This window comes from Aphelocoma coerulescens, chromosome 2 (assembly GCF_041296385.1).
Source record: "Aphelocoma coerulescens isolate FSJ_1873_10779 chromosome 2, UR_Acoe_1.0, whole genome shotgun sequence".
Taxonomy (NCBI): domain Eukaryota; kingdom Metazoa; phylum Chordata; class Aves; order Passeriformes; family Corvidae; genus Aphelocoma; species Aphelocoma coerulescens.
The window spans coordinates 160,643,840-160,788,018 of NC_091015.1; the positions used below are offsets into that span (position 1 = coordinate 160,643,840).

Below are 144,179 nucleotides of genomic sequence, written 5' to 3' on the forward strand. Positions count from 1 at the left end.
GAAAAATATTGTTCTCCCTTATCTTGCTGGGGAGCTGGGTCTTTTCAGGCAGCTTAATAAATAGTACTATGAACCTAGGGCTGTTTTTGCAATAGGTGGCTTTAATTAGAGTTTAATTTAGGCTGGAAAGAGAAAAGGGGATTTCAGAATCAATGCTAGGAAGCAAGGAACAACATTGCCAGGTCAAGAGAGTTTCTTCTCTCAAAAGCAACCATGAAATTTGCCCTGCGCAGCTCTGGATTTGTTTTTGGCTTTCTGTGGTTAGACTTTTCCAGTTTACAGGAAGATTATGTCCATCAATCCATCCTTCCTTTCTCAGTGCCACTTCTTTAAATGCTGCCAGGGCTGTTGGCATCCAGCTGTGTGCTTTCAGGCTCTGCCAACATCACCTGGAGATGGTACTGCAGCAGCATTGTGCCTTCATTGAATTATATGCTCCTGGCTTTTATTTTGAGTGAGCTCAGGCCCATGTTCACAGCCTATTTCTCTGCTGGATGTTATGTGGGTGAGCAGAGGCTCTGGGACAGACAGCCTCAACAGGATGTTGGAAATTAGTTAAGGAGAGTAGCTGTAGCACTTCTGCTGGGCTAAGAGGAGTTGAACATTTTTATCACATGTTATCAGTAGTGAGAAGGGTGGATTATGAACACGCACAAAGCCTTGACACCACAACCTTTTTTAACAGTTGCTTTAAAAGCTGTATTTTGAAGAAAGACAGAGAGAGAGAAAAGCAACCAAACACAGTGATGACCTGGGTAGAAATGACACAAAAGAAGGAATCAGAGCAATAGAGTGGGAAGGGGCGCAGAGAAATCAGCTCATCCTTTGTGGAGGAAGAATTGCATTAAAAGTGCATATTAATGCTTAATGCTGCCTTAACATACTTTTATAGATGTCAAACACCTTCATGCCCAGCTGGTTTAGCATTGCAGTGCTCAGGGACCACATTGTTTCAGGTTACATGAGAGCAGGCAGAGTTATTGACTTCCCTCATCCACACAGGTAGAAATGGCAAAACCAGGAGGAACAGCACTGAGTCCTCCCCTATAGGAAGCACCTAATCCAAAATTCACTCTACAATCAAAAACCCTTCACCTCCTTGTCCCTGTCCCAGTAAATGGAAGCACTGGCATAGAGCAGAGGGAATATACGTGGGACACAAAACCTCCAGAGATTTCTCTGCTCAGAGTGTTTCTGTGGTTCTGAGTGAAAAGGTGGAAAGGAAAGGACAGCAGGACATGCTGACAGAGCGTATGAGGGGTAAAGTCATACTGGGGTGTGCAGGGAGATGTATGCCTGCAGAACAGCACTGGGCTGGGAGCATGCCAGGCTAGACATGGTCTGTACTGAAAGGGCTGAATTATTTTTTTACTAAAAGCACTCGAATTTCCCTTTCTATGTGCCAATGACTGTGGGATACAGTGGCTTACAGTCAAAATGACCACCACCAGAAGTCTTAATATATTGAGAGAACAGGTGTATTTAATCCTCTTCCCAGTAGTTACTCATTAAAAGAAGGCAAAATAACCCAAACCAGCAGGTATTGCAAGGAAGGAAAAAAATAGTTAAACATGCAGGTGATAAACATCTGAGTTACTGATTAACTCCTGGCTTTTGTAACCGCACAGTTCTTCATCTGGCTTACTGGGACACCAAAACACAGAGCTGTGCCACTTCAATAGTTTATAGTGCACTTTATCTGTCCTTGGCACAGCTGTCCCCACGCTGTGACAGTGAGGACAGCACTGCCCTCTCTTGATGGGAAGAGTTCAGAGCCCTTTCAATGCCTGCAGTGTCTTTCAATGTGAGTCAAAAGAGACAGAGAAATCCATGTAGGACAGGATGGACTGAAGTATAACCTCTTTGGTGTGTCAGCTGCCAAAAGTTGGGAGAGAAGAGATTTTCTCTGTGCGCACATCCTCAGGCATCTGCTCCAAGATGTCCATTGCAGATGGGATGCTGGGGCAGCTGAGCCTTTGGTCTGTCACCCTGTGGCCAGGCTTATGCTCTTGGAGAAAAATCTGAGCTGGAAGGGAAAGTGGAGACAGACATTTCAGGAGCAGTCACAGTGAAAGCAGTGCAACATGCTTGGCAGGATGGAGAACAGGCTGATGCTCATCTGTGAGGAAAAAAAGGGTGATTTCAGATGCTTTCTTCCACCTGGAGCATTTTGTTTTCCCCCCTGCACTCAACCAGCTCCAGTCTGGAATGTTGCCTCAAGCAATATATCTCCCTCGCTGTCAGTCTTGATGTTGTCACTTGTCATTGCAGCCTGTCACTCAGGTTTAACTGAGAACACGCTGTTTGCCATCTGGAGGAAAGCCTGAGAAGTGAGGTGGCAGCACTCGCTGCCATTGAGGGTTCAGCTGAGCCTCCTCAGCTGCTGGCTCTTCCTTATGTTGCCTGACTGGAGCATCCTGAGGTCTTGCAGGGATGTGAGGGAACTCCTGAAGATGTGAGTCCCTGAAGAGGGACATCTTTGCCATGTGGTGCAGAGGAAGTCCTTCCAAAGTTTAATAACTGCATTTTTAACTAACACAGCTTGTGCTTAAGCAAAGTTGCTCCGGCAAGGAACTGATCCTGCAACACCCCACTCTGCTTCACTCAGAGGTGGTGAATTTGAAGAAATAAACAGAAACACTCAGCACCATCAGTAGAGATGGACACAGGCTTGCTGAATGGGCAGGATGTCAGGGGCCCATCAGGCTGAAAGTGAATGCTAGACCATGGTGAGCTGAGGCAAGGAGGGCCTAGCTGTGTCTCTGGGGATAAAGGATGGCCTGTGAATGGAGCCTGAAAAAATCCAAGTCTGGTTTGTGTTCTCTCTTACTTCTGCTCAGTCTCTTATAAAACGCCTCATCTATAAGCCAAAAACAATAGCCATTAAAAATCTGAACTCTTGTTTGTCATCATTAGCTGTCACAGAAAGCAAAAATGCCCATTCTGCTGCTTGACCTGCCTTTGCAATGCTCAGCTTTAATCTTTTTCACTTAAAATTTCACAGTAAAGCTCTATTGTCCAGGTCCCAAACAAACAGCAGGGTGCACACTTAACAATAGCAAAGGGTTTGGCAGCATGCAGGTTTCTCATCTGTGCCAGAAAAGCTTTTCTGATGGCCCTGAGTTCCTCTTTACCCCCCTCTGCCAGGGGCTGACATCAGGGAAAGAGAAAATACAATTGAATGCCATCAAGAGTAATGTCCTGTTTATTTTCCTGCTAACAGAATTATTTTCAGAACGTCTCAGAAATCAGAAGTGGGAGCGATGGGAGAGCTGGGAAAATCAGAACAAGCCCACTTTAGAACTTCATTAGCTGTTAGCAGAGAAGAGACAAGAATCAGGACCAAAATGCAGGCCAGGGACACAATAAATGAAGCTGTACATATGTCATGTGTCCTTGTTTTCCCTTCTGAGAAAAGACCATAAAGAACTGGGGAGGTTTCCCTGCCAGAAGCAGGACGATGTGATATGTTAATTGTGTGTGTTGGTTATTGCTGGTTCCTATAACTGTATGGGGCAGTCACTCCAGAGCAGCTCATACATCAGTATGGATTTACCAGGGAGAAAAATAAAAGGAGATAGGGTCTCCTCCCCATGAGCAGTGTCTGCTGCTGTTTGCCCTCATGTCCAGTGATGTGGTTGTGCATCTGCATAGCCTCTTCCTTGTGACACAAAATGGGGGGCCAGTCGGGCATCTCCTGGCTGATGGAAGGGACAGGTCTCACTCCCTATTTTTACCTCTCCTCCTTCCCTGCCCACAGTTGCAGCACTGCAGTCCTGCTCTCATGCACAAGCTCTAGCTTGGATGGGAAGGGGAAAGAATAAGCATCAGTGTGGTTGGAGTTCTACCAGCTTCTGTAAAACAATTTTTTTGTTGTTGTTCAGTAAGACTACTGTGTTAAATCTTGCTTTGTTAGCTCTTAACAGTGGAGATCCTAGTCTGTTCTTGTTCTATGACACTGTTCTGGCTTACAACATGCATATTTAGTTTTTAAAAGGGAGGATCTTGGGATGCTGAGCTCTCTTATCCAGCACAGAGCAGCAGGACACATGGACTATGCAGATCACCTCAAGGTTAGTGGAGTGTGCTGTATGTCTTCTTGCCTGAGTGGGGTCTTCTCGTCCAAATGCCATGTGCCTGTCAGAGGTGTTCAGTTCTGCCTTCCAGGATATTGAACAGCCCCCAGGAGTTCAAGTGGTCTGTTTGTCCTCAGGCCAGGAGAAATGAGGTAGATGCACATGAGATCAGGTGTAGGTTGAGCAAAATGGGGTGGCTTCCATCCAGACATGATTTGCAAAGTGGAAATCAGAGACCAAATGTGCTGCTCCTGACCACACAGTCTCTAGACCACCTCTGCTCACTCCTGCATGGGAGATGCTCGTCCTCTGGAAACCACCACAGATTACGTTGCTTCCACTGCTTTAATTGTGATTCCCAACCCTGCAATTAAAACTGCTGTGACACGGATCAATAACAAACTGATGAGAGCCTTTCCTGAGGCTACTGCATGGAGCAGGGGATGAGGAATGGAGTAGGAGGCTTTCCAGCTTTCAGTTCACCACCTCCTGTCTCACCAAGGTTCAGTGATAACCCAAAATCAGACAGAACAGATGGCTGATTCAGCAGGACCCCCCAATGGGCTTGCTGCCTGATCCTCTCTGAGCTGACTGCACTGATGATGATGGAGAAGAAAATATATGGGAAGGGATGGTAGACCTGTCACCTCCTGATTACAGGCTGGGATCAGCCATGGACTTAACTGGGGTTGGGTGGAATAGGGGCACTTGACCTCTCTCTCTGCATTCCCTGGGCCATTTCAGGGATGTCTTTCCACAGATATGGAAATGTGTTATGAAATGAACTTACAGTTTTCCAAGAAAAGTAGTTCTTTCCATAGGAAAGGGTGAATGAGCCATGAAATGACATTTCTGTCCTTTATACAGCATCAGGACCCACACCTCAATTAACCTTTTAACCAGGACAAGTTACTTCACTGATCTGTGTACTGTGAACTCCCTTCCCTTACCCATTCCCGTTTTGGTAGGGACTGCATTCATGGCATCTTTTTCTTTGTACAGCTATTTTTCAGCATAAAACACTTTCCATTGTTCCAGTCCAACCACCGAGTGGAAAAGAAAACATGTATGGGCTTTGATTGCTATCTCTCTTGCTAGTAAAGGAGAAATGCCAAACCTGGTCTCTGAGTCAAAGCTAACAGTGGATGGCCAACACCTGCTCTGCAGTGGGGAGGAACAGTGATGGAGATGGCAAAGAACATGGGAGTGGCTCTACCTGCCCCTGTCAGAGGACATTTCCTCCTGCTTAGGAGTGCATTGGTGGGACTTGGCTCTGACCTGCCTCAGGTTGGGCCCATAGTGATAGATAAAACCCAAAATAAAACCCTGTCCCATAGCTGTCCCTTCTGCTTGGTTGTGATGCCATGATGATTTTTTGCCTTTTCTTTATATACCTTTATATATATACCTTTTATGTATCCTCAGTGCTCTTGGCATGCATACTTACAATTCCTTAAGTCTGACAACTTAGCACAGTCCTAGCATTTTGTTAAGCCAGGAGAGCAGACATCCTGGAGGCCTCGCAGCTGGTGGCCAGAAAGCCCTACACTGTTCTGAGAAACCAAGGTCCTCTCTAGAACACATCCTGTAAACTCAGATTAGGCCCATCCGGGGGGAATTCCTTGGGATGGGGGGATATCATGCTATTCATTCAAGCCTCTCAGTGGGGAATCTTTGTTAGATGTGCTAATTTGCAAGGTCTATAAAATTGTCTACGCAATCTGTGGTGGTGTGTGCATTTTGGCGCATTCCACCTTGGCAAAGTGGTGCACCATAAGGATCCTTATTAAATACCAAGGTAAAAACCCTTTTTCCCTTAACCGTGTCTGGCTCTTAACTTTTAAGACCAGGAAAAGGCATCAGCTGCTTGCACACTTGCTGGCCTGGTTTTGGCAGCCGTTCCCATGAGGCAACACCTGGAACGTGGCTCTAAATGCAGCCGGCTGGGTGGGTGTGAGCTGTGCTAAAGCTCTGTGACTTCTGACATGGACATCACCCACAGTCCTCATCCAAACCCACTAAAGACAATGGAAAGGTCTCCTGGTGGCTTCAGCAGCCTCTGTGTCATGTCCTAAACTGAATTCAGGCCGACACGGGATCAGACCAACCTCACTGCCTAAGCAGCTTTAGGCTGATGTCAGCAGAGTGGTTGGTGTGAATTCTCAGCAGCAGGGCTGGTGTTGAGGGGTGAGGGCTTCCTCAAAGTCAGGGCCAGGAATTTATAACTGTGAGCAAGACGAGTCCAGTCAGGGTAAGTTTTAGAATACTGGCCTGGATAATGGTTAGTGACTGACCTACAGAATCAATTATTGTAGGTGAAGTCTGTTAACCCCGTGCTTAAAGCAGCCTTGCTGTGCTCTCCCTCCACAGAAGAGGGTTCTTCCAAAATTGAATGGGACTTCCAATGTTATTAATTTTTTCCAAGGAAAATTTTCACTTTGCTCCTGAGCTTATTGCTACGTTGTAAAAACCGGTGCTTTTTACTCTTTTCTCTGACCTTCAAAATTATTCCACAACTCCTAAAAATTTGGAAGGGGTAAAAAGAGGTCAGGACAGCAAGCTAAAAAGTTTAAAACTCAGGCCCCAAGGATAGGTAGACTTTTGTTGTGCAAATACATATATATTTCTATACATCTCACTCTATAAAAATAAGGTTTAAGATAATTTTGAAAGTTATCTAGTCATTAATTCCATTTCCTGATTATTCTTGGTAGCACGGTAGATATATTAAATATTTACATAGCCTGGGTATCTTGGGGACAGAAATTATTTTTGTTCTGAGTTTGTACATATAGTGATACTGAGGACAGACACTACATTATGAGGACACTGAACACTTTTGCTGCAGCAACAAGGACTCACCATGTCACTGTCATTTTAGTGACAACCTGTGACCCTGCTGCATGCCATTAAGTGATAGGAATTTTAGGAAGCTGTTGAGCTACAGGAAAACATTTGACTGACAGACAAGTTTTGTCCGGCATTCTTTTTAATGGCTGCTGAGCAGATCAAAACTGTCTGGTCAAGGCCCAGATCTTCCTGTGCTAAGCTCCAGGCTGAGGTTTGAAAAAAGACAAGCTGAAAGAGTTGGATGGAAAGGATACAAGGTATGGCATATCTATAAATGCCATATGGCATTTCCATAAATCCAGATCCAGAAAGTTAAATTAAAGGAGAAGGTACAGGTGATGACAAAATGGAAATGTTTTTAATCCTTTTTTATTTCTTCTGGTAGTAATATTGTGCTGCCTGGTGTAAACTGATGTAGCTTTGACCTCTGGGAAGAGATGGTCTACATCCATGAGAATATGGCCAAGTATTACTGTGCTGTATGACTGCCCAGGAGAGGAGGGTCTAAAGGGCACCGTTATCAAAGGAAGTGAATACTTGAAACACAAAGAACTAAAGTTGTTCTGTACCAGTCGTGAGGCCAACATTTGTTGCTCTAAGCCCAGGAATCTGTCTGTCCTTCCTGCAAAATAAAGCCTCTCCCAAAAAAAACCTGGATGATAGAGACTCTTTGCTGATGGGTTTAAAGGATTTTTTCTGTCTTTTGTTCAAAACCCTGCAATGTCAGCTCGTTCACTAGAGTCATTGCCCTCCTGGAGCAGCCCACTGCCATAACCCCATAACCCCAGCTGGGCAAATCAACAGAAAAATGCTTTTCATCAGAGCTTCCTCGAAACCTCTGCAGGAAGGACTTTGTGAAGGTGTCTAACCCAAGAGGGAATCCCCAGTGCTGTGTGAGACCAGTCATTGCTTTGTCTAGCCATGCCCTGATGTCCTCCAGGGACAGAGGTCTCATTTCTTCTCCTGGCTGACCTGTTTTCTTCTCATCCTCCTGGTGAGAAAGGCATCTTGCCTAATGTCCAGCCTGAACCTCACAAGCTGCAGTGTGTGGCCATTGTTGCTTCTACTGCCATTTGATACTACAGAAATGAACTTGTCTCAGCCATCTTCACCTCTCCTTGACAGTAGGGCAAGGACACCAAAGCCAGACAATATTTCTTGGCCTTTTTATACACCGTTTGCTCATATTGTAGAAAAGAAGGCTCAGGGTACACATTCAGGCTAGGGACTAATTAGGACCTGAGATCATCAATGTTATTTAGTCCATAGTTGGTTTCTTGGCACTGTTTCAGCTCCTGGCTGTTCATCCCCCCACAGACTGTGCCCAGGCTTAGCCTGGGGCACAGCATCAGCCAAGAACTGTTGCCAAAGACAGTAGAGATGAAGCCATCCAGTATTTTTAAGACACTGAGGTTTAGCTGTACAGTCATAGTCCACAGCCTCAGTCACAGGAATGGGATATGACCTATCTTATTATATCCTATTGTTATGTTTATATATCTACATATACAAACATGTCCCACAACACACCTATGAAGTGCCAGCTGCCAGCTCACCCTTTGCACTGTCCAGCATTCCCTTCCTGCCACCTCTAGGGACACAATGTAAACATTCAACTTCGTGTCATAGGAATCCTGTTCTGATGGTGCTGCTGCAGTACTCTTACACTATATCATATACTTTTACCTAAAATATATATGAGTTTAAGTAATTATTTTAGGTGACAGGGACAGTACCTTGGGGCTACAAGAGGTGTAGGGCTAGGGGCTAATCAGAACAGATATGGTCAGTCAGCTGGAGAGAACTCATCTTCAGCACTGTGGGTGAGACAACTCCAGAAGAAGCCTAAGCAGTGCTGATGTAGCCACAGAAATGAATAGCTGGCTGTTCCTGGAAGGATGTCTAGAGCTGGTAGATGAGCCTTACTGTGCTTTCCATTATCATGAAGAAAGCACTGGGCAAACAGCTCACACACTGCTGGCAGCCATCAGCCAGAGAGACCTTCTGTTTTCATTGAACCCAGCTAATTAATTTGCAGCATTGATTGTTTTTTACAATATATCTGTGCCTCATTTAACATTTGGGTACTATAGCTGAGAACAAATAAATCCAAAACTACACAAGTTGATGGTACTGGTAGCATAACATGAAAGTCCTTTTAGAAATAACTGAGTTGCCTTTATAGTCCACAAAAGACATTTTTATCTGCTATAACTAAAGCCTTTTACATCCCAAAATAAAAGATTTGTACCGCTACAACATAGCCAGGAGTCCCAAATATTTTTTCCTTGTCAGGAAATTAGGTTACAAGGGAAGAATTTTTTTATTTCTTTTTTTTCAATATTGAGCATTTCTTAAGGGTCAGAACAACAACAACAAAAAAATCCACACACATATCTGGGAGTGCTGTCCCCTTTCAAACAGAAAGGAAAACTGCACAGAAAGCAGCACTGATGCGAACCCTTAGGGTGTGAAGCCTTGCAGGGCTTCTTCCATCTTGTTTTCCCTCATGGCCTGTGGGCTCTTGCATTTAGTTATTACCCAGAGGCCAAAATAGATAGATTCAACAAAAAAATCCCAAGCCTTACAGCTGTGAAGGTAGAAGTGCCAGGAGGGAACACGCTCTGAGCTTGTGATGTGCCACATTGCTGTGAGAGAGCTGAGTGCTCCAGAAGCCAGGGGATAACTCATGGGAACAGGAAAACAGCACGCTCTAGTGGGGAAATTATTAAAGTCTATTAGAAAAATCTATAAGAAAAATCTATTAGAAAACAAATCACTGACTACTGCATGTGAAAACATCTGTTGCTTCCTATCTCTGTCCAGTGTTTCTTCTCCCATCACTCTGCATCTCTTGTCACTTGTTGCCTTGGTACCCCTAGGCCCAGGCAGGGGGACAGTCCTTCCAAGGCTGTCCCACCTACTGACACACAGTTCAGGCTGATTTATTTTTCGGAAGCCAGAATTGGGCCCTCTCCCTCTGGCTTGCTGAGTGCACTTGGCACAGGGTACGTTTGCCTGTGCCAGTGTGGCAGGGCCAGTTAGAGGGGCGTGGGAGGACTGTTGGGTCAGTGACCGTGATGGCCAAGTGCCCCATCAGCACAGTAATTAGCAGGCTCCTTCCCTCTCCCTTCCACTGTCACCCAGTGGAAAACTCCGTCTCCATTAAGAGGGAGAACTCATTAGTGGTGAAACAGGCGCTAATCAGATATTAGTTGTAACCATTAATGAAAAAGCTAATGAGGTGCTGAGATCCCCAGCGCTGACTGAAATGAGTTAATCACATCTCACTGCTCAAAGGCCCATTAATCTGCATGCATGCTGATGTTTTCCATTCCTTTGCTTATTATAGGAAATAAAAACATTGTTCCGGCTTCATTTGCGTGCATCTGCTGGATCTCTCTGCTACGCTGTAAATCCGCGTTGCAAAACCTGCAACTGGTGACAAGCAGTGACGTTCCCTTGGCTCACAGGAAGCCATCACAGAGAGGTGGAATGGCACCAGCCTTCAAGGAAGGAAGCAAATACCATGCCCACAGCTACATAAAAGAGTGATTTCTCATTGCTCCTGACTGTTGGTCTAAAATGTTATTCCAGCCCCTACAAGCAATAAGAAGTGAAGAGCCACCAGTGTCCCAGGTGCATTCCTCCTGAAGCAGCTTGTAGTTTTTCAGCTGGTTTCCTGTCATTACTGCTAATAGTGAGTATTAATTTCACCTGATTCAAGTGGGATATCTGTGGGATGGATGAGTAATTAGAAGCATCCAGCAACTGAGGTAGTTTGGTGTAGATTTCACCTAGATTTATTTCTGGCATTGTTGGCAATATGTGCTCTCAGACTTGAGGAGAGCCCCTGGATCCACGGGATTCTTTAAGTATCTGGTTTATTCTAATCTGCCTGGAATGGAGCTGGTTTTATCCCTAGCACCCATATAGTGCTGTGTTTTGGATTGGTGGCTGTGGCAAGTGAATGAGTGACTGTGTGGGTGCTTGGCTGCTGGCCAGGTTAAAATCACACCATGTGTGCCCTAAAGCATCACCAGCTTAATTCACTCCTGGCCCACCTACTTCTATGGACCAAACAAATAGATAAAACTCTACTTCTTTGCAAAAGGTTTTCTAGAAGACACATTTGCTTTATTTTTATGCATCCTGTTTTCACCTTTAAATCTGTTTATTTCTATGTCCTTACTTACCTATTCAAATCAAACCCTGAAATGACAGAGCCTGTCAGCTTGCAGAATTTCTCCCTGCAGCCAACTCTTTGGTGTCCCCAGTGAAGGACCATCAGTTATTGGCCTCTCCCATGACTCTTTCCTGTCACTCCATCACAGCAGACAGGAGCTCTCTGCCTCATCAGCCTCTTGGGGAGCTTGCTCACACTTACCCACCCTCTGATATCTGAATCCTTCAACATTTAAAGGAGAAAGAGGAGTTAAAATAGTGATGGGACAAGGGGAACGGTTTTAAATTAAAAGACCAGCTATTTAGATTAGATGTTATTAAGAAATTCTTTACTGTGAGGGTGGTGAGGCCATAGCACAGGTTGCCCAGAGAAGTTGTGGATGCCCCATCCCTGGAAGCATTCAAGGCCAGGCTGGATGGGGCTCTGAGCAACCTGGTCTAGTGGAAGGTGTCCCTGCCAACAGCAGCAGGGTTGGAACTGGATGATCTCCCTTCCAACCCAACCATTCTATGATTCTATGATTGATTCTATGAAATAACTCTTTCCACTATTTTCTACCGTTTGAAACCCGCTCTGGTATCTGCACAGGCTGAACACGGAAGTGGCCGCAAACTGGACATGCTTCAAAGCACAGCTCAGGTATGGCCAGTCCATTCACACCCCCAGCCCCAGACAGGGTTTGAGCTGGAGGAGCAATGTGCAGCTCCCCCAGATGGTGGCACCTCTTTGGGGCCAGCTCCACGAAAGCAAGGAGTGGAACACAAAAGTCCACAGGGGGAGAAAGGGCCATAGGGGGCTCCTTGAGGTAACACTTGGTTTGAGGCATCCTTGGAGGAATACCAAGGTGCTGCAGGATGCAGTGTTTGTGGCACAGGATGCTTCCTCACTGATCTGGCCTCTGGGTGGACAGGGAGACCAGCTGGTAGTTTCTGTGTAACTCCAGAGTCTCTATGTGGAAACAGTAACTCTTGTGGAAAATGTCCTGTCTTAGTAGGAGTGTTAATGTCACAGGGACAGACAAACTCCCACATGGATATATTTATATTCTGCCAGCCAAATGTTACCTTAGAAACTACAAACTAAGGAGTAGACCAACATGGTGAATTTCCTGCAGAACATTTAACTGAAAACACAGAGCTTTCCCTCTGCATAAAAGTACTGAACATGAAGAACTTTTTACTGTGTGAACCCTATTTTATTTTATATTGCCTGAAGACAATAAATGCAATGAGATCGACTCCCTCAAATTCTATAGGAAAGACAAGGGAAAACAGATTTTTAGGGGTGGCAAGGGACTGCTTTGCCTTTTCATTCACTGGGTTTAATTGCTATTCTGACTGTGAGCCATCAAAGGAACCCATGCCATGAACTGAAGCCATACAGTTCCCCTGTGGGTACTTCCTTTCTTCATTTGATGGTATAAGCAAAGTCCTTTGTCCAAGTCCTGTGGTCAGTCCATCTGTCTGCATATTGCTGTTATTGTTGCTGCATGTCTTACTAGTCTCAAGTGGTTTCCAGATTGTAATTTTATGCAAATTACTTTCCTGACAAAATCATTTCAGACCTGGAAGCTGCATTGCATTGCACCTCTTGTAAATGGACATGAAGCAAAATAATTTCCGAGAAAGCTGTTCCTTGGTGTTACTTTGCTTTGCTAAAGAAAAAAGAGGAGCAAATGCTTTGCATCTCCTCTGTGACTGGAATAGCTTCTCAGACCTGTATACCTCTATTTCCCACTCATTTTCGACAAGTGTGATTCTGGCTGGGCTGTATACATTAATGGTGGTTAATATCTCACTGATGCAGCACATCTAGAGCCTGGGTTGAAAAGCAAAGTGTGAAGTAGCTTCTGAGAACTGATCCTCTGAACCCGATCCTCTGAAGGTCACACTGGACAGCAGCTCTTACTGTGACCATCTGACCTCTGCCTGCATCTGAACAGGAGCTCCCTGAGCTGACCTCTGACAACTCCTTAAGCTCCTACCACCAAGCAACCAGGATGGTTGCATTTGAAAGGGCAGCTTGCATCACTGCCAGACCATCTACCCTACTCAGCCCCTTAAACAATGAAAGGAAAGAGCACATAAGGAAACTGAGCAGTGGATGAGGTCCATGAGAAAGGTAGAGTGTCCACATATAAAGCCATGGTGATGCAGATGTGGGTGTGACCTGCTAAAGTGATACCTGAGCAAAGGCATCCATCTCCTGGATGGGGTTCTTCTAATGGACAGCTAAGTCATCCATGACTGAAGTGTTTGTGTGATCATAGCAGGCCCTTAAAACAGGGACCTAGGGTGGATCCTCAGATCTCAGCCAGGTCAGATAAGTTGAATCTTTTCTCAAGTCACTGATTTATTAGTCTGCCTTAATTTCCCTTATATATCTCCTAAACAGAGCACAGATCCATCAGGAGACCACAGGCATATTAAGTTCAATTTCTTTTCTCTAGAGAGGCCTAGAGCTGCCATGTGAGCAGTGTGATGCCCATGACCACAAGCAGCCTGAAACATGGCAATGTCACTCACAGGACTGCAGAATCATAAGGGTTGGAAAAGACCTCTAAGATCACTGTCTGGATAGGTGTGAGGAAGTGGAATAAGCCTCTTTACACTGTTATGTGACAGAGGAGGTTCTAGGAGCTAATGAAATTACTGTGGAAAAAAGAAGTGTACACAGAAATGCTTTGATTACAATAAAAAATTTATTTTGATTCATATCATACTGAAAAATTAAATAAATAAAATGTCAACCAATGATTGTGTGAGACTCCCCTCCATTAGAGAAAAAAAACCATAATTGATTGTGTAGTCAGAGAAAAATACAAAGAAAATCTGGTCATGGGAGGGAAAAAGTGCTCAAGAGATTTGGCTTTGGTAAAAAACATAAAAAGCACTCAAGGAGTGCTTCACAGATTTTGCAGTGGTGGTAAATACAGTCCAAGAGTTTGAAGCCTTGACAAGTTGTTAAATGTTTTCCTTGGTTCTTTTAAACCAAATAAACCCAAAAAGTTTCTAGCAGGAAAACAGTCTTCAATAATGGCAGTGGGAATTAATTCTTCCCTCAGCATCACTTGTTGGTATCTCCTGATTCTGAAGGCAATTGAAAGAGCAGCAAAATTGTGGGGAACTGAGACAAGAATCTAGCACAAGTCAGCTGCCTATAAGGACTCTAGAAAAAGTTTCCCTGGAATAGAAATGTGATAGCACAGACTATTCCTCATCCTACACCTGGAGAGATACACTCTCTTCTCTCCTTACACTGGAAAATGGACATCAGTGGTTCACAGTTACTGCTTGCTGTTGGCAACAAAATTAAATGGGAATTGCAGCTTGTTCCATGATGAAGACACTAAATATATCTGCATGTATGAGCCATGAGGTTTTATATGTGCTGTCAGAGGCAGAATGTTCAGGGGAAAATGGAATTTTTATTAGAAAAGCAAAAGGAAACTTTCAGAACAACACAGACTAGAATATATCTGGCCTCTTTTTCTACTATTTTTGATTCCAAACTGACCCCGTGATAAAAAAAAAAAAAATCATTAAGGGGATAAACCACCATGAGTTTTCTTCCAAGTCTTTCTAAAAATGACTGAAAGAGCAGTCAATGTTTCTGAATTACTAATATTTGTCCATGAGAAAAAAGAAAAAATTAAGTACTTGAAGCTCCAAAATCCAGCCACACTGTGGAGTTATCACTGGCATCTTCCAAGTAGTCTTTTGCCTCTTAAACTTGCTTTGTTTGTATTACTGCAGCACCTCACCAGAAGCATATTGATTAACAGCAATTTAAACAAGCAGGAATGTTTAAACCAAACGAGCAAACATGGTTCAGGTAGTAATGCTTCATTCTTTTACAAAGGACATGGAGCAGCCAGTAAGCCCATCAAATCTGCTGTGCCTGTGACATGCAGGTGAGTTCTGCTGGCCACCATGCTGGGAAATGGCTTCTTGACATAAGGATCATGAACAGGTCTCATCTTGAGAGAAATCATGATGAGATTTGAAAATCCTGCCCTTTCCATATTGCTGAACTGAAAGGTCACACCAGGTGAGGGAGCTGGATGCCCCACACAGACATTTGGCATCCTTGGCTCTTTATATGCCACGAGTTCAATAGTACTCACATGGGTAAAGCAGTTCATGTTGGTGAGCGGTGCTGTGGCCCAAAATTCCAGTTGACCATGACATTGTGCCATGTATTGCTGCCTTGGAGGCACCTTACTGGCACCAGCTGGTGCAGAAAGACAAGGGTATAAATCCTGGATGAAGCACATCAGTGCTGAAGGGCTTTCACCAACCTCAAACACTCATCTGCTTGGCCATTCTGCCACAACTGGTGCATAGAGAGGAGAGGTTTCGATGATTTGGCATAAACTCCAACCAATGTGATACATTAAAAATTAAATATGCCATTTTTCCCAAGCCTGATCAAAAGTCCCTTGAAGTCTGTGGCAAGAACTCCTCTGGCTTCCCCAAGGCTGAAAGTGGGTCAATAATCCATGAGTCCTGTTTTCATGATATCAGGAAAAAAAAGACCACTGTTTTCCATTGTTCCCTGCCTTGGATTTGTACTTTATCTGTCCTTGAGGCTTTAATGCGTCGATTCCAGCAAAAATCTGTGGATATAAAATCTCCACTGTAACTTCCCTCCTCTCACTGCCAAGAGGTACTGACATCCATATACTCATTCCTCCAGAGATGCACATGATTTTGAAGTCTCTAAGATCAGCTTGTGCAGATTGTGTCTTTGTAGGTGCTGCTACAGAACAAAGATTGTTAAAGTATTACTAGTTGATATCCCAATCCATGATTTCTTTTCCATTTCAAATAGAGACCTTGTAAAGAGATACCACATTTTAATTTTTTAAAAACTTAAGAAGAAAATTTTCTTGGGACTTTTGAATATTTTCCCTTAAAAAAGGTAAAAGCTACCTTTAAAAATTGTCTTGCGTGCATTTGTTCAAATGCAATATAGGAGTTGTTATTATAGGTTTCTACTACAAAAGCATACCAGACATAGGCTAAACTTTGGTTAATTTCCCCCCCTTTTATAAAAAAGTTTAATTTAGGGTTTGTCATCTTAAAAACAAAAATCACATCTGTTGCACAGTTATAAAAGGCACATATAAATGACTTGAAAAAAGTCCACTTTCCAATCTTAAACTGATTAAATTAAAAATAAAAAATCCAGAGTATTTTCCACCAAAAGAGAACAAAAATTACATATAACCAAATGAGACAGACAAGTGGCTAAAAAGGCCATTTTTTCCCCTGGAGTTTTCAGTATTATTTTCTCCATCATTATGGCTGTGTAGGAAGCAATATTAAATAATACATGAGACGATTTCATATTTTCTAGACACTATCAATGCAAAATGAGGCAATGGTTGAAACAATTACTACTCCAGGCAACTTCATCATGTTTTTCCTTAATACAGCATGAAAACAGAAGTAATAGAGAATAGAGAAGAGACGGTTCAAAAAGAAGATCAACAGCAGAAGTGAATTCATTTCTTTGAGGTAATCCTTAGTATGATGTTCACAGCTGCCTTAGTGGGTCTTAAGTCCCAAAAGTTGTTTTCACTCTTCTTCAAGGATTTCCTGTCTTGCTTGTGGAGAGAACGGACACACAGACAGCAGTTCCTGTGCCCAGGTTTCCCCTCATTGCAACAGGCAGATCTTTCATCAGTAATTCAAGAATCAAGGTGTAGAGCCTAAGTAGAGATTAGTTCATTCCCACAACTGATTGATAGCTCCCAGCTATCCATAGACAGGAAATCATGTGCAGTTGGAAGCCGGTCCTTGGCCTCATTCCCTGCAGTGTGAGATGCTCCAAATCCACCGCAGATCCATGCATTCAAACCTGGCTGGTGCCTAGATCATCTTCACTGAGCTTTGTTCTGCTGCATGCTGGAAATTGCAGCCCCCACTTGTTCCCGTGGCCAGGGTCATCTGCCCTTGAAAAACTTTATTTTTTCAATGGAGGCAAGAGTCAAAGTTATATTGAACTCAAAATCCCCATCATGGACGCCTGTCTTGCGGAAAGCCCCACCTGAAGTGTTGTTTTCCCAGTAATGGTGCCAGTGTCCTTTGCTGTCTGCTCCAAAGCCGTACACATCCACCTAGGATGCAAGGGAGAACTACTGTTATTGACTGGAAAGCAATTACTCTTCATCTGAAGTGCTGAAGAAACTCTTTATTCTCAGTATATTTACAGGCAGCAGCACCTGAGGTCCTCAGTGGTGTCCCAAGCTCTTCTGGTGCATGACATGACCACAGAGAAACAGCCCAAGGCCTGTCCAGAGAATGTGACATCCTAAGCTATGCCAAGACACCACCAGACCTGAACTCAGAGGGAAAAGGAGATTTCTATCCATTAATTCTGGTTTATTTGCAATATGAAAATGCATTCCTATCCCTTAAGCATGACTGACCTCAACAGATCAGTGGCTTGGGATGGGAATTGCCTCTTTAGCTGATGCAGGCCACAAAGAGTGAAAAAAATTTGGTTTGCTCCTGGTCTTCCAAATAATAACTCATGTTTACCACACTTACATGCTTGATTATATGATATTTGCAGTCACTTCAGAGACAGATGGATTTTATGTTCTTTGCACATGTATACACCTACAGCCTCTCCTCTCCCGAAGGCTCGTTTGTTGATGGCTATGTCTGTGTCCTCTAATGGTGAAAGTCCAAACATCACAGCTGATTTATTTAAACTGTGAGTGGTGATATGTCTGGCTGTATTTGAATGGGTCATAGATAAAAAACAAGCTCCCTAAACCACTCACACCCAGGCCCACTCAAATATGAGCTGTTTTTAAGTTGGTTTTGGTAATGTCAGAGCCCTGGTTATTGCCTGCTTACCATAAAACAGGCTCCACCCAATCTGATGTGACTATGATAAGAGTTTCTTCCAGTATCTTTAGGAGAATTTCCATCACTTCTCCAAGCAACACAGGCCTGGGTGACCAAAACTCTTTCATCAGCAGATGTGTGTCCAGGACAGGGATTTTGCCAGCAAAGTGAGATTTATCCCCCATGCTGACAAGCTCAGGTTTGCAGGATTTTGTAGAACTAACCTGGCCTTAGAGCTAACCTCTAACTAGATGAGTCTCCAGTCACCTTGGAGCACCTCACATCACTCAAATTGGGGAATTTCCCCAAGTAACTGCTGGAACAAAGGCATTTACTATAACCTACTGTAAAAACCCAGAAGCCTGAGTTTGAAAATACAGCGAGGCAAAACCTAATTGAAACTTTCACTAACAAGATGGGCAAAGATGCCATTCATGTTTAGATGTGTTTTGATACCAGTTGAAATCTCTGTTTATGTTTAATTATATTCTCCCAGAGTGCCTCGTAAACCCTATGACTTGATGACATTAAAAAATCCGTCACTGTCAGTTGAGTGTGTCTGCATGTTTCTGAAGAGTCTGCATATGTTTGAAGAGGCAAATGGCAGAGAAGGTGGAGAGGGGGAAATAGGCTGAGTGAGTGGCCAGGGGTTGTTCCTGGCTCTTCAGTGTGAAATGTCCTGATTTTTTATCCATATATCCAAACACAGACAGACTTTACCTCATCACACACATGGAGAGCAAACATCAAAGACAGAAGGCCTGTGGAGGGGTATCTGCCATGATGCTCGAGCCAGTTTTCATAGATGTATTTCATAAAAGATGGATTATAAACCAGGATCTAGGCAAAATTGGAGAGAAAAACTCATTAGTAAAATACCCTGGGAAAAAACAATGGTAGCACATAATTCCTAAAGGACACTGGGGTAGGGGAGTGGGTAAGAAAGGAACAGTTATTCCTTGAGGGCAAGTGAAAGGGAAAAATAAGTCTCATATTAAGTGCATTCAGGAATATTCCCCATGTGCAGTTACACATGAATAGCCCTTCCTTGGTCTTGGTATTCTTCCTGCTTACAGTAATGGAAATCCTGGAGATTCCTACTGAAACCAATGGGTATGAAACAGCACAAGTGAGATGGAAATCAGGCATTAGCCATTCAACTCTCCCTTCAGCACCCTGCAGGTGAGCTCTGGGGAGTTGGAGTCCTGAAAAAGGCAAGCATGAGATGCCATGACACGTTCCATAGAACCATAGATTAATTTAGGTTGGAAAAGACCCCTAAGATCATCACTCCAACTGTAATTTGAGTGGGAACATAGGAGCAATTCCCTCTTCCACACAATACACCAGCCATGTCTTGGTATCTCTGTAAGTACAGATCTAAGGAAACCAAGGGCCAAATGTAAACTATCAGGAAGCCTATCAGGTCATGTAAGCTTCTTTTATCCTGTTTCCTAAACATGCTATTTTTCTATGCTGTATACCTTTTTCTTACAAGACATAAAAATGCATTTTTTATCTCACAGAGGTCATCTCACAGAGACAGAGCACTTAAGAACTGAGAGTACAGTAAATCCAAGGACTGGTGGGAGTCCTTGCTTTCAACCCCTCCCCTGAACGAGGCAGAGGCTTTTCCCTCCATGCTGTGTTTGTAATTAGAGTGACAGCATTTCAGTGCTATCTGGTTAGCTGCAAGGCTTTTCCTTTTTCAAAGTCAGAGGTTAATTGCTGATATTGCATCTGTGTGTAATCTCTTCTTGCAGGGCGTTTTCCATTGCACAGTGTGGGAAGAAATACAGGCTTCTCCTCTCATGCTCAGGAAGCTGCTACAAATCACCATACCCTGGGCTGCTGCCACTCAGCTGTGATGCGAGTTTAACCACCTGCCCTGGTGCTTCTCACAGGGGTTTTGCAGAGGTTGTCATGTACCTCACAACAGGTAAGGATGAGCTAAGGGATTATTTAATGCACCCTAGAGGTCCATGGCTTGAAGCAAAGAAAAATAAAGTGGTACTAGTTCAGGGTCTCACCTGAAGCCTTTGGCAAAACCTGGCCTCTTGAATGAAAGATGTGTGCTTTAGTTTGTAATTTTAATGTTATGGAGCTAATGTCATACTTTAACAGCCCTTGATACACCAGATGCCTGTACTTTGAAAATCTGTCTCTCCAAAGACTGAGAGAATGAGACCTCTATTTTTCTGGAAGCTCCATGGAAGAGGTTCTTCCTCTCCCACACAGCCTGCCTCAGTTATATCCTCCAACCATGCAGCTACAACAACAGGAGTCTTTGCACAGTGGCTAAAGTTCCAACATGGGAATTAACATCTTGCCCTGTGGGAAATCCTGCCTCCAGCCTGTCCCTGTGCAAAGCAGGGAATGTTCCCTGGTCTGTGCTCTCATGCAAACTGTGCTTGAACATTGCCTGTGAGACTTGTAACATACCTAGAGCAAAACCTTCCTGGACTTGGCCTGAGCTCAACCTCCAAGCTTGTTTAATTGGGTACAGGTAATTATTGCAGCTGTGGGTCAAGAGCCTACCACGAAGAATTCTCCACTGACTTGGAAACACACAGCTTTATTTGTTCAGAGTTCACTTAGCTCCTTATTACAAGGAACTGACTGGGGAGTGAGAAACATCCTTGGTGTTCAAATATTAAAATTATTTTTAAAAACCTCCAAAGTCTCTCCTCAGTGTCATTACATACAAATGACTGCAACAGGTGGGAAGAGAGCAATTGCTGTGGAGGGCAATGCTGCACTTTTAATGTCCCTGAGCATCACCAGAGGAAGTGATGCAACCTTCAGAACAGTGTTCATGCAATGGCATAGCCAAAAGAGCAATTTCTTTCCAACCACAATTATTTAGTAGTTGATCTATGGCCTAAACGGCACACAGGAGCCAAATTTTTAGCTTAGCTGAGCCTTGTAAAGCGTCTGTATTTTGGTTTTTTTATGAATATATTTTTATGAATGTCAAGGGCTTGCTTGGATTCTTGCTGTCTCCCAGAGAAGCAAAAGGCCTACAAATAAATAAGCAGAACAAATCCACAAACCAGCATTTCTCACCTTTTCTTTTTTGACTTTGATTTTCCGTGGAACTGGAACATACGTGCTGTTAAAGAAAAAAGAAAGACAGCACCATGATAAATAAAACTCCAAATGTAATTCCAAAGAAAGAATATTCTTCAAGAACAGCAATAAATTCAAATTATTTGAAAGTAGTAAATTCAAGAAATTGTTGTAAAATGAGGCTGCAATTAAGTAACACAGCAGGAAAAGAACTGAGCTGTCACTGAAGCAATTTTATAGGAAACCACTAAGTTCTTAAATATTCAAGTTAATTATTGGCAGTAGGACACCAAAGATTTAGTTGAGAATACACTGTAGAGTCAATACTATGTGGAGCTCGAGACTTCTAATTCTTAGATCATTACAGTTGCAGTCTTTGCTCTTTGATGATGGGAAAGACTTCCCATTTAATTTCTTGGCAGAAAAAACCCTTCTCCCACCAGGGGGAGACTTTTCCTCTCCTAATACTCGGCGCTACCTCATGATTTTCAGAGTTGGTGGCAGCAGAGCTCACCAGTTCTGTGGTTATATGAAACTCAGGCATTCCCAGTACACAGCCCCTCATCAGAAAGCTATTTCCCTCCTCCCCAGGGCGATGCTGAAGGCTTCCTGCAGTTTCCAGCATAAAATTTCCAAGTTACACGTTATGACTGGGTTAAAATCACGAGTCTTGTCTTGCAAATGAAAAAAACTTTTATTCCCCACATCTCATGCACAGTGTGTGCTGGCATTGCACAGCTTATCACGAGTGCTGTAAGAAGAAAATCTTCCTGAATTTGTTTCATGTGAAAAAATTCTGGTGAGCTGGCCTTGTAATTGGAATATATCCCAAAATACATCCTGCATACTTCTTATATGGGTTGTGGTAAATCACCAAAGCCTTCTATTAGTTCAGTCTCAGTGTTTTCACTTGGGTTTTGGTTATGACAAGGTTCCTGTCATTAAGGTCTTATTTTCTTTGAACCGTGGAACATCATCACTTTTAAAACTTAGTCTAAATCTTCCCAAACTAGTGGCGACCTGGCAATGTTCTCCTGACCTGCAACCCCAGCTCTGGGATGGAGGCAGTGAGAGAAGTGATGGGTGGTTCCAACCCTCCTAAGAGCTGATGCTATTGGGGAAAGGGACACTCATGCAGACTTCTCAGGGACACTCATGCAGACTTCTCAATCTGATCTCTGCAAATATGCCCTTGCAGCTGTAGCCCATGCCTGACCTTGACCAGCAAATCAGTAAACAGTCTTGGTGATCCCATATCCTTTTCGTGCTTATTAGGACAAAAAGGGTTTCTTTGCTGGTAGAATCTCCTCAATATAATAAATAAACAGTCAATCTTTTCCCACAAGGTGATGTGGAGGAAACAAGAGGGCTGTATTTCATGGATAGATATAGTAGAAGACCAAAGAGATGGGCATGCAGTGTTCAAGACAATACTGGTGGACATCTCTGGTCTAACCAGGAGACTGCTGTAGCTCTTGTCAGAGGACATATTAGTAATTTTAACCAAGGGCTATTTCCTTCTTTCAGAAGAAATACCCAAGCCCTGCTGTCACATGGCTGCAGAATTTCATAAAATCACACAGAAGACATTGGCACACTGATTAAGACCCCTGCTCTTATGATCCTGTAAAACCTGGTCTGCAGGGCAGCCAGGGAGTGAGAGACCCTGGAAGGTGGAAGTACCACACAGGAGTGGGACAGAGTGATACCTGTGATGAAGGTAACACATTGCCTGGGAAACATCTTCCATGAGCCACTGTGCAGGACTCTACTGAACTCTGTCATTGGCCACCTTGTACACGACATTTACTGGAACCTCGACCCAGGATGTGCAACATTTTAAGGAATACAGTAATTGTCTTTGCCAAACTAAGTGGAGTTTTTTTCAACATGCAGATTCCTAAAAGACTTGCAAGTGAAGGCAACCAGGGTAAATATATGGCTGATGAGGGCCTGAAAGTTTCCTATCCTAGAAAAGGCATTTCTTATTCTTTTCTGGAACAATGCTTAGTTTTAGAGAGACATTTTGAGATGGAAATGCATCAGTTAAATGGGACTGAGAATGTCTGAGAGAATCAATCAGCTATCAATTGAAGCTAATATTAAGGCAACCTGCAGTTTGGCTTTTGTTTTGAAATGTAAAAATTGCAAGAATTATGATAATACTAAGAGGAGAATATGTTTAACTCACAGGTTTTGTGTTTTAGGAAATTCTTTCATTTGGATGAAATACATAAAATTAAACACTGTGTAAAGGTCTAACCAATACAGGATGCTTATCTTTTTAGCTATGAGTACACTCGGGTTCTTGTTAGCCTAAACTCAGCTGACACTATGCAGCCTGTGCACACGGAACAATGCCCAAGCAGACTGGGGTAAGGACATAAGTACTTCTTCTTTCTAAAATACTGACTTTCAAATGTGTTTTATTTTTATTTCATGCCTTTTCCTCTTTAAAATTGTGCACTCAACAATTTCCTTACACCCATTATCTGACACTGTGTGTTTAATGCATGCTCATAGGTTAATTCTACAAGGCTAAAATTATGCTATGTACATTGCTATGATTTGTATGCTTATGATTTTCTGCTTTTATTATTCCAGCTTATTAATTATGCAATTTCCCTGCTTTGAGTATGGCAAAAATCTTAAAATAGTTGTATTTCTTTCATGTGGTTAAACACTCACACACTAATTTATACCAGATGCTTACCAAGCCCATGTATACAATCTAATTATAAATATATAATATATCCTGTAATTTATTGAGCAAAGATGTTTTCCCTTTCATGTGCTGTGACTGCATTGCGGTCAACCAGCCTTCCTAATAGGCTAAGAGCTCACCTGAAATCAGAGCAGACCTCAGAGTTCAGTAAGTACCAAGAGCTTTCTCCTGGGGCAGGAACAGACAGTGGATCTGCCTGCAAAAGGTGTGTCCATGTAAACTATAGAACACTAGAATCATTTCCTTTGGAAAGACCTATAAAATCATTGAGTTCAACAGTTAACCCCGCACTGCCAAGTCATCACTAAACCATGTCCCTGAGTGCCACACCTACACATCTTTTAATTCCCTTCAGGAATGGTGACTTCCACCACTCCCATGGACAGCCTGTTCCAGTGCTTGACAACTCTTTTGGTGAAAAAAATGTTTTTAACATTCAGTCTAAACCCCCCTGGTGAAACTTGAGGCCATTTCCTCTTTTCCTGTTGCTTGTTACTTGAGAGAAGAGACCAACCCCCACCTGGCTACAGCCTCCCTTCTGGGAGTTGTAGAGATTAATAAGGTCCCCCCTGAGCCTCCTTTTCTCCAGGCTGAACATCCCCAGCTACCTCAGCTGGTGCTCCAGACCCTTCCACAGATCCACAGCTTTTATCTGGACATGCTCCTGCACCTCAATGACTTTCTTGTAGTGATTGGTACCGTTTTCTAAGTGTGCTGATTTTTCCCAGTTATGACTGTGTCTTGAAGATGGGTTTTTTTAAGACAATTTATGACTGTGTGTATTAAATGCTGGTGATGAAAAAGGTAAAAGAAAGCTAACAGAGATTTGTTACAAGTTAAGGGAATCTTAATAAGAAATTGAAAGAATCTAAAATACATCTACAAAGAGAGAAAAGAAAATGAAGAGAAAATAAAACTTTATTTGCTTTTTCATCAAAGAGTTCCAGTTAAAATTGCAAAGTAGGTCTTATGCCCAGTCAACACACTCAAGACACACTTTTCCAAGTTTAAATCTTCTGAGACTTTGAAATTGGGAAAAAAGTTGAAATGTCTTGAAATATTTCTCCCTGGAATAAAGCAATCTGATCTGCTCTTGCTTTCTATGTGTAGCAGAGTGTCACCAGGCAATCCCACAAGGCTGTGGTTTTACACCCAACAGACAACCTCACACACAGTACAAATGTCACATATTTCATTCTCTGGATTAGGAAAAGCCAGCTTACAGGAAGGAAGAGAATCTGCTTGCAGGCTTCCAGAAGAAACATGCATTTTGATCACATTTCTAATTCTGGTGCTGCCATAAATCAACCAGGAGACAACCTTTACTTCTGACAGCACTCAAAAAAGAACTGGAGAATAAATTCCAGTGTGTCATATTATTGCCAAGTAGAACTCTTGAATTTAAGGCTAAGACATGCAGGTGACATGCAAAACATTGTTTCCTCTGCACAGTTCTCAATCACGTTCCACCGGGAAAGACAGACAAAACTCCTGACAAACCTGTCCAGGGGTGCCCGTCCTGTGGATGGGGCACTACGTGCTGTGGTCTGCATCTGCTCTCTGCCTCAGGTGAGCAACCTGCACACCCCTCTCTGCCTCCTTGTCCTCTTCTGCAAGTGTACTGACTCCCAACGAACCAGAGAGGAGGACGGATGAGCAGAAGCCCAAAATGAGGCACTGAACCCCAAAGCTCAGGAGGCTTTAGATCAAACTGGTCAACTCCACCAACAAAAACTCGCCTTCTCATTTCTCTCAGAAATGGGGATGTAAGGGACTGGATCTTGATCTTTGCCTCAACAACCACATCATAACATTAAGTTTTTCCTAGAAATCAAGTGTCAGGGCTGAACTCTGACTTGAGAGGGTCTGTAAAGCATGCCTAGGCCTTATCAGAAGCAGGGATTTACCCCACACAGGCCATTATGTCCTACAGCAACATGAAGTATGGAGCTCCCACCCCTTGTCCCTGCCCTTACTCACAAATTGATGGTGCCTGTGGTGAGAGCGGTGACAACCCAGCGCAGGTCCAGGGTTTTGAAGGGGATCAGGATCATGCTCACATTTGCTGCCAGCTCTTTGTAGCTCTCAGGATAAACAAAGTGGTGAGTGGTCTTGCTCCCAACATCTGATTCGTAGCCAGCAGTGGGGGCACGGTTCATTCTGCAGCCCAAAAGCAAGAATTGAGACAGAAGAGGAATGAGGTAAATACAAACACATGGGAACCATCATTAAGTCATTTGCTTGAGGTGCAGGAACATGCTCCCATGCCTAAGGGAGTGCTCTATGCAGGGTCTTCAGACAGACCTGACAGGGTGTACGGGTCCTCAGGCAAGCTGGAATGATCATAACCCCTGCAGTTAAACAGTAAATGAAAGCTCAGCTTCAGTGTGGAGCTTCTTGGACTGAATAGGAGTGTCTACCAAGCAGATGTATCTCTGAGCACATCCCTGCATTCCCTTTACAGCCAGCAGACAGCTGATCAAAAGAGTGGTGAATCCATGAGGACACATCTCACTTCATCCTAAAGCTGCATCCTCCCCCTGATGAGAAAAAACATTGCCCTGAGGTACATCAGCTAGACTTCTTGCAGTTCCACTTCCCCCTATCTATACAGGTGTATTTGAATGTCTAGGGTCAAGGTAATAAACCACGTTATGTGTGACGAGAAGCGGCAAATCTTCCTTATGGTTCTCCCATGAAAAGGCATCACAGCCACAGCAACAAATACAGGACCTGCTGCTGACCCTTCATTTACTCAAACCTTACTTTTACTTTGTAGTATGTCCTCCAATGTCTGTAGATACTCAGGGTCTCTCAGCACACACAAGGGGGGCTTTAGGTAACCCTGGAGTCAGCGCACGGAAATTTGCCCAGGGCCACCAGAGCTCAGTCAAGACATGTTGACCAAACAGAGCTACCCTACCTTATGCTGGATGTATCACAGAGTCACAGAATCACAGAATATTCAGAGCTGGAAGGGACACACAAAGATTACAGAGCCCAACTCTTAAATGGACGGCCCATACAGGGAACAGAGAGGGGGTTTCTGAACTCAGGTCTGCAGAAATGCCTCTATGCCTGTGTTCACTTCTGAAAGCCAATCTGGGAACTCATCAGCATTTCTCTGCCTGACACTTTAGTTCCTCAATGGCAGAGATTTGCATATTTCTGTGGTACAGCACAGTGCACATTAGAGACCCCCAAAGCAACTTGCATGAATCCATGGTGCTGTGCAATACCATGGAGAAACCTCCCAGTTGTCTCTGAGCAAAATGTTTTTTTCTGCAATGATATTAGCTCAGTTCCTGGCAGAAGCGCAGGGAAGACAAGGAAGGATGTAGCTGACGAGGTAATGAGGAGCATCACACATTGCCAGACAACATGCTGCCCTGGTTGCTGATAACAGGAAAGGCAAAATCTGTTTCTCAAGTCTATGCCAGGCTGTGTTATTGCAGTTCTCCCCCAGGTGAACTACTTAAGTTTCTTCTAAGTCCCTTCAAGGGAGTTATTAGCATAGTCAGAATATCCTGCCAGCCTGTGTGGATCTGTTATTGAGTTCCTGGTTATTGGCTTCCCTGCCAGCGACCCACACCATACTTTGCAGAAATACTGGAAAAGCACGGGACTCTCTGTGTTTTATCTTGAGATTAGTCAGTCAAAGGTATAAAACACGGGGGTTTCTTTCCATCAAGACAAAGACAAGGGTGACATCTTGGTTATCTTACAACCTACCCTCAGGTCTATGCACCTTTCCTACCACCCAAAGTGCCATATGGCAGAAGGCAGCATTCACACCCAGTCTCAGCAGGAAAGATGGAGCAGGAACTTCCTTCTGTCATGAAAGTAGATAGTTACACAAATAAAAGTGGGCTGGGACATGTTGTTTGGAAGGAAAGGTGCGCCCTCAGGCTCCCTGGCTCTCCCCTGCACTTGGCTGTACTGACAGAACATGTGGAAGTGAATTTCAAGTCACCAGAGATTTTGTGTTTAATGCACAGAGGGGTCACCTTCTCTGCACAAATTCCCACAGTGAACCCTAAAACCTTGTGCAATCCTTTCAGATCTGGCTTAAGATTGCTGAAATATCAATTGGAGACTGGAAGATTCACTAAGCCACCAAGAATTCTGCCCTTGCCAGGGATGGATGGCTATGGGATGGGCAAGGCCTCAGAGCAGAAACATGAACCTGAATGAGTTACTCTTTAGTTACTACTACCAGCTTTTGAGTCTTACTGCATGAGTCCAGAAACGTAGTCCAGGCAATATAAGGAAGTCCACACAGGAATGGGGCTGTCTCCCCAGGGAGGGACACAGAGTTAAGCATAAATGCATCACATCTTTCCACATTTGCAGCTGCCCCACATTTACAAGCTGTAGGAATAATGTTGAGGGCTCTCCCCTTCCTTCATGAAGCTGAAGGCCAGGCTGGCTGCCTCTGCCTTTGGGGAGAGACTTTTGGCAGGAAACAAGACATGGAACTGCAGGCAGCAACTCCTGATATGATTTGTGAAGATTTATTTGTCACCTGAAGACTCTATGCCATGTTCAAGCCACATCAGAAGCCAAGGTGGCTTAACGGTTCAGCATTGATCTTCTGCTGTTTTATTCTTGACTTCAGTGCACGCTTCCTACTAAAGGTTTTCTTGCTTCTGAGAGCATAATCCCACATGTGGCATTTTCCATAGCAAGCCCTCCCTTCCCGCCCTTTATTGCTCTCCAAATTGTACTGCGCTGGCAGCTGTGGTGTGAAAGGCAGATGACACGCTGGAGACTAACTTAGTCCAGATATTTTGGCTGCTCTCTGAGTGATGAGCTCTGCTTACCTAGTTCCTGCTTGCCTTTCAGTGGGACAAAGTAGCCAACCTTGTTGCCTCGAAAGGGAGAAGCAATGAGATCCCTTACAAATTACCAGCAGCCAAACAGGTGGTTCCTGTCCACTGAAAAGTGGCTTTGGCTTCCCCACCTCACCACTGCTTAAGAATGAACCAGTGCAAGAAAGTCAAATCTAATACAGTCAATTAAATGTCTAAAAGATCGCTTGTGAGCACTGGCTGCAGAAATAACTTTTAGTCATTAAGTGCAAATCTTTTTTATCCTATATTTTTTAACACAGGCAATCATAGATTGTGCAGAACAAGCTACAGTATCAATACCTATTAATGTTTTTTTTCCAAGCTAAAACATGAGGTCCTATCTCCAATACACACAGTTTATGTCCCTGGAACTTAGACTTGATTTAAGTACCAGGTTTCACCAGATAAACCATTAAATCTTGTTTACTCACTTGTCCCCTGCAAATACCAGTGAATTTTAGACACAAAGGCATCTGGAGCTGAGGTGGTTTTTACTCACCTGAGCACAAAGTCATGGGAGTCAATATCCTGGCCGTACTGAGACTGCCGGAGGTTCCCAGAGTTGCCCACGACGGCGCAGCGCCTGCAGGTGTAGGATCCCCGCTCCTGCAGCGGGTCCCCGTCCCCGGGGATGACCCCAAACAGCTCTGTGAGAGTGGCGTTCAAACTCTTCGGAGTTTTCTCTCCTTGCAGTTTCTGTCAGGGCGAAAAATCGCTCCAGGTTACCAACCCAGGCAGCTTTTCTCTGAGCTAGAGGTGGCTTCAAATGTCTCCTCAAAGCCCATTCCTGAATCTACCTACAGATACCGCCTTCTGCAGTAAAAGACTTTGGGTTGGGAGACAAAGCGTGAAAAAAATCAGGTGGAAAACCCCTTAACTTTTTAAACTTGGCTTCCTTTTTCTCCTCCTTCTCCTCAGATTCATATACTTCCTCAGTATCTATCCATGATAGAACAGATCAAGCATTTTCCCCAAGGCTGGCCTTAGCAGAATAAATGTTTCTCTGGTGTTTATAAGCTTCAACCCACTCTGGGTCAGGTATCTTCTGCTAGGTCATGTATAAAATTTCTTTTAACTCTCCAAAAAAGGACAGAAAAGTCTCAGGGAAGCTGATGAAAGACAGAAGTGACTGATATCCCTTCCACAAATTTTGGCATATGCCAGGAGTGGAAGAGGGAGCTGGGAAGTGAACTGTGGAGAAACCAGCTGCTCATGCAATAAGAAACTCTAGTAGAATTAGCCCTGAGGGCTGGAGATACGAAATCATCTAAAAAAAATCTCCAGGATGAAGAAATCCACCCGGACCTTGGTCATTGTGGCTGTTGCCATGGAGGGAAACTGTTCTGTAGCAGCTCTGTGGTGCATGGTGGAAACAATGGCTGGATTGGGAAGGTACAGGCAAGGTGCAGGGCAGGTGATGGTCAGGCACTCCCTTTCTGGGGATCAGCTCTCTGAGGTTTCCTGAAGAGGCTGGGAGTGCTGGCAGGCTCACAAACAGCATTGCCCACCCTCCTGGTGCCACTTGCTTCCAAGCTCACAAAGGGAGAACGGCTCCAGCACAAAATGGACCAAAAAGGCTCTGGCTTGCTCTGCCAGCCCAGGGCATGGAAAGACAGGGAGGGAGAGAAGAGAAACACCTTTTCCCACGACTCCCAGGAATGGCCTTGGGTAATTTGGCTTTAGTTTCCCATGAGTTTCCCTTGACTGCACCAGGAACTGTTGTCCTGCTATCTCCCTCTCTCACACAAACACAAACAGGTGCAGCAGTGTAATTTTTGTTTAAATTCCATGTTGCCTTTTCACAGGACCTTATTTGCACTGAAGTGAACAACAGGTCTCTGGAGCTCAGAGCTACAGGATGACATTGAGGCCAAGAACTTGAAACAAAGACAAAGCAACATTGCATGCACAGGCTTAATCTTACTACTGGACTGCACAAGGTGATTAGGATGCAAGGTAATTAGGATGAACAGACAAGCACTGTAATTATGACCATGTGTCTCACTATTCAGTGCAAGGCTGAATTATATAAATAAAAAAGGTAATTTCTAAATTTGTATGTGATGCAACAAACACATAACCACATATCTAAACTCTTGTGTGGTCTTTATGAATCCAATTTAACCTGTTCTTACTCTGAATACGAGAAAAACAATGTTAGAAAACCTGCAGCCCTCAAAATAATTAGAGACTTCATAGAAGTTACAGTGCAGTACAGGTGTATAATGTAAAATGCAACTTTTTGAAAAAGGAACTTATTTTGAGTTATTTGAACACATATTTGCATACACCCAGGTACACTTACTCTCTGTAAAGATGAGCTTACTCTTAACCGTCCTTAAGAAATGAAAAGGAAAGCCACCAAAACCTTATTCTTGAACTGGTTTTGCCTAAGAAAATTCAGAAGAGGAAGGCAATTTTCAGAAAATTTTAAGTACCTGGGTGCCCTTTTTAAGTTAAATTTTCTTTTCATCCAGAATGATAGCAACAGAAAAGGACCTGGAGGTTTGATGCATTTTTGCTGCATTAAAATGGTAAGAAACATCCTGGATAGGCTCCTCCATCCTGTTATGTTTCTGTCTAGAGTAATTCTACTGCAACCAAATTGAAACATGGGCACCAACCTGGAAGTTGGACACCACTGTCCTACAATCCCTCTGTTGCACACAACTTCCATGGGAAAGACCATTACTAATGTTAGAAATTCTCTCAGTGATCTCAAATAGGGTGATGATCTTATTGCACTGTGTGATGAACACCCATACAATGAGACATCTGTTCTTAACTCATTTTAAGTGCTCTGTTTTAATTTCCCAGTGATGATCTGATTGAACTATACTTTTCAGGCCTAATCTTCTATCCACACTGGTTGGTCTTTGATGTTTCAGCAAAACAGAGAAGAGGAGGCAACAAAGCTGGTTAACTCCAAGGCATATTCAGCTTGTAAAAGTTCAGACTTAACACGCAGCCAGTTCTGTATTGCACAATGTTTGCTTGGCTTGACAAAAGACCATTTTAATAGCATTACAATTACAAGCCGATTATAGTTCACTTTCCCACACCAAATTTTTGTCCTATTTTTTTGAGTATTGTTGTCTTTTTCTTTTTTTTCTCCTTACCAAGCTCCCACCTGTCTGGCCTTTCCCCTAAATCAACAAAAGCACTGAGTGAAAGTCTGTCCATGCTGTACAAGGCAGAGCCATAGCAGTGCCATGTGGCTCTCCTAGAAGAGCATCCTCCCTCCAAGTGCTGTGTTGGAACCCTGAGTTCTGAGAATTTCAGCCTTTCAGTGCTGACAGACAGTGATCACCAGAAGCACACTGCATTTGACCTGAAGCCTTGGGAAAGGCTCCTAAATTGTGTGATAACACTGAGGTTGTTGCTGTGTAATTAAAGTTATATAACTGAGTGGCATATGTAGAGATGTAGAAAAATTAGGTTTATGGGATATATGTAACAATATGGAGGATTTTGGGTGTGGATTTGTTCTTCTTCTTTTCCCCTTCCTTCTTCACAAATCTGGGTGTTCTGGTATTGGGTCAAAAAACCTGCAGTGCGGATCATGAATAGTTAGTTATTGGATTATAAGTAAAAATAAATTACTTGGCATTCCATAATTGGGTAAATTGGACCTTAAAAGGCCTTGGAAGTTAGAACTCATGTCCATTTTCTACCTTGTTAACTAAGAGGCACATCCCATGCAGCTGTGCTATAGATAAGAAAATAATAAATATCTAAGTCCAAAGAACAACCTAGCATCCTCTGCTTTTTAATTTGAACTCTGAGTAAAAGAACTCAAGAAACAGAGGCAAAAAGAAACAAAAACGAGAAAATCAACAGTGCTGTAGATGTGTGACACGGATATGTGTATGGATACAGCTGCTAGAAGTGGCCTTAAATACACTGAAATACTTGACCCCCTGTGTCCTGAGTGAAGTGGCTGCTTTCTTCAGAAGTCTGTGCAAGTAATACATGTGTCTAAAGAAGCAGTTTAACTCTTTGCCCAAGACCATAAAGCATCTTAATCCACCTTGTGTGGGTTATAATCTTATATCATTTATATAAAATATCACTGGATTACTAAACCGTCCGGCTTCCCTCCATAAAATATTTGTGCATCACTTGAGAGTCAACTCTTCACCTTAGGTTGTTAAAAACTGTACTTGGGAGTTCAGATTGAGAAGTTTCCTGAATCATCTCCCAGCCTTAGAAGCTCCCCATTTCACATACAGAAGTTAACTAGCTGGTTTTGCATCTTCTTATTTTAAAAAAGCAAGCAAAAGAAAAAAAAAAAAGAAAAAAGAACCCTCAAAGTTTATGCACTCTTTCTTTACCCATGAATGGCTCTCCAAGGAAGAGCCCGTTGTTCCTTCTCTCATCACTGTGCACACCCCCACTAAGGATGACATGGGATTTGCTGCTTTTATAAACTTCTCAGAAGGCTTCACTGGGCTCTCCAGTGCCGCCACATTGACAGCATTACCAAGCAGCAACACCCAAAACCTGGCTAAGGGGTTGCAAAGGAAGAGTGTGAATTCAGCCAAGGCTGCTCAGAGCTACTGGCTTGGAACTGTGAAGACACAGCTACAGTTATGGAATCACAGAATGGTTTGGGTTGGAAGGGACCTTAAAGATCATCCAGATCTTACCCCGTGTCATGGGCATTGACAGCTTCCACTAGACCAGGTTGCTCCAAACTCCATCCAACCTGGCCTTGAAAACTACCAGGGATAGGGCATCCACTTCTCAGGGCAACCTGTGCCTCACCACCCTCAAAGGAAAGAATTTTTAACTAATAATGCCTAATCTCCAACGTACCGTGTTCCAGGTTAAAACCATTCCCCCTTGTCCTATCAGTACCTGCCCTTGTGAAAAGTCCCTCTCCAGCTCTCTTGTAGCCCCTTTAGATATTGAAAGGCTGGAATAAAATCTACCCAGAGCCTTCTTTTCTTCTGGTTCAACAACCCCAGTTCTCTCAATTTGTCTTTACAAGAAAGGTGTTCCAACTCTCTATCTTCCTGGCCTCCTCTGGATTTGCTCCAAGAGACCCACATCCTTCTCATCTTGGGGTCTCAAAGAAGTCAAGAGAACCTCAAAGGAAAGCCCTCCTGGTGCCTGTGCATCCTGCACCCACAGCCAAGTTCGGCAGCATATTAAACACAATTGCAAAGTCCCAAATTATTAGCAGGTAGAATAGATTAGCCTTCAATCACTGGCATGATGGAGTTGCAGACAGAACATGAGTCAAGGCAGAACCCTTGTGGTGGACAGACAAGTACAACTGTGGGTCTGGCAGCAGCCAGCACCAACAAGGCAACCCTGCCAACACAGCCAGGCAGCCTGGGGGAAGTTGGGGTAGCAACACTGGTGTTTGTGGCTTTTCTAATTCAGTTTTTACCTGTTTTTAAATGATAAAGAGGAAATACAGCCCCATGAGAATCTCTTTTGCACAGCTACTAATTGCCTCACTGCAGCAGTTTGGAAGCATTAACACTCATGCAACACCTTCCAGCTATAAGACTAATCCTAGCAACAGTCTGGTGGGGCAAATCCAGGTAATCTCCATTATGCAGACTCAAGGAGAACTGAAAAGGAAACCATCAACTTTAAAAATGCCTCTTTGGTCTGGAAAATATGGCTTTATTCTAGTTACATGTAATGTCTTTTAATTACTATGCATCTAAGAGTTGAAGGGGAAAAATACAGGGGCTTTCAAGAGTTTGGGCTTTGTTTACTGATTTATGTCATTGAAAAATTTACATTCTCAAATATAAATATTAGTTTTATAAGTGCATATATATTGTAAATAACACACAATAATATGCTGAGTTGTACAATTTCTGACTTCCATGGCTGGTATGGGTCACCTCTACACTGCACTACACCACTACTACTACTGATCCTAGTGCTGAGAGAGACATGTGAGCTTGGACCACCTCATCCATCTGTCCTCACCATAGGAGGAGCAGCTCCAGCCCAGCTGGACTTATGTGGGGGTTGCCAGTGAGGGTAAGAGGTAGCCCAGGGTCAGGTTCTTCCAGTATGTCCAAATCTGCCTAAATGTCACACTTGCAACCACGCAGCTCAACTGCAGGTGGGACTGGGCATGTGGCAGGCACTGGGACCAGAGCCTGGGACCTGGCCTGGGTTGGGTACCACCTTCTGCAGTGATCTGGTAGCTACATGCTACCTTCAAAGTACTGAGGCCTCTCTGTTGCTTTCAAAGTGTCCCCGTCAGTGTCCCAGTTTTGAAGGAAACTTCTGGTGATCAAAGTATTTGGACACATTTTCCTCAGAGAGCATTCAAAATGCATGACTCAGGTGCCAAGCAGCTCTGTTGCTGCCTTAAAGATCAGTGCAGCTGCCCCAACTTCCCCAGCACACGTGTTGGGTGGGGAAGCCCTTTTGTTTACTGGCTGGATAGCAAATTTTTAATTTTTATTACATTTTTCCTACAAACATAATGAGTTTAAACCAGTATTTTCTTTTAGATATGCTAATAACATGGCTCCAAGATCTGAGCTTTCTTCCAAAGAAAAGGCAAAACCCTCAAATATAGTAAGACTAGAGATAAAAATTCTTAGAACATGATAGTTTATGAAAAATGTTCTACAGAGAAGATTGCCAGGAAACTCTGAGTCTAAATTTACTTATCACAACTTCAATCCTCAACATTTGGATTTAGAACAGCAGGTTCTGATCTCGTATTTTTAATACTTTCTGACCACCAAGAACAACGCATCCCCCTCTGAGAACAAAACAAGGAAACGACAAATAAATGCTGTGCTTTGTTACAGCATGTAATTCTTGCCAAGTTTCCTTATATATGGGTTACTAAATTTAGTGAGAACATCCGCAGCAGTTGTGTCATGGTAAAACAATGGAAAACTTGCAGGTGAACCAGCTCAGGGAAGTGGCAAAGAAAATATAAACAGAAAGGAATGTATCATGTAACACCAGGTGCCACCTTGCAAAAACACTCTCACAGTCCCTGAACATAAGATGAGGGAAGGCAGAGGAGAAAGAGAGAGGGAGGAGGCGAGAGACAGGAAGGGTGAGAAAGAGAAAAGGGAGGGAGGGAGGAATTTCTAACAAAATGTTCACGGCCTGAAGTGTTATTAATGCCCAGATCCTCCCTGACAGTAGAGGATTCCAATTCAACTTTAAGTCACAAAAAGCCCAGAGCAGCTGCAGGAGTGTACGCAGGAGCAGAATTTGGGCCATTCTTTGCTACCCAACTAAAATAATGAAGGGAGAGTTTATCAGCTGTGTATATTTAAGCAAATGAAAGGCACGGAGCTGTCCTGACAACATCCCTCTTGTTTCCGTGAGCAAAGAAACAGCCAGGTACATTTTCAGGTGCCTTCTCTGGGGCAGCCCTGCCCCATGCAGCAAGATGAGCCACTGCAGGGACGGTGGCACTGACCTTCTCTCCCCTGCTCCATCCCACCTGCACAGGTGGTAGCACTAAACACAAACATACTAAACACATACACAAACCGTTTTGTTCAGAGCAGGCAGGAAAAATTCCCTCCAAAAGGTCACATCCTACCACACTGAAAATGTTCAAACTGTATATTCTCCAAATAAACCATAAAGCAGCCTGGCAGCCATGTGAAGAGCTGTAGGCAAGTGAAACCACCCCATTCTTCCGTCCCAAATGTCACTTTGTCTCCAATTAGTCTCTGAAATTGACTAATGACAATTGGTCATTAGTCTCTGAAATCAGTCCTCACTGTCCTAGTACTGGAGAGACACTAATGCTGCAGGACTATTTGGATGAATAGCACTTATTCACATCTACAGCAACAGGGTTAAGGGGGAGGGAGGGCAGACTGAGTCTGGCGGACAGACAAGGGCTCTGCCTGTGTTTAGAGCAAGCACATCACATGGGTCTCCCCATGACAGGTAAGTCACAGCTGTGCAATAAAAGAGCTCCAGTGCATCTCAGAGTTTCAGTTACAGCTCCATGAAACCACCACGCTGCTGGAAATCAGCTCCTGAGAGTGAACACAGTCATTCCTCCCCTGAAAAGAAGTTCGAGCAATCTCTGGTTTCCTCATGCCTCATTTTTATGTACTAATATAGCAAAACGTTACAAATTACTGAGTTGGCTAGGCATGCAAGAGTGAAACATGGCCATGAGCAATGTTTTCTTAAAGACTGGCTTAAATCTCAGAATTGCTTTGAAGATGAGCCTAAAAATGAACAGCGAAAAGGGAGTTGCCCTCAGGATGCAACTGGGAATTATTTACTGAAGAAATGACACTGTCTTGGAAAAGCTTACCCAAAGCAACATGTACATAAGGAATTAGTTGCAATGAGGAGGTGAGGCCATGTCATGCCCGGGGTTTACCCAAAACTCCTCTTTCAGGACACTTTCTCAATCTACTATGCATTAGGGCAAAGACTTTCAGTAAGTAAAAAACTTTCTATGCACAATGCAGTTATGGGGGACATCAAAATATTTCATATATCCTGGTTGAATATTGAAAAAGTCTAGGAATCTTAGGAGATTTATTTTTACCATCTGAAAAAAAAATTGCTTTGATTTTGTATTCTGAAGTGGTGTATTCCCTTTGAACTTGATCTGAATAAAATAAAAAAAAAGAATGAAAACACTAAAACATCGTTAGACAACCCTGAAAATTAATGAACAGCTTTTGTTTGGAATGGGGAGGGGAGACTTTTGACTGTTCTGAAAGTCTATTTTTTTTTCATTTTGCTGAAAAAGGAACAAACATCCTCCAAAAGAATCCGTTTCAGGTTGAGCTGAATTTTTAATGCACTGGTGAGGCCACACCTTGGGTGCTGTGTCCAGTTCTGGGCCCTTCACTTCAAGAAGGACACTGAGGAGCTGTAGCAAGTCCACAGAAGGCAACAAAGCTGGTGAAGGGTCTGGAGCACAAGTCCTGTGAGGAGACTGAGGCTGAGGGAGCTGGGGATGTTTAGCACAGAGAAAAAGAGGCTCAGGAGTGACCTTGTCACTCTCTACAACCACCTGAAAGGAGGTTGTGGCCAGGTGGGGGTCAGCCTTTTTTCCCAGGCAACTGGCAGCAAGACAAGAAGACACAGTCTAAAACTATGGTTGGGGAGGTTTAAGTTGGACATTAGAAGGAATTTCTTCACAGAAAGGGTGATTAGACTTTGGACTGGGCTGCCCAGGGAGATGGTGGAGTGACCATCCCTAGAGGTGTTTGAGGAAAGACTGAATGTGACATTCGGTGCCATGGTCTGGTTGACAAAGCAGTGTTCAGTCACAGGTTGGGCTCAATGATCTCAGAGGTCTTTTCTAGCCTAATCGATTCTGTAAATTGAGGAAACATTGCTTCTTTTTTTTCTGTTTCACTACAAGAAGGAGCATCACATATTCAGACTTCTGTACTGAGTCCCAAGCTTTTTCTTCTTATTAGTGTGGGGTTTTTTTCCCTAAGATAGAATGCATTCCAACCTCATGCTTAAATCAGTGAGTTCTGAGTGCAGAATGCAGTGTGGCTTTGCTCATGGTGTCCATGAGTAACCTCATCCTCTCATTACTGAGCTCAGTCTGTCCCCTCCTCTGAAAACTGCCAATTGTTAGATCAGCCCAGCTCCCTGGTGAAACCTCAAGCCAGGGCAAGGACCTGAACTTGCCATCTTCCCTTCTCAAGGCTCCAGCAAAGCCCAGCTAAGAAGCATGGGTACCAGTAGGAAAAGTGTTGGGAAGCTGCAAGAAAAACCACAAGCAATGAGAAATCAAAGTCATGGCCAAAGGGCAGGTGAAAGGATACAGCACCTGGAGTACATATGACTCATTACAAAAAGGAGAGTCTCATCATAAAACAATTATATCATTTACACAGCAGTTACAGATGTCAGAGTTAAGTGGCTTTTATTTTTCACCACTAAATGCAACAGCCAGTGGAGTGAGAATTGATGAATCCGATACAGCCTCATTCCCACAGTACCTGACAACCCCTCCAAAACCCAAACTTCCCAACTACAATAGTGGGTGGGTGCCTGTTGGAGAGGCCCCCTCAGGGTGCCAGAGAAGGCCTGAAAGCCCAGAATTCAACAACAAGGGTTTGCTCTCTGCAAGACACCAAATTGCAGACTGCTGGTGTGCTCAAAGAAGGGCACAGGGGACTATTTTTCCAGAAGAGGGGCAAAACAAGTGCAATGAAACTGTGATTTCACTGTGATCGCTGCAGTGGAATCTGCACTTTAGCACCTTGGCTGCACAGCCATGAGTAAATCAAACAACTGATGACGTGTTTCAAGAGAACATTAAAGGGGCTTTTGTTAGGCAAAACAAAAGGATGCATCTTTTTCCCTTCTGTGCTGTATAAACAAGGCATCTGCTCACTTTCACGATGCTTGGATCAGGCGTCAAGGGGCAGCTGGACCACCCTGCTCAAGGATACACTTGGGGTTGCTCCTTCCCAGTGACCCACAGCCACCTCTGTGCTTTCCAGATCTGTTTTACAACATCAGCCACAACAGAGAATGTTCTCATACACATGGAATTAATAATTTTCCATTTAATCCTGCTAATTATTTACATTTCTTACAGTAGGGAGAGCCCCAGGAGAATTACAGACATCACAATTAGTTTGATTTTCTACCTCAATGGATGCAAAAAGCCCATCTGAAGCAGAAACAGACGGGTTACGGGTTACGAAGCCTGGTCTTTGTAAGAGCTGGGAGAAAATGACAGTATTGACATTTGCAAATTCCAAAGCTACCACCTAACTCTGTCAGGGATTTCTCTAGCTTGGAGCAAGTGAAAGTGCACTCCACGCCCCTCCAAGCTAGACAGCAGCACTAACACCCACTTCCTTCCACCTCTGCCTTGTCATCTGAGACAGACAGAAGACATCACTTTCCATGTGCTCGGCATCCCTCACAGCCTGACACCGCCACTGTCACCCAAACTCTGGGATGTATCCACAACCCCCACTCACCAGCCACCACCTGTAGCTGTCTTCTGGGATCAAGGCATTTTGTGAGGTCAGGAAAGGTTGCATAGTTGAGTTAAATCTCTGATCGAACCAGAGGGAACGTCCCAGCTCTGAAATACACGTGCCACAGCTGCAAGGTCTCCTGGGGTACTTGAAGAGTTTTTGGACGTGCTCTGACAACTGCACGGCGAGATGTCTGGGGTCCCAGGTGGTCGTGGTCACCTGGTGGGTGTAGTTCAGCACAAACGACGTCACCGTGATGAGCAAAAAGGCGAAGGTGAACATTTTCACATTCCTCCTCCTTACCACAACCATCTTTCCCCCTCGGGTTCTGCCACCACCGCTGGCCAAGAACAACGTAGGGTCCAACGTAAGGCAAAAAAGAAAGGCTGCAGCAGGTGTCTGCCAGTTACCACCCCGGGCTTAGGCTGTACAGGTTGACTCCACTACCTCCAGCCGTAAGGGAGAAGCTGCATCTTCCCCAAATGGGCTTAAAAGAGGACATTTCCTTTCACCTTCTCACAGTGTTTCAAATTTCCTTCCACCTCTCTGTTTCCTGTTGCTAACCTCTCCTGATGAGGATTTACTGAAGACAGACCCTTGTCTTTCTGCATACAGAAATTAAAATTCAGGTTTTGTGTGTAAGAGCAAGCTATACATTAAAACAAGCAAATTGTAGAAAGAATTGTATTCTTTTCCTTGGAATTTAGTTCTTGAAGGACTTGATCATCTGGGTGTGTACATTCCATCAGAGAGACATGCTCTGATGCCCATTTAAGTCATGGAGAGAAGTTTGCAACCTAGAGACACACAGACAAAAAAAAAGAAAGAAAAAATTTTATTAACTTTTGTTTTTTTTCTTTTGTATTCCTCCCAACCTAATTTCTCTGCTTTTCTCTCCCCATCCCAGAACTTCTGATCAGCTCAGAGCCCTCAACACAGCAGCTCTGGCTTCAAGCTCTGCTGCAGTATTTGCGTACCGAGGAGTTTGAGGGTGAAGTTTCGGAAAGGGCAGAGCATCGACCTGTGGACATTGAGTCTCTTTGTATTGAATCAGCCTCCTCACTCTGCTCTGGCCTTATTTGAATTACAGTCTGTAGCTATTTGAATGACAATGACTCACCTCCCTCCTTCAGCCTGACCTTGATAGCCACAAGATAGGAAGCAAAGTATTCATAACTCAGAGCAGCTGAACAAAAAGCAGCAGGCAAAGGAGGGAGAAGCAGGATAGGGAGGAAGATGAATCAGTTCTTTTCTCTTTCTTCCCCCAGCCAGCTTAATTTCTTAAGGATCAGGATTAGACTTGTGATTAGAGAAAGCCAAGCAAAAAGAGCTCATATGTCCTGGGACAAACAGGGGAAATCAAAGCATTTGAAACAAAGGCCTTTGTTTCACATGGAAAATTGCTCTTTTTTCTGTCAAGGAAAGGTAGGTGATAGCAACTTTACCCCAGCCTAGGCAGAGAGACAGGGAGATGCTTTGGAGGTACAGAGAGACCCAGAGCTGCTCTCCCTTCCCCTCCTGGTACCCCCTGCCTGGCAGCAGTGATTTAAACAAGTTTTTAAAAGTCATAAAATGAATCCCTTCATCCCACAGTGTTTTGTGGGAAAGCCATTGTGGGACAGCCATTGTTTTGTGGTAAGAAAAACATGTTGTTTATAAAACTTCAGATGTTTACCAAAAGCCCCAAAAGTGCCATTGCTTAAATAACACTCTGTTTTGTTTTGTTTTTTTAAAAAGGTAGGGAAAAAAAATCAGAGAAGTGACAGAAGTGTCAGAATACGTGCAATTTATGAACAAGTGAAAGTCCAGGGAGAGAAGTGTCATTTACTGCTCGGCTGCAGGCTTCAGGCCAGCAAAAAACCAGCAAAATTGCAACTGTTGCATTAAACCCCATCATTTTAACCCATTCTGTGCATGACATTGATGCGGGATCCTCCTCATTGCATCACTCAAATGTGACATTTATCCAGACAGGAGGGGAGTGCAGCTGCAGCACCCCCAGCTTTGCTGCTGGCTCTTCTCCTGGGGGTCTGCAAGGAGCTGCACCAGGCCAAACTGCTTTTCCAAGGGGTTTGACACGGCACCTTGGAAACAGCTTGGATTTTAGAGGTGGTGTGCAAATATTTGCAGAGTCCCATAAAGCCAAATCCAAAGACAGGAGCCTCAGACCTCGGTTTTAAGCCTTTGCCCCAGCTTTCTCCTCCTCAGCACGTGACGGGCAGCATGTGCCCTTCAATTAGCTGCTGTTTGCCAAATGCCTCGAGATTTATTTTAAGTCTGGCCCCTCCACATGCATTTATAGGAGCTCAAGGGCTGACAAGTGGGTCAGGCTGGATAACAAAGGGCTTTATTAATCCCATCTGCTTGGGCTCCTTGCACCGGTAAATCAGGGAACCATCCTGCATTCACTTTAATGTTACAGAGGGAAGTTTTTACACTAACCAGAAATCTTCCAAAGTATCCCCGGGTAAAATTCAGGAATCCCAGCCTTGGAGAGGTGATGGGGATGCTGACACTGTGTCTTGGAGAGTTAGAAAGGGAGCTCAGGAGAACAGCCCCTATGCACAGCCCCATTCATGCCAGCTGCTCTCTGCAATGCAGAACGGCCCCAAACACATTTGCTTTTCTAGCCTGGATGTAGTTGTGAGTCTAAACAAAAACACAGCCTCTAACAACCCCAAAAACATGCTGAATCCCAGAAGCAAATTGATTTTCCATTTATGGAGTGGATAATTCAAGAGCTGTGATTCTGGCAGGTCAACCCCCCACTGCTGTCAGTGCTGGGCCAAGTCAGTATTTGTAAACACAGCTCCTGCTCTTCTGTTATACTTTTAAGAGGAGGAGGGAGGGGGATTATCCAGCCTTTCTTGGAAAAGCCTATAGAATGGAGTATTGTTGATAAAACAGTTCTGGCTTCCAAAATAAGACACATTTCACCAGATTTATTTATTTATTGTAACTCAGATGAGGCTAAATTTATATTTATAACTCAGGGATGAAAAAACCCAAACCTAAACCAGTGTTTCCACAGTGGGCTACAATGTCTCTAAATTCCTAATCATCCTGTCTTTTTCAGCATGTGATGGGAAGGCGAGAAACTGGAGCTCCCAAAGCCCTTTTCCCATGTGGATATAAACACTGTATACTCTATTTTTATTCTTACTACTTACAGTTTGTTATGAATGTTCAGGCTTCCTATGAATAATTATGATGGAAATATATATACAAATATATAGCTGACAGAAATGCTCCAGGGACTATATATTTGATTTAAGGCCCGAGGAAAAGGAAGACTGAAATGAATGTAAAATCTTTCTTCGAGTTCAAGTGTGACTTGGACCAGGACCCTTTTTTTTTCCTTTCTTAAACCCTGTGGAAGACACAACCCAGATATCACTACTTTTACTCTTCACGGCATCTTGCACCACATCTCGGACTGTGTCTCCCTCTGATCGCACGAGATTCATAATTCTTTGCAAAAGTGTTTCCATAGGATTCACCAAGGTGCTGGGTAGTGGAAGGTCAGTGGTGTGGGAAACCACGCAGGGATGCCGACCCCAGCTGTTGGGAATGTTCCACTTCTGGATCCTACTAGTGATAGTTAAATTAAGCCATTACAAGTAAGCAGCATGATACCAGCCGTGGTCCTTATCACCATCCCTCAGCATGACCTTGGCACTAGCACATCCATGAACAGGCTATTTTGGCCTCAGATCCAGAAACAATTTCTGGGGACTTAAGGTAGGGAGATTTAGTGCCCAGCCCTCTCCCCAGCTACAGTTACCTGAGAGATAAGCAGAGCTTAATACTGCATGCCTGTGGGCAGAGATCCCAGCTCAGCCCATGCAAGCAGCAGGTTAAGCTACCTTAAGTGATTGGGTGCTTAAGGTCTTATTTTTGGTCTGGATTTCGCCTGCTATCTTCCCACTCCACCCCTGTCAATGGATGTCATTGTCCCCATGTAAGGCACCTTTGTACATCCTGGGACAGCTTATTTATGCTGATAATACCCAGTGATGTGCAGTGCAGGGAAGATCCAAAAGGTCATGTCCCAGGAAGACCGGAGAAGCAGGTTCAGAAGAAAGAACAGGTTCCTCCAAACCCTGTCCTGAGAATAGAAGTGGGTCCAGTGTGATTAAATGGTCATAAATGAGAGTCGAGCTTAATCTTCTGTCTACATTTTACGTTGTAAAAGATACCAGGATCAATCAAACGTGGTTGTTTGCCTTCATTTTCTTCTCACGTTTTAGAAAGAAGGAATAAAAAGAGCTTTTTTTTTTATTTTTTTTTTCTCCTCTGAGGTAGATTTTATGTGCATTGTAAACTCGCAATCTGAATAATGTCCCTGGTCCCTTGCCAATGTGGTAATTAACAAAGATAAAAACACATCGGTTCAATGGACTAATATGAAGCAATTCTTAACACCTTCAGGAAATATTTTTTTTACAAATCCACTTACAAACACAATGTATTCCCACTGCACTTGTCAGGTTCTGTGACAAAAGCTCATCTGCACACCCACAAAGGAGCACAGAAAGAATAGCAGAACCTAAATAATGCTCTGCTCCAGCTGCTCCCAGGCCCATCCCAGGAGCCATCAACCCATCAAAGTCTTCACCAAAAGAGCCCGGGGCACAAAGGCAGGTGGGAACCTGAAACAAGGACTCGGAAGAAGGGACACCCTGCCTGCATCCCTCCCAGGACTGGCCCCGAACAGCATAACCCTCAGGCATGAAATTCACACAGGTGAGTCAACTCTGCCTTTGGGACTGAGATGTCTTGCTGTCTGAGGGCATGGGACAGCTTATGGGGTGCAGGGGAAGGGCATTTGGACATTACACAAGATCTCTGTGGTCAGCCACACAATATTGGCAGAATGATAATTTTTTGATTTCTTTTTATAGATGCCTTAGACAAAATGCATGAAGAATATAATAACGAAAAAATACTGAGAAAAAAATCACCATACCACTCTTTATTCCTCCACATTGTAAATGTCCCACTACATTGGTGTTTGGCCCCTTTTTGATGTCTGCTTTCCTAGCAAAGAAGTGCTTTGTACCAGCACCACATTGAGGAGATCTTTGTTAGCTCGCGTTAGATGCTGATGGTTCAGGATCCAGCTTTCCTGGTCTGTAACTCACATTAAAACCCTGGTGTGAAATGCACTCTCTAGTTTGAAGTTGCCAGCATTTTCCAGACACAGAATGTCAGGCAGAAGAGCACAAAAGCAACAGGGAACAGCAGCATCCCAGTACCGAGACACTGCCAGAGTTCCACTCAGGGCTTGAACAGCTCAAAGGTCCCAAAATACTTTAGACTCAAAACTCACATATCCACCTGCCCTGTCGGAATGTGGAAAAGGACAGTGTGACCTGCTGCAGCTCTCTCATGGCTGATAGTGGCCATCATACAACCCTTCGATATCCCACGGTGTTTTACAGCTGGAAACTCCACTTCAAGGAGTAAGTTCAAGATTTGCTGCAATTTTGACTTCAAGAGACTGTGCTGTGCTAGAAAGGCCTCATCAGCAGAACTGCAAGTGCCCATTTTCAGAAGCAGAGCTCAGATTCCTGCCCTGCAAAACCTACAGAGATGAAGTAGTTTCTCAGCTTAGCCACTGACAGCTACATTGTTATAAATTTGGCAGCACCAACAGTATGTCCCTAAGCATCATTTCTGCCATTTGAGGACTTTTTTCCTGTCCACACTTCTTGTGAGTAACTACTCAAGCAACCCTTGGTCTCAAAGCCCTGGCCTGGGACAAGGCAGGAAGTTAAATCTTGTCTTACTGTACCCACAAGAGCCCAGAGCAGCCTTGAAAGATGTCGTTCTAAGACAACAAAAAGCATGTCCCTGGAAAAACACACATAAATTCATGCCCCAGGTCTGTGCTAGGCCTGGAGAGGAACAATGGAGGCAATTGTTTCACTCCAAACCACAGGCTTGTCTGCCCTACCCTGGCTCATCACCGGCTGCCTCCCACTGACTGGAGCTGGCTGACATTTAGAAAGAAACAATTCATTGGTCTGACACCTCACCAGAGATCTCTGAGCTTTTGCTACGTGAGACAGTGTGAATTACAGGACAGCCTGGCAGGCAGTCAGAGCTGAACACAGGGCATGAGCGTGAATCTTAACCAGATGATGCTGGGACCCCCTGCAAGACCTCTGGTCTGTGGCCTTCAGCTCCAGCAGATCAGTCTCACCAAGCACTGAAGGCTGCATGGACACGAGGGGGTGTTGCCTGTGCCCCAGCACAGCCTCTGCCACTTCAGCCTGTTCAATGCTCTGGCAGGAAAAGGTGAGCCCTGCCCTTCTTGGGCACCAAAAGTCACCACAGGACACAATTTTCGAAAAGTACAAGCTGCCACATCCCTTTCCATTTTCCCATCCATCCAGCCATTCATCCCTTAATTACATTATGGATTCCATATAATTCCTCATCCCTGGAAGTGTTCAAGTCCAGTTTGACTGGGGTCCTGAGCAGCCTGGTCTAGTGTAAGGTGTCCCTGCCCACAGAAGAGGGGTGTTGAAACTAGAGGATATCTAAGGTCCCTCTCAACCCAAACAATTCTCTGATTAATTAAAATCAGATTGTGTTTTGTCTCTCAGAGCTCACCGGCCCCCCTCTCCTGTCCATCGTTACATCCTCACAGAGATGGCACGGGTGCTGCTGTCCTGCATGCACACAGCCACAGAAAGGCAGACCCAAGTCTCACCTGCCATTTAATCAGGGAGAAAATGATCTGTAACTCTTCTGCCCCATCCCTGACCATGCTGAGAGGCAGAAATCTGCATGATTGCCACTGTCAGTTGGGGTCGCAGCACTGAAATCAGGCAAGGTAGTTGGTATCGTGCTCTCAGATTTATTAAAATGTTCACTCCAAGCAACTCAAACTAATCATATCAACACTGCCTGGAAAACAAAAGCAGGAACATTTGAGGAACATTTAAGCCATGAGAAAAAGTAGCTTCAAAAAAATTCGAATGCAGCAGCTCCTCTGTGCTTCTTGAATGTGAAGTCAGCTATTGAGCAGTGTTTCATCCATCACAGTGAACAGAAGAAAAACTGGACATGGTTTATGGAGCGTAACCTGCACAGCATTTTAGGTGCCAGCGATCTGAAAAAAAATCTTTACCCACTTGTGCCTTATCAGTGCGCAGTTTGGCAGCAGGCTGGGGCTGGCCAGGTCGATAGGGAATATCTCCCTGGTACTCCAACACAGCCTGCCCTGCCAACATGCGTAACAGGGCTGCGCGGTCAGGGTAAGCAAGCACCTTTTTGTGCAAGATGTGTATGAGATCAATAGAAATTTGGGTGGGGAATTTTCATTCTGTTGCCTCAAAATAAGTATTTGTCTTGGCAGACTTTATCAGGCTTGTTGCTGAGCAGTCTGGAAATGAAAATTCCCTTACAGTGTTTGAAGAAAAGGCTGGAGGATCTGGGTTGGAAAAGGTCACTAGTCTGCCCTTATCCTTGGGTGCTGAGAACTGCCATCCCTGCCACCTCCCACCATGGTGAAGACATTTTTTCCTCCACCACATCCTCCTCCCTTGCATACCAAGTGTTCACTCCTGCAAAGGCTGGAGAAATCGCAGTGTTAATACCCAGGATTAATTGTGCTGTCCTCCGTGGGCTACAGTCTGTACTTGTGTCTTCGGGCCAAGTGGGAAATTTAAATGGGACTGCAAATGCCATGAAAGATTGGCTCCAAAATCTCCTTCATGAGGTTCAACAAGGGCAAACCCAGGTATCAATACAGGCAAGAGGATGAAGAGATTGAAGCAGGTCTGAGGAGAAGGACCTGTCCTATGAAGAACAGTCTGAGAGAGCTGGGTTTGTTCAGCCTGGAAAAGAGAAGGTTGTGGGGAGACCTCAGAGCAGTTTCCCAGTGCTTAAAGGGGGCTTTTAAGAAAGGTAGGGTGAGATTCTTTAGCAGAGCCTGTAGTGACAAGACAAGGCGAAATGGTTTTAAACTAAAAGATGGTGGATTTATACTAGATACAAGGTAGAAATTTTTTACAGTGAGAGTGGTGGAACACTAGGACAGGTTTCCCAGAGAGGTGGTAGATGCCCACCCCTGAAAGTGTTGGAGGCCAGGTTGGATGGGACTCTAAGCAAAATGATCTAGTTGAAGATATCCCTCCCTATGGCAGAGGGAGCCCATAAGGGTCCTTTCCAACCCAAACTCCAATTCTATGATTCTATGATTCTGTAATTCTGTGATTCTATCATTCTAAGAATAAAAAATGCCGATGATCCATTCTATTATCCCAATAAAATTTCCTATTTGATAAATGTCGTGTTCCCTACCACCATCTCTTTACACAGCACCTGACTTCCAGCCTTGAGAGAGGCGTGAAACTGCGTTTGGGGTGAATAGAAAGGGTGGGGGGAGCCCAGCTCTCTCCACTGGTGGCACCAGCTGTGCAAGGATGACATTCACCTGGGTATCACGTATCATTTGGAAACACATGAATGTCTGGGACTGTGGAGATAAACTCATGATCAATTTATTTCCACTGGGAACTATAATGTGAATAAGTCACTGTTTATATAATGGCCCTTTGTTACTGCAGCCAGGCTTGGTATCATGCCAGGCTCAGTGAAAAAAACCACACTGGTAATGCTCCACAGCTTGCCAGTCGGAGCTTGGTCTTAAGTTTTCCAGGTCATTATGGTGCCAAGAGAGCACTCAGCATCATCTTTATACCAGGAAACAACCATGAGATAAACTGGGAGAGGCCAGAGAAAAGGGTGATGAAGTCCAACTCAACGAGCAGCTCCACTGCTGACCTGTTTATGGTCCATTCCTTTGGCTCAACCCTCAGTTCAAATATTTTCAGGACAAAATAGGAGCACTGGAATGGCAGAACTGTCCAGCCAAGTTGTGAACAGTAGCATTTATGGCCAAGAGGCTGGAGTCTGGCAGGTCAACCAGGGATGTGCTGAAAAACAACAGTGGAAAAATAAGCTCCTGGTCAGAATGTCTTCCACAGCCCCTGTCTTGATAGAAAGTGATTTTGAAGGAATCCTACCTCTTTGCACACACTCCATTAATCAGACAATGGCACCTCTGCCTCCCTGGTGGTGCTTCATTTTCTTTTATATATTCCAAATCCCCTTTCCCACATATACATTGATGTTTTAAATAGCAGATCTATTGTTACAAGTTCTTAAAAAATACTCTTTTCCTTCCTTATCCTGTAGTTTGCAATGCTAGACAGACACATAGGTTTAACCTGTTGGATGAGAGCTTTTCTGTCATGGGCCAATATCCGCCATGGGTTGGGATGGGACTTTTTTGGGCTGCACGCCCAGAGTCCAAAGCTGGGACAATGAAAATAATAATTTAGGATTTTCTGTGGTGAAAATCCTAAACTAAAATTCACTCGCTCACTAAAATTTCTTCACTCTGTCTCTGTGAATTGCTCTACTTCAAAGAGTTCTTTAAAACTATCAAAGCAGACAACTGGACACATAAAAATTGCTGTTTGATTCCTGTTGACAAACTTTGATGGCAATGTACTTGGTGGACAGACTGTCCCTGTACTTTCACATCCTTCCCATGCCATTACGTGATTTGTAAGCTGTGATCAAAGCTCTGCTATTCTTTGCTTGGAAAAGAAGTGTTATCAAAGGGATTTCCAGGACACCTATATGCATTTGCACCTAGAAGAATTTTTAAGTGGTTCATGATAGGACAAGTGTAGAATTGGAGCTGGTAACTCAAGCACAATTTATTTTTATTTCTGTCTTGTTTCAGATCAGTTTGTCAAAAATGAATCTATTTTTCATCTTGATTTTTTGTATTAAGACATTTTCAAAAAGAAGTATCTTTGACATTTTAAATGAAGAAATCTAGTTTCATTTTGAAAGAGCTTTTTCTAGAAGAGGTGTAACTTTTGGTAATTAAAGAAAAGCAAAACATGTAGAAATTCAAAATTAAAAAAAAAAAAAACACCTCCCGCTCCCCCTAAAATAAAAAGCATCCCTGTAAGAGAAAGGAAAAATACTATCACCTCTTCTTTTTGGTTTTAGCTTCATGTTGGGACGACTATGGATTGTTTTTAAAGTCTTGCTAATTCACCAGAGACAGTAAGAAAGGTACTTTCATGTAATTCAAATACACAATGACAAATTAACGATGGCAGTAGCAGTAGTAAAAACAGATGCAAACTAAAACTACTGAAAAGCAAATTCCTGTACCTGCATTTGTTTTTATTTTATAGCATAACAGGTGAGGATATAGGATTATTTCAGACTGTAGAATACTCTGAACTAAAGGTGTGTAGTGGGTTGACCCTGGCTGGATACCAGGTGCCCATGCTGGGCATGGGGGCAGCTTCTGGCAGCTTCTCACGGAAGCCAATCCTGTTGCCCCAACCCTGTCCCCACTTCCAAAACCTGGCCACGCAAACCCAGAACAAGGTGGAACCCAACCACACGTGTTTTGCTGTACTCTCTGTGAATATCCAGCTCAAAAATATTCACCTATTCCTTGGTTAAAGCTGGAACTTGTATTTATATCTGGCCATAAATACAGTTTGTGACTTCAAAGAATGTGTTGTGAGGAACATTAATTTCTGATATTAAGAAAGTGATTAATGCACTGCAGGGGATCTCATGGCATTACAATTCTGAATGCCAAGGAAGATTAGATGGCAGTGATGATAATATTGATGGTATTGTCAATAATCCTGAAACTCTAGGAAAATCTAGGAAAAATGTTTCCATGCCCACGTGAGCATCTCTGACTCTCTTTGCTGGGGTTCCTGCCCTGAAGCAATACCAAGCAGTTGCTGGCATTGTGAGGCTGTTAACTGGAGCTCAGCTGATGGGATCCTCATTAAACCACCAGCGTTTCCCTCACAATCGATGGCACCACCTGACACAGCACTGCATTAAACATTTATTCATCAGGCAGACTGAATTCACTCTGAGGAAGATTTAATGACACCACAGGGATTTTCTCATTCATTAACTTGGGATTTACATTTAGTCTTTATGGTGCTACAAAGGTGTAAAACTACCCACAGTTAAATTCAGAGGTGTTTTAGCATCTGTGCATAGCCTGGACCTGGCAGCCACTGCAAACCTTGCAAGTACAAAACAATACTTCCAAGTTTTCCATCTACTGTGCACACTACTCTGTTTGGCAGCCATAGAAAGTTTACAAGAAGTCTAAAATAATACAATAAAATATATTAGAGATATAAGCAACACACTTGAAAATTAATATACTGTGTTGCAAGTCAGAATTACAAAGCCATTAGGCAACCACTTTAATTGATTGATCATTTATGTCCCTAATAGGTGTACTTGGCCTGTTTGGATCCAACTGCACTGTGTGCTCTTGCTACCAGCCTAGGCATCATCCAGCCTCTGTGTGGATGGTGACGTTCCCATTCCAGCTTTTGTCCTACATTGACAACAGAGGTGACAGTCAAGAAAGAAATGAGTGATTCGGGCTTCCTTTTATCCAGAGGACTGATAGCTCTCAGGTTGTCTCTGATACCTGATGGATACCAGCAGCTGCCCAGAGTGGGGCACATGAATACAGCCCTTCAGTGCACCACTGGTGGAAGCTTTGCTCTGGACTACATGGGAGCCTGGGTACAGAAAAAACACAGGGTTTCAGTGATGAAGAAATGCTGTCTACTTGTCTGGACTTTAGAAGTGTTTTTAGAGAAACAAAGATTTGCATACATCAAAGTGGCACACAAAAATCCTCCCATAATCCTGAATATGAAAATATGTCAAGAGCTGCATGCAAAATGGATTTGCATACATCAGAGCTGCACATAAAGCACTCAGCTGGGCATCCTGAAGTGCATTAAAAATGGTAATATTGAGTTTTGTGGATGCTGATAATAGAATGCTGGAGAAACACACACAGACATGCATACAACTACGGCATCTTCTCCACTTGTCTTACTTAGATGGCTAAAACCTGAACAGGGAGGCAGCTAAGGTAGCCAGCAACCCCTGAATATTTAAGGACTTCCTGGTTCAAAGAGAAATTCAAAGTATCACTTAGCCATACAGAAGTAATTAGCAGAGGAAGATTCAATTAATTTAGTACTTAAATTTTCAATTTTAAAATGGTATCATTGATGTTGTAAAAGCAGAAATTTTAGCACAAGAAAGTGGTGATCAATTCAATACTGTTTTGGTCTCTACCTCTGCAGTGCTGCCAGCATCCTACCTAGAAATCAAGCTGTAGCAGGCCAGATGCCAGAAACATCAGCCTGAATTTACCCTTTTGTCGATGACGAGTGGCAGAGGGAGATCTCTGTCCCTTGGGCTCCTGATTATCGAATCAGAATGGGGAAGCCCCAGCTGCTTACTTTTCTCCAATAAAAATTCCCAGCATTTTCCCAGCTAGTGACACATTCGAAAATCAAGAACTTTTTCTTGCACATCAACAACAGATAAACACCAGTCCTACACGGGCTGATTTGGTGCTGGTCAGAATCCTCAGCTTCAGCCTTGGTGTTACTGTCCCAAAGTGACCATAACTGTAAGAGCACTTTGTCAGCACAAAACCCACAGCAGGGCAACATCTAAAGCTGAATTCTGTCCTTGGGTTCAAGATGACACCTCCCATTCAAGCACTGAGAACAGGATCCCAGACTCACTGCAATATCCTTTCCCCACCTAAGACATCCCTCCATTTTCAGTGGGACAAGGAAGCTTTCCTTTGGAATTACAAGGTTTTGTGCATATGACTATTGCAATGAATGTGGGATCCTGCTCTCTCACTCCAATGAAAAATTTCATGGTAACTTTTAAAATGGAGTTTATGAAAATGTCACCACTTGCTCTAGAAATAAAGCTCCTGGCAAGTTGTAATGGGCACACTGTTAAAAACTAACAGTCCCCAGAGACCACAGACAGCAGAGCCCCGGGGTTTTGTGCTTTCTCTTAAATGAGCCACCAATTTGTGTCCAAAAGTTTGCATTAAAAGTGGCAGCTACAAGATTTTTATTTGTGTTTTGCCTTTATTAAGGAAAGAAAAAAGAAACCTTTAATTAAAATCTCTCAAAGATTTGCAGGGAAATGTATACCAAGAACCTGGGAAATAGGCTGTTCTGCTTGGCTTGGTTTTAAACAGGATAATATGAGTTTTTAATCTTTTTATACTATGCCTCTCTTGCTCAAAAATAAAAAGTGAATACTGAAAAATAATGACTGCATCCAAAGGGAAGTCATTATAAACAGAATTTAGACATTCCCAGAGGAGAACTGACCTATGACTTCTTATGGAGGAGACACATTGGCTGAAAGGCACCATTGTTTTTGATTTCCTCTAAAATGAGATGTGAGTTTCCAGCCCCAGAAGTGTCACACTCAGCTACAGGGGGATGATCCAGTACTTGGTAATTGCTGCTGCTGGGGAGTTTCCATCCTTAGGAAAAGAGAATGGATACCAGAGGTTCCTGTCCCTCAGTGGACTGCTAGATCTTTGTTTGAAAGATGAAGTTTCCAAGTTTCCAGTTCCCAGCATCACTGCTGCCAAAATGTTTCCAAACTTGCAGCTGATGGAAATTGTTCTCATTTTGCAGCCTCCTGTATTTCTTGCTTCTGAATTTCATTGCCCCTGCTCTGGTTTATGTGCATGGCAGATTTGGTGCATCTCTCATTTCCTCAGTGAGGAAAGTGCGAGAGGTGCACAGCAATGAGGCTCAGAGTGACAGCACACAGCAGACGGAGGTAATGTGGTCTTTCCTGAGTTTTACAAATATCTGGAGTCATTTCTGTTCATGGAGCTAGCAGCCGGAAAGCAGCCAAGGAGGAGACTGCTCACCCCTCAGAGCCACTCAGCGAGGTGCAGTTCCTGACTGACACCCGAAACTGAGACAGTTTGGCTTCAATCCTGCACATTTGTTCATAGACTCGTGGGAGGCTCAGCTGGGTGAGGTGCTGAGAAGTTTCCTCCCATGCAGAGGCAGTACCAACCAGTCCCACATAACTAATAGATGACTTTTTAACTCCTTCTCTGCAAACAACCAGTCAAGGAAGTTTTCTTGCCTCTCTTGAGCAATTTGTTATCAGTACAAGATCATAAGACAACAGCAAAAAATGTGCTTCCCCAAACTCCTATTTGATTAAGAGTCTTAAAGGACTGAAGGAAGAAACTGAAACAAGCTCAGCCTTCAGACGAAACACTGTGCTGCAATCCCCTCAGTCCTGAATAAAAACCAAACTCTTTGGGGTCACCTCAGAGCATTCCCCTGCAAAGCCTACGAGCTGAAGCTGCACCCTGGCTTGCACAGCAGTGCAGGGGCAAGAATCACAGAATCACTCACGTTGGAAAACACCTCTGAGATCACCAAGCCCAACTGTTAACCCAGCACTTCCAAGCTGTCACTAAATCATGTCCCCAAGTGCCACATCCACATGTTTGAACCCTTTCAGGGATGGTGATTTCATTACTTCTCTGGGCAGCCTGTTGCAATGCTTGACCGCCTTTTTGGTGAAGAAATTTTTCTTAATATCCAATCTAAACATGTCTCTAAACATGCCCTGGCACAATCTGAGGCTGCTCCTTCTCATTCTATCCCGTGTTACTCGGGCAAAGAGACTGACCCCCACCAGGTTACCACCTCCTTTCAGGGAGTTGTAGAGAAAGTTTCCCCTCAGCTTCCTTTTCTTCAGACTAAATGAACCCAAAAGGAAAAGTCCCCCTGATTTTAGATACAGGCAGCCTGGGAAATAGGCCCAGCCTGTGATCCCATCCCTTATTTGCAGGACATGACTTTATGCTGGGAAAGATAGGGAAAGTCCTGGGATGCCATTGTCCAGGCAGTCACAGGGGGAGAAGCAGGTAGAGTGGGCAGACTGCACAAAGACATCTGCACAGAGCCCACAGGGACAGCAGGGACCACGCTGCACGTCAAGGAGACTGATTTTGCTCTCATGCACCTACCAAAATGGCTAAAGTGTGTTTCCATAGCTTCCCTTCCGTTCCTTCAGCCTCACCTTTTTACTCCAAGGTAATGGAAGAAACAGGAGAAGGTACAAGGAAAGAGGATTTGCCTGGATTAGCAGGGAGCAGGAAGGGCCTGGGAGCAGGTTTACTGACCTGCTGACAGGGCTTACTGTTGGAATTAACCCTTATATGGGTCATGCTGCTGCGTGCAAGGAGGGTGGGAGGCACACAGGGATGTCCAAACTTCTGCTGGTCTGAACCAAACCAAGCTGCCACTGAGATAAAACACCTCTTCTATAGCAAAGAACAAAAAATAAGAGAGACATTGCCCCTCTTCCTCCTCATAGCTTTTATTAGAATCATGAAATGGTTTGGGTTCAAAAGGACCTTTAAAGGTCATCTAGTCCTACCCCCCCTGCAATGAGCAGGGATATCTTCAACAAGATCACCTTCCTCAGAGCCCCATCCAACCTGACCTTGAAAGTTTCCAGGGATGGGGCACCTACAGCCTCTCTTGACAACCTGTGCCAGTGTTTCACCACCCTCCTCATAAAAATTTCTTCCTTATGTCTAGTCTGAATCTAAACACTTTTAATTTAAAACCATTACCCCTTGTCCCATTCCTACAGGCCTTTGGCTGTTTTTGGTGCCATCTCCAACTCAAAAAAGTAGGGCAGGGTCTGCAATAGCATCCATGGGGTGAAACATGATTTACAGCTTAACTCATTCAGCACAGGCAGAATAAAAACAGGATTTGCTTTCAGAAACAACTTTACAAAACCCATGGAGGTGAGCTGCGCATTTGGTGGCCAGGCTCCCCAGCACTGTCATAGCAGAGAGAGCAAATGAAGTTTTTGCAGCCCCACCAGTGCTACTGGGCAGGAATAAAGCACCTTTATGCCCAGATGCCTGTCAGCAACATCCCTGCCGTGCAGGTGAGGTTCCTGTGGGTGATACCTGCCCCAAGCCCAGACAATACAGCTCTGTAAGAGCACACGTTCTCTTGTCTCCAGGCTATCAAGTCCTGATGTGTAAAGCCTTTGGCTTGCCAGGTGTTGCACGTTACTTCAAGTTGGCCAGACATCTTTGAATGAGTGTAGAATACCAAGCTAATTGAGAAATGAAAATAGAGCTGTCTTCCTGATGAGCAAGCAAAGAAAGAAAAACCCTAATAGTTCTAGACAAAAAAAAAAGGAAAAAAAAGAAGCCAGACTTTAAGTGACAAAATCCAGGTGTCATTTGTGGCTGTGCAATGACAAACAAGTAACAGCCAAAGCACTTACTGCTTCCATTTGTGGTACTGCACATGAGATGTTTGGGGTATGAGTTTCCAGGGAGGCTGAGCATCCACCCCTCACTGTTTTCCACAACTTTTGCCACTCAGTGCCCCCAGGAAGGCAGAGCAGAATCCTTCAGGATTGGTTTGCTGTTCCTCAAACTGAATCACACAGTTCACCCCTGTTTTCAGCAACATCCAGCTTTGCTCTGACAGCATCTCTCGCCACATCCATGCACACACATCACACCCCTCCCAGCTGACACAGGATTTTTTACTGTTTCTGAAGCTCTTTGGGAAGGTGTCACAGAAATGGGCTGATCACCTCTGTTTGCATTTCCTGACCCACTGAGGCTCATTTGCTGTGGAAGGAGAGCCCCTTGGAGGGGAAGGTGGCACAAAACAAGTGGGTTATTCACCCTCCCACGACAAATGTACATAACACTTGTCCAAATACCACCATGCACAAGACATGCTGTTGCCAGCACTGCTTCACAGATGTGGAAGGGGTGAGTGAGCCTTCATGCAACCATTTCATTTTCACCATTAGAGAGCCATCCCTGGCTCCCAACTCTGCTCCTGACTCCACTTCTTCCCTTTCCTGCAGCTGCTCAGCATTTTGACAGTAAATCATCAGGAATGGGAAGCTGGTGCAGTAGCAGACACATTACTTTGCCCTCTTCACACCCCTTCACACCTCCAACCTGCAGCTTTTTCAGGGCTCTGTTGCAGCCGCCGAACACTTGTTAGGCAACCATCCCTGTCAGGGGTAAAAATTAGTCTAAGATGGAGTTGGCTGGTGCTCCCATCACTCTTTGCCAAGTCTGATGCCTCCCTCAGCAGATTTCCTGGCATAGTTGGACTGAAGGAGAAGCACAAGCTGTGCAAGGGCTACTGGTAAGGACCATTGAGTTTGCAAATGCATGGGTAGCTATATTAGCACTAAGCAGGTAATGGGAGATTCAAGCCATATAAATATGTTTCAAGGCTTCTTTGGTCCAGTTCACAGCCTTGTGCACGTGACTGTGGCAGCTGGAACTGAGTTTCATGTACGATCATCGTGTGGGAAGTGGGCACTGCTGGCAGTGCAAACCTGCAGGCACAGCAGTCACTCTTCAATCACAGCAGTGGGACTTTGGGGATCCACCCAAGACCCTGAGTGCTCCCAGTCCCAGCTGCACTGGGACACTGAGCCCTCTTGCCAATTCCAAAGGCTCTCATTTTGCAGTGGTTGCAATGGCTCCTTGCTGTAGACCTTTCCCATTCCCACATGCCTCCACTGACACCAGCCGAGCTGCTAATTTGAATTACTGTCCCCTGCCCCCCACACAATAATCTCCATCTATACAAACTCCAGAGTTAAGGGGTTGCAGGATGCTTTTTATAACTTTACCAACAAATCAGTTTTCAAGAGCCTTTTCTTCCACTGTTGTGGACAAGATTAGCCTCTGCAATTTGATTGTGCTGCTATGGCAGTAATAAGAAAAAAGTAATTTCTTTCTCTTAAAAAAATTTTAAAAATCAATAATTGGCATTCCTGTGTAAGGTCTCTGACATTAATTATAAATAAATGTTAGACCTACTAAAATAAGAAAGTGAATTTATGGCAGCAGGCTGCATGCTGCTGCTGAAGCCTGTGCAGCTGCCGTGATACAGATGCAAAATATAAAGTCTTGAGGACTGCAGTTTGTATTTTATTGCCTCGGAAAATAAATGTGTAAATAGCAATAAAATGCACAATTATTTAGCACAAAGCCAAAAGACTCTGCAGCATTTATAGGCTGATGGATGGCTTGCCTGCCTGCTCTAATTTTCCATAAAACAAGGAAGACAAGGATGAAGGAAAATAAACAATGGCTCCTGTCAGTGTGATTAGCTGCAAGGCGCCAGGTGAGAGCAGCCGGTCTCTGGAGAGGGTAACACTGAGCTGCTTCAGCTGCATTTTGCTTCAGGAATTGAGCCCAGATTGCAGCACTGCTTGGCACAGGCAGCTGAGCAGGGAGGCAGCGTGGCTGCTCCCAGGGTCTGGATGTGCCCCATCCCTGATGCCTCTGGCAGAAGAGTGGAGCAGCCACGTGGGGAGGGGTGAGGGCTTAGTGCCTGTGCTGGAAGGAGGGGGTTTGGGGCAGCTCTGCCACAGACTGGTTTCTGGACAAAAAAAAAAACATCTGGCCTTGATAATAGAAGTCTTTTCCAACCTTAATGCCTCTGCGATTCCATGAAAATCTTGCTGGTGCAGAAGTCAGTGGTCAGCTGTTAGGGGCATACCCATGACATGATGAGAGGCAGGGAGAGCCTTAAAAAAACTGGGGGGAAAAAAAGTAGAAGTCCTTCAATGTCAGCTGTTAAATCCAAGGAGCAGGGGGAAGCATTTGAAATACTTTATGGGATAAAGCAAGCTGTAGACAGAGAGCTACCAGCTGGCTCCCTGGCTGTGATTCCATGACCCGTGGCAATGCCTGCAAAGGAGCTGCAGGGCTCCATGCTGGGCCTGGAAGCAGGAGCTGGTTTGCCTGGCACCAGTCACCACAGTTATCTGCTGCCTCCACCTGCATCTAGAAGAAACCATGCTATGTCACCCACCCTATTCAAGAGCATTTTTGAGTGTGACACAGGTACATATTATCAACTCCTTAGTTAGTTTTTTTCTACCTTTGTATGTCCATGTAGGCATACAAGCCCAAATTTCACATACTGCCTTTCTCTGGGTCAGAGAAGCCACAGGCAGCTATTCACATTTGCACAACCCCTTTCAGGTCACTGAGGTTGCAAAGACATGAATCTGGTGCTTAGTGTGATATTAGCAGCAGGTTGCAGAGAGCAGTACTCCTGCAGAGGGTAATGTAAGTATCCTTGTGATGATGGAGCAGGCGAATGAAGGTGTTTAAGCTCTTGGGTCACTCCCCACAAGCAACCAGGATAAGAGCCAGGATGTGCAGTTCTGGGCCATCTCTGAGACACACGCCTCGGTCTCACCTTTCAACTCACACTTATAATTTTGGAGTTAAATTCTTCCCCTGAGTGAGCAAAGAGCAGGGACTCACTCCCGCCACTGGGAATGTGGGGAGCCTCACTGTGCTGGGTTGACCCTGGCTGGATCCCAGGTGCCCACCAAAGCCACTCTGTCACTCCCCTCCTAAGCTGAACAGGGAAGAAAAAAATATAAGAAAAAATACAAGAAAAGCTTGTGGGTTGAGATAAGAACAATGAGAGATCACTCACCAGTTACCATCATAGGCAAAACAGACTCACCTTGGGAATCAGAGGAGGACAATGAGAAATTAAACCAAATCTTAAAACCCTTCCCCCCACTCCTCCCTTCTTCTGAGGCTCAACTTCACTCCTGATTTCTTCCCCTACTACCCCCTCAGCAGTGCAGGGAGATGGGGAATGTGGGCCGTGGTCAGTTCATTACACTTTGCCTCTGCTGCTCCTTCCTCCTCAGGGAGCCAGTCTCCAACATGAGTCCTTCCCATGGGCTGCAGCACGTGAACAGCCCCAGAGTGGGTCCCTTCCACAAGGTGCAATCCTCCAGGACCCAGTGACCTCAGTGTGTGCAGAGACGTTGCTCTCATACACTCCCTTCTCTCTCCCCTGGCTGCTGCTGAGAAGCAACTTTTTCCCCTTGTTAAACACATTATCCCAGAGGCACTACCAGCGCTGCAGATGGACTTGGTCCAGTTGGATCTTGGAGCCAGTTGGCATTGGTTCATCCTGGATGGGGGGGAAGCTTCCAGAAGCTTCTCACAGAAGCCAGACCTGTAGTCCCCTCGCTGCCAAAAGCCAGCCATGTAAACCCAACAGACTTGCACTCTCATTTACTGGGCTCCCAGTTTAGACACTGAAATTCAGCGCCTAAGAAGAGAGTGCGAATGAGCCAGAGCACAGGGGAAGGAGATACGTCAGCTGATGACAAACACAGAGATTTTTTTCACTGCTGGATTTGTCAGTGTATTTTGAGCCTGCTCCAACTTCAGCAAAGCCAGCTGAGTCTTTCAAATGATTTCCACCAGCTGTTTTATCCAAAGTCCCTTTTTAAAAACAATTAAGGATGAATTTTATTATTGCTTCTATTTATAACAGCGGACATTACATGCAGGACAGCTCCTATATTCAATGGAATCAGGACAAAAAAGCCCCAAAATAACAGAATAGAGACAAATGCTTTCTATCCACACTCACTTCAATGAGACCTCCAGAAGCAGGTCCTGCAAGAAGGATATTATTCTTGCTAGAGGGAGTGTCCTGTAAAGGACTCTGGATGTGGCTTGTCAGACCTAGTTCAGATCATAAAGCCAACAGAAAAGCTTCAAGTAATGTGTTCAACAAATGGAACATCTTTCATCAGTTACCAAGCTGCAATGTAGAATCAAAAGAATGCTAAAGACAGAATTCTGCCTTTCCTCAAACATTTCTCTTTGTAAGAATAAAAAAATAATCAGTAATCATGAGTATGACTGTCTACTTGGATTTGAAAGCAGATAATGAATAGTACATCTGTCTTTCACTTATTAATGTAACTAAGCTTATTGCATAATATCTGCTTATTTTTGGAAAGAAGCCCTTTCTACCTGTCCCAGCAGCACATTACTGAGTTGGCAAGAAGCACAAGCTTTTGAGTGAATAAAAGAATTTCTTCAGTTTGAACTCACTTGCCAAATATTTTATCCTGAAAGACTGGGCCACCCATTACATGATTTTTTGAAGGAGAAAGCTCCCTTGACTTAAAGGAGAGGCAGCAGTCCCCTTGCTATAGTCCCCTTGACCAGCTTTGCCATAGCTTCCATTTCATTTGGCCATGTGTGATGCCACAAATGATTACAAGGAAAATCCTCATAGACAAGACTCCTCTGCCAGATCACACACTCTCAAGAGTGCTGAGAAGACACATCTCCTCACACCTATATTTACTCAGGACAAAACCTGTTGCTCCAAACCTGGGGTTAGACACTCAGAAAATGGTCCATGATGGCTTTCATCCCATGCCCCTGATGTTTGTGCTCCATGGAGCTGAAGGACTGATGCTGAGCCCTGCAGAGGATGAACACTCCAGAATACCCTGGCTGGTGTTGAGCCCTAGATCTCATCCCTGCCCCACAAACAGATCTGCAACAGCTAATGTTCTGATGGCTTCTCTGCACTGCTCTGTGCTGGCTCTCAACAACTGGATAGGCTGGAGGTATAGCCTGAATAGTCAGTCCTACTGTGGCTGTCACCCAGTGTTTATATTCCTCAATTCAAGTCTCATAAAAAGCCCAACTGTTGGTCTTGGAAAGATAAATCAGCATTTCAGAATTTACTCTTGCTTCCATGTGGTGCTATCAATCACATCCAATATATATTTTATAGTGCTTCTCTTTTCCTCAACCTCATCATTGTAGGAAACACAGTGCTGGGGGAGAGAACACCAGCCTGTATCTGAATACAGGCAATTACCAGGTTTGAGAGTCCTGGGTGTTGTGTTGGATCTGTATCTGTGTCTCTGAATGGAGTTCTCAGGGGTTTATGAAGACGACAAAGCTTTGGTATGCCTTAGCCCTCCTGTGCTCATAAAGCTGATAGGAAGGAGAAGACCAAAGGCATTAACCTTTCTGACTCTGCTTAGTCTAATTCTGTCCTACCAAGGGAAAGTCAACACTGCACGAATACATTAACAAAACAAATAAGGCACTAGTTGGCACTTTAAATGGCTCCTAATGTCCCTCCACAGCAGTGCAACTGTGCTGTCATCATGGCAAGCCAGGCACCAGACCCCTTTATTTTTAATTGCACTGAAGAGATACTGGTCTCAGGGAAGGCCCTGCCCAAAGGCAAGACTGAGAACAGCCCCTCCCCAGGCAAGTGCTGCTCCGAGGTGTCATTTTCCCTTGCACTGAAAAATGGTTCTAGTTCAAAAATTCATGGCATGGGTTCAAATGTCTCCCAGAAGCTCTTTCAAGCACAGCCACAAATATGGTTTCACTCTTCAAATGCTCCACTGGCAGCAAAATCAAAGCTTTGCCACTGCTCAGCCATTCCAGTTTGGAAACAAATTTTTTTAGCCAAAATTTCTCCAGTCAATGGAATTCCCACTAGCCATCAATCACAGCAGCCTGCTCAGATGAAGGTGATACCCTGAATTTGTCTACAGCAAAGTAACCCCTTGATTTTGTTGCTCTTGTGGCTTTTCCTCAAAGGTAAATTTCTCCACATGAATCATTACATAGAACCCTTCTGTCTTCCAGCTTGCTATTGAACCATCCAGGAGACAGCATTTAAATGCAAGAAGGCAAAACAACAGTATTGACTGTCCTTTGTCTGGGTTTATTTAATTCTCTAAAGCAAACAGTTTGTGTGAATTGCATTCCTGGTAATAAAATCGCCTTGCACATTTGCTTATAGAGGGTCACCAGGGAGAGCAAATGCACCTGTACTCAGCAATAAATGTTTGATTCTGTGTTGCACAGCAATTATTCAAAATGAGAGAGACTATTGGATCCAAGACTGCTTCCCTTTAGGACTCAGCCTGTCAAGTTGCATAGCTCTGTACTTTTTATCCAAGTGGATTTCATCTCCACAGCCTTATTACTGGGTTGTATTCCAGTCTTTCAGTCCAAGTTGCACCAAGCTTGAAAAACATTTGACTACCAGACTGCCTTTTCTTTCCTATAAGGGGCCTTGCTTTTTTATTATTCTCATTTTTTATCAATATCCCATAGCATATGAAAGAAGCAAAATTTAAAATGCATGGGTGTTTTATTCCGAGAAGACAGAGATTTCAATTTAATCGTCCCTAAAATTGCTTCATCCCTAGCTTTAAAAATGCCATAGCTTTAGTCATCAAGAGGAAGTTATGATGCTGGCATATATTTATTTTCTCTTTTTTCTTTTTACTTACTTTGGAAGTTTATCAGGAATGTGGTATTTTTCTGTCTTCTTAAATAAAACAAGGAGCCACCAATATATTTCACAAATACATCCTTCTATAGATACTTTCTTGACATTTATTCCTTATCTAGCCTTGCACTTGATGTACTTTTACATATTGCTCATCAAAGAGAAATGCAGCAAAATTCCATAGAGCTTTAAGTGCACGCAGAGATGTGAACCAACTTCCCCTTAAAGTAAGATTTAATCAACGCCGTGCCACCCCAACCCTGACCAGATGATCAGTCACCATGGCTTTGAGTAATATCTTGGGATGTCTGAGCTCACACACAATTACAGACCACTCAATCACCAAATTTAATCAAGATAATAATTAGGCACTGCATCCTGTTTAATGCACGAGGATGTGAGCCTTCCAGCTCCTGCTGCCAGATCGGAACTGAACACAGGAATGGAGGTAAAGAATCAGCAAAGTCAACAAACTATATCCATAATGATAGAAGAAAAGCTAAACTCAGCTTGCCAAATCCTTAAGAAATCCAGTTTTTTGTGCCAGTCGAAAACCCGAGCCTACACAATTCTTTCAACAACCTATTACTTCAGAAGACTGACCTATTATTTTGGATTTGACCAGGCTTGAGAGATAAAGCTCAGGGTCCTGGCACAGTAGGTGTTCAACTGGTGCTTAGTAAGCACTTTCTGCTCAGATAAACCCTGCTCTGCAGAAGGGATGAGGGGGGAAAGGAAAAGCTCAATTAAGTGACTTTTTGAAGGTCAAAAAGAAGAATATAAATCTGTCAGACATCACAGGCACTGTACTATACTGCCTTGCATCAGCTTTGTAGGTCCAAGAAAACAGTTACAAGACTCTACAGTTAATACATTTTTTGAAGCACCTCATATTTACTGTAAGCTAAGCAAAGTCACTTTCTGGGATAGATTCTATTAAGAAGATTTTTTCCTATTTTCCTCCAACTTCAAAGTGCCACATGAGTCTCCTTGTTAGAGCCTAGTGACATGCACATGTCACTGAGCTGGAGGAACAGCAGCAGCAGCAATGCATCTGTAAACATTAAAAAGCCCAGAAACATGAAGGCTTGCAAGAAATAATGGAGGGGTGTAGAAAATTGACTAGATGACCCAGTAGGCCACTTCTATTTCTAAATTCTACAAATCCTCTGGGTTAAAAATAGGATGAAAAGTGTATTTCGTTTTTTCCTTTTAAGCCAGTGGGGATATTGGCTAACATTTTAAATTCAAAGAGTGAGTAACTTCTCACAAGGGCCAGCAGGAAACCAACTCCAGAGAGTGATGGGGAAGTAAAATCCTTTCTTTACATACGTGAGACTTTAAAAAAAATAAAGAAAAAGTAGAACTGAATGATGGTTACATTTTAATCTTCAGAGCCGCTGTTAACTGCAATAAATCCCTTTTGTAAAATTGGTGTCTTGAGCTGCAAATTCTTATCAAGAGTGTTATTATCAGCCATTGTGGGACTCTGAACAAGAATTCTCACTGTATTTTAATGGCTGCTGGCCATATCCATCAAAAAGGGGACTCTAACAGACATACAGTTATCATTGTTCAAGTTTTAATGGATATATGGCATTCCCATTCATTATTCAAGTGAAATTCAGATGCAGTTTCAGTCAAAGCTGTCTCTTCATAAATGTTATTAGCTATAAATGTGCCTTTAATAAAATATTACACTCTGCAAAAATACAGCATTTTACTGATAATCAAAGAAAAAGGAATGGAAGGAACTAAAATCCACAGCAATACAGTCTGAACTCCTTATTCAGTCAAAAACCTATTTTAATGGTCAGTTTCCCAAAACCAGCACAGGAATGCAGGATCAGGCCCATTGGGCACACACAGGACACAGAAAACACCTTCTCCAAACTCTTGTCTGGATTCCATGCAGACTGCTGCCTGATTATTTAAGTCAAAATGGGTCTATCTGTGGTCAGTCTCACCACAGGTCAATAATACTGTCTGCAGATCCAATATACATGGTCCTCTGGACAACTTTGCATTCATTATCCAAGTGTTTGGACCGCACACCTTGGAAAACCCTCTGTAAATGAGTGTTGTATATGGCTCAATGCCTTTAACGCACTGCTTTTCTCGTGGGTGCTCATATTTTTTTATTAACTTGTGTGCTGAGGTATCTTAAGTTAGGCACTCAGAACTGAAACATCCTAAATCTAATCAGGTTGCACACACTGGCCCCAGACTGCTTCCTACTCAAGCCAGGAAGCAGCTATTTATTTTCTCTAAATTAATACCAGCTCAGCAAGACACTTAAGCACACATCTAACTTTGTAATGACACAGTCGTTTCCCACTTGCTTAAATAGTGCAGATGCAAATGCTCTGCTGAATCACTTTTATAAAAATCCAATAGCAGTCAGTAATAAATACTGTGACTGTGCTCCAGGAGGCCGGAGCACATTGCTGGGATCTGAAACACAGTGTCCTCGCTCACGCCATGGGAATGTCTCCACTTCCCTGCATCCCACTCTGTTCCCCAGGGCCCACAGCCACGCACGCTCCTCCTCTTTCTGGGAATTAGATGTATCTCTATATAGAAGGTATCTATTTTGCAAGATATATCTTGGGTTTCCTTGCCCTGCTCTTCTAACTGTGCATTTGAGATGAAAATACTGTCAGCAGCAAGGCTGGATGTCTGAAGCAGGAGGGACAGGAGCAGAGGTGGTTTATTTGCCAGAGCAGAAGGCTTTTCTTCTGCAGGAACTTTGCATGAAATTGGATTTATTTCTAGGATGAAAGAACAAAACTACACTTCAGTGGAGTTGAGAACCTGCCCCCACTAAGTATAGACAGAACATGCTAAACCTGGTCAGCTCAGATGGACTCTGCTCTGGGGAAGAGTCAGAGAGGCAACAACAAGAGGGTGCCTGAGTGCAAACTCCGGCATCAAACCCCTTCTTGTCAGTAGCCCTCTTCCCACCCTGGCACCTAAACTCGTCAGAGACTTTGTCTTAAAAGAAAAAGAAAACAAAGTAGTAGTAATGTTCCCAGAGGTACCTGGTGTGATGTCCCTGAACGCTGCATCATTACAGAGTATTTGCCCTACACCTCATGGCTGCACAAAACAGGCACCCAAAAATCACTCATTTCTCTGGCTGTGCTTCCTTGGAGTTCCCACACTGTATGTGTTGTGCCCAACACAGATGGACAAGATGGGCTTGGGCAGAAAAGTCAGCCACAAGCATCAGTTTTGTTGAAAGGAAGACTGAAGTACATCCTCCCTTCCCACCACTGAGGGCTCTGCTCAGGCTTAAACCTGAAGGATAAATAATCTATGCCCAGAAAGAAGACAGCCAGCACTTCTCGTTGTTTCTTTGGGGAAAAGGAAGAGCTTGGGAGGTACTTAGGGTGAAGGTTCGAATTGAAGGATCTGGAGTACAAAAAAGGAATTCTCCCTGTAGCCTAAGGCCTTCAAACAGGTGTGACCATGCACATGTGGAGGATCTGGCCTTGACCGATGTACAATACATAAATGACTCTTAATGGCTCAAGGAAAAAGACCAAAACAACCTCCTAACATCAGCCAATTCAACAGTTTTAGGGGAAGGACCATCAGCATCAAGAAAGGAAGACATGCCCATGGAGAGATGCTGCAGGGCAGAGTTTCATCTGAGTAAATCTGGATTACTCCAAACATTTTTGATGCACACTCATCCCAAAGAAGCACACCAGTTTTTCTATACATCAATGATGATTTTTTTTTTCCTACACTTTGGTAACTTTTAGATATCCACTGCTTGATCCTGAGGGTTCAACTTTAAAAGGAGTTGCAGTGGGAAGCTGTTATCCCTCCAGCCTGGGTGGAATCGGTTGTTTTAAAAGGTCGTCATAAAACGATATCTCACCCAGGCTGCAAAAACCAGCGTTTTAATCTTGAAACTCTTTCTGTTATGCAGGGTTATTTCTATGGAGCCAGAGGGAAGAATCACCTTCTTCGCTGCTGCTCCTCACCTAGCGTTAAAACACCTTCCAAATCATGCATCTATAAGCAAGGTAATTTCTCAGTGCCTCTGCTAGATTTAAAAATGAAAATAAAAGCATTATTAGGGGGTAAGGGTCAGGCATATACCCAGCCAACTATCTGGCAATGACTCCACCTGGAACAAAGAGATTCCAAAATAAATTTTTTAATGAGAAGGATGGCGAAAAGCCAAGCAGAAGTTGCAGAGGACACCTCATTAAAGAAATTGATAAGCCCAAGTCAGGTCAATCTGTTTAAGTAACTCAATGGCTTCAGTCAGATTGGAATAGATCTGTTTAATTTGCCCTCCGAAAAGAAGCAGCACAGTGGCAGTGGAGGAGGAGACCTGACAGGGAGCCATAAGTGGTCCGTTAAAGTTGGTAATTGTGCAGAAAGTTGCATCTGTGGTTTACTCACTTGGAAGAGAGACATCTCACACGAAATGAGCTGAAGGAGTTGTAGGCAGCGAGAGCAGCCACACTCAGCAGAGCATGACAGGACCGTGGGACCTCCCTTGCTCAGCCACAGCCTGCACAGGGCCCACAAAAAGAGCCAAACTGGCAAACACAAACCACTAAATTCAAGGCATGAGCCAGAACCTGGCTTATTTTTACACCTTTGCAGCACTGAGAGAGCTTCAGCAGGATAGAGGAGCTGATTTTTTGCCGGAACAAAGAGCTCAAAATATGGTTCTCATTTTGAAACTCGAGCTCAGGGGCCCCAAAAGGGAAAATTAATTCTTGCAGTTCACAAGGATGGTGCTGTGAACCAAGCAGCACTGCCTGGTCTCTCAGTCAGGATGTCTGCCCTGCTTCTGCTCGCGTGCTGACCGCAGAGTTATCACTTCAGGATTTCCGTGATGCTGAGAGCAGCACAGCCACCACTGTGCCAGTGCATCCTGGCTGGAAACAGCCAAACAGCGTCTTGCTAACAAATGCTGCTGCCACGGCCCTGCATCAGCTGCAATTAGAAAACTGCTGCTAAGCTCAGGGACCTCATTTGCAGGTATCTGGGTGACCTCACTGGCACGACTTTGGTGCTTATTTCATCACTGAGCAGAAAAATAATGTCTTTAAGTAATTGCATGGTTTGGTAATAGGTAAATAAGATCTTTGCCTCAAAAAAAAAAAAAAAGAAAATAAACCCAGCACTGCTTTTATCAGCCAGATCTCAGCACCAATACCATGGGAAGTTTTGTCATGCTTGGACTTAATCTGCCTTTTAGAGATGATGTATAAGAAATTACCATAATGATTAAGAGGCAAACACAGAGCAAATGGAGTCCCTATCACACAATCTGCAAGCAAACATTAAGCTTTATAATGTATGACTGTACACAGTAATGAATAAGTACATCTCTCAGAGGCTTTTGTTCCTTGCAGCCATATTCTGAGGGGTTTGGTGCAGCCCCAAATATTAAATACCCTTCAGTCGGCCCTCAGGAACCATGAGGCTTTGAATTCTATGAATAGGCCTTCTGGTCTCAGCACTGGGAATCACACCTGAGTGCTTATCCTGGTAATAGGAAAGTTAGAAAAAAAAACTAAAACATGAAGGGAGAGATTCCCACATTGCTACTCAACCTGAAAAGGAGGCGTTTTGGTGAAACACCATTGAGATGACCATGACAACATCATTAATCTTATCAACACAGCAATAATGCACAAGACTAAGACCTGCAGCATCAAAGTGAAACCCATTTATCTGGAACTGAGCAGACTATACTTTTGCCTGGAAAAAGATATTACATCCCAATTGAAGGTTCTCCTGATTTTCCAAAAGGGGACATGTTAGGCACATACTTCAGCAGGGGTGAGGGGACCCCAGGGGCCCCAGCCACTTCGTGCTGCACCAGCATCCCCTGCACTACTCACGACAAACAATCACAGAGTGGTTTGGGGAGGAAGGAACCTTAAAGATCACCCAGTTCCAGCCCCCCTGCTGTGAGCAGGGACACTTTCCACTAGACCAGGTTGTTCTAAGCCTCATCCAGCCTGGACTTGAACACACACCAAGGCACAAAAAGGCCCCTCTGGCAGCCCACCACACACACAAATGGTTCCCTTTTGGGAGGAAAAGAGGTAAATGCAGGAGCTACACAGGTTGGAGAGACGAAGATTTTAACCAGGATTTTGGATGGATGATTACTACAGACCATTAAGCCATTCTCCTCTGGCTGGATTTATTGTTGACTCAACAAAGAAACACGCAGGGGGCTGGGTACCTGCCAGGGCTGTGCAAAGCAGCTGAGTCAAATTTATTTAAAAATGGAAAAGCTACTGTAAAATCAGAAGGAAGCCACAGACACTTATTTTTTCTTGCACCTGCAAAACCAAAGCTAACTTGCCTGATTTCTAATGGGAAAACTGCAAGAAGCAGAAGCCAGAAGCTTTCAAGAAACACATGCCCTCCTTGCTACCATGAATACTGTCAGTGGATGTTTAAAAATCCCATCTCCATCATACACTTCATTTCCCTAAGTTGAGCACTTCTCCTAGCAACCTGCAGTTCCTTTTCTAGGGGGTATGACTGACAAAGCAATAAGAAGGGGAAAAAAAGCAAACCTGACGAATGCCCACCTCCCCAGGGCAGGCAGCTCCAAGCAGGTGGACACTGCAGGAATCACTTGTGTCTCAGGAGTGGTGAGGGATGGATGATCTGGATCTGCAGAGCTTAGGTTAGTCAAATGACTTTTGCAGGCTTTGTGCCAGAATGAAGCAGAATAAAACAGAGTTAATCCTCTGAAAGAATGCCCCATACAGCAGGGGAACAGCCAGATGCTTCCTGTGCATGATATTTCAGGGTAGCATAAGACACAGATCAGGACAGAGGTTCAGCAAGGTCATCAGCAGCATCAGAGGGGAAAAAAGGTTAAAAATATTGGAATACAACAAAGCAAAAGCAGAACTACAGGGTAAGTGCTTTGTGCTGGGAAGTTGTGACTCCCTGAGGTCTGGCACTGAGAAAGGGCAGTCAGAGCACTGGAGACCCACCCTGAAGCAAAGCTGTGCGTGGGCGGATGGTAATTTGGGGGTTTATGCAAAGTCAAATTTTCATAAATGGTTCAGCAGAAACCTTGCAAATAAGGAAAGCATCACTGCAAAGCAGACTTAGCATTCCCCAACCTGAAATGCAACTTTGGATTTAAAAACTTCTAGAGTTAAAAATAAATAAACAAATAGATAAATAAATAGATCAAAATAATCAACCTGCTAAAATGGCATACAATAGAGGTTTCTTTGTTTGTTTGATTTTCTGGAAGCATCTGAAAGTCTGAGGACCATCCATAAAAGTCATGTTAGACCTCTAAAGAACTACCCACGACTTAGTTTTGTTTCTTTTTAACACAGATCCTCAAGTATCCAAAATTAGGTAATTAAAAAAATACTGCCTCTAGCAGACATCTGGGATTCCTGTGGTCAGATTTTCCAGCTATATCATGTGCTATTTAGCAACATCTTTCCTTGTCTTCAAGTATTTTGGTGTCTCAGGGGATTTTAGATCACATCATAACTAAGGCTATAGCTGCCCAGCTAGTCACAAATAATCAGAATATTATGAGCTGAGCACACAGAGAGACAGAGAGTGGAGTGTTGAGAACCAGAGGTGTGATGCAGAATTACAATACAAAATCTTCTGAAAATGAATCATGTTTTCACATCCCTCAGCTGCATTTGCAAAGCAGTGCTCCTTGTACTTCTCTATGAGTGACCAACATTTTTGGCTTTATTCTTTTACACATTCAGCTGTTAACAAAGAACAGAAATGCTGCTTCTCTATTAAACAAATTTCACTTCTGCATCCCCTCATCCCTTCTTGAGAAAAGCCAACAAAAGCACATTTTTGCAATGACAGTGAACATGTGTAAGAGCAATGGGCTATCAAATTAAAGACAAATGTGTTATAATATCAACACTGACTTGCATGCACAGCAGAGCTATCCTGCTGCAAAAAGAGCTAATGAATCCTCTGCTACAAATCATCAGAAAAGTGCATCTGAGCAGTGTGAATGAAGGGAAATTGCCACCAAAATTGCAACTGTTCAGATGGCAATACAGGAGAAATTCCATCCTCAGGTATCACCAGCAGTTAGTGCTTCAAAAGACCACCAGAAAGTCATGAAAGGCTCTTTAGGGTAGGAAAAGCCCTGAGCACAAGAGGCAGCATCTGGTGTATCAGAAATCCTGCTCTCCTGGTTTACTCAAAACTGTAGCACTGTGGAAAGTTTCAGGGTCAACTAGACTTTGACAAAGCATCACTGCTCCACTGGAACTTGAATGCTGCTATTCTTTGAGAAAAAAAAACCCCTAACATTGGCCCTGTGCGGAGGGCTCACAGCATCCTTTCAATCAGGGAACAAGGCAAAGTATTAAATACTTGAGGAAGATGTTTCCTGATGTGGAAAACATTTTGCAAAAGGGTTTACTCGCTGCACTGTGGGCACTTGGGATCAGGTCAGTCTGGACCTCCTATCCATGACAATGTGCAGGGGGTGTAGGCAGCAAGAAGGCACCAACCAGTTTTCAGCTGAGCTATGGATCTTAGCACGATTGATTATTTGGGTTTTGACTCTGTTTTATGTGTTAAGGTTTTATGGAAAAGAGCCTGGGTCCTGGGTTCTTCAGGACACAGTCAGTCAGAGCAGTGAATTTTTTTTCCTTCCTACAGAAAGAGAAGCAAACCCTGTTCATTTTGGACCATAAGGAAGCTTCTCCATCTCTTCTACATTCATCTAAAAGGGACAACACCAGTGTGCTGGATATTTTTATAAAGATAACATACACAAACATACATATACATACATATATACATTTTTTGTTGGTTTGGGGTTTTTTTAATGACATAAAAGAAGCAAGGCAGCACAGTTCTCACTGACTTTCATTAAGGTGCAGACAACTCAGTGCTGTTTGGCCTCTGAAAGTCCCCCATCAGGTTACTTGATGGACACTACTTTGGTGCTTCAGTTCTCCACAGAAGAAGATAACCAGACCCAGCATTAGCTCCCTTGGTTAGACAGCCCAGCCTCTGCCCTCTGGTTCTTGCATCCCCAGCTAAGAGGTTAATAGGATCTCACTCACAGTCGTGCTGGGGCAGGACCCATCTGATCTCACGTCACACCTCAGTGCCTGAGCAAGTCATCAAGTCATCTTTAAATGTCAGCAGGGAGAAGTCCCACCTCCAGAGCCTATTTTTTCAATGCCTCCTCTAAATGAAACAAATCACATATTAAAGTATCTATTTCTCACTGTGACCCATGAAAGGACAGATTACCAGCTCTGACAGCAGCACATGCTTGCAGATACTTGCACTCTGACAAATGCACCCCACAATGATCTCCTGCACTCTAAGGAAGTTTTAGCACAGGAAAACTCTCCTTGTTCCAGAAGGAACGTGAACTACTGCTTTCACCTTGTACCATGCCTGTCCTCCATGCACTCACTGCCTTTCATTTCATAAGGAGAGGAGTTTTCTCCTGATAGAGAGAAACTGGAGTATTCTTAAAAGAAAATGAAGACCCCTCAGGGACTCCTTTCTGCAAGGTTTTTACATTATTGATTCTGCCAGTGGCTCTGTCAGCCAGCAGCAAGGAGAGGGGGCAGATGGAGTGGCAGTCTTGTCCATGAGAGCCACACAGGTACCAGCCCTGGAATGAGATGGAGAAACCAAGCCCTACCCTCAGCGACGGAAGGCAGGGCTTGTCACCAAACATGAGCATGGTTTTCCTTCACATCTTAGTCATCTCACATGTTTTTGTTCTCCATTGTGCTTCCTAAGGAAATAAGTCCCAGAAGCCAGGTGTTTTTCCTAGGTGTTTGTTTTCTTGGCTCCTCTGACCACTGGCTCCAGTTGACAGCTTTCTCTTGTCCCTTTTGGTCCTCACCGCCAACCCAGGACACCCAGGAGGACAGTGCTCTGAGCCACCTTGCCTGAAACGCCACAGAAATGAAGAATAAAGACATGTCTGGGGACAAAATGTACTGAAGCTGCAATGTTCAGGAAGCCCTGGAAACCTAAAACCACCTGCCCTGGCATGGGTGAAATTGCCACACTCCAACCCTTCCCTGTACTGGGACCAGAGGAGACAGAGTAAAAGTGACAGGCTTCATCCTGCCAGAGAAGGAAAGAGGAGTTCTGTGGTGGCTCCCTCCACTCTCCATCACTGCATATCATGGCCAGTAGGTGAATAACATCTCTGAGTTGTCACCAGAGTCACTGCAGTCTGTATGGCACCTCAGGTTATGGAGCTGCCTGGGCAGCAGAAGTTCCTCCTGCCACCAAGGTTTTCTGGTTAGAAGGCTGACACCTTTGCAGCCACTTTGGGCCCGGCAGCTCTCCAAACTCCCATCCCATGGGGCACTGCTGTGCACCTGGGCCAATTCACTCCTGCACCAATGCACCCTTCTGTGCTCAAGGTCATTGTGGCTGGATCTCACCTCTGCTTTCATGGCAGGCAGGCAGTAGCATCCAGCTTGGATACCCTCTCCAACAATGTCCCACACCTTTGCTGTGCTGATGGCAAATCCTGCTGAGGGACATCTACTCTCAACACCTTGCCAGTCACGTACTATCATTTGTAACCATGTCTGCTACCTACCAAGAGCTATTAATCACAGAACGGCTTGGGGTGGAAGGGACCTTAGAGATCTTGTTCCAACTCCCTGCCATGGGCAGGGACACCTTCCACTAGTCCCGGTTACTCAGAACCCCATCCAACCTGGCCTTGAACTCTTCCAGGGATGTGACATGCACAGCTTCTCTGGGCATCCTGTTCCAGTGTCTCACCACCCTCACAGTAAATGAGCCACTCATTCTTCTCATCCAGTATAATAAAGGCTAGAAGGTTGCAGCTTGCAAAACCTAAACCATTTAGTTAAAATTCCATCTAAACCTGCCTCTGTTTTTCTTTCCTGTACAGTAGAAGGCAGGACAAGGGCTCCATTTCTCTTACTGCAGACTGGGACATCACAGTGTAGACCTTGCTGATTTTTATTATTCCCATATGCAGCAAAGTTCCCCTTCCCATTGTTACCCTCTGACACATGTCACTGCAGGGGTAAAAAGGAAGGAGAAGAAGGTAATGACACAAAACACAAGGGGTTTAACCTGAAGTTTATTCCTCTTTGGCTGTCTGAGGCTGTTTGAAGCACAAATCCAGTTCTGCTGCTTAAAATAGGAATTACCCAAGCGTCTCACATCTTGCTGAGACACCACCGTCTTGGTCATCACGTGCCAGTGTGCAGGGCACACCACTTGTCCCTGCTTACAGCAAGAGCCTGATTCCTGCAATTTATTCCTGTCTCTGCTGTAGATTGCACAGCTTTGGGGAAATTGCAATAAAAACTGGAAAACTTGACAATTTTAAACTGATGCTTACATTCTCAACAGCCTCTTCCTGTACAGATTGTTTAAGCTCCAATACTGAAACTGAGATTTCAAACTTGTGCTTGTCAGTCATTGTCAGTCTCATTCACACACTCATTAGCAGCACTAAATTGGAGGAGAATCTGCTATGAAACTTAGTCATCTGGTACCATGAAAAAGTGCTGGCATGGCTGTTTGATGCTGTGATAGAGGCTGGTACTCCAAACCAGGAGAGAGCAGAGCTTTTCAAGTTCTGCTCATTATTGCTCTGCAACAACACAGGAAACAGTAAGGGCTTTAATCTCTAAATAATTTTTCATTCAGGGATTAGGAACAATCTAGAGAATACAGAAGTTGTTTTGTTTTGTTTTCTCCATTAAATGCTTCATTAAAGTACTGCTCATTTAATAACAAGCTTGGGGAGAAAAAAAAAGGAAATAAGTGATATGTTTTTATGCAAAACCAAAACTCTGACACCTCTTTGCTCTTGTTGTGCTACAAACAGCTTGTTTGAGTTGCAGAAGACTTGGCTTTGCATAAGAATGCTTCACAGAACAAGTGGGAAAAAATATTCTAAAACACAAGGGAAAAATTAAGAGGGAAAACACAAGATAAGCTGGCCAGATGAGCAGTTAAAGACTCCAACATCTTGATCTTGGCACATCAAATGGAATGCATCTACTTACATGCAGCCTGTGCCGTCCTCCTAAAAATACACTGCCTCCTTGGTGCACAGATATTTGATTTCAGATCAAAGTATTCTCCGAGTTTTTTGGTGCTTTTTTTTTGTTGTTTTGTTTTTTTCTTTCAGCCAGTTCCAGTGACTTCCTCCAGTAACCCTGACTGCTCCAAACACCCCCTGATACACTGGATACAGGGCAGCACTTCAGATACAAGTTTCGGGGCTGTACATCACCATGACTGATCGGACGTCAGCAAAAACACTGTGTAATGAAAATTTCAGGAAGAGAGAAGATTAATTTTGGTGTGATACCACAAATCAGTCTTCATTTTAGAGTAATTAAGTCCAGCAGCTACAAGCCTGGCAACACAAACAGGGCTGCTGCAGGTACCCTACACAATGCAAGCTACAAGCTTTGTAACTAACACAGATTTGGGGTGGGACTCTTCTGCCCAGTAATCCCCACTAGCGAGAGTATTACTGCAACTGGCTGCCCAGAGCAGTGGTGGATGCTCCACACCTGGAAATATTCAAGGTCAGCATAGACAGGGCTCTAAGCAACCTGATCTAGAGGGAGATGTCCCTGCACTTTGCAGGGGGGTGTGACTAGATGACTTCTAAAGGTCCTTTCCAACACAAATCATTCAGTGGTTCTATGATTCTTCTTCCCTGCCAGCCTATCCACAAGGTCAGAGGCAGAGTGTGATGCTTGTAGGTCAGAGGAGCAGCAAGTACAGGAAACACCTAGTGAAGTCACACTGCCCATCCACACAAAATGCAGTGAAATCCTGGCCATGGCAAATCTGGTAAAAGCTGCAGGCAGAGGAAGGAACTCAATAGCCTGATTTGCTGTGGCTGGTTATTTTAAGCATAGTGGAAAATGCATTGATGATCCTGGTTTAATAATTAAGAGCATCAAACTAAAACTTCAGGCCAAATTATGTTCTCATTTTAGTTCATTTAGATTTATGAAAATGAATTGAATTACTCAGGATCTTCATCGATGTAATAAACCCAGTTATTTTGGCACTGCAGTCCATGGGTACTCATTACAGAAGCTAAACCACAGCCCTGCTCCAGATGGCTTGTCTCTACAACATAGCATACATCCAGGGCACTCCAAAAACTAATCACCTACTGATCATATCCCTTCAATTAAAAATTACTCAATATTTCCAAGTGCTGGCATCCATTTTAGAAATAACAGAAAATTACAAATGCTTGGCCAGTAATATGCAGCTTTTCCTCCACTGCAGAAATGCCATCTAAGCAACATTAACCAGTTCAGCAAGGCAGTAGATTTTATATCTGGTATGTGGTGTATTCAAAAGTTTCTCCATCTTTACATCTGCTGTGGCAACAGACTCAGTGGAACCAGCCCAGAGCAGAGACAAACAGGGAAAAATGTATCTTACCCTATAGTGGGGATACAGATGGAGAGAATTTTTAGAGCAATTTGATTCAATCAAATGGTACAAGCTCCAAAGAGAAGTCCAGTATCACTGTCCTTCAATTAAGAGGACCCAGTTTGAGGCAGAGGCCAGATCGAAGGAGGGGAAAGCTTTGCTGAGCAGTGTGGGATTAACCAGGAGAACTCATTCCCCCAGCAAATCCCACATTTGCTTACATGGCACATACTGGGTGAATATAAAAAAGTAGAGAGTTGTGGACATGAAATGATGATGACAATTATTTTGTGAAAAACAGAAAAATGCATAAATCCTACTACAGAGTTTTCTGGGTAACTCATACAAACTTTAGACAAAAAGCCAACTGGGATTTTATTCCAATGCAAACTCCTCAGAGCATAGCTCTCCAGCTGTATCAGATTGAACCAATGAAGCCTCATCTCCAGGAATACAGTCATTAGCTCTTCCAGTCTCTGCCCATAGACAGGCAGAGCTTACATCAGCCATGGCTAACAACTTGGGGTGACTAGCAATAAAACTAAATACACCTTTGAGGAAGTAGCAGACTTTCTTACTCATTGTAAGGAAAATTAAGAGTATTTTCCAGACAATGACTGTGCATGTCAAATTTGGTTCAATATATTTAATGTCATAACCATGCCTTCAGGTTGGAAAGGAAAAAGTGGATCAGCTCCACAGCAGGAGCAGATGCTTGCATGGGAAAACTGAACCAGTGTGAGCAAAATCTTCCTATACTGAGCCTTTCTGACAAGTGTCCCAGAGTTCAGTGTCTTTTTATTGTGCTGGGTGAATTATGGGATGTGGGTATCCTACAGTCCATAAAGACAGGACCCTCCACAGTCATCTAATTACTGTAGTTTAAAGCTTGAAGCATCTCAAATTGACATGGCAAAGAGATTGTTATTGGAAAATCAGAGCTGATAACAGAATTCAAGTACAAAATTCTAAAAGGGAATAGGTGGGCCATTGCATGAGGCCATCCATCTGGCTCCCATTTTATGGCTGCATTTAATGTGTTCAAACACTGTGCAAATGTGTCACTACACCAAAACTGTGCTTTGCAGCAATGACAAACATGATATGGTCATTTGAGAATATGCATGTGTATATAATAGTGCACCAGTTTCCTTTAGAGCAGCCCCATGAAAAGGTGTTTTCAACTTTCCTTTAAATCCCCATATAAACACAGCCTTAGAAATGAGCACATAGACAACTAAAATATGAACAAAGAATATTAATTTGGGGCTGTAAAGGAGTAGGCATGATGATTTAGAGGCAGCCTCTTCTTTCCCACCTGGAAACCGTACATTTGCTTTTGGTACCTGTCTCAGTGAACACCAACTGAACTGTGCTAATAAAAATCAATTTTCTTCTCAGCAGCTAATGCCATAGCCTTTACTCCAGAAAGCCCAGTACTTTCAGGTAACAGCTTCACACTGTTCTAGGTTGCAGACCTCTCCTAACAGATGCCACTCATGACCAGAGACTCAATGTACTAACTTATTTTTGCTTCACTGCTAGCAGCCAGAGTCACTGCAGGTCATTAAAGAGATTTGTCTGGCTGAACAGCTTCCAGAATTGCAATGAAGTAGTTATTTAACATCCTCAGATGAAAGGTGCTATGCAAATACTGAGCACTGTGTTGTACCAAAGAGGGTCCTCTGATTACCTCCTATTAGTCCAAAAGAGGTAAATGGGTTCTAGCCTGAGGTTTTGCAGTATCATTTCCCTGCAAAACAAGCTGTGGTCGACTTAGCTTGACAAATTTAAACAGTTAACCCACAGGAACTCAGGTCTCCTCTTCATATTTGCAGGTCAGCTGCCTTGAGACAATGTCTGAAGTACAAACAGGCTTTCAGAGCCAGATTCTGATTTCATTCAGTATGGTGTAAATCAGGAATAATCCCTTTAGAGATTAGTAGGAGTGAGATCAGATTCAGGCTCTTGGAATTAAAAAGTACAAACCATGTGCTTGTGGGTTTATCCTAATTCTGCTAAGTACAAAGCAGTTCTCCTTCATATCCTTCTCCCATTCTGTCTAAAGTACTCTGAGCTGAAAGAGAAGGAAACTGCTACTCCTAACACCCAACAGAAGATGTTTGGCATTGCAAAATACTTTTGCCTACAAAGTTCTTAAATAAGTCTTGTGCTTTAGAAAGAAAAAATCCAACCCAAAAAAACCCTTCACAAACCAACACCAAAAAAAAGAGAAAATAGGCCACCTTCAAATTACACAAGCAGAGTAAATACATGTTTAAAGATCCCCCTTACCCCCAAACTATGAAATGAACTATAGTAACCATTTTTTACAAGAAATCAACACATTTAACCACTCCATTTTACAGCATCTGTCTCTGGTTCTGGGCATATATCAAAGGAAAGAAAAAGCAGAGCCTCTGATGGATGCCTGCAACATCCTCAGGAAGCACCTCAACGGAAATTGCATCATTGTTACAAATTAATGCAATGTAATCTTAAAGTTACTTGTGTCCTTTGCCTGCCACTGTGTCCTTTGATAGGTCAAGCACTGAAAAAAATAAGCATGCCAGTCAGCACCTTTTTTATTTTTAGGTAAGCTCAGAAACCAAGTCACCTTAATGAAAGGTGCATCTCTGTTCAACTAAACCAAAAGGATTTAACTTTTTCCATCAGAATACCTGTGGGTGCATTCCTGCTAACACACTGGTTTGAACATGCACCTAGAAAATCCCGCTGAAAGAGGCCAAGTGACAAATCTCCATGCTATTTAGATCAAGATACAAATCCCACAAGTGATGGGGAGCTATGAAGTTACCCACTGAGAAGGATAGTATGAGCTTGCATAAACACCACTCCATTTGGTGTGCAGTGGTGTCTGATTTGGGGCAGTAGGGGACTGTTTTGGGTGGTTTTCATACTGGCATGGTGGGGAGGAGACTGGGAGTCCAAGGGAAGATGGGAGGAGACACAGCCAGGACAGCTGACCCCAACTGACTCAAGGGATATTCCAGACCATGTGACATCATGCTCAGTACATAAAGTGAGGGGAAGAAGGAGGAATGGGGGACATTTGGGGTGATGACATTTGTCTTCTCAAGTCACTGTTATGTGTGATGGAGCCCTGTGCTGCTGGAGGCGGCTGAACAGCTGCCTGCCCATGGGAAGCAGGAAGTTATTTCCTCATTTTGTTTGTGTGCATGGCTTTTGCTTTCCCTATTAAACTGTCTTTATATCAACCCATGAGTTTTCCAGTTTTTACCCTTCTGATTCTCCCCATGATCCAGCTGGTGGGGGAGTGAGCAAGTGGTGGTTGGTTGCTGGCTGGGGTTAAACCACAACAAGTGGTTGAGTCCCTCTGCCATGATGTTTGCATCACTTACACCTCCTAAAATAGCAGACTGGGCACACTGAAGGACATCTTTAATGCAACATGCCAGTGCTGTGGCTTTGCTCAGCACCTCCTGAAAAAAAATCCAAACCAATTTTAACTCACCCAAGACAATCTCTGCGTGCCTACTGCATGCCTTAAAGATCACTCATCAGGTTTGAAATCTTTCACCATGTACTGCTGGCAAGGATCCCTTGTTCTGTGGCCTTTGAGGAAGAATATCTTGTTAACATCTCACTTCCCAACAATTTTGAACAGGAAGTTGAAATTCAATAGGATCTATAAGTGGACTGGCAATGGCCACCACCTATGAAAGAATTTCCTTGCGGAAGAGAAGTGTAAGAAAGAAAATTTTATTTTTATTCACATTTGCTGGACTCTTAGAGAGTGATGACTGATGGCTCTAAGGAAAGGGCTCTGCTATACAGATGGAAGAGTCCTGCTGGCTTTGGGTAAGGGAACTACAACTGACAAGCCTGTTCATACAAATGCCACATGTTTTACAGATTATGAGAAGCCGCAAGCTTTGTAAACCTCAGTAAGCAGATGTCAGCTTCAGCCATCAGTTCAAATACATGTGGTGAGCAATATTCCCATGTTCACTCAGAGGGAAGCACGCTGCCCTCACTGACTTCTGAAATATTTTGGTCTTGCCTTCAATAGTCTCCAGGTAATGAGCAGATCAAGCCCTAATGAGCTCACTAGATACGACAAGTCTGTACTCAAGGTTACTGTGCATGACCCTATTCTCTCTTGAAGAAAGGGCAAACTGTTATGCAGCATCTGTTTCTGACAGAAGAGAGTATCCTAAACAAAACACAGGACTTGATCTGAGATGCAGAAACACCCTCATTTCCTTGGAAGTCAATATTGTTGGTGCCAGGTAAAACAATGCGGCCACTTACCTGCCCAGGAGTAGCCATCAGCTCACAAGAGAGTACAGCAGCTGGAGGGGGAGATCTGAAAGATTGATTCTGACAGCCATAAATGCAAGAGGTTTTTAATATTCAGAAAAGTGTCAGTGCCCTAATAACAGAATTTCCAGCTCCAAGGACTACAGTTGTCAAATGAAGCCTGATCAGATACAAAAGTAACAAAGGCAAATTTGGATGGGTTCCCTTGGTAGAGATGGGATTGAAAGAGATACTTTTCAAAACAAGCGAATCTCTCCCAGTTTTACCCTTAATTTAACCCTTGGGCACCGGTGGCAGTGTGCCACATCTCACTGTTTAAGTGAGGAGAGGAGGGTGCCAGCAGCACAGCAGGATGCACCAGTCCCAATGGCACCAAGTTTCACCCTGCGGAAGATCTGCCTTGTAAAGCCAGCTGGTCTCTTCCCAGAGTGGGAAGGGTTACATGCCACCCTGCTAATTCCACCCCTCAGGGTGTGCCCCTCAGCCAAGCAAGCCTGGAACTCCTAGAGGAAGTGCATCAAATTGTCTTGGGGTCTTGTTCCAGCTCATTTGTTCCACGAGAAGGTCCTCACTGAAGATACACCCTGATATCTTCTGCATATCAGAGCCACTAAATTCCCAAGCAAGGCAGTAAAGGTGTAAAAATTGTACTGGCAGAAAACAGCCAGACTTATAATATTATTTTATAAATTCAGAGACGTGTCAAAAGTGTGGCTAGTGGCTCTAAGAACAGCCTCAGGGGAGAGTTACACGTTGATGAAGAGCCATTTTCCAAAATGGAGCTGTGCCTGGTGGATTCATTTCATAAATTACAGAGAACCTCTAAGTTTGCATGGGGTAAGATAAATCAGGGAAAAGACATTTTGAGCAACACTTCCTTAAAAATTCACACACACAAAAGAAGAAAAGTTGGGTGTGTGAGTGTCTGACATCTTGCCTGAGGAGGATCAAAGAACTGCTTCCTGCTGCACTAAGATATAACTCCTGGTCTGTCTTGTCCCCACAAGACAACTGTCCTCTTTCCAAAGTAATAACTTGAAAATGGGGCAAATTTGTTAGGATTGTTTCTCAGTTAGTGTGACAACAGTCACCACAGACATGACTTGGGTATTTTAAGCCAAAGGGACAAATGGCTACTATCTCTGGAGTGTGGGAAGCTTTTCTCCAAGGAACAGCAGAGACAGTGGCTACACTGAGCACTTCTGCCTTAATCTGGTAGAATTTTTAGCTTTATATAGCTGGTGAAGGGGCTGGAATACAAGTCTTGTGAGGAGCAGCTGAGGGAGATGGGGGCATTTAACCTGGAGAAAAGGAGGCTAAGGGGAGACCTTCTCTCTCTGCAACTACCTGAAAGGAAGTTGTAGCTAGGTGGAAGTTGGTCTCTTCTCTCAAGTAACAAGTGACAGGATGAGAGGAAATGGCCTCAGGTTGCATCAGGGGAAGTTTAGATTGAATATTAGGACTTATTTTTCATTAAATGGGTTGTAAAGCATTGGAACTGGCTGCACAGGGGAGCAGTGGAGTCACCATCCCTGCAATTGTTAAAAATGCGTGGATGTGGCATTTGAGGACATGGTTTAATGGTAAACGTGGTGGTAGGTTGATGGTTGGACGTGATGATCATAGAGATCTTTTCCAACTTTGATGATTCTATGATAGAATCTTCATCCAGGCCTTTTACAGGCAAAGGAAGAGTGTGTGTCCTCCTTCTAAGACAGCAGAAGCAAAGCTCAGCAAATGAGCCCCTCTCCTAAAGCAGCTGAAGGTCAGGTGGCAACAGAGGAAGAAACAAGCAGCCTCTTCTGGTGCTCTGTGAAACAGACATCCCCCTCCAAAGGAGCTGGATTAGTAATTCTAACATATTGATTTTTTACCATACAGACCTCCATCTTTTTCCTCTATTAAAAACATTCCAAAATGAATTTCAATTACATAGCAACATCCTCTGCCAATACTTAACTCAGTATCAACAGGAGACTTTTGCCTTGTGGAGAAGCAGCTTATCCTAAACTCCTTTGTTTCATTGCTGCTAGCAAAATGTTTTAGCCACTTCTGCAATTACTGTATCACCTTTTATTTTTCAGTAACCTTGTATTTTTCAACAGCCAGCATCCATCTCCTGCTCCTTTGCTCTTTGGCCTCACAACCAGTTGCTTGAGGTAATTTCTGCTTAAAGAATTGGGTGTTTTACACAGCTGAGTTACAGAGCTTTTCAAGAAACACAAATCAGGGTCTTACCTGGGCATTAACACCCAACTTTTGTCAGTGTAATTAACTGTCTGAATTGTGAGCACTACATCAAATTGTTCCTGACAAATCTGGTGGCCTTCTAAAATGGGCTTATACAAGGGTCTTACAACACTACTGGATGAGGGAAGAGCCCTTGGCATCACCTACCTGAACTTGCTCACAGCATCTGACACACTGTCCCACACAACATCCTTGTCTTTGAACCGGAGAGACATGGATTTTACAGCGGGATGAAGGACAGCTGTGCTCCAGCATCCCCATAGTTCTATCACAAAGTTGTGAAGCTGCTGCTATTTCACACATCCTGACACCACAACACAGGCTTTTTCTCTACAGCTCCAGGTCTGAACCAGTTTTTACTTTTGCATATCTATTTTTGCATACTTTTTAACAGAAAATCTGCTGTGACAGCCACAGTGAGTCAATGACACTTTATTTTCCTCTGTAAGGTCTTAGGATCCAGGCAAGCAAAAGCAGTGCATGAACAGCCACATGGATAAAGCACCAAATTGCACAATCCTTGTAGCACTACGGTGATGACCTCATTGTAGTAAACAAAACAAGTATAGATGATTTATATTGCATCAGCTGTGTTTTTACACATCTCTGATGACTGCACCACTCAATGGAGTGGCAGAGAGTGAATCCCTTCTCTAAAGCTCTTTTCTCCACATGGTAGATTTCCTTTTACTTTCGTAGTTCAAAAATCAAACTGTTGGTCAGAAGGGCAACATTTACATCTTTACTGGAGTCTCCAACCCCTTTATAGGCTGAACTAAACCTCCAGAAAACTGAAATACCGTTCTTCGCAGCTGGAAAGTCTGGAGCAGAGAGATCAGAAGGGGCAGGCCTTGTCTCTCCAAGCTCACTCCAAGTTCTCAGCCACAAGTGTGTCCTCCCAACACCACACGCCTGTCCTCAGATGCAAAGTGTCCCCAGCTCTCCTGCTGTCTTGGTTCACTCTGATCCTGGCACACAGAGAACAAAGAATGGGAAAGGAAGGGGGTTGGTGGGAGCTGCAGGAAGAGGCCGTTCTCTTCAAGCAAGGAGAATTTGAGGAAAAAGGACTGATGAGAAGAAGAACATGCAAAAGAGGGACTGTGCTGGTTTTGGCTGGGATAGTTTATTTTCTTCACAGTAGCTGGTATGAGGCATAGATTTGTGCTGGGAAGTGTTGATAACATAGGGATGTTTTCATTATTGCTGAGCAGAGCTTACACAGAGCCAAGGCCTTTTCTGCTCCTCACCCTACCCTACCAGCAAGGAGGCTGGGGGTACACAAGGAACTGAAAGAGGACACAGCCAGGACAGCTGACCCCCAACTGACCCAAGGTCATATCACACAGCATCGTGATCAGCATACAATGGTGGGAGCAGAAGAAGAAAGGGAAGCACGTTCAGAGTGATGGAATTTATCTTCCCAAGTTACCATCATGTGGGATGGAGCCCTGCTTTCCTGGGGATGGCTGAACACCTGTCTGCCCATGGGAAGTGTGGAATAAATTCCTTAGTTTGCTTTGCTGGCATGTGCAGCTTGTGCTTTACATATTAATTGTCTCAACCCATGAGGTTTTTTTACTATTACACTTCCAGGTCTCTCCCACTGTAGGGAATGTGAGAGAGTGGCTATGTGGGGCTTAGCTGCTGTCGGGGGAGCTTAAACCACAACAGGGAAAAAACCTGAGAGCAGGACTGAAGGACATTTCAGTGTCTACTCAGGAAGGAGAGAAATGGAGATGAAACTAGAAAAAACTCTCCTGAAGCTCTGAAGATGTTCTCAGTATCTCACACGCACTTTGTATTTCCATGGGCACCTCACATCACCACACTGCAGACATCAAAATAACCTTGGTGGAGATGACGTCTTTTGCCTGTAGAAGAGATCTTGAAGCAAAGCCATATCCTCTGACCCCACAGCTGTGTCCCCTGCCCAGATTTTCTCCATGAATCCACTGCAGAGTCTCCACTTACATCAGTAAGCCACACCATAGGCATTTTTGGCAGCCCAAGGGAAAGGAGCTGCCCTTTACCAAATTTATAAAGCATCCCCACACTAACCTCCCAAATTGTTTTCCTCCTCTTAGCACCAGAAAAGACAACTTTGGTTTCTGTATTTTGTAAGAGCCAGTTTACATTTCAATATTGCCTTCCTAAGCAAGAGATGTGTTTGCAAGGGTCTTTTTAACACCTAATGTTTTACGAAGAGAATGCAGTTTTCCCTTTCATTTCTGTGTTGCCATCACAGCACAACCTCCAGAGCACGAGAGATAACCTCACCATAACATCACAACAGCAACACAATACAAGAAAGAGAAATATAACAAAGTGTCCAAAGGAGAGCTATGAAGACAGTGAAGGGCCTTGAGGGGAAGGTGTATGAGGAGCAGCTGAGGTCACTTGCTCTGTTCAGCCTGGAGGAGACTGAGGGGAGACCTCACTGCAGTTACAGCTTCCTCATGAGGAGAAGAGGAGGGGCAGGCACTGACCTCTTCTCTCTGGTGACCATGACAGGATCTGAGGGAATGGCCTGAAGCTGAGGCAGAGGAGGTTTAGGTTGGATATCAGGAAAAGGTTCTTCAGCCAGGGGGTGGTTGGGCACTGAACAGGCTCCTCAGGGAAATGGTCACAGCATGACAGAGTTCAAGAAGCACTGGGACAATGCTCGCAGGCACAGGGTGGGATCCTTGGGATGTCCTGCACAGGGTCAGTCCAATGATCCTTGTGCATCCCTTCCAACAAAGGATATTCTATCATTCCATGATAACTTGCACAGTTCCAATGGCTGTGGCATTCTCAGCAGCTGTACATGCCTCTATGTCCCGCCTGCAAATTTAGTATCTACCTGCTTGTGATCCCACCAGTGCCACTGCTTGGTCCCTGGAGATATTAGGTAGACCTCAGTATTAGAGTGTGAAGTTTGAAGCTGAACATTTGTTAACAGGATAGAGGGCAAGCAGTAGTTCATTTTCACTTCATAAGGTTGAATTTTTAGGCTACAATTAAGCCAGCTGCTTGAGAAGAGCAGCAGGTCTGTTTGTAACAGTCAGAGTGAAGCCACAGGAGATCTGATCATAAAGTCATTGCTTCTCAAAGGCAGATTTTAACTGAAGGGGAAAAGCAGAGGATATGGGAGCTGAAAAGAGAAGAGATCAAGAAGGAAGAGTTCTAATTCTTCTAATAAGCACTAGACTGAGAAGCAGGAGAGATCCCTTTTTTTACTTGAAGAGAAAAACAGGGTAAATCTTCCAAAGAATAATAACTTTACTACAAAAACAGTTTCAAAGAGAAAAGAAACAAAACCCCAAATTCAGGTATAATATCAGGATTGCCGTTGGCTGACAAACTGCAACAATGCAGGTCACATCAAATTCAGAGGAATCATTCTGACATCTCTGAAGGCAAACTTGATTCTTTCAAAATGAGTAATTTTGACTACCTGAGAGTTTGAAATGAACATAGAATAAAGTAAATCTAAAAGCAACAATGCATCACTTTATCAAAGCCGTAATTATTTTGACCTGCCTTTGCTCAACTAAAGATTGCTTTGATTCAATGTAAATGTGTATTTTTCTCAGTATTGTCACAAAAAAAAAAAAAATCAAAGTCAGATCATCTGCACAAACTGATTTAAGTCAAGTTCTAGTAAGAGAAAGCATTAGATGCAAAAAGCAATAGCATTTATAGCTGAAGTCTTGCACTAATGCAGGCTGCAAGCTCTGTAAAAGGCATCACCATATCCCATCAGGCTAAAAGAATTTAAGGTACAGTCATGGGTGTCCTTATCACACCCTGGCAGCTTTGAATGCACTCTAGAGCATCAGAAAAGAGACAAAAACTGTCAGGTCAGCTCTGAATCAAGTTGCAGGTAGCCCTACACAATGTTCTTTGCACATGAGTTTGTAGAAGTCTCAGGGTGAAGTAACACAGGTCTCTGCTTCAAGACTAATCCCAAAACACTGTCTGTAGGACTCAAACTACTATGTTTCAACCCAAATATTCAGGTGACATCTTCCAATCTGATCTGTGGTTTTGCATGCTAGGATGCAAGAAGATATCTTAAATTTTTTTTAAAAAGAATCCAAATCTGGTCACATGTACTGTACTTTGAATTTGAGCTGGGAGTGGGAATCTGATTCCTCCCTAAAAAAAACTAGAGGTGATGCCTTATGCTTCCCTGGCAGGGTCATATTAACTGAGCTGGCAGATTTGATAGAATTAGATTTCTTTTTCAAGCTGGTACAGCACTGTGATGTGTCAGCACACAAAGTATTTTAGATAAGTGAGATTAAGTCATTGATGGAAGATCCAGCCTCTAGAAATAATATAGTGTCCTTTAAAAGGAACAACCTTTGTTTTGCACTGGTTTACCAAAGCTCTAAAAATAAAAAAAAAATCTAAAACTCCACTGATCCTGGGAAAATGTCAGTAGCAATTATTTAGTCCAGAGACATTTTAAAATTGCATCAGACTTAATACCTCAGTGTTACTGTGCCAGTTCTTACTCTGCAGAACAGTCCTCCAAAGGGGTGGAGAAGGAGTGATCCCCTGCAGGAGTTTTGGGGACACCAAGAGTATGTGTGGTCACCTCCATGCTAGCAGCAGCCCTGTGTCAGGCACCAGCAAGGTGGGAAATGTTGTGCTTGGACCCTGTGGGCTCTAACCAGTCACCCATTCCTCCTTGTCCTCCACTCAAATCCTTTGGGATTGAAAGCTACAGAGTTCTGTAACCTGCACTACAGGGTGCTTCAGCCTGCACTGAAAATGTACTGGGACAAAAGACTTCCAAAGAGATGGAAAAGTCACTACAAAAACAAACAAAAAAAATCTCTGTTGAGATGATGTCTTCAGAGCAAGAAAGCTACACTTCAAACATTAGTCACCAGGTGCAGGTTTCAACCACTTAAGTTGTGTCTCTTTTGCACTCCAGGATACCTTGCAATTGCCTGGCAGAAATAGCTGTGGGATTGGCCCAGAAAAACAGATGTGGCTTGATGACGTTAACAGGTTTCCTGAAATAGTACAACTCCTCTCTGCTCAAAGGTTTTGTCATGTTGTACAGAGGGCACAAAACTTCCTCCCCCCAAGGAAGGATGTGCACATCGGTCCAGATGAAGCAACTTAATCACAGGCAGTTCCAAGTGCAGCAAAGCCAGGAAAGAATTGCCTTCCACCCTCCTCTCCCCCAGAATTGCATTTTAACAATTACTAGTCTTTACAGTTGATGACATTCCTAATCTTAACTCATGCTTCAGAGCAAGCTTCCACCAATACTGTGGGGAGTTTCTCCTACAAAAAGAGCTTCCTGTCTGTCAAGACCCCCATTTTCCACATTCCACAGCTATTTCACAACTTGAGGGGGTTGTGCAGCCTTAGCTTAAAAGAGCTTTTGAAAGTCTTATAGGACATTTTACACAAAGTGACTTGAGCTTGCTACTTGCAGACCAGAGCATGGGACACTTGGCACCAGTGGGAAGAGGAAGCTGGGGTAAGAGTGGGAAAGGTGACCAAAAGGGTGACAGCAGTTCCTGTGTGGCTGTTGTTAATTAGTGCCAGGTCAGCCCAGAGCCCTTATCAGGGCAAGAGAGGTCACAAGAAGTGACAACTGTGAACAACTAACAGACATACACCCTAAATAGAGACCACTTATGTTGATAAGGTTATCTATTTCATAAGATAGATGTTTGTACCCAGACAACACACATAGCTCACATAGGGTCCATTCAGTTGCCAAACACATTTTAGGTGCCACTGAAGATACCCTGGATATCAAACCCACCCTCCTGAAGTCTCAAATACAACACCAGGTGTCAGACAGTCACATCTTTCTGTACTGGCTCCAGAAGGCAAAGACAGATCGTCCAGGGCAGTTCAAACAGCACTAAAAGACTGTGGTTGAGAAGCCAAGTTCCCTGAAGCCTGGTAGGAGATTCCCAGCTCCTGGAGCAGATACTTGTTAGGTGATGAATCAGTCCTCCAACACCAAGCTAACCCAGAGAGGGTTGCAGACATGCTCTGGATGGGCTGCAAAGGCAATTGTCCATCCCACCCGTGGCACCAGGCACACCATTCCTGCCAGGACTGGATAGCAGATAGGAGCTGTCACATTCCTAGGCCAGCCATGGCCTCCACTGGTCTGTTGGCTGCTGCCACAGGCACTATGGCAAAAAGAGCAATACAAACATTTACAACAGCATGCTGCCTGCAAGGCTCCACCTCTTGCACAGGAAATGTCTATATGGGTCAAGGAGCTTTCTCGGTTGTAACCAATTCCTCTGAATTGTGAGTTGACAGGTAAGTCCAGAGTTTACTTTCAGATTACATACCTCTGAGTTGGATTTTGGGTTTATCAGTTTAGGCAGCACACCATGAACATAACAGATAGGCTTTGATGCAGTCAGGCAAGACTGTGGCAGAGAGGGGAAAAGTATGTCTGTCATACTTCACTTTAAATCCTGGAATTCACTCCCATGCTTTAATGGCCTACATCAGTAATCTCAGATCAGTTCAAAATGCATCTGCCTCTCTTCTCCTTGCAAGCTTGATTGAACACAGGCTGTTTAGCAAATATTTTATAGTAAATAAAAATATTTTATGGTAATATTTATATAAAAATATAAAAATTATTAGTGCAAAGCTAACTGGGCTTGCACTGAAAGGTTCCACCAGAGTATCTTGGAAGAGGGGCTGGTTATTAAAATTAATTCTTCCACTTAAGAAGTACTTGTAGGCAAAAACTTTATCCCCCACTTCATCAGTTCATCTATCTGCTGCTTCAGATGAGACACCAATAGTCCTATGCTGCCTTCTGCAAAGTACAGAGGATACAGAAGATATAGAAAATTAATTAATTCTGGTATGAAAAAGAAAAAAAGTTAAAGAAACTCCACATGTGGCATGTGACTGTGTTGAAACAAGACAAAAAATGCATCCTTTTCGGAGTTCCCTCAGCTAGAGCCATGAAAAGCTCCACCAGGTGGTGGGATTAACAGCACTTGAAATATGCTGTGGAGCTGAGTTTGCTCTTTCTCCTTTGTTTTTTAAAAGCATGTTTCTGCTTCACTACACTTTTGAAAATAGGTGTAAAAGATGTTCCAAATAAAAATTTATTTCTACTATCATTTAATGGCAGCATTTGCAATGCACTTGACATAAAAGATGTTTTTATAACCTAGAAGATGGAACTGCCATCTGCATGACCTTAACTTCCTCTCAAGTTGCTCCCAGTTCTACACAAACAAAAAAAGAAAATTGATAAGTACATACCAAGTATTATATAAAATTATGTTTAATTTGAAAAGTGACCTCCTTCATTTGAGAGGGCATCACCATTATAATCAAGTTTGGAAGAAAAATTACAAAGGTTTCAAGTTAATTTCTGGTTGGGATGAGTGACAAATTCATACAAACAGGGCAACTCGATGTCTTGCCTGCAGAATCAGATTGTGCACCAAGTGAGTGTGCCAAAAGAATAAGTCATGCAATATCGTTCTTCTTTCACACTTTCAGAGACAATGATTTTACACCCTACTAAGCAGAAAGGTAAAATAAATGTGTATTAGCAGAACTGTACTTTAAAAACTTAGTGGTAACTTTAAAGCTGGTTTGGCAAAACCATAGACTGGGACTTTGTTGTGGTACAGGATTTAAACCTCCTGACACTGAAACGTTACCCTACAGCAGCACCAAAACAGAGTAAATTAAGTGAGAAACTGGCAGAGGAACAGAACACCAAGTACACCACAGACCTATACTGGAGGTTTGTTGTTTTGAGGATAATCAAGAAAACACATACAATTAACTAATAAACACATCCACTCCTTTTAGCCACACACAATCATTCCCTCCTTTACCCCCAGCCACTGTCTGCACATGTGTTCAAGCAGATTAAAAACCATCAGGTTCCCAGCTAAGCCCAGAAAGGACCTTAAGCACAGCCATGCCCTGCAGATAACCATCCCGCCTCTGCTGAAAGCAGGAAAGGGAGCCCAGGGCCAGCCACAACTTCTTCTAACACGAGAGCAGCTCTGTGGAGGCATTGTGAACAGTGGGCAGAGCACCACCAGCTCTGGATAGGGATGGAAGAATTGGGGAGGGGTGAACACACTGGCTTGTGGAAGGTGCTGGCCGGTGCAGGATGCTGTGCTTATAACAAGCCAAGTATTTCCAGGCAGAGGCTTCACACAGAGACACCCCTCCCGCTGAAGCTGTGTAAATAATATACAGGAGAGTTGTGCTGCTAATTGAGTACCTTCCAAAATGCCAAGAGGCAGGAAGACTCCAGTTAAAGGCAACTCTTCATTTCAACTTGTGTCACTGAAGAGAACCAAAGTAAATGAACTCCTGAGGACAAGATCAAAGTAGAATAAGAGACTTTTTTTATATCCTTGAATCTCCTGTCCCTTTTGTACACTGAAATTTAATTTCCTTTTCAAAGGGAGCCTTTGGAGCTTATGAAAATTGACCCAAAAGATTACAAGGGCTTTGTCACCCTTCCAATCTCTCTGAAAGATCCATAATTAGGGAGGTTTTTCCTTCAACATATGTGCCCAGCAGACAAATATATAATTCAGACTTACAATTACGTGAATGAGTTATTTCAATGTACTGGATGCATACAAGCCCAACCGTTGTAAAGAGCTGAAAAATCTTATGTGCCTCAAATAAGTAAATATATACATCAAGGCATTTTTTTTGCTGTCTTGTTTTCGTTTGTGCCAGGACTCCACACAATCACACGAAGGACCTGGGATGTACGTTTGCTACTGACATAAATATACCAAGTACAATAAAACAAACTGCTGACCTCGAAGGTTAGTTATGATTCATTTGAAATTAATTCTGCAAGGAGGAATGTGCGAGCGGACACCGAGGATAGCTAGTCTGCTTTTTGCCCTCTAACGGAGTAACACTGGCTTTACTCTTTCGCCACATAGCCTACCCAGGGAGAAAGAAATAAAATAAAACAATCGGCGGGTCTCCGCCGGGCTGGTCCCTCCCGCTGCTCCCACCCGGCGGCGGCTCTGGGCAGGACCGGTCCTCCGTGGGGCAGCCAGAGGGGGGTTCCCGGCGCTGTCGCCCCCCGAGCATCGCCCGAAGGTACCCCTTGCTCCGGAGCCCACCCCGGCACCCGCCGTCTCCCCTCTGCCTCCCTCCAGCGGGGAAATCCCGGCTGGATAGGGCGCAGCCTCCTCGCTCCGGAGTGCCGGGGCACCGAACCGGAGGATGCTGCGAGCTCCGCCAGCGCCGGGGCCACCCCTGCTTCCAAATAACAGAAATAATTTTTTAAAAACCCCAACAACTCAACAGCCGAACGAGGAGTCAGGAGGCTGGGAGGCTCCCACCGCGCCTTCTGCGGCGGCGGGGAGCGGAGGATTCGCAGGTAAGCGGGGAGGAAGGAGGGCGGCAGGGAGAGAGCGATGGGGGTCCCGTGGTACTCACGGCACCGGGGGCGGCCCAGCCCCATGGCCGGGGCGACGGACGGACGGACGGATGGTCGCTGCTGTGGCTGCCGCCGCGCTGTCTGTGTGTCCGTCTGTCTGCCGGCGCTGCCCACCGAGCCGCTCCGGGCGCCCCGTCCCTCCCCTCACTCCCTCCCCGGCGCTTCCTGCCCGCTCATATAGCGCGCCCTCGGCCACGTGGACGGCGCGGGGCCCCGCCGGCTCCTCCTGGGGGCCGGGCCGGGAGGGGCGGACCCCCGCCAACCTCTCCATCCCCTCCTTCTATCACCCCCCATCAGCCCCCTCCATCACCCCCCCATCATTCGCATCTCATCCCCCCATCACTCCCCCCATCTCACTCCCCATCTCATCCCCCATCTCACCCCCCATTCCCCTCCCATCAGCCTCCCCAGGCCACCGAGCGGGGCTGCGCAGCGGAGAGGTGCGATGCGAACCCGGACTCACCGCTGAGCGCCGCCGGGGTGAAATCCAGCTCTCGTCGGGTCCTCCCTAGAGAGTCACCTCCCAGGAATGTCTGTGTTCCCCACAAGCCCCAAGCTGCCGTGTCTGAAATTGGGCTGCGTGGATCCCAAAGGTGGTCGCAGCAGGGAAAGTGGAAAGAAATTCTGCGCTTCTCAGGGCAGAAAGTGAAAGTGGCATCGCTAATAAAAATAGCGCACAGTCGATATTCACAGAGTCAGATCTGTTTAGGTTGGAAGGGACCTTAAATATCACGTAATTCCAACTCCCCTGCCATGGACAGGGACACTTTCCTCTAGACCAGGTTGCTCAGAGTCCCGTCCAACCTGGGCTTGAACACTTCCAGGAATGGTGTATCCACAACTTCTCTGAGCAGCTTGTTCCAGTGTCTCACCACCCTCCCAGGAAAGGATGTCTTCCAAATACCTAATTTAACCTACCCTTTTTTGTTTTAAAGCCATTCCCCCTTGTTCTATCACGACATCCCCTTAGAAAAAAAAAAAAAAACAAAAACCTTTCCAGCTTTCTTGCAGCCCCTGTAGGTACTGAAAGGTGCTATAAGGTCCCCCCAGTGACTTCTCTGGGCTGAGCAATCCCCGATCAGCCTGTTTTTACAGGAGAGATACTTCAGCCCTCTTCTTTCTGTCCAGCATCAGACATTTTTAAAGTGACTATAAAAAGCTGTAGAATTAAAAAGAATGCAGCATCATTAAAGAATCCCCCAGACAGATACATTCAAGTGATAAAGCGTCTGCTAAAACTATTTGACAACATAATGCTGTTTTTTTTAGTGTCAGTGTGTAAAGACTGGAGCCATGAGATGTGTAAAGACTGGGGCCATGACTGGAAGTGGGGGGGCTACAGCACCTCCAAAGAAGCAAATGATCTCTGATCTTCTCTCCTCCACCCTTCCGTAGGCAGGCAAACATGTACAGTGAACATGCACAGCACATGTCAGAGGGGAGAATGCATTCCTGAGGGCTGAAAAACATGTTCCTTAACACTGGACAGCCGGTGCATAACTCCCTTCGTGAGGCAGATAAGTTTACAGGTGATTAATCTAGTTACCAAAACTGCCCACGTTGTTGGTTTATTAAATCCAGCACGAGGTACTTCCACTGGAGACTGTACTGTGCTATGTAGGAGCTGTAATTCATCAATCACCACTGAGCTTGTTTCCATAGAGTTCTATTAGTAAAAGCTTGAGTGTGAATTTGGACCAGTGTGTCACATCGTGTACCACACTGTGCAGACATTTGCATGCGCTGAGAGCACCTGGGACAGCCTGAGCTTTCTGCTTGGGGAGCACAAGCCCATACAAGCCCTTCAAGGGACTCACCCCATCACTAAATCCTCCCTCTGGATACTGAAGAGCAGCATAGTGTTATATCCTTCATAAACAAGGTTCGGAAGGGATTTAATCTACAGTAATGAGCATAAAAAAAAAAAAAAAAGAAAAAGCGCATTAGTCTTCTTTTACAAGGAATGTATCAATACAAGGAATTACTGTGTGGTGGAAACAGTCTGTTAAATAGCTATTCACTGCTTTTTCCCAGGAGCTGCTTGACACTTGCTGGAGGTGGGATGGAAAGCTCCAATTTGATATCTGTTAGTGTCTCTGTTACCCTTTTGCCTTGATGCTCTCATACTTTAAGGCAAATTGGTTGAATTTGGTGCTTCATTTGCTTCACAGTAATAGTGAAGTGGGTCTGTTTACAAAAAACAATCTCTGGAGAACAGCTCACCAGTAATAGGGCTGTGCATCAGGTTTGGAGATTTCTCCCAGGCATTTCTGGGGTGAGGGAGGGAGTGGGAGAGTGATGAGAAAGAAGAGTCTGAGCGCTCTGCATTTCACCACCTGTTGTTCCACACCTGGTCTGTCCATGAGTTCAACAGAGAAAAAGAATGTGTCCAGTAAAACAGCTGGTTTATCATCATACAACACATAAAGTTTGTCCAGGTTGTATCAAGGAAAGCTCAACGCAGCAGTCAAGAATGTCCTAATTAATGATACTTAATCAAGTTGACAGTGGAACAGGTTGCCCAGAGAAGCTGTGGATGCCCCACCCCTGGAAGTGGTCAAGGCCAGGCTGGATGGGGCTTTGAGCAACCAGGTCTAGTGGAAGGTGTCCCTGCCCATGGCAGAGGGTTGAGATGAGATGATCTTCACAATCCCTTTCAACCCAAAATATTCTGTGATTCTATGACTGAAGAAAGGGAGTGAGAGATAATTTTTTTTTTTTTTTTTTTTTTTTTTTTTTTTTTTTTTCCTGTGCTTATAGTCCTGTCTCTGCACCATTTCTCTGGAGCACACAAGAGGTAAGATATGGTGCATCCCTCCAGCCACACCAACCTTGCTCACAAGTTGCAAGGATGAGGTATGGAGACGAGATCTGCAGTGGCTGGGTTTGCCCAGAAAGGCTTCTTTCTGTAAAGCAAGGCAGAAGAGGAATGTGTTTGCCTCAGAGATGCCTCAGGGAGGCGTGACGCAGTGATATGGGTGTAGCATGGAGAAGTGCAGAGCATGGAGAAGATCTGCAGGTCTCTGCCAGCACCTGGCTGAGCCAAGAGCAGAGAACTAGACCAAATCCTCCCGAAGCAGCAAGCATGGAGCCTATTTCTCCTTGTTATATCAGTGTTACATTCATTTAATTCCTTCAGATGCTCTCAGCTTCCCTGATGCACCCCAGTGAGTGTGGAGGTAACAAGTGCTCTCTGATAATGCCATCGGAATTACAGCAGGGTCCGACCCAGTGTGCTGGAGCCGATCCCCCTTATGCTAGAGCATTTCACTAACAAGTGTCATTTAGACGGTTTTGGGAAAGAATCCAGGATTTGTTTCACAGACAGTATTTCCTCAACAGCTCAGTGAATATGGAATAGTTTGAACTAACCATGCAAATCTTGCTTGTCGTCTTATGTAGAGAAACTATATCTATTCTAAACTCTGGGCCAAGGCTTTCAGCTGCTGATGGGGGATAGTTATGCAGACTTCAAAGGAGCTGTATCAGCTTTCACCAAGTGGGGATCCAGCCCTGTATTAATGTTTTAAAATTCAGAAACTGTGCCTAGGTAAAGCATTTTTCTCTATATTTTTAAGTAGCCAGATTTTTATTTTATAGCTGTTCCCTCAGTGGCAGGATTGTTTCTCAGTAGTCAATGTTTAAAGGCCCTTCAAGGCTGAAGGAATTAAAAATGAATAATTTAAAGCTGGTCTATGATGCATAATTTTTAACATATGTTTTACAGGCCATGTGGAACAGTTTTTGACTTGTCAGTAGATATTTTACAAACATGCTGTGCTGGAACCAAAACCTTTTTTATTTAAGAGTCAGATTTGAGCCCTCCTGTGCTTCAACACAGCAGCATACTGGAGTCTACAAGCCATAACAAGGAAACCATTTTCACCAGCACTGATCAGAAAAGAGAAGAAGTGAAGCAATTGCAGCACTTTTTCCTCTTACATACACTGTCTAACCAGATGTGGGCAGAACTATGGCTCTCCCCTTTTAAGGAGCCTCATCCCAAGGCAGAGATAGAGGAGATGTGATTTATTTACTCTAAGGCTGCGAAAGAGATGGACCCAGGTGGTGCTGGAGAAGGAGGCATGAAACGTTGTCTTTTGGTTATTTTTTTAAGGATGGCTGGAGTATTCTTTTGCCAGCCTCCTGTTAACTCCCTAAATAATGTGGTGCTAGGAACGCCATCTGAGTAATTCTTGACAGTTTTAATAGGCAAAGCTAATTGCTGGTGAATAACAGTGATTCACCTTTTATGGATTTCATTTCTTGTCCTTTCCCAACTCCTTGCAAGAAAGGGAGCCCTGCAGAGGCTCAAAGGCAGCCTGGGTTTCAACCTTATTGACTGGTTCCCACACTCTTCCTTTTTTTCCTGGATTGTCCAGCTTTTCATTTCTATTTTAAAGTTACTCCATATTTGCAGCTAAAAATAAATTGGTTTGGTTATTTCTAAAGCTCTTTGGACCCAAACCCATTTTCAAGTGTTTCACCAAGCTGCAAAGTGAAGCAGTGCACTGGGAAAGTGCAGATTTGGGCTTGTATTTGCTCCCCCCTCATTAGCTCTCCCTTCAGTTCATAATCCATCATCTTTCAAACAAGCCAATTGCCATTGTGTCTAGAAGTTAAAATAGAAAATCAGCATTTGGCATGTATGCAGTTGCCAAGAAGCTATTTCTCCTCGCCTATGTAAATAAATTGTTGTTCAAAAATGGTTGGCTTGCTCTAAAATATGCGCTAAGTGCTACCACTGCACTGTGCTCCCAGTGGGAGGAAAGAGAAGAGGATCCAGGAGTGTGGCCAACTAGTGCTCCATCCCCAGCTTGTTCTGTTGAATGGGAGTGTTCTTTCAACATGCCAAAATGCCACTGGATACTTCCTGTCTCAGTGAACAGAGCTGGAGTGATTACTGACCTTGCTGGTTATGTCCTCAGGTCAGGACCAAGCTCCACACAAGTGGTTCCATTTAAAAATGATTTACTGGTAATCTATACATTAGTATTAGCTAATAATTCATGTTTATTTTATACCATACAGAACACACCTATTATTCGGTATGACTAGATGTGAAAGAGATTAAATATTTCCAAACTTTATAGGTATGAAGCTAAGAAGTTTGACCAAAGATGGACTCTACACAATTGATTTATTCTGACTGGCAGAAGAGACAGATGGTGCATGTATATCCGTACATATGACAGATGATATATGTATACCTACCTTACCTCCACTTCACCTTGTGTTCTGTATTCAAATGTGTAAGGCCCGCTGCCCTTATTTTGTGTAACTTGGAATGGTAGCACATTATACACAGTGCTAATAAACTTGATAAGGCCATTTGGTGGCTGTGGACTTTGACAGAATTGACACACAGTTTTATCATATATGGCTTGGTCTTCTCGCTGTTTTTTTTGCAAACAACACTCACACTTCTGACAGATGTCACAGGACTGTGATAGCCTTCCCTGACCCAAAGTCTTCTAAAAGCAAGTGATAAGAGTGCAGGTTTAAAGCAGGCTTTTAGATCTCATCCTCAGCCTCCACGCTTCACACAGCCAGGCTCTGGCACCAAGGTGCATTAAGAGAAGAGAAACAACAAAAGCAACAACACCCTTCCCTGCTTGCTCTTGGAATTCAAATGGTGAGGATTTTCAGGAGCTCAGTGGTACTGACACACAGTCAGTGTTCTCAGCATCTGCTTTGCAGGATCTGGCTGCAGGACCACATCAGACGCAGCTGTGACATCAGAGCAGGATTTCTTGTGAGGCCAACTATTACACAGAGACATGTTTTTACCTGCTAGGACTCTTAAGTGCTGTATAGGGGAGTGTTGGCTGTGGGTGAAGGTTGTGATATGGTACAATCTGCTCTCAATAAATGTCTGTGAAAGTCAGAGAAACCTTTCAGTATTGCAACACATAAAAACACACAGTAAACACCAAAAGCCGGATTTGCAGAAATATTCAGCAAATCTGGAGCTCCTGCAAACTCACATAAAAATCCCTCTGTGCTATGAAATACTTCTTCACTTTTGTATTCTTAGATAAATGCAAGTTTTTCTATAATGATAGTATAAAGCCTGAGAGGAATAATAAACACTAATGAAAAAAAAAAAAAAAACACTGATGGGATATGAAAATAGAAAAAAAACCCATAATACAGGTAGGGGTGGAATCACCATCTCTGAAAGTGTTCAAGAAACAAGTGAACATAGCACTTAGTGATATGGCTTAGTGGGCAGGGTCAAAGGTTGGACTTGATCTTGGGGGTCTTTTCCAACCTTAAGGATTCTATGATTCTACCTCTGTCAGGATACAGGAAGATTAAAATGATATAGAAACAGTTGGCCTTAAGTATTTTACTGCAGAAGAAAGAAATGGCATAAGCATCTAAAATGAGGATAAAGGCAAGTAACTACATGGCAAAGAGAGACAGCCATGTGTACTTTCTGTGTGTTTCACACGTGTAGCATGTTCAATCTCTCCGACACAAATAACCCTTCTTGGAAGTTCAGACATCACCTACAGAACATCTCAAAAGTAAAATTAACCTGATTTACCTTTTGCCATCTGGACCTCACAATGCCTTGAGTACCATCTACTCCCAAGCACAGACTTGAAAATATGTGCATTAAGAGTGACTGTGAAGTTATTAGCATCATGTAATTTTATTTCATTTCACTTGTCCCCCAGGACAGTCAGGAATAAACCAGAAGGTGAAATTAGACTTAGACCTAGAAAATAAATGTTGTTGATTAGGTTGAAGTGTCTATTAGGCTTCTATTTGAGTTTCCAGCCCACAAGAAGAATGGCAAGCAAAGCCTGTTAAAAACACATTTTGACAAGAATGCATTTTTCTGTGGCTCCAACAAAATAAATATAGTAACACAGCAGAACCTTTTTAAAAGTCAGGCTTATGTGCTTGTCTGATCAGCACCAGCTAACAGTTTCATCTCTCCTGAATGTCACAGAAGCACGCGAGCTGTGCCACCACGCAGTTCTCAAGATAAATTCTTTTCCTCAAAGGACATCACACACATACCAGGGGCTGTACATTCTGTATTAACTTAAGTACAAGAATAACACAAAATGGTAATTGCAGGTGGAAGTCATCCCCTGAGAAAATTGTTAATATAGCACTGAAGCACACCTGGCAGATGTTACTCACACAGCTTAATTTAGTATGGACAGGCATTTATCTTGAATGGTAGAAAAGCAATATAATAACCCAGGTAGGATAGAAAAGTCTGAGTGGTTTTGCTTTCTTGCCAGATATATAGGTTAAAATTATGTTCCAGTCCCTTCCAGCTACAAGGATAGGCTGGGAAGGGATAAATGGTATGAGCAGAATCCCTGTAGGGAGGGATGGTGAGTGCCTGTGCAGGGATAATTCTGAAGATCTTCTGTTAACCCACAGCTTGGAGCTTCAGTACAGGACAGACCAGTTGAGAAGCTGCTAAAGAAAAAAATTAAATAAGTTTAAAATCAATTCCCCCATTGTTGCCTAGAAAATACTTATGTCACATCTGTGTGCAAAAGCTAGCAGAATTCTTCACTAAAGCAGCACTAAGTCAGCTGAAATGCTCTTTTAGATCTGATATTAACAAATCAGCATTTAGAGAAGATCTTGTCCTCAAAGATTGCTTTGGAGTACAGTTCCCTGATGGCAGAAGAGCAAAGTTGTGTAAACTAAAGAATTGCTTTAATGATTAGAAATGAGATTTGGACAAAAGATTTCAAAGACTTGAAAATGGTCTTACTGTAAACCAGACAGGTGCTGCATTCAAAGCATAACCTACATCTAAGAAATTGGAAAAAGAAAAGTGATTTAGAAAATCAGAGAACGATTAATCTAAGCTTAATATAGCGTGATTTCTTAGAGTAAATCTAGAAAGAAAAAAACTATTTAACATCTGGGAATAAATACAAAGTGGGATAAAATGCAAATCTGTGCTTATCTGAGAGACAATAAACAAGACTACCTTGTAATTTTAGTGAGGCAAGAAATGATTCTCAGGAAAAGACTAATATAATATATTGTGTTTACCTTGTCAGTTTGTTCAGACACGAAATTATTCTCAGGAGAAGATTAATATTGTGTTTACCTGGACTTTGGTTAAGCAGATAAAAGCTACTCGTAGAATTAGCTGTTGTCTTGGGTGCCAAGGGTAGAACCAGACCGGTACTGCAGAGTCCATGTGTGCTAAGCATGGTCTAATCTGCACCTGAGTTGAGGCAATCCCAAACACAAACACAGACTGGGGGATGAGCAGGTCGAGAGCAGCCCTGAGGAGAAGGACTTGGCAGTGCCCATGGATGGGAAGCTGAACATCACCCAGCAATGTGCTTTGGCAGCCCAGAAACCGAATGTGTCCTGGGCTGCATCCAAAGCCCTGTGGGCAGCAGGTGAGGGAGGGGATTCTTCCCCTCTTCTCTGCTCTGGTGAGATCCCACCTGCAGTGCTGCATGCAGCCTTGTAGTTCCCAGCATGAAAAGGATGTGGACGTGTTGGAATTCCAAATGAGGCCTTGAAGATGATCAGAGCACTGGAGCACCTCTCCTATGAAGACAGGCTGAGAGAGTTGGGGTTGTTCAGCCCGGATAAGAAAAGTCACCAAGAAGAACTTATAGCACCTTTGGGGACCTAAAGGAGCTACAAGATAGGTGGAGAGGGACATTTTCCAAAGGCATGTAGTGATAGGACAAGGGGCAACAGCTTTGAAATGAGACAAAGTAGATCTAGATTGTGTCTTATAAAAGAATTGTTTCCTGTGATGTTGGTGAGGCACCGGAATAGGTTGTCCAGAGAAGTTGTGGATACACCTGGAAGTGTTCAAGCCCAGGTTGGATGGGGATCTGAGCAACATGATCTAGTGAAAGGTGTCCCTGCTCATGGCAGGTGGGCTGGAATTAGATGATGTTTATGGTCCCTACCAGCCCAAAGCAAACTATGGCTCAGGGAAGGCACAGACAGAGCCTCTGGTGCTTTATGTGAAAGTGGATTCAAAATAGCTTCCTAAGAATTCATGGGAACATTTCCCAATCTCCTATGATCTCACTGGATGTACTGGTTGGTTTTTCCCGGTGTTGAGGTGCTCACCTTCACCTCTGCAGCAGCCCAACTGACCAAGAAGGCTGTGCCTGCAACCAGGGTGCAGAAACAGGCCCTGGGGCAAGGGGCATGTCCAGTGTAGTTCAAAGTGCTGCATAGCACACCTCCATGAGGCAGGGTGTGATGCCACCCAAGATAAAAGGTAAGCCCACCACTCAGGAAGAGAAGGTATCCAAATAAAGCACAGAATCATGGAATCATTAAGATTGGAAACTATCTCCAGACACGTGTAGGAGGGCTTACCTGGACTGAGAGATTAACTTCTGGAAAGCAGTCAGCACATTTGAAGGAGCTGTCAAGATGTCCTTTAGGGCATGGTAACTGAAGTGAACCTCACCCTTAGAAATTTATAAAACAATCTGCCTTGGGATAAGAGCTCTTTACTTGCTTCCAGTGTATGAGGGGAAAGGTTGTGATGTTCATGATGACTTCAGGCTGCTGGCAGGATGAAGACATGAAATGGACAAATGAGATTTGCTGAGTCTTGTAAAATGAAAGCTGAGGTGGGATTCTGTTGCTGTCAATTGATAGGAAAGTAAATGTCAGGGAAGGGGGCATGTACAGCAGATGAAGAAGAAGTGAGTATCATGTGCAGGTGAATGTATTCAGGCTGTAAATTATAATAATGTTGGTAACCATCATATCAAAATTCAAAAAGATGCAAGAAAGCCTCCAGGAAGAACAAATTCTCTGAAGTTTACATACGGGGCTTGATGCATTTCTGACAAATATATTATATGGTTTCCTGTTTGAGAAAATAACCTGCCTCAATACATTGACTTACACTTCCTTATATAAAGAAAGGTAGCTTCATGTTTCCATAAAACTATTTCTTGTTTTACATCAAGGAAAATGTGAAAAGCAAGAAACAGTGCATGTAAAGACACGAGGACATAGCACAGTGCATGCATCACCTCCCAGCTGCCCCTGTGATGCTCTAATTCTGCTTCACAAAGGAGTCAGAGGAATGGGCAGCAGTTCATGTGAGACTGTAGAACATGTTCTACTGAATCCTCTAAGATCTAAACTGAGCCAGCAATGCAGAGATCAGGGCAAATATTTCTCGTTATCTCAGAAACTAGGTGGTTATGGACACCAGTACGACCTGGGAGGGGCTGAACAAACTCAACCCCTGTAACGCCCATTTGTCACTTGAAGTACAAGACTGAGGAACGTTTGAATCTGGGGGCAGCAGCTCAGATGACTTGTTCTATTTGGCTTGCAAAATTGTTCCTGTCTGTGCAGATGAAATCCCTGTGCTCACTGCCATGACTGTGCAGAATGCAGTTATTTTAAAAAAGGATTATCTCTTTTTTACAGACAAAAGAACCTATTGTATTTCTATGTATTTATTTATTTCCCCTGCAGAACAGAGGAGGAGGCTTTTAGGTATAGAAAATATGCAGGTTTTAAAACAAATTTAAGACGGGGACCAGCCAGAAGTTCCAGACAAGTAATCTGGTCTGATTTATGGAGCAGCACAGTTTTATTCAGGTTAATAGGTTTATTCGTTTAATCCACATTAAGTGGAACTGGAGCATTGATGTTTTATAAAGACATTGGAGGCTCCCAGAGATCAAGAAGCCACCTCTTCTACTGTTGAGCAGTGGCTTTTTTCATTCATTGTACAAAACCCTTCACTTTGTGTTTTCTTTGCATGTATCTGGCTTCAGCCTACACCTGTTGATTCTTTTTTCTCTCTGCTGTTAACAATGCCCATTGGAAACAAAACTGTCTTCACATGAAGGTCCTCCTTGATATGTTAGCACTGTGATCTGCTTCTGACAAATTAAGTAGATTGAACTTTTTCACTCTCTCACATGGATATATATCTGGCCAGATGTGCACTTCTACCCAACAGATGGCTGTACAGCACTAGTCACCATCCCTCTGGAGTCAGCTCAGACAAATGAGCTCTTTCACGGTGAAGTTCATCTCATCCCAAAGTGAATCTTTAAACCAGACTGGATAAATGTCCCTCACAGCTTTCCTATTTCTCTCTAGCAACAATCAAGGAATTCTGTGCTGGCTGCTTCTCGCTGCTTCTCATGTCACTGCCTGCATTATAGACTTCTGCATTTAGGCAAGATGAATCTGACTTTTGGACTAAGGCATTTTCCCAGCTTTGAATCATTTCCTTGGCTTCCTCCTCTGCACATCACACTGATGAGGCTTTTCAGATCTCCAGCAGATGCATGGTGTTATTGCCTATGTATGAGACTCACTCTCAAGTGCTGGGGGTGCACACAGGGGCAGTTCACTGAAAATCTGGTTAGGGAGATAGAGCTGGATTTCAGTATTTATGCTGTCCACAGTTTGTGCTTGCTATTGATTGAACCTTTTTAATAAGTTGCATGTGGCACAGATGAGAAAATGCCTTAATAACTATGGTCTCCTGGAAAAAGAACAGATTATGTAACTATTGATCTTAATACTTTTGTTCCATAACTCTTTTCCATTTTTCTGCATCACAAGTTTCAGCTCCTTCCATCCAGCTTGGTTTCCAACATTAGCCATTCAGCTGTATCTACTCGTACCGGGCTCAGCCACTAGCCCTGCCAGACAGCTGCCAGGTGTTTTATTGTTAAATAAATTCTTACATCTGTCAAGTTATAAAGCAGAGACAAATGAATCCATTTTCAATGGCTTTTTTTTTCTCTGTCACTTGAAGAAAACATGCTAAGAATTGCATACTCTCTGCAAAAAATGCCAAAAGATTTGTGTATCTCAGTATGTTCCCTTTATTCATACAAAGTGTGTTAAGTGTTGGGGTGTTGACCATCAATCCATTGTGGCTTATTAGGTCTGAAGGAAAGAAGTGTAATGAAAATCCCTTCTCCTGCCCAGCATCTTATCCCTGTGTTAAGAATGGCTGGTTGGAATGTTCTCATGTGATAAATATGATTGATATATTTATATATTACCTACTTGCAGAGTAGCAGGTAGGGCTGAGGAGGAACACCCAGTCTTTCTGGCTGGGAGAAAGAAGTTTTCCCAAGGGAATCCTGCTGTTCCATGTGGGGGTCTTCTACCACAATCTGCAGGAGCAGCTCAGGGGAGTCCTATCCCCATCTGTCCCTCTCTCCCCTTTGTTTTGCCCATTCTTTCTCCATTCCTGTCTCCTTCCCACCATCTCATTTACTAGCTCTGATTGTAGATACTTTCAGGAAAATGAACAGCACTTTTGGACAAGTGTTCCCATTTTTACTTAGCTCTGTCTGTGCCCCCACAGATGTTCAGGCCATGCTAGAGAACCAAGTTTCAGCTTACACTTGCTGATTCATCTGACATCAACCTCCTCTTTACCCATAAACTGGTCCAATGCAGATAATGAAAGCAAATTCATTATGGCATTTATTACTTTGCCTTCTCACTTGCTCTTACCATGTTCTTTTGGGACAGGAAGGATGAATTGCAGCAGAGAAGAAATTCCTCCAAAAATTTGAGTTTTCTGTTTGAATTTTGCTGTACACTACTGCAGTCACTGAGCTGACATATGCAGGTGAGATCACACCACTCCCCTGCAGCTCCACATTGCTCTGAAAGTGATTTGTATCCATTTAGTTTTAGTTGGTAAGAATCAACTTCAGTTAAATCAATATAATGTGGGCTTGCATTGATTTGAGAAGGTTCACCCAATGTGTTGTGCTGGTTTAAATAATCATTTTCGAAATCCTTGGAAGCTGTAGTTAAAAACCAGCACATAAGCCAGTTTGAGAGCTCCAGATAAATTGAGTATTTTTAGTGGTGGATCATTGCAGGAGTAGTAAAGTCTAGGCAAAAGTGAAAATCTTGTGGGATAAGAGTGTTAAAAACATGAAACAATTCAGTAAGAATTCAAACCATGTCTGGCATTTTGAAACTAATCTTTACTTAGCTAATGTAATCCTGCTTTAAAAAAAAAATGTAGTTTGCTCATTTCTTCACTTATTTTTCTGCTATTTATATCAGAAAATTTTTATAATCCTCTGTTCACAACATCACACAAACAACCCTGTGACAACTGGAATAATGTTTCCTTGAGGATAAGGGGAATTTGTGGTAAGAATCATTGCTTCATGAGGGAACAATCAAGCACTCATTGCCGGCATCTTTGTTGCTTAATTTCTTTGTGCCTATACCTTGATTTGTTTCTCAAATTTAACAAAGAAGGGTATGAAGCAACAAAAAAATCTAAAATTACAATGTAACCATATGGAAATATTAAGTTAAAGAAGTCTAAGAACTTAAACCAACTGTTCAGGGTATTTCCCCGTTAATGTGCTTACATAAATCACATTAGTTTTTATGAGAGTTATTTTTCAAATTTATAGACTTTTTCAGGTGGATCTTCATCTCTCAAGGAAGCATATGCAGAGACTGAGTGTGTTTCTGCAAATTAAAGTGTGGAATTCAAAGTTTAACTCTGACACTGGATTTGTGGATGTCATTCCATAAGCAAGTTATTAATGGACTTTTGGAAATGGCTTTTACTTTTTAGTGCTTGGCTTTAGACAGCTGAATTGTCATTTCTGAATACCCAGCATTCAAATTACAGATGTAACAAGCATTATTTGTGTGGCAATTCTAGAACTGATCTGTGCTAAGGCTTCATCCCTAACAAAATCTGAAGGGGAGAAAAAACACTGCCACTATTTGAGCAAACAGTGCATAGAAGTGTTGCTGTTGCACTGAAACCCCCCATTTCTGGAAATAGCTTTTTTGGGGGTGTTGTGGTTTAACCCTGATAAGTCAGCTCATCCCCTCGTGTGGGATAGGGGAGAGAAGTGAAAGGGTAAAAGTGAGAAGATTCGTGGGTTGAGTTAAAAACAGTTTAGCAGGTAAAGCAAAAACTGTATGCCCAAGCAAAGGAATTCATTCCCCACTTCCCATGGGCAGGTGGTGTTCAGCCATCCCCAGGGAAGCAGGGATCCATCTTCCTACCTGGGAAGACAAACACCAACACTCTGAATGTACCTTATTCCATCTTCTCCCCCAGATTTATACACTGAGTGTGACCCCAAATGGTCTGGAATATCCCTTGGGTCACTTGGGGTCAGCTGTCCCAGCTGTGTCCCCTCCCAACTCCTTGTTCCTCCCCAGCCTCCTCACAGGTGGGGTGGGGTGAGGAGCAGAAAAGCCCTCAACTCTGTTTAAGCTCTGCTCAGCAGTAATGAAAACATTGGCTTTCAGCACAAATCCAAAACCCAGCAGCCCCATATGAGCTGCTATAAAGAAAATTAACACTATCACAGGAAAAAAATATACATGGGAATATCTAATGATTTAGAAAAAGAATATCTCTAAATAATATTTCTAGCTTTTATGAATTATATTAATACAATGTTTATCTAGTACTACTTAAATATAATGTAAATTTATATTAGTTGTATTTTAATTTATAGATACTATTTCTAATTTTGCTAGGAACATGTGCTGAATGTACCCTGAAGGTTCAAAAGCAGAATGCAACCCAAAACTTTCCAAAATTTATTACAATATTGAATGCTATTTTAACATTGATTTTGAGATTTGGGGATGATCTAGTTCACCTGTTTTGAATTTTCCATCTTTGTGGAAATCGATGAGGATCTCTTGGGTGCATTTGGGAGCCATGTGGGCTGACTGGTAGCCCTGCAGGGAGCTCCCATGGAGCTGGCAGGGTTCTGTGCTTGCAGATTGCAGCATCTGGAAGGCCTAAGGAGAGGCTTCAGATGCTCAGGTAGAAGTCAAGAAACAGAAACCAGACAAAGCACGGGGTTCCAAGTACTTCACACATCCTGCAGCCCAAACAGATTGTGCCTTGGAGCTCTTGAACTCACCTTTAACCAACTTTTTTGCATGACTGCTTATGCAGGTATGGGAGTATTTAGGAGTCACAACTTGCCTTATAGTTCCTAGGTACAACTCCAACTTTACTGTATCCAATGAGAGACAGTGTCTGAAAAGTGAATCTAAATATAGTCATAAGGTGAAAGTTCATCAAAACAAGGCTAATGAATGAACAGCATAAACAAAGGAGGTGTGCTGCCAGGTAGACCTGCCTTTGGGACAGAAGATGGATTCTGATTCATATTTCACTCCGTGCTTAAGAATCTTTGGACATTGGTTTTAGCACTCCGTCTCACCCTGGTGAAACCTGGAAACTCTTCAGAAAAAGGACAGCAAAGGTTCACCAGAAGGTTGAAGTACACACCAAGGAGGTTTTATCCCAACTTTGATACTGACAGTGACCCACACAAACACTCAGCTCCTTGCAGCTGTGAGAGGGGGCCATTGGCTGCTGCCCCTCAGCAGCAGTGAGGGATAGAGACCACCTCTGGACCATGTTCCTCCAAGAGGAATAACTCCTTAGGTTACACGTGTGAAGGCTTTTCTCTTGCCTGAGAGACATCAGCAAACAGCTTAACTGCTGAACAAGCTCAAGGTCTAACATCTGCCCTCTGAGGCAGAAACCAGGCCAATTTTTATGCCAAGAGGGTGTTATTCCTAGCTAGGACATGAGAGCAGTGGAATGAGAGGTTTTCCAGGACAAATCCAAGCCCCTCCTCTAACAGCTCCTTCTTGAGGGCAGTGGGGTGTTATCCATCACTTGATATCTTTACCCAAGACTGAGAGTTTAGGCTGGCTCTGTGCCCTTCTAAAGGGATGCATGCTCAGCCTGGAGCCACGTGCAGGACGTGGAGAGCACTGGTGAAGCACTGCTGTACATTATGCAGGAGATGTTCAGCAGAGATGACCACGAAGGCTCCTGCTGGCCTTACAGGCATTATTTAACCTCTTTTTGCCCTACAAAAAGCCTTCTAACAACAAAGCCTTCACTGACTCAGGATTCCTCTGACCTTAGTTTCTCAAGCATCACGGACTTTAAAAAGCCTTATAACTGCCTGGATCTGGGTTTAACTACTTTGCTTGCCAGCTGTAGTCTAGTTCCTACGCCTTTAAAAAAGAGCATGTCCATTTAATTTCAGGATATCACGGCTATGAAGTGTTTTGAATAACCAAATCCTCTCTGTTTCTTCTGTGACGTGAGTGCGTTGGCCAGTGCACACAAAAAACCACAGCTACCCAATTCACTGTGCTGGTGATGGGGGCTGGCGACTGTGCACGTCACACGGAGACAATGTGGACATACAGAGATAAAGGGAGAGGTATTACGTGGTTACACAGGATGTTTTTCAGCTTTGAGGTCCAGACTTCTGCTTCCTGTTTATTTTGGGGAACATTTTATTCTCCTTGCTTACCTAAGGAGTCAAACAGAGCTGTAACTCCCAAACTGCAGGGTTGGAAGTACATCCTGAATGGGGCAGTTACCTGGATTACATTTCAGTGAGACAAAACCCACTTCTGTGTGCTAGAGAAAAGAGCAAATTCCTTTTCCATTTTAATGGCAGGTGACATCTGCACTGCCAACTGGTCTGCTCAATGAGCTTTTTAAAATAATCACCTCAGTGTAGCCCAGATCTCATTCCCCTCTCCTTTTCTTTTAGCTGCCATGGAGAGAGAAGGGCTGTGCTGTGCCAGAAAGGCAGCAGAATTACAGTGCACAGTAACCTCTGCCAGATTCCTTCAGCTTAAATGGCATTGAAATAAATTCTTTCATTGCAAGAAAAACTGAACAAAGAAGAATAAGAGGAAAGCCTGTGCAAGGGAGCACAACATGTTAACCAGCTGGGTCTGCGCTGTCCTCTGCAAAGGGAAGCTTCATGGGAGACAGTTCTCTTTCAAATGCAGAGGTGTGACACGGCTGAAAGCTCAGACACATTAGTGCCTGTCCCAGTGGGCTTGTTGTTGCATGATAGATGTTCTGCTTTAGACAGGTTAAAACAATCTGCAAATTTATTCTAAAGCAGTTGCCTTGATGTTGCTGGAGAACTTGCTATGTTGAAGCCTCCTCTTTTTGCAGTATTTAAGCTTTCTCATCCCTCTTCCATCTCCAGGAAAGACCTTTGAAACAGCTTGAGACACTCATTCTTCTTCTTCACAATACCCATGGATGAGCATTTTGTCAGCCTCACAGTCTCCTTGAAGAACAATCTCTGCAGCTCACAGCCCCCTCCTCTCTCTGTGTCAGGTGTTGGAGACCACCTGAAGAGCTGCCGACTCAGTGGGAATTGGAAGAACATCCAAAGATATAACCCTGCATATATAAAGAACTGAAATACATCCATGAATCTCAGTTGTGGTTTTTAAAGTTACTTAAGAAAGTGGGAGATTTAAGATCCCAAACTTCTTAGGCAAATAAATTCCCTTTATCCTAAAGTCTTCCCTTTTTTGCCTTTTCTTTTTTTCTTTTTCCTTTTTTCTTAATTTTGCCAAAATTTCTGCATCTACAGACACTTTTCAAAATCTACCTATAAATATGTTTCCAGCCTGGTAGCCCATATTGTTCTGACACTGATTAGTGCTCCAAGCAGCAGGTAAGTCACCTGCCAGGAAGACTGTGCAATCAGCCCCACTTCTCTTTCCCTGGGCACCACACAACTGCAGACAGGGTTCTAGGGTAATGACAGGGTGCTTCTGCAAACAACCAGCTGTGAAGTGACACATTCGTGTCAGCAGAGAACTCTGCAGATGTTCTTTAATCTCTCAACAGAGCAAACATTTCTGTGTCACCCTAGCAGGGAAAACATCCTTGTTGTAGCACATCTGAGCAACTTTGTTCTTTTCCAGAATATGCTACAGAACAACTTTGTGTGCCACGGGGAGCTGCACCAGGCAGACACACCTGCTGACTGAGACACCACTGGACACACAGATTTATTCCTGAAGAAAAGGTTGAACAAGATAAAATCATCGTGGCAGTGTAGAGGTAATCCGAGGCTCCAGGGAACACGAACGAGCTGCAGGGTAAAGCCACTCACCATCAACAGCTGAGCGGGTAATTCACAGCAAAACACAGCTTTGATTAAGTGCACCCTTTTCCCAGCTACAGAGAAACTGTTAAAGCTCTTGGAAGTTCCCTAGTTGCTTCTAGTAATTACAAATTGGGCCCTTTATGCAGAAGACCGATGAAAGAACTGTGCATCTGTGAAATGCCCTGAAGCCCTGGAAACAGAGGATGTCACAGCATTCAAGGTATTTCAGAGACTTTGAGGACCTTGTCACTGCATGAATTCCACCTACTTTTGAAGTCTTGCTTTTTGTAGTCAAGAGAATAACGCAGAACTATCCTTATCTCCTATCTCTAAAGGCACGAGCCCAGTAAAAGCAAAGCAGCATGCCAAGTGCATGAGCAACAATCCTCGGAGACATGAATTGTCTCACTGCTTTCTTCATAAAGATGAAAGGTCATCTGTGCTTGTCCCCTCCATGCATAGAGCATGCAGAGACACCCAAAAACAAGCTCCATAGCTACTGCAGAGCCAATGTCTCTGTGTGATATCCACATTCCCCAATCATCCAGCCATTCCTACACGTTGGCTTCCAGTCTGGTTGTACTCCAGAGCCAGCAAACTGCACTGCATGAAGCAGCTCACACGTGGGTATGGATTTAGCCTAAGATAGTCAGGGAGCCCACATCACCATAGTAACTGCATGCTGTTGCATTAATTTCAGCAAATAAATGAAGCTTGTAAGTCAAGGGGTATTTACGCAGAGCAGTGCAAGAGTACACAAAGAAACTGCAACAGTCCTGAATGAGGCAGCCAGTCTTTCCTGGCTTCTTTACCCTCCTTTTCAGGATGACTGATAGTCTGATTGGAAGATTCCATTAATATGGTTAGCCTGCCTTCAGTGTTTGATGTGATGTTTTCAGACATGGCTTAGGTATACGTACACAGCACAACACTGAGCCATGTAGGACCAACCAGAAGTGTGAAAAAGCTTCTAGAGTAATGTTCACGTTTTCAAAAAGTGAGGTTGTTGTAGAAAAATTTAGCAGGTTTGAGTATTCCCCTTCTGATTGGTGATGTTTGTTTAGGAGCTTTTACATACTGATAATGATGGGATAATTTGTTTTTTATGAGGAAAACAAGAACTTACTTAAGGCAGGCTGGGATCCTCATTTTGTTGCCAAAAGCCCACCCACTATTCTTTACAAAATGAAATAAAACATACTCACCAGGGTCAAACACGGGTACAAAGTTCTGGTTCACCCAAGCTGGCTTAAAGGATGCCTGTCTGGGAGGGGAGTGGTCAAGCATTACAGCTTGCTGGCCACTCTGACTGCCTAGACTCGTCTGTGTCTGCAGGGTGTTGACTTCCCCTTTAGTCACAAGTTTGCAGAAGTGTTATTAAAAAGGAGAATCTGACTAATCCAGGAACTCTGGAGTCAGAAGGAAGAAAAGAATTTTTATTGGGCCTGCCTGAGATTGAGTTCATTTTCCTGTGGCAGCCCTCACAGTGCTCTGCTGGGCATTGGCAGCTGGAAAGGTGGTGGTAACACAGCAGTGTTTGACTCCTGCTGAGCAGGGCTGGCACAGCACCAGCACTATCTCCCCAACATCCCTCCATCAAGGGGCTGGGAACGGGCAATCCTGGGAAGGGACACAACCAGGCCAGCTGACCGAAATTAACCAAAGGGATATTCCACACTATATGACATCAGCTATGATATAAAAGTTAAGAAAAGGAGGACAAACAGGGTGCATTTATTATTTACAATATTTGCTGTCTGGAAAAACTACTGCATGTGCTGAAGTCTGGTTTCCTGGGAAGTGGCTGAACATCACTTGCTGGTGGGGAGAATACAATTATTTATTTCTCTTTGCTTCAGTGCATGTAAACTTTTGCTTTTGCTGTAATAAATTGCCTTATCTCAAGCTATAAGTTATTTTCCATCTTATCTTCCCTCAGCTGAAAAAGGGGAGTGATAGAGTGGCTTGATGGGCACCTGGTGTTCAGCCAAGGTCAACCCACCACAACATAAGAAAGAATGAAGATGAACGGAAGTATTGGCATCAGTAATAAATATTCTGCAGATTGCAGAGGTTCCAGGGATGGGACATCCACAACTTCTCTGGGCAACCTGTTTCAGTGCCTTACCATCCTCACAGGGAAGAATTTATTCATAGTATCTAATTTAACCTACTCTCCTTTAGTTTAAAGATATTGCTACTTGTCTTATCTCTATCTACCCATTGATAAAGTCCCTCTCCAGATCTCTTGTAGGCCTCCTTTAGTTACTGGTAGGTGTTTTAAGGTCCCCTGAGAGCCTTCTCATACCCAGGCTGAACAGCCCCAACTATCTCAGCCTGTATCCGTAACAGAGGCGCACCAGCCCCTGATCTTCACCCTACTCAGGGCTCGCTCCAAGAAGTCCATGTCCTTCGTATGCTGGGGACCCCAGAGCTGGATGCAGCACTGCAGGTGGGGTCTCACCAGAGCAGAGTAGAGGGAGGAAAATCCTCTCCCTTGACCTGTTGCCCACACTCCTTTGGATGCAGACCAGGGCGCAGTTGGTTTCCTGGGGTGCCAGCGTATATTGCTAGGTCATATCAAGCTTTGCAACAATCAACACACCCAAGCCCTTCTCCTCATGGCTGCTCTCAAACCATGCTTCTCCCAACCTGTGTTTGTGCTTGGGATTGTCCTGACTCATATGGAGGACCTAATATTTTGCCTTGTTGGCCACCCTGTGTTGTCTTACCTTTTGTGTTTCAGTTTGTCCAGGAACACACCCAAGTCTCTCTTCCAGACCACCAAAGGGATTGTGTGTCTGAGCCTGTTCACTATCCTCCTGGAAATGCATCCATCCAGAAGTGGGGCAGGATACAGCTATCGTGCTCACAGCTGCTCAAGAAGTTCCTCCAACCCTGATATTTTGGCAGTGACTTGGGAACATCATCTGAGTGTGGGTTCCAGGCTGGCAGCAGCCTTAAGTCTCTGCTGACTGCAGAACTCCACTGGTATGATGTTCATAAAAAATGGGAGATGGTGTGAGGACAACCCTCAGCCATGACATTCCTTTGAGTGTTGGTTGGAAGTTTTTTTCAGCTTACTGGAAATTTGAGCAGCAACCAAACAACTACAGGTTGGAGAATGCATTTTGGGGGGCCGGTTGCAGACGGCGCAAAGGTAGTTTGGAAAATCCCTGACCTGTGATTCACATGGAACAGATGAACTCTGCTGCCTGATTCATCATCAAGGGTGCAATGATCATGTCCTCTTTGCTTATGTGCAATATAAGGGAGTGAGTTTGTGTCCTGGGTTGCAGTGTATTCTATTACCGTCCTCATGAGCTGTGGAAATCAGGTGGGGCAGTGTTTCCTTGCCTCCTCCCCCCAGACTATCTTGCTGTTAATGGCCCATCATTGTCCTGCCCCATGATTCAGAGATAACTCCCTCTGGACTATCTTCTGTTAATGAGCCTAATCAACACTTGGCCTCATGACTCATTACCCTATTGTGAGATGCTCCACCCAGAGGGAGGAAGCAAGCATCCAATCGTGGATATTATCTGAGACTGAACACCAGAGAGAACCCTTTCCACTGGATATCCAGAGGACAGGAGCTACACAGCCACCACTGGACCTTCTGAGGAAGAGCAGACCCTTTTTTACAGGATCATTGCTTCAGAGGACTGCAGCCACCATTCTACCAGACTGCTACCACCACCCTGACTAACAGGGTGCCAGCTTGTATCTTGACTCTGTCAGTTTAACCCAGTGTTATCCACCTTTATTTCCCTCCCCCCCCCCTTTTATTTCCCTATTAAATTGTTATTCTGACTTGGTGTCTCCCACTAGTTTGTTTTCAAACTAATACAGTTTGTTTCCTTTTATTTTAAAAAATGTTCTGTCCACCAGCTTGATTTCTTTTCCCTGCAAAGCTGTCCATTTTCCAATAAACCCTCCAGCAGCACAGGCAGTGATAATTCAGGTCACAGGTTTTGACAGAGAAACCACATTGTCAGCAAGTCACTGCTAATGAAAATGGTTTTTTCTTCCTCCTTGTGCATTTCTTCTCATGTCCAGATCTCCACTGCTTGGAGTGGGAGTAAAAGATTTGTTGCAGCAGTATCTTAGGAACCCTGTAAATCTTTGCATGGGCTGCCCTTTTGCTGAACTTTTAAACCCACAAAACGGGGTGTGAATTCAGGACATGAGCAAGGTGGGCAGCAAAGTCACACCCTACGCTGGGAAGTCTGGAGGGGGCATCATGCAAGAGAGGGAATTTCTGAGGGCATCTCCAGGATCTCTGCAGGGCCTGAATGAGGATGTGGGATGGTGGGAGCAGCACAGGGCAAGTCCTGGTTTCCACACAGAAATACAGGGGTGTTTCAGCTGACCATCAACTGGGGTGGCAGAGGGAAGGAGGACACTTTCTTCCTGTTGCTCCCACTTACACAGGGATAGGCAAACATGTGGCAATGATTGTACAGCAAACCTGACATTTTTCAATCACATCACCATGTTCCACCTCAGAATCAGAGCACCCAATGTCTGTTTCGTCAGAAAATTAAACCAAAAGAGCTCAAATGAGAGTCAGAAGATATCTAGACAGCAGGTCCTGTCATGCATTGACTTCAGCTCCTGTGTGAGGATCCCAGGACCTCAGGGCTGAGCTGAGGCCACAAACAGGTTCTTGGAGGCAGTCGATTGCTGCTGCCAATGTCATCTCTATAAATCAGCTATATCTCAATTGATTTCAGTGACATTCTGCTGGATTTATACCTGAGAGCAGACACTGACCTTAAGCACATGGTCTGAACAGGGCTATTCCCACTCAGCTGAAAACATTTGGAGGTTTTCCAATGCCATTTGATTGGCATTAAGACTCAATCCATAATGGGAGGGTATATAATAGCCTGAGAATAGAACCAAATAAATCTAATCTGGGTCAGATCCTCAGACAGGGATGCTGATGGATCATAAGCCAGCTCAGTGCAGGTTTTAACTAAAAATAAGGACATGGCTCTTTAAATGTCACTGTGAAAGGCCCATAGTTGATTATGTAATAATAATATTTTAATTTGAGCTTGTTCCTCAACAGCACACATCTTCCTTGCTCATTAAAATTAATAAGCTACTTTCTCTGGGAAAGATGATGCCCACACCTGTGTTTCAGGAAGAAGGTGACAAGAAAACAAGGATGACCTGACAGTTCAGGAATGCTCAAAGACCTTCCTCGCCTTAATGCAATGCAGAGAACAATTTTGCACAGCTCCTTAGCTGGAGCAGTTCTCTCCCCTGGGCTCTCCAGTCTCTAATTTCTGTGACCCTGTGAATTTAGTGTACACACAATGCGTGACTGATGCTTCTACACGGAAAAAAACACATTAATTTTTCATTCTCACCAACCACAAAACTAGAAAACTGCTCCCAAGATTGTGTGAAAGCTCATCCCTGGAAAGACATTTGACTTTGGTGGGTGGATCTGGTCAAAGATCAGGTTCGAGAAGGCAGGAAGCAGGGAGGCATCAAGCATTGACTAGAGTTGAGGAGTAACTACACATTCTCCCTTCAGAAGAAATGAGATTGGTGGGATGCAAATGGAGGAGATAGGAAGGGAAGAGGGGCTATGGGATCCACAGATCAGACAGACTCATGACTGATGGATGGAGCTGCTTCTACAACCTGGGGTTTATAGTTTTGCTTTCCCTTTCCTTCTTTCCTTGGCCTTTTCTGCTGAGGCAGTGATGTCAGGCTGACAGAGATGGAAACCATTTCCCACCTGTACCAAGACGTGTCATGCCAGTGGCAATGGTTGCTATTGGGGGAGGCTGGGCCCAGCAGTCAGGGGGAGGTGAGTCTGGTGCAGCTCCATGGCCCAGGTTCCTGCAGCATCCTGGCTGAGCATACATTCCCTGCAGGCACACACATGTAAGGGCACACCTACACACCACATATTTACATATGTGCATAAATCCTGGACTCACAGGTTAGAGACACACAGAGAGCACACATGAACCCAGTAAGCACCAGGGCTGGCACTTGGAAGGGCGAGTCCCTGAGATCACAGCCCCAGTTCGGTTGCTATTACAGACCAACTCACTCACAGAAAGCTGGCTGAGACTCCCTCTGGCCTCTCCAGCCTCCTTTGATCTTGACCTCAGAGGCTCACTGACCCCTTGCTCCCAGGCCATGTCACCTACTTGCTGGTCCAGCTCCAGCTTCACTGGTGACCACAGTCTCACTCTTGCACCCACACTCACTCCAGTTGCTGCACCACCAACACGGGGATCCCATGGCTCCTGGTCCCATTCCAGTTGCTGCACTCAGAGCTGTCCCCATATACAAGCAGAGAATCTCTCACACAAGGAAAGGGGGTTTAAATGAGGTTTAAAATGGTGTTTGTTGAGAAGACAGGACAGATAGCACTCATGAGGCACAGAGTATGGCCAGGCAAGCAGAGTGTCCAGCAACCTGTTTACACTTGACCAGTCACTTTATCCCCTTATCCCTCTATCTTCCAAAACTTGTTCCTCCCTAATCATTGCTAATTCTTTCCTTTCCCTGCCTTTGGTTACCCCCCTCACCACCCCTTAACAATCCTTGCACAATATGAAGTTGTTCTTCCCATGCATCCCATGCAGAGACCCTCTTAAATCAACGGGGAGACCAGAGAGCTGCTGCCCATAGTGGGGGTGCCACTCTACGGAGCCAAAACTCCTCTTGGACAGCCCTGGCAGGTGCTCCTGCCTCTGACTGGGGTATTGAGGCTCCCATGGACCTCTTGTGTGTGTGGAGATGAGCTTTTTGTGATGTAACAAGGAGAGGATGGAAGAAGGCAAGAATAGAGTGTCCTAGCATGGTTGTTCTGCATTGCTCATGGGTCACCATAATGGCAAATCCAAGATGAAGTACAAAGAACCAAAAATGAAAAAAAAACCAACCAAACAAAAACAGCAACAACAACAACAAAAAAAACATGCTCGCACACTTTTAAATTTTTTTCAGGAATCATAAGGGCTTTAGGGAAGGGTATGACTGCTCCAATCCATTCAGCCTTCACACTCCTGTTTGGTCTCAGATGACAACAGCTGTCATCCTTCAGTGTTGCACAAATGTGCTTCCTCCCAACACTTGACAGTGTTGCTGCTGTGAGGTGAGGGGAGAAAATTAATCATGAATATGGGCGGAACAGGAAACCCAGGAGTAAAGAGGACACTGTGAGCAGAGCTGAGATTTGGGGACTCCTGTATTGTTTAATTTAAAATTAGAGCCTACAGCTATTCCCTTGTATGCTGCAGCAAGCCAAAGTTAACACTTGGGTTCACTAAGGCTCATTTTTCACACTAGCTTAGGGCAAATTTTCAGGATATCTAGATATTAAACTTGAGCTGAAAAAAATGATTTAAAAAAGCTGTCTCTGAGTCTTCTTCACTTCATAAGAAGAGATTTGGCCACCAGTAAAATTCTGCTTCATTCCATCCATGTGGGATTTCTTTGCTGAGCTGTGAAACATGGGCATGATAACAAGGAGCGGAAAAAGGGATCAGCAGCCTGCCGGGTCACATCTGTTGGTTTTCACTCCACAACCGAACATCTACTGTCCTGCCAGCATCTTCTCCCTTAAAGTGGTACTAGAAAAATTGTGAAGACATGCTTACTGAATATTAATGAAAATTAACTCTTTCAAGTAACTCCAATCTGTGCATAGGATGGATTTAGCAATGCAGTGTAAGTGTTCAGCAACGTTATGCTGCATAATAAATGTAAATATTAGGATAATGTTCAGGATAAACAATATCAGCCTAATTGGGTTTTGCTGCTGATCATTCCCATTGGAATATTGTCTCTTAGTTTCCAGATCCACCTCAGATAACATGAAAGGTCTGAAAATCCCATGTCAGTCTGGAGTGCCCATGATTTCCAAACCTTCATGATAGAACTGGGAATACCACAATTCAAGATGAAGTTTCAAGGATTTGTGACTACTTGGGGACTGATGCTTGATTACAGACCTTAGAGTAGAGCGGAGAGCCCTGGGATCTCCTATGGCTTCCAAACTCAAAGGTACCATGCAAGATTAGAGTTTAATGGAAGATTGCTGCAATGGATACATTCCCATGAATATTTCAAATCAGCATTTTTTAACAAAACTCAGTCCTATGAACTCCATCATCTTTATTGTCTTTTGGTTGTACTCAATTTAAAACACTAAGCCACATAATTTTAAAGTCTCTATTATGGTACGGAAAGTCAAAAGTGACCAACAACTAGGGAAATCAGAAAATGTTCTAAGGGTATTGTGAATCCCCTAGGAACTGAAGTGTCTTCAGTGTCTAATATGAGATCCACCAGACCTCTTTTAAATCTAGACCTATCAGGCAACCTTAGATGTCTATCCTGGGGCAACTTTTATTTCAATCCCCCTATAAACACTACATTAGACTGCTCGAAGCCTGTTTTCACAGTGGTGTTTTGTCATCATCTCATGACTGATGACAAGGCACAGATAGACCAAGATTTTCCCTCCCTCACATTGGTACCTGTTCTTGGGCTTTATCTTCCTCTTCCATTCCTTTGATTTGCCTGGTTTATACATGTTTATGGTTTATGGAAAGCAGGAAATGTAAAGGGAAACCGGGCTGATTGTCAAAAGTTAAATATTAACTACTGAGAGGAAAAAACACCAACCACTTATTAGAATACAGCTGTGATGTTTTTTTGGGTTTTTTGCTTCTTTGAGGAAAAATCCCAGTGATGCTTCTGTTCTGGTGTCTGGCTTCATGTAGGGCAAAGGATCCTTCTGAGCCAGGAGAAAGAGGCAACTACTGTGCCCTTTGACAAAGAACCTGATGGGCTGCCTTTTCTTGACGGCTGAACAACAGAGTAAATGGACACAGGGAAGCTATACAGATTTGCTGTCATAAATGAAGTTTGCACAAAGTGATGAATTCAGCAAGTGTAGTAGTGTTTTACCTTGGCCTCAAGGGAGAAGGTGAAATGAGCATCAATACCTGCATTTAATGCCCAAAATGAGGAAGATGGACAGACTATAGCCCTCCAGGGGAGCAAGGCTGGTATTGGAAGCTGTGCAGTGTGGGATAAAGGATGTGTGGTAGAACAAGGTAGCACAGGTCCAGAGTTCTGGTTTCCTGCTGTCCTATGTCCCCATGGAGGCTTCTTCCATGATGCAGAGACCGCAGATCATTTCCGTACAACCAAGATTTTCAAGTGCTCTTTAAAAGAGTCCAGATGCCCCAAGTGCCCAGAAAGCATCCTTCTCTGAAAACAGTCATGTTCCTCTCTTCCCTTTTTATTTCTAAGATACTCTGGGTGAAGCACAGCCCTCTGTGTTCCCTTCTTTAAGCCTTTTCTCAACCAAGTCTTTGGCAATATCTCACAACCATTAAAAAACTGCCCAACATCATCACCCTCCTCCACCCAGTGTGTTATGTCCCACAGTACAGACCAAGAAAGTGTCTTATTCAAAGCTGTAAGGAAAAGCTGCAACACAGAGATGCAGAGCCAGAGGGTTGTCCTCACGATCTTCTTTCATCTGATGTGAAATAGTTTGGAAGAACTGTATTAGGTTGTGTGATTACAGGCTCATCTATACACACACAGAGGCAGAAGGATAAGCTGTGGAACCACAATATGTCAGTCAGAGACACAAGACTCTGAATTGGGCTGGGGCTGTTCCAGAAGAGCCTCAGCTTCATGGGTGGGAGGTCACACCCTTCCCAGGGGAAACAGGAGCAGCTGCCCAGCTCACCCCACAGGTGGGAGAAGAATCACTGCCTGGGTATGGGACACACGATAGGATGTGGAGGAAGAGCAGCTGGGGATTCTGCAAGACCTGATATGGGATAGGCTGGGGGAGAAACCAAAGTCAGGGAAAGGGAAGAATATAATTGGTTTAGAGAGGAATGAGGGTGGGAAAATGTAGGGAAAAGGGGGTGGAGTGGCCAGTCCCAAGTAAATAAGTTGCCAGTCGGTGTGATGGTATGCAGGACATTCTCCTGATCAATGAGACCAGGGGAAGAGATTTTTGGGGAGCTGTTAGCAAGGAGATGGGATGGCCCTATTTTACAAGAAGATCTTTCTTTTGGTAATTGCTTCACACCTTGTTCTAGCACAGCACAAGTGAGGTGCTATTCTCACCACAAAGCAGCACTAATGAGTGGTGTAGACAGGAATGCATCTTACTTTTCCATTCTACATTCCTTTTGTGTGCTTGCAGGGGCACTGCTAACAGAACAACAGAATGAGGAGTTCACCCTCTGAATTCCTTAGACTCTATTGTGATTCTGTCACTAAAAGTCTCATTGAGAGCAAAAACCAAAGGGAATAATTTGTATTAAAATCAGACAGATACAGAACATAAAACAATTTGATCATATAAGGAAACTTCAGTCCTGAATAAACTTAAATTCAGTTCTGAATTTGCTAGTTAGAAGTCTAAGAGCTTACAAAATGGTTATTATGAAATACAAGTCCCCATAAACCAGCAAAACACATAAATCCAGTCTGTGCTAATTATTTGGAAGATGACAACTAGAGTTGTTACATACACACAAGGCTCGGGGTTATGACCCTGAGGAACTGAGAGGTATAGCCAAATGATGATCAGAATTTCCTGTTGGCCATAATTTCTTTGGCCTTGCTTTTAGTGTTTGGCTCCTGCCAGGACTAAAACCATGATTTCTGAACCTGGAAGGCTTCCAATCTATTGCTTTCCAACAGACCGATGTCTTTGTGAGGTTCACAGCAAAGATCAGATGCAGTGAAAGGGATCTTTGTTTGTTCAGGGTCACAGGGACATAGAGAAGACCCACTGGGCTGCGACCTTGCCTTGGATTACTGCAGGTTTCTTCTCAGATGCCAGATGTTTTCATGTACATCTGCATTTCACTAAATGCCTGGGCTCTGCACAGAAAGTCTTGCAATAAGGTTGTTGTTATGCAGCAAAGCCACACACACCAGTGTAAATTCCCTTCTTTGGGTAGTTTCTAAGTATTCACAATTGTTTTAAGAAGCCATCTTTTCTGTTGCTCAGATCTCAAGCATAGTTTCACATCAGACCTGCTCCTGGAGCAGCCTGATTTATACCACTCTGTTCTCATGCATGGTGAAGTGACTCCTTGAATTGAACAGTTCCAGACAAATTATAATGCAATGAAAAAGAAGTATATTTGAAGTCTGTAGGCAGTTTTATACCACTCAAAATATCACCCTTCTTCCTACAGTGATGTGTGCAAGTCCCATTGAAAGACAGCACTTCTCAGTTTATCTCTCTGGCATTTGCTTTCTGGGTTTCAAATCATGATTGTGTAGGAAAAGGTCTTCTGCTTCTGAGAAACAAAATTCAGTTATGAGCACATGTCTATCCTCACACTGGCAAGGATGGATTCCTCTGTATGCACACTAAGCTTCTCAAAGCAATTGAGGCCCTCAGCTCTCACTGGAATGTGCAGGGAATGAAAATGGTTTGGCCTTTACTTGGAGTATTGTGGGATGAAGCCTCATTTCATGCTTGTATATGAAAAGGCCTTAGAGTATTTATTTTTGCATTAAGTTATTCTTTCCTCAAACAACTGGTAACAATATGCCTCCCTTAGGGTGGAAGTCTGTTGTGATGATATAATACACCTAATATTTCTCTGTAGCAGCTGGTCCTCTCAAAATATCACATTGGATTGATAACCTTCAAGGAAGCATTGTACGGCTTCGTATTTTATCATGACAGTGAGAATTGTTTTACTATCTCCTACTTTTCTGTCTCCTGTAGGACCTGCAAGGAGGTAAGTGGCACTTATGTATCACCTGCACTGGTGGCTCAGGCAACTCTCCCACCAAATCTCGTGTCATTGGTGCCTTTGGTAATAACCTTGGGGCTCAGAAGGAGGCAAGCAGTAGTAGGCATGGGAAATAGAGATATCCATGCCATTGCTCAATGCATGCATGGCTTAAAAGCTGCAGGAACTTTGTAAATATTTCTCTCAGAAAAAAGAGCTGCTTTAATTTTGTGAGCTCTGAGTTCTTTCACGGTCATTACCCATTATAGAGAAATCAGTGCTCCTGAGTCAGTTTTTAAGAAGGGCTTGCCTTCTCTGGTAAGACTAATTGAAACTGATGGACATATGGGTTTGTATATCTCCCTCTGAGGGTGGAAGACTGAGTTCTTTCATTATCCCAAATCTTATCTATCATGGAATTTAATTAGGAAAAAAAAAATCATACAGAAGCTGAAAAGGGTTTTTCCTAACCCCTCTGAAGTCAATTGATGAGTCAATGATAACCCTTACCAGTCTCAGTGATTGGATCATATGCACCCACTGCTCAAAGGTTACAGGCATTGCTGCTGATCTGGTTCTGAGAGGTCTCAACTCAGGGGCAGTGAAATCATTTTCTTAGTTTATGAACTTGGGACAGCAATGTGGTTTCCATCTTGCAGACTTACAGTGTTCATGCCCATGTTTTTAATCACTATGCAAATTCCCTGCTTCCTTCATTAGGTGCATGTGCCGCACAGAGCTCATGTGTAAGCATTTCAAAATATACAAAATGCCTCTAGTCCTAAATCCAATTTCATTACATCCTTATAAGTTTATTTTTAGAGTTAGCAGGATGGACAAATTCCACTCCTGCCTAAGCAGTGCATGACCTTTAGCTTTCCTTTAAGTCAGGCTTTTCCATCTGTGTGATCTTTACGAAGCAAAATGTCGTTCAATTAAATCTAATCTTCTGCTTGCAACTCTGCCAGGGTTTCCTCCACTGCTGCTTTGGGACCAGCTGACCCTGTGTGGACCAGGTTCCTATGTGAAAAGGAAAAGGCACATGGAGTGAGGAGGGTGTTTCTCATTATTTAAGCTGGTGTGCCACACTGTTCATACATGCCAACACTGGATCAGGACAGGGCTAAGTTACTCCGATGGCAGTGTAATTTTTCTAACATAAAATGCAAATTATATTGGATTCATGATTAAGATGATGCTCCTCGTGCTCCTTCCTATGGGAAGCAGGTGACTGTTACCAACTCTCTCCATGTCTTCCAGCAATGGAGTTGCTTAAATCTCCACTCCTCTTCCCTGTTTCCTTCAAAGAACTTCGAGGTCTCTGAATTGTTGCTAAGCAAATGCATTCTTTGATAGTAAAGTAATGAGCATTATGGAAGAAAAATACCAGTATGTGTACATAGTGCAGCTCCTATCTCTGTACATCTCTTCATGATTCAGTCTATCTCCAGCCATCATGTGTAGAAATTATGGTTTGTTTCAATATTAAAAGATTTCATGCTAGGTAGCAACAGAGCCCAGACCAAGTTTATGAGTCATTCTCTTCCTTCAAAGGATATAGATTAACAGTTTTAAAATAACACAGTGAATTTCTGATCAACAGCTGAGTCTTGGTGCAAGAACCTGAACAGCTGTTTGACAGACCTTCATGCCAAAACTCCCCAAACCAAGTTTAATGTATTTTATGCTCTCTTTTAATCAAAGTTCAGTGATCTGTTTCTTGCACTTGTATTGCTATATACAAAGGGACATACTGTGATGGATTTTAAAACCATGGTATGCATCCAGATCACTAGAAACAAAGCCTGAACTAGCCTAGACTTAGTTCTCCCGAAACACCTTAAAGCACATCCCTCAAATGTGACCACATTTATTTTGAAGAAGAAAATTGTGGTGCAGCCCCTTGTCTTAATTGCTGTTGCAATTGTAGCAAAGCCTCTTGGAGACAGTTCTTTGAAGCTGCAAACAACTGTCATTCTGTGAAAGGGAAGGTCCTGGATTGCTCCCACACCCTAGTGGCATATCCTGTTCTGCAAAAGGAGGGTAGGAGTGCCTCTCTTTTATTCTAAGTAATCCCTGATGCGCAGTACAAATTCAATACAACAGCAGTAGATAAACTCTAGGACACATAGCAATCTGGTCTTCTCATTGTCTGCACCTTGAGAATGGCAGGTAGATAAAATAATCTTGTTAGTTTAATTTACTCCATGGTTAACCTCAGACATCCGGGAGGGGCATTTCTGAGCTTCTTAGCCAATACCTAAACAAAACTTCTGCCAGTTGTCTTGAGCAAAATTAGATAAAGCAACATCCTGAGCTCTGTTGAGTGAGGAGCCAGAATCTGCTTTAAGGGGTGTTGCAGCGGGGATACTGCAACACGCCTATATCAAACCAGGAGTCCCGTGGAAAAGAAACAAATATATACGGACGGATTCTTGCTAGATGTTTCAGAGATGTTTATTTCCCCAGCCGCATGGCCGGGCTCTGCTGAGGGACTCTTCCCCAGTCACAGGATCCGAGCTGCTTTGCCCGCGCAGGGGAACACAAACCAACCAATGGGGAACGAGGCTGAGCAGGGGCAGGGAAACCCCGTGCCTCCCCTCAGGGCTACATGGCGCGGGGGAGGGACCCCAACATCTCACCCGTTTTATTTTAATAAAAGGAGAATGAAGACAATTGGATAAACATAACAAGAACAGTTTCAAAACAAAACAAGCCACCCTCCTGAGTCTTTAAATGTCCAAACAAATTCTGTGGAACATCTCAGGGCTGACAGAAGGGAGACAGAACTCTCTGGACATGCCTGTGGGGAAACTGAGGCAGGAGAGGGTTTAATTTCTTTCCTCCCCCTTTTCATCCCCCCATCGGCATCGGAAAGGGATTTTTGGGGAAACAATTGGCAAAGGCAGGGGTTTGTGAGGGAAACCATGGATGAAAAAACGGATTGGGAATAAACTGGGGATAGGGTAAACTTAGGAAAGGGTTCATATTGGGTATAGGGTAAAAGGGGAAATTAGGCTGTGGGTAGGGAAATTGCTGGAATGGATATTGTTTATAATTTTGTGCATAACGGCTGCCTTTGACGGGAATACCTCCAGGCCCAGTAACATTCGCTGCTTGTAAACCCTTCTTTCCTTGCACTATATCAAATTGAACAACTTCCCCATCTCCTACACTTTGCAGGTAATTTTTAGGGTTATTCCTTTTAATGGCAGTTCTATGGATGAATAAATCTTCCCCTGTATCATCTCGTGTTATAAATCCATAGTTGTTTTTCACATTGTACCATTTCACAGTTCCTGTGACTTTCGTTGCTAGAACGTCTCCTATCACGTGCTTGCGTGTCTGTCGTGGGTGCCGGTCCCGCGTGGCCGCCGCCTCGCCGACTCCGACGTCTCGGTCAGGCCCCCGCGCCGCGGCCGCTCTGCGCTCTCTGCACGGCCCCGCTCCAGCGCCTGTCTGGGCTCTGCATGGCTCCGCTCCGCAAACTCCACGCTGCTTTGAGAGCGGCCCCGTTTCGGCTCGGCGCTGCACTGCACAGCTTCTCGTGTCGCTGTGGAAACCGCCGCTTCTCCCTGCATAGGGCTCTCTGAGCCGTATGCACAGAGCGGGCTTCCACGCTGACCTCCGCTTCCTGGCTGCTCGTGGCCCACGGCACCCATGGCGCCTGCGGCATCGCTCCCTCACTCGCGGCCGCGTAGCCGGGGACCCCGAGACAGGGATGGGGTCCGCAGTAAGGCGCGCGCTCCCGAGGGGGCCGGGCGCATCCAGCGCAGGCACCTCCGCTGGCACAGCTGCAGTCATACACTCCTGGGGTGGCCGCCACGCGGTCTCGGCCACGGGAGAAGTATGATCTTCTGCTTTAGGGGTAATGGGATCATACAGATGCTCCTGAAGAGCGTCACTGATTATAAAGGATCCACGGAGAGCTTCTATCGCTAGTCCATCCCTTAGCTTATCACAGATCTCGTTCCAGAAACACTCCTGAGAATATCCAGGAGGTTTGATATCAAAAAGTAAGTCTCGAGAAATATAGGGGAACTCTTTGAAAAGCCAGATAAAAAAGTGTTCAAGATCTCCCGGTTCCAATACTTTTTTGTTTTGTTGTTCAAGGATCCCTTTTACTTCTAGATACATTTTTTTCTGTGGCTCAGAGAGCCCCATTTCCCACGATTCTTCCATAGTCCAGATATGCAATAGCAAAACAAAACCAAGAAGAGGAATCCAAAGTTTCCAGGGTTTACTCACACAAATCAGTCACGGGGATGGTCCTGCCCGCATTCTCCACCATATGTTGCAGCGGGGATACTGCAACACGCCTATATCAAACCAGGAGTCCCGTGGAAAAGAAACAAATATATACGGACGGATTCTTGCTAGATGTTTCAGAGATGTTTATTTCCCCAGCCGCATGGCCGGGCTCTGCTGAGGGACTCTTCCCCAGTCACAGGATCCGAGCTGCTTTGCCCGCGCAGGGGAACACAAACCAACCAATGGGGAACGAGGCTGAGCAGGGGCAGGGAAACCCCGTGCCTCCCCTCAGGGCTACATGGCGCGGGGGAGGGACCCCAACAAAGGGGTTGTGATCAAGCTTCTTTCTTGATAATAAGATTAAAATGGTGTCTGGGAAATAGGTGACAGTGACATCACAGTGGAGCAGGAATACAGACATTCATTAAAGGACAGGAACAGTGACAAAGAGTCATTCTCTGTCAGCAGCCAACAGCTAGAGCCACATGTGGACAACGGCTTATTTAGGGAGCAATAGGTTGTTTCATTCAATGAAGTGATAATCTGCTTCATTCTCTCACCCTTGATGGATAAAGTCCCTGGCTGAAGGCAAAGTGGATTATTCTGTATGTGGAAATTGGATTATGGCTGAAGGAAATGGAGCACTCTGTTGTTTCAGCTCATTAGACAGAGGTTTTAGCTTTACCTTCCTGCAGATCTGCTTGGTCCAGGTGCTGGAGGCCCATGCTGCGAGCAATGCTCACTGATGTGGTTCAGGGTGCAGGTCAGAGCATCTGGAAATTCCTTTGCTGCTGTAGATGTGAAAGAGGATCAGGATTTGACAACTGTCCAGAGAAAACCCCTCTCCTTTGGTCTTGAGTAAACCCTGTGGATTTGTTTTTTTAACATTTGAGTTTACCTAAACAAGATCCATTTTATCTTCTTCCAGTCCCCTCTTTCCACCAGATATTGGAGGTGGTTTAGGTTTTGTTTGAAGAAGACAGTTGATACAGCTGAACAATGTGACCACTGGATCTGGCTTGGGCCCTTGAGAGCATTTATCATTGCTGATGCTCACACTCACTCATGACAGCAAGGCTCTCTTGTTACCACCTCAGGAACAGGTTTCTGAGATCTTCCTCAGAGGTCTCCTTTCTGGGCTGGAGGTGGATCCTGTCAGGACCTTTCTGTCTCATCTCCAGCTCACCTCCAAATGTACTGCAAAGCTGCACTACGAGGAATGGCAGGAGAGTCTTGTATGGGAGCCTTGTACACTTCCTCCTTCCCTTTCCATTGGCACTGCTGTGATTGAAGGTTGCCTTTCCAGGCCACTTCACACTGAAGTGGCAGATGACATTTCAGTCATTTCAGTTATATATGGGAAGGAAATTCAAAATACGTGAAGGACCAAAGGAAAAGTAGCATTTGATACTGAAGGAGAATATGTGACTGCTGACATATGTCTCTTCTAAAAATGAATGGGCAGCATAGGAGACTAAGGGACCCCACACAGCTGAGCAATGAGAGAGGACATGTCCTTCCTAATAAGTCAATAAGGTCTCACAGGTCTTATTTGGAGAGAGTACTTCCTTAATATACCTTCTGCAAAGATGAAATTTCTGCTGATTCCTTTTCCTTTTCCTTTTCCTTTTCCTTTCCCTTTCCCTTTCCCTTTCCCCTTCCCTTTCCCTTCCCTTTCCCTTTCCCTTCCCCTTCCCCTTCCCCTTCCCTTTCCCTTCCCCTTCCCCTTCCCCTTCCCCTTCCCCTTCCCCTTTTCCTTTTCCTTTTCCTTTCCCTTTCCCTTTCCCTTTCCCTTTCCCCTTCCCTTTCCCTTCCCTTTCCCTTTCCCTTCCCCTTCCCCTTCCCCTTCCCTTTCCCTTCCCCTTCCCCTTCCCCTTCCCCTTCCCTTTCCCTTCCCCTTCCCCTTCCCCTTCCCCTTCCCCTTCCCCTTTTCCTTTTCCTTTTCCTTTCCCTTTCCCTTTCCCTTTCCCTTTCCCCTTCCCTTTCCCTTCCCTTTCCCTTTCCCTTCCCCTTCCCCTTCCCCTTCCCCTTCCCTTTCCCTTCCCCTTCCCCTTCCCCTTCCCCTTCCCCTTCCCCTTCCCCTTCCCCTTCCCTTCCCTCTTTCACAGACATACCCAGCAGCACAGGAAGCCGATGATTATTTTTCCCTTTCCAACATACGTGAAACAAAAGATTCACTAGTGAAAGAGCACCACTGGCAGCCATAAATTAGATTTCTGGGTAGTCAAATTCTCGCTGTTTTATCAGTGGGCATGGTTCCTGTTGCACATGGGGCTTTTGGGGGAAAGAGGGCTGCAGGGAATGATGTCAAGGCACTGAAATCCTTTTCCTAGGCTGGGTCACAGTGATTGATGGGCAGTTGGGGGATTATATCATGCATTTATTTCCCAATGGTTTTTAAGGCTGTAACTCACCATAAAGATCCAGTTTTTGCCTGCCCTGTCATATCTTCTTATAAAATATAAGTGATTTTCTAGTCTAAATTTGGCAAGTGCATGCTATAGACATAAAAGAAGGTTACAAATAAGAAGTGATTTGGCAACAGATGATAATCAAAAACTCTGTGGAATCAGCTTTTAGGCAAACATTATTTGAATGTAACCTTACACTTAACTTTTTTTTTTTTTTTTAACCAACCCTAAACTAAACCCTAGTTTGGGTAAAGGATTTCCTTGTCATCTGATTGTGTTCTGCTCATGTCTGATCCCCAGGGGGATTTCCTGCTGGTGTAATGATGATGGTGAGCCATAACATCCTTCACCTGGAAATTACCTGTGATTGCTACGGTTTTGTTCTGTGATAGTGGCTCTCTCTAACCCTTACAGAGTGAGCAGCCAGAGAATGACTTGTGTGCTCTTCACCCCACCTGGGGAGCCCAGTGACAGGTGAACATCACTGTTTGTTCTCCTGGGGTTCAGCACACCTTTGGGAGGGGAGAGGTGTGCTTGGACACACAAACTGTGCTTCCATTGAGACAACACACAGAGGAGGCACTGAAGGCACTGCAAAGTATTGTCAGCAGAACTTATTAACAAATAACCAAGCAGAAGAATTTATTGCACATAAATTCTGAAACCAATTATAACTCCTTTGGGGCCTGGGTAATGAAATTCTCCTGTGTGTGCTTTCAAAGCACTATAAATCTGATATATTCTTCAATGTCCTCATCTAGAAAATGGGTCTAGTGGTGTGGGCTACAGCAAGCTGGATGCACTGGTTATTGCCACCCAACTATGCTGAACTGGCAGCAAAACAAAGAATTCTATTTAGGATTGGTACACTTTTTAGCAGTTTGGGGGGTTTTATTAATTTTATTTTGAGTTTTGCTGTGGCTGTTGTTGATTTGCTTTTGGTGGGGCAGAGGTGTTTGTCTGTCTGTTTCATAGTTTAAAATAAAACAATGCCACTTCCTGAATGACCTATTTTGAGATGTATCTAATTTAATTTCTATTGTCATTGCATGTTCCAGAATGCATGCAGATTCCTCTCCATGAGTAAACACTCCTCATAACTGTAGCTGTAGAGAGATGGCAGGACAGAATCTGCAACGCACTTAGGACTTTTCATCTTAAAGCACCTGAATCTAAACTGATTGTAAATTTAAATTTCAAAAAGTTCTATATGTCAATCCCTTTGCAGAAAAAAAAAATAGATAGGAATACTGAAGAGAATATGTATAATTATTATAATGATTACAAAACTAGATATATCTATACCACATGCACCTGGTAGCCTGAATAATTATACAGATGGTGAGTGAAAAAAATGGCTGAGAAATTGTCAGTGTCTGCAAGTAGATTCAGCAAATAAGAGAGGAGGGTAGAAGAGCTAAACTTAGTTGCCAGGGTGTTTATGCAGGTAGGCATTTCTGCTTGGCTGTTTTAACTGACTTGGGGCAGTGAAAGCAGCAGCTCATTGTAGTCCCATTCTTCTTCCTGAAATTACCTCCTTCTTTGTGGCTTCACTATGTTGCTATCTTTCTTGATAGTAGCATTTGAGCCCAAAGCATATATTGCTCTGCAATATGTTTATGCATCCTACATCTGCTGTCCAGGCCTGAGATAAACCCAACAACTCTGGTCAAGCTCTAGCTCAGCCTTGTTTGCAGGTGGAGTTTTGAGCAGTGCTCTTTTCTACTTGCAGTTGTCATCTAAATTTTAACTGATTCCTCAACTAGACTGAAATGACAGGCTGACTTTTTTCTATAGGATCTGCTCTGTTGGGTGATATCTAAGGAGAGAAAGTCATCATGGTGGATTTCTGGACTACAATGATGCAGTGTGAAAGAGCATAATAGAGCTGAGGAATTACTTTTACTTTGAGGAAATGATGTGGCACTGGTTCTGTGCTTAGCTCATGTGTGTCTCAAGCTGCTAGTGCAGTCTTGGGTGAAGAGAGTGAACTCAGAAAATGGAAAACACCGGGTTTTTAGATCACCTGAAAAAGAATTGGTATGGGAGACTCTGAACTAAGCAGTAAGCAGCTCTACTTTTTGGTACTGGGTAGTACCAACCAGATAATTGACAGTGGAGGATGTTTCTTCACTTCTGCTGCAGTGATGTGCTCTGCCCCAAGCCACAGAGCTGGGCAGCACAGGGAAGAGGATAGAGACACCTGAAAAGCTTTGGTCTCCAAGCTGTAGGGTACCAGTCATGACATGGTTCCTGTACCTGGCAGCAAAGTTCCAAGGCAAGAGGAGGAAAAGGGCATAAAGCCAATAGGAAATGAAGGTGGGAGGTTGGCATGCTTGAGTAATATGTGAGATTTGTTAGACAGAGAGAAGAAACAAGCTATGGGATGACAAATCTTTTGACAGGAGCATGGAAGGATTGGAGAAATGCTACCAGAGCCAGAGAGGGAGGTCTTTACTTCAACTTTCTGACCAGGACTACAAAGAAAGGGGAGGGGTAAGAAGATGACAAGGGTGTGCTCATAAGAAGAAAGAACAGAAATAACATCAGTTATAGGGAACAGAGGGTCTTAGTAAAACTCAAACTACTGAAGCTATCAAGGAATCCCACCCTGGAGTAATTCACCTCCTAACTGTGCTGAGTAAAATGATTGCAAGTCCTTAAACCATCTCTGACACAGAATAGCAGTGGGTTCAATCAACTGTATTCATCCTGCTGCCACTGTGATGCCAGCTGGGTGTAAGAGCTAGAAGGAAACTAAGCCCCTAGAGGAAAAACTGTCTGTAAGTTCCTGCTGAGGGCAAAGGGGTCTTTAATTTCATTCTTTCCTTCCTTCCCAGATCCTTAGAAATATGAGGCTGAAATGTGTGTTCTCAAGCAGAGACTGCTTTGTTCCCAGGAGAGGAAGTGCCTCTCCTGTAGCACAAGAGAAGCATATATGATGATTTGGTTCACAAAATATCTGTTTACTGCTGATGGACTGCTGCTGGGGAGGACATATCTTTATATTAATTAAATCTGGGGAGATGTAAGGGTCCATATCCCTCTCCAATTACATCTTATTTCTATGGAAACATTTGCTGTTCTGAAAGTCTTGTTTGTTTTCCTCTCTGATCCACTGTGCTCTGCTCCTTTCTCCATCTCCTTTTTACACAGCATTCTTTCATACTCTTTTTCCAATTAATTTCCCTACTTCTCTCCTGCCCCAATTACTATCTCTCAATCTGCCCTTTTGTCTCTTGCCCTGGTTTGCTGTCTTCCTCCCTGTGTCCTCTCACTTTGATCTTCCATCACTCTTTATCAACTTTGCCTCTTCACAATCCCCATCACTGCTTCTTTCCTTGTTCACTGTTCCCAGCCTCCCCTGGTGCAGATCACTGTCTGCTGCTGCAGCTTCTCTGGTGGCTTGAAACGCAGCTGACCTCTCCACACAGGAACCAGAGATCGAGTTTGATGCAAGAGACATCTTAAGACTTAGAAGTTTCACTTGTGACAGCAGACACTTCAATTTCCTCTAGAGACTTGTCTTGCTGGGTCACTTAAGCTGCCACCAGAGGTATCCATTTAACTACTGCAGTTTTCTTGTCTGATCTATAGCTTCAGATTTTTTAGCCTGTTCTCTCTTCCCCTGTGAGTTGTGGGTGGGAGCAACGTACTTCCTTTCACACCTGGATCATAGGGAGGAAAAGGAGGCATCTGAAGGGAGTTTTAGTCTGCCTAGTTCTCAGTGAAGACACTCACCTGAAAGGGGCATACTGCAGAAGAAGACCTGGGAATGGAAAAGGGCCTTCCTGAGCAGCAGGTGTCCTGGAAAACAGATATTTTCACAGTGTGGCCCTATCAGAAGGGCATGCACAGGCAGGGAGCTCTGGGGAAAAGTCTCTGCAGGAGACCAAATGGAACAACATTTACAGAAAGCCACCGAGGCAATGCATTTATTAGATTGGAGGAAAACTGAAGAAATTACAACTGCTTCATGTCTCCCAGGCATCCCTTGGCCCTCTGTCTCTCCAGGTGAGCCTCATCTGCCTACTCAGCTACAATCATGGAATGGCTTGGGTTGGAAGAAATCTTAAAGATCAGCTCCTTCCAACCTCTTTGCCAAGGGCAGGGACACAGTCCACTACATCAGGTTGTTCAGAGCCCCATCCAATCTGGCCTTAAATGCTTTCAGGGATGCCCACTTCTCTGGGCAACATGATCCAGTGTCTCACCAGACTCACAGTAAAAAATTTGTTCCTAATCTAATCTAAATCTCCCCTTTTTAAGTTTAAAACTGTTTTCCCTTGTCATATCTCTATCTGTCCATGTAAAGGGTTTCTCTTAATCTCTTTTATAAGTTCCTTTACGTACTGGAAATCTACCAAAAAATCTTCCTTGATCCTTCTCTTATCCAGGCTGAATAACCCCAACTCTCTCAGCCTATCTTCATAGGAGAAGTGCTGCAGGCCTCCTCTGGACATGCTCTAGCAGGTTTATATCTGGTGCTGAGGACCTGTAAGAGCAGGTCCAGGGGCAGGTCTCACAGGAGCAGAGCACAGGGACAGAACCCCCTCCCTTGGCCTGCTGCCCACGGTGCTGTGGATGCAGCCCAGGATGTGGTTGGCTTTCTGGACTGCCAGTACACATTGCCAGGTCATGTCCATCCAAAAGGAACCCCAAAACCTCTCTATAGGACTGCTCTCAATGAGTTCTCCTCCCAGTCTGTACTTGTGTCTGGGATTGCCCCAACAAATGTGCAGCACTTTGAACTTGGACTCGCTGGACTTCATAAGGCCCTTGTGGGCCCACATCTCACGTTTGTCCAGGTCCCTCTGGATGGCATCTCATCCTTCTGTTGTGTCAACTGCCCTGCACAGCTTGGTGTCATCTGAAAATCTGCAGAGAGTGCACTCCATCTCCCTGTCACTGATTAAGTTATTGAAGAGCACTGGTCCCAAGACACAGCCTGAGGGACACGGCTCATCACCAGCCTCCACCTGGACATAGGAGCCATTCACCACAACCCTCTGGCTGCCTCCATCCAGACAATTCCTCATCCACATTGAATCCATGTCTCTCCATTTGGAGATAAGCATGTCATGCTGTGTCAAAGGCCTTACAGAACTCCAGGCAAATTACATCAGTCAGTCTTCCCTTGTTGCCTGTTGCAGTCACTCCATCATACAATGTCACTGGACTGGTCAGGCACAATTTGCCCCCTTAGTAAAGAGATTTAGATCTTTTTAGCCCTTCAGATCTGTGGACCAAGGCACAGGATGTTCTCCCTAAGCCTCATTAGTCTTCAGCTTTCAACTCCTTCATAGCATAGCTTGACCCTGAAAGCTCTTATCCTCAATTTTCAGTGCACCTCTGCAGATGAAAGAGAACATGGTAGTAGGGTCACTGGGGACACTCTGCTATTGGAAAGCAAGAGGAATCCTTGCTCTTCTCAAAGGTTGTGTCAAGACAGCAGGCAATTAAGCATAGTTATAAGTGAATTCCTTTTAGTCTTAATAAAAGCAGAGGAATTCCCTGCAGAAAACTCCTGAGTTCCTCTTACTGACAATATATGTGCCCAATATAAACCACACCAGACTCAGAAGACATAATTTATTGTGTAAAAGTTTGCAGTTAAAGAAAAAAGAATGTATTATATTTATAACTGGGTCTGTGCTCTTTTCCCTCTCTCTCCCTTGACTCCATTTAACATTCCCAGAGGATATACTGAGACTAATGGGAAATGTTCTGGACTGGACTAAAATGACAGCTCTACCCCACCAGATTACTCCAATATTGCTCTAACACATAAACAGCACAATAAAATATGATATAAACTCATCTAATCTGTCAACACAGGATGAATAAGTACTGGAAAGTTGAAACTTGTTTCAATTTTTCTCACATTAAAAATGCCTTCAAAATTGGTAATATGTTAAACTGATGACCACTTGTGAAATATTTTATTGGAAAAGCAATGCCTTTTCTGCCAGGGAGGTTGTACTGTCACAACTCCTCCAGAACCAGCTCCAAGGAGGACTTTCCTAAGCAGAAACAGCCATGACAGGATTCATGGCTCTCCCTGAATTTTTGCATCTGCCCATGCCTGGTGGCAGCTCTCCCCTGCAAATCCCAGCAAGTAGTGAGAGGGTGCTCAACAACTTTCACTATGTTCAAGTCTTTTGTCCTGGAGCAAGCCTCATGTCATTTCTTGTGAGTGTGTGGTCTGGCTGCAGCCTTAACCCAGCACACTGGACAGGACCCAGGCAGGGCAGCAAGAGGGGAATAGCCCCTCCTCCTCTGAGCTCCTCACTCTCCCGTTATGCAGTTCCCCAACAGGGATGCTCTCGGTGATGCTCCATTTATTCCTGTATTTTGGCATTTTTAGTTCTGCCTCTTGTTGAGTTTCTTCTTTATTTTAAGATCACTTAAAGGACTTATTTCTAAAAGATGGGGTCAGTCGTTCCACAGAAAGAAGGAAAAATTCCTGTACCTGAGAAGAAACAACCTCATGCACCAATGCATTTTGGAGAACACCATGGAAACCACAGACGGAAATCACTTGTGCACAACAGGGGGGTCCTGGTGGGCAAGAAGTTGAACATGAGCCAGCAACGTGTGCTTGCAGCAGAGAGGAAAATGGTGTCCTGAGCCTCATCAGGCAGAGCGCTGCCAGCAGGATGAGGGAGGTGATCCTTCTTTTCTCGTCAGCACTGGTTGAGACACATCTGCAATGTTGTATCCAGTGCTGGGCTCCCAAATGCGAGAGAGACATGGGCATATTGGAGAGAGAGTCCAACAAAGAGCCGTGAAGATGAACAAGGCAATGCAGCTTTTGGGTATGCTGAAAGGCTGAGAGAACTGGGGCTGTTTAGCCTGGAGAAGAGAAGGCTCAAGAGGATCTTATCAATGCAGATAAATACCTGAAGGGAGGGTGCAAATTAGATGAAACCAGATTCTTTTCCATGATGCCCAGTGCTAGGACCAGAGACAATAGGCAAAGACTGAAACAGAGGAACAGAGGAGGTTCCCTCTGAACACCAGGAAACATTTCCTTACTGCAAGGCTGACTGAATGCTGACACAGATTACCCAGGCAGATTGGGCATTTTCCCTCACTGGAGATATTCAAAAGTCATCTGGACATGGTCCTGAGGAACTTACCCCAGATGGCTCTGCTTGAGCAAGGGGTTTGGGCTGGATGACCTCCTGCAACCTCAGCCCTTCTGTGGTTCTGTGATTTAGACTATAGAAATGCATATGTTGCTCTGTACTTTTACTAAAGAAAACAAGCAAAAATAAAAAAAAAGATTATTTATGAATAGGTAGCAGCCAGAGATTCCCAGAGGCAGAGACCTTTTTCTCCACACCTTGCCTTTGAGGAACCCCTCTAGGTTTCAGGCATGATGGAGCAATTCAATTTTCATGGCCAGTCAGGCCTTGGCTCCTCTGCTGAGTCACGGACTTTGCAGCACCAGTTCTGCGGAGCAGCTGGCTCTGCTCAGCAACGCTGGGCTGACAGTGGGGAGCTGCCTGCTGGAAATAGAAGCACGAAAATTGATTGCACATGTAGTGAAGGCAATAGCAAGTTCCTTCAACAGGAATAACAAATTTCTGAAGCAAAGCACCCTCTCAGCCTGTCCAAGATGTTGCTGCAAGGGCAAATCAAGCCTCACTCTATCCTACCTGATATGTCCCTTTTGGAGTGCTGGAAACAGCAGTGCTGGGTGCTGGTGGCAGCAGATGCAGCACAGCTGTGGTGGCAACAGGCACAGATTTGGCACTTTCACATCTGCCCAGAGTGGAGATCATGTGCTGTTCTTTCTCAAGGGGTTCTCTCTGCAGTAACCCAGGGCAGCTGGTTACAACAAGAGAGGGTTTTAGAGCTCAGTTTTCCAGGAAGGGATAACACAAAGTAAAAATGTCATGAAGACCACATGATGAGTGAAGAAAAGCTTGTGGATTGGTAATGCTGTGAGAGAGCATCTGAGCATCTGCTCTGGACAAGTCAGCCCGTCCAGCAGATTTGCATTCAGCCCAGCTTCCTTCAAGAGGGGCTTCTCAGACCCCGGTCCCTGCCTTGTGGAGGAAACTGCCATAAATCACTTGAATTTCTAGGTTAATGCTCCAGCTGAAGCAGCAGAGCAGTGCAGGGTTCCCAGGAGTTACAGCCCACAGTCAATCACTTGCATTGAGTCTTCCTGCTTTTCTTGGGAAATGCATTTCCCTGCTCCCTGAGGCAGCTGGGGTGAAGGAGAAGCTGTGCAGGCTTCCGCATAGGCTCTCAGGTGAAACCTTGGTGTGAGTGTCCCCTGCCACCACCACACCACCCTCAGTGCTTGGACTGATGCTCGCTGTCCTCCCACCTGCTCAGCGGGGCTAGGCTGTGCCAGCATCCTTTTTTGCACAGCCCACCCCATTCCACGTGGAGATTTTTGCTTTTTCACCCCAGAAATGACATTTATCAGCAAAGCAACAGGCATTCATTCATTGTCCTGTTCAGGTAGCATAAACAATGTATTTGGCTGATACCTGACACTAGGAGGTGACCTTCTGAGCTAATTAAATTTTGTCTAAGTGTCAATTTGCACTGAATTTTCCACAGTTATTAATCCATTATCACTTGGTAGGCTGATGGAACCTTTAAGAAATACTCCAAAAGAATGCATCCAACTTCTTTTTCCAAAAGGATTCATGAAAATATAGAAAAAATCCCAGCAGCTGCTTTCAGGTGCCAGGATTTAAAACAAATTCCTTTCTTTTAACTACTGTCTGAGATATTTGTGGAAAGTATTAGTAAGCCTGAGTGACCACAGATATTTGTGGTTTTGTGAAAACTGACTTTTGTTTCAGTAAAAAAAGAAGAACCATTAAAAGAAGTATTTTAAACCCATGGCATGTTTTCAAAACCCACAGAGGTCTCCGGATAAAGGAAATGGTTTTTAAAATGCCATATTTCAACTGGAGGAGGGGGATTTCAAGAAGATACAAATTTGAATATTACTGGATTAGGAAGCTATGGAGAACTGATCTCCAGCTGGCATAAACACACAGCAGAGCCAGCTGAGACCTTTGGAGTTAATACAGCCACTGCTTGCCATAGGGGAGGCCCATCTCTGCTTGGAATTTACTGTAAGGTTGGAGGGAAGATTGTCCAGATCCTCGGTGGGAGCAGGGACAGATTCTTAGACCAGATGGGTTGGGCTTCACTTGTGCCCTGCCAGTGCTGAGAAGTTCCTTCACACTCTGTGGGAGGCCAGAAACAACAGCTCTGCCTTCTTAGAGGTGGTTCTTTAGTCTCCTTGCAGAAAAAGCTGAGTCTTGCTCTTTTGCCTCAATTTGGAAGATTTAGGGTGGGTTTTTTTTATGCTGTTATTCAAAAGAAATTTTAAAAATCAAGAGATATGGGAATGGCATTTCTATTTTCTTCTCTCCCCTTCACTCACCTCTCCCTTATGCCTTGATTTACACTGCACCAACGAAGTGGCACATGTTGCTCTTCATGCACACTGTGCACAGTTTCTCTATCTTCACTATCTTCATCAAGGCTGCATCTGCTACAGTGGAAGGTGAAATTTTACCCAGCACTTTACTGTCCCCCCACTTCTGAGAAGGGAAGTGTTTTCTCCTTTTTTTTTTCTTCCATTTTCTTCTTTTTTTTTTTTTATTTTTTTATTTTTTCTTCTTCTCTTTTCTTTTTTAATTTCAGCTTAGCCGTTTTGGGTTAAATTCTGTGGCCACGCTTACATCAGTGAGGTTAGGGTGTTCCACCAGCCTGACTACAACCCCTGTCACATGCTACAAGCCAGCATGTATATGTATCTGTTTCCCTCTTTCTCACTCCCCTGACTCATAATGGTTCATAACATTTTTGATTTTAGATTAAATGCCAGATTTAATCTAAAAAAGGTCATCTTTTATACAGGAGAACTTAAAATCGCTTCAAACCCTGGACTTCCTTAGCAATAGCAATGATGAGGATGAAGTTATCCTTAAGATATGACTACAATTGGATATTATTAATATTTTAAAGAGAAGAAGAATATACATGAAAGGAAAAGGAAAACCACACATTAGAAAAATATTCCCGAGAATTCTGGGTTTTTTACTAGATGTTTACTAGTTTTTAGCTGGAGTGCAAGACTGATGGATAAAAGGGCATGGGCAGCAAAAATAGGGCAGTTTATTGCACTATATCTGTCTAAGGAAACAATATGTTCAAGCCCCTTCTTATTGCCCTGCTTTGCCCAGAAATGTGTAGGTGCAACTCTGGCAAAACCCTGTTTAACCAGAGACCATTACTATCCTGACTGTGATGGCAGTAAGTCATCCCCAGCCAGCATGTAGCTCCCAAATATTGGCATCTTGGCCACATTTCACAAATTTTTGCCATCTCCTGTGGTAAAGTCTCAGTTATGCATCCTTTCCATGTGCTGGGCAGCAGGGTTTCAATGAAGGAATCTCCCTGGAGTTCAGTGGGGCTATTCATTTCTGTAGATGTTCGTTGCTTCCCTGCTTGCCCACACTAAACCAGGATCCAAATTTTTAAAGGGTGCCTTAAAACACATTTCTAACCCCTCAATGACACCGGGATCTAAGTGCTTAATTTACTTTTTCAAAGAACATGAATGATGAAAAAACATGACATGATTTTCAGGGTGAGAAATGGATGTTTTTCTAGAAGGAGGCAGCAATGGTAGACTTAAAAATGGAGCACTTTTAAGGATTAATATGCACATTTTTATTCCAAATCTTCAAAGCTTCATTAGTAATTCTGGGTACACAACTTCTTGTGTCAGACACACTTGAGGGAGCACTGAGTATGGTGAATCCTTAAAACCCAAGTCCCTCCAAGGTGTCTCAAGACACCCATCAAAAAAAACAGTCAATTTGGAGCATAAGTCACTTCACAGATCTTTTATTGCTTCTAAATAGCTGCTGTCATCCTGTACCAAATCATTACAGAAACTCCACACCTGCCATCCCAAATAACCATATTTGGGGTGGAGTTATTTGGTAGCAAGCAACACTGTACGCCCTACAAAACTCTTAAAGTGTAATAATGGAAGCACTGAATTATTTGTGAACTGTCATTTCTGATTTATATCAAATGACATATTCCCCTTCAGTCTTCCTAATTACCAGTATTTTTTATTCCCTTTTTTTAACAATATATGGGAATATTTACTGAATGTCAAATGCCTTATTTCACATCATTTTCAGTTTGCGAGATTAGATCATTGGTAGTTCTGGAGATGTTGCTTTGAATTATTTGGAAGGTATAAATCTATAACATTTAATGAATTTCAGGAATATTTTTTCATTAAAAAATGTATCACAGGGGTTCAGTGTGTGATTTCTTGAGTCACAGTAGGCATTTTTAATTAACTTTTGAGCCTGGCAAAGTGCTTTTTCTCCAGTGTGAATAAGTTGTCTGCCAAAGGGAGTTTTGTGATTCTCTGAAATGTAAGTTAGGCTGTCTAGCTTGTGTTTTGACTTATAAGAAGGAAAAAAGGGTGGGGGACACACACATGAGTGCTGCCTTATGAGAATCAAGTGCACATTAGTGCCCATTATGAAAATACTCTTTTTTTACTCCTCTTCATGATTCCTAAAATACTAAACCAAATCTTAAATGAGCTATGACATGGTCCTCAGTTTCTGCATAGTAGCATATCACACATTCTATAAGTTAAGATGATGGAAATTTCATTTTAAAAAGTATAATAAATGAAATCACCAACTCCAGCTTCTTTTTTGTTTGTTTAAAAAACTTCTATTGGACATGGTCAAATGAATTTTTTTCCATTGAAAAACATGAGTTTTTTCAAGACAGTTTGATGTTTCACCAGGAAAAACTGTTTTACAATCTCCCAGCAGTCAAAGAGGACATCAAATCTGTCATGAACATTTCAGCTAAGGGGAGTGCAGACAGACTAGGATTAAAGAAGGGGCAGTGAATCTCCGTCCTTTGTCCCCTTCCATCAGCAAGAGGAGGTGTGAGGAAGCAGCATTTTCACCCTCTGCCTGGTCTGGAGGGTTTTGGGGGGGTTCATTTAATCAGTAAGTTCTGAGACTCACAGAACTGCCACTTCACCTCTCCTAGAATTTAAAAGTGGAGAAACACTATCACTTAAAGAGTGCTGAGGGTTTGTTGTTGCTGGCCTTTTTTTCTCCTTTTTTTTTCTCCTGCCACTGGCTTGAAACAATCTGCAGCAACTGGGCATTACCAGTTGGACATCCCACCACACTCAGATCCCTGTGCCATCAGGCCAGATGGGGAGGGTATCAAGCTTACAACTGCCAAGCATCTGTTCTGGATACAGGGAAGAGGATCCAGCTTCCCTCTTTAATCCTGTAGAAGCTGCTGGCAAGAATCTAGATCCATTAGAAAACAGTTCACATGAGCTCTCAGAAAGAGGGGCTGTATATATGTCTCTTTGTACTGTTACCTGCAGCCCCTGGAAAATGTCAAAATCTTGTAGAGGAAGTATTTGCTGATCACTATCAGCAGTGTAATGAGGTGGGTGACTCAGTGTTGCTCTAATTAATGCATGAAAAGACCTTTTCTAAAATACATTTGGTATGTTTCCCCCTGGAGACAGGAGATACCTGCAACAAGCACATCCTCCCACGCCTTTCCTGGGCACTTGAACTTATGAGTGAATCCCCTACTGCTGCTCTTTTACTAGGGCAGACACTGCTGTAACAACCATCGTGGGAAATGTAGGGGAGGTAGAGCTCAGGAACTCTGGCAGTGGTTTTTAATTTTGTCTTGTGTCATGAATCAGCCATGAGTCTTAATGTGATAAAGGTCTGCTATCTCCCCTACTCTGTAAATAAAATGCTCCTGCGTGAAGGAGAGTGGTTAGGCCAGCCAAAAATGATAATATAATCCTCTACCTCTCTGGAATCACATGTAGAGAGTATGGGATGTCTTTGGGGTATCTTTGGAGTATCCTTCCTCCACAAAGTTGCCATCATAAAAGTTTCCTAATATTTTCACAGGGTTACTTGCACAAGCAAGTTCTTAGCTCAGTGGGGGAAAAAAAATAATCCTACCCAAACATGCTGCAAAGAAGGAGATGACTTGAGTGAAATAAAAACCCAGCAGTGTCCTAGCAAAGCCTTTTGAAGCATTTACACATTAAGGCTAGACTCATGCCAGATTTTCTCACTGGAAGGATTGATAGGGTTTTCATAAAGTATTGGAACTCTACAGCTCCGACATCTATCAATATTTTTGGCCAGCAGGTTCAGAGTTTGTTAGTACAAGTCACATAGATACACTGAGAGACTACTCAGAAAAAACAAATTGCATTGGTGACAGTGGGCTTTAAATAAAGATAGAGACCAGCAAAGAAGTGTTTAGCTGGAAACTGGGACTGAAAGAGAGGACTGGCATTACTCAGGGAGTGTGAGATAATTTCTCTGGTCTTCCCATCATTCCCCAAAGTTTGTATGGCTGTTGCTGGGATACTTTGGCAAAGGCTACTAGCATGGGACAGAACAGAGAAATCTGATCTGGGACTGTGTCCTACTAGCCAGGCAGAGGGAGGCCAGTGGGACCACCAGGCAGGCAGAGAAGAGCTCTCATCCTGATGAGGAGAAGACAGCACTGTGATAGCTCTATTAATGTGCCTGTTTGCAACACCCCAATCAGCAATGACCAAGGAAACCACAAACTCTCCATTAATGGCTTTACTACTGATGAGTTAGAGGTGATTCTGCACTCCCTAGTCTTTCCTTCTTCCTAAGTAGTGATTTTTTAATTCTTTGCTGGGTTCATTTACCACCATCTCACTTTTTACAGCCTTTTTTTCATCTGTAGATTTGGCACCATTGAATGACACCATGTTCTGTGTGGTGGGTTGCTCCTGGCTGTCTGTCAGGTGCCCACCCAATTCCTCTCTCAGTCCCTCTCTTCAGCAGGACAGGGTGAGAAAGCAAGCCAAAAAACTCATTGGTCAAGATAAAGACAGTGTAATAAAAGAAAACAAAGGCCATGTATGGAAGCAAAGTACATTAGAAAAAAAATAAAACTAATCACTACTTCCCATCAGCAGGTGATGTTCAGCTACTTTCTGGGACGTAGATCTTAATATGTGTAATGGTTGCTTTGGAACACAAATACCTTAATAACATATGCCCTGTCCTGCCCCTTTCTATCAAATTTTATTTTTGAACATGACATCCTATGGTATGGGACAGCCCTGTGGTTATCTTGGTCAGCTATCCTCACTGTGTCCCTCCCAGGGTCTTGTTCACACCCAGCCTATCGGTCTTTGAGGGAGGAATTAAAAGAAAGATTTGATACTCCGGGAACACTGCTCAGCAACAGCTAAAACACTGGTAGCTCTGTGCCAGCTACAAACACAGAGCACAGCACTAGCAGGGCTGCTATGGGGAGAGTTAACTCCAGCCCAGACAGACCCAGTACAGCCCCACAGAGAAGCCAGGTTGAGCAGGGGCTGCAGGTGCCTCTACACTGAGCTGGTCTGGGGAAATCAGTCTGTTCCTCAGATTTAACCCAGTGACCATCCCTGTCAAGACTTTGAGAAGTACTGGTTCCCTACTGTGACATTAAAGACAGGGACTGGTGTGAACTCTGCCTTGGGTTTCGCAGGAATGTGCCCTCAAGGCTGCCTGGGACAATATTTCCTGGCTGTGTGGAAAACTTTAGTATCCTATAGAGAGTCCTCAGGAGTGCTCTTCACTTTCAGTGCATGACATATCACAGAATATTTCTATGTTCATGGGCTGAAAGATAACAGCTACTGCACCTGGAGTGGAAAACCTGCTTTTCATGTCTCTCTGGGAGCAGATTCCTGTGTGACTTTCCCATGCATTTCCCCACACCCCTGTGAAAACATAGGCCTGAACTCACCCAGACTGGAGTCTCTTTAGGGAAAGTGACTTTCAGGTCTCAGGTCTTTGTGGAAACACCAAAACTATTGAGATTTGTTGCTTTCCATGTCCTTTATGGATAAAAAAGATGTAACTAGGTGCTGGGGAGATGCTGTTCTTCCCAGTGGTTTTTAAGTATTGCAGGATTAGATGAGTGGCATCCTGCTCCCCCTTATCTCTGACTCCACACCATTGAGTAAAGGATGCTGAGGAGGACTTTTCTATATGGTAGAGATCTTTAGGTTCTCTTAAGACAGGCCTAGCAGCATGTGGAGGTATCTTTGTGGCTTCCTGGCCATGTTGGAGCAGATGAAATGCAGTAACTCACAGCTGATAAATTCTGCCAGACTGCCTGGGTCTGCCTATGCTGTTCAGTATTTTATCCACAATCCCACAGGTGTTTCTTGCACTCCTTTGCCAGATCCTTGTGCTCCTTGAGTTACCTCACACTTAGTACTCACCAGGAAAAACTGGTGAAGAAGAGCTGAGCAATAACTGAGAAAACCTCTTTTAAGTCATCACACAACAAATCCAAGCTTTCTTGCTGATTTAGCAATATATTCTGTTGTGTCAACAGAGGGCCAGCCAGGCCATTTCTGTGAGATATTTTTGGTCATTGACAAACACTTTGATCCAGCAGATTTATAGTTGTCTGGCAAAAGTCCTCAGCTGGTGTTCATCATGCTGATTTACACTGGCTGAATCCTTGCCTTGCTGTGCTTCCCAAATCAAGACAGATTTTTTTTGTGTGCAGTTCCTTTCTTGCTTTAGGAGAAAAAAACCTCAAAAATATACCCCACATCCCACCCTATGAA

The 144,179-nt window shown here is 43.9% G+C and overlaps 1 protein-coding gene across 7 annotated transcripts; it reads right to left on the bottom strand.

Annotated features, from left to right (window-relative positions):
• Nucleotides 1-13,794: 13,794 nt before the first annotated feature.
• ST3GAL1 (ST3 beta-galactoside alpha-2,3-sialyltransferase 1) lies at nt 13,795-92,239 on the bottom strand. 7 transcript variants are annotated; one of them, XM_069005520.1, is made up of 8 exons: nt 92,104-92,239; nt 90,914-91,005; nt 39,566-40,362; nt 29,122-29,318; nt 25,750-25,929; nt 21,042-21,087; nt 18,696-18,815; nt 13,795-17,236 (listed from the first exon to the last, which is right to left on the bottom strand). In XM_069005520.1, exons 3-8 carry the CDS (start codon nt 39,875-39,877, stop codon nt 17,063-17,065), a joined length of 1,029 nt encoding a protein of 342 aa, XP_068861621.1. In that variant the 5' UTR covers nt 39,878-40,362; nt 90,914-91,005; nt 92,104-92,239; the 3' UTR covers nt 13,795-17,062. The 7 variants fall into 7 exon arrangements, with proteins under 7 accessions (XP_068861621.1, XP_068861620.1, XP_068861619.1 ...); XM_069005519.1 differs by lacking the exon at nt 92,104-92,239 and adding an exon at nt 91,469-91,555; XM_069005518.1 differs by lacking the exon at nt 90,914-91,005.
• Nucleotides 92,240-144,179: the final 51,940 nt, after the last annotated feature.

What these genes read in the sequence shown, in the direction of transcription:
- ST3GAL1 (XM_069005518.1), bottom strand. Translation starts at nt 39,877, where the DNA reads ATGGTTGTGGTAAGGAGGAGGAATGTGAAAATGTTCACCTTCGCCTTT. An exon ending in ACCACAGGCACCATCAATTT is followed by an intron (nt 21,088 to 25,749) that starts GTGAGTAAGGGC and finishes TTTCTTTAACAG; the next exon opens with CACGTATGTTCCAGTTCCAC. An exon ending in CTCTCCATGTGTGTGATGAG is followed by an intron (nt 17,237 to 18,695) that starts GTAAAGTCTGTC and finishes CTTGCATCCTAG; the next exon opens with GTGGATGTGTACGGCTTTGG.